This window comes from Opisthocomus hoazin, chromosome 25, assembly GCF_030867145.1.
Source record: "Opisthocomus hoazin isolate bOpiHoa1 chromosome 25, bOpiHoa1.hap1, whole genome shotgun sequence".
Taxonomy (NCBI): Eukaryota; Metazoa; Chordata; class Aves; order Opisthocomiformes; family Opisthocomidae; genus Opisthocomus; species Opisthocomus hoazin.
In genome coordinates, this window is record NC_134438.1 from 7,171,235 (window position 1) to 7,311,085 (window position 139,851).

The 139,851-nt window shown below is 58.5% G+C and overlaps 1 protein-coding gene across 4 annotated transcripts; it reads right to left on the bottom strand.

Moving 5' to 3' along the window:
* Nucleotides 1–5,077: 5,077 nt before the first annotated feature.
* Nucleotides 5,078–71,224, bottom strand: FOXP4 (forkhead box P4). 4 transcript variants are annotated; one of them, XM_075442972.1, is made up of 17 exons: nucleotides 71,171–71,224; nucleotides 49,381–49,597; nucleotides 40,142–40,231; nucleotides 30,795–30,917; nucleotides 28,728–28,814; nucleotides 22,263–22,410; nucleotides 21,574–21,778; nucleotides 21,206–21,310; nucleotides 18,668–18,755; nucleotides 15,886–15,969; nucleotides 15,002–15,203; nucleotides 14,823–14,899; nucleotides 14,504–14,605; nucleotides 10,110–10,231; nucleotides 9,916–9,982; nucleotides 9,622–9,788; nucleotides 5,078–9,386 (listed from the first exon to the last, which is right to left on the bottom strand). In XM_075442972.1, the coding sequence occupies exons 2-17, from the start codon at nucleotides 49,579–49,581 to the stop codon at nucleotides 9,242–9,244; spliced, it is 2,013 nt and encodes a 670-aa protein (XP_075299087.1). In that variant the 5' UTR covers nucleotides 49,582–49,597; nucleotides 71,171–71,224; the 3' UTR covers nucleotides 5,078–9,241. The 4 variants fall into 4 exon arrangements, with proteins under 4 accessions (XP_075299087.1, XP_075299086.1, XP_075299090.1 ...); XM_075442971.1 differs by having other exon boundaries at nucleotides 15,880–15,969; XM_075442975.1 differs by lacking the exon at nucleotides 40,142–40,231.
* Between the last annotated feature and the right edge of the window lie 68,627 nt (nucleotides 71,225–139,851).

The window sequence follows — 139,851 nt, forward strand, 5'->3', positions numbered from 1 at the left end:
AGATTTAAACCTCCCCGACCTTCCCGATCCCGGCGAGGATTTAGCGCTAAAGCCTCGGCTTCGCAGTTCAAAGAGGGTTTTGCAACATTCCCGGCATCAATCCCTCGGCGATCCCTTTGCAGTTTCGTAAGAAAAATAAATAAATAAGAGAAAATGCGTGCAATCTGAAAATAACAAAAAAAAAAAAACCCCAAACCCCCAAGCCCAAGCCGCAGCGTGCGGTTGAGCTGCCATGAATGGGACTGCAGACTGCGGCCGCGTCCCAGCACAGAGCCGGGCTGTGCAGCCTGCGCCGTGTTTGCTTGGGGTCCGCGCCATCACCCCCCGCTCTGTCTAGCAGCGTTACCGGTCGCTGGGCGCGCACGAAACCTCTAAACAAAACAACCTTCTGAAACCCTCCTGGGCGCAGCGGGCGGGGGGCAGGGGGGGAGAGGCGCTGGCTCGCTGGGTTCGCAGTGAATGACCCCACTGTTTCAGATTTTCTGCTGAAAGATTTTGATGAGTCACGAGCTATTTCTGTAAATAATAAAAAAAAAAAAAAGAAGGAAATGGATATTTAAAAAAAAAAGGGGGGGGGGCCCATGAACGTTCATCTTTTGAAGATGGAAAAATTAAAGACTTCCCCCCTCCCCTCCACGCCGCGCTGTGTCCCTGGGGGGGCTGTGTGCAAGCTCTGGTGTTGGGGGGGGCAGAGGCACACCAGCAGCCGGGGAGCATCGTGCCGTGCAGCCCCCCCAATGCCACCCACCGCGGCTGCTCCCGGGGGAGCACTGGGGACCATGGCTTTGGGGGGCTGGCTGGTCCCCCAGCGCTGAGGGTGAGGGGGCCACGTCCCAGCCGGGCAGAAGGCTGAGCATCACCGTGGCCTTCCGCAAGGAAGAAAACCGAGGCATGGAGAAGCCGGGGATGGGAGGTGATGCTCAGCAGCACCGTCCCTGCACGGGGACAGCATTTCTCCCTTTCTCAAGGCTTGGTACAAGCAGGGGTTCCCTGCCACCCTGGGGAACCAATCACAGGTGGCCGGATCGTGCCATGGGCAGCGACATGGCGCACTGATGCTCGAAAGCAAGGTCTCTTCGTCCTTCTTCCCGGCCCTGCGGCGGGGGGACCTGCAGGGCTGGGCCCCATGTCCCACGTTGCTGCTCAGATGGGTACGAGTGGCGGCTTTCGGAGAGGCTGGGGTGGAAGACGCGGGCGCTGACACCCAGCCGGTGCCTGCTCCCACCATTCCTGGTTTTTTCCTTCCCAGCTACTAAAGCCACAGTTCTTGTCCCCACTGCTGTTTGAGGTCCCTGGTGCAGGGGGCTCGCAGCCCCGGGCCGCAGCACGTCACAGCTTCTGCCCTGCTCCAGACGCGATGCGGTGCTGGCATTGAATCGGCCACGGTCGCTGTCTGAGTGGCAAAAGAAAAATAAATCAGCTGCACGCAGTTAATGTGTATTTGAGGGCTGTTCTTACAAGAACTCGTCTGTACGAGTCCAGCAGCCGCTGGGCAGAGGGTGGGCTGGGACCCCCGGGCGCTGCCCCTCCTGCCGCAGCCTCCAGCCCCGAGAACAAACCGGAGAAGCAAAACGGGTGCAGAAGGGAGACCAAAGCAGGGAGCAAACCCACTCGTGGCCCACATGTGGGTGGCCACAGCAGAGTGGAGGGCTCTGGGTGTGCCTTCTGCCCCCCACACACTGTTTTGGGACCCCTTCTCAGCCCTGGTCCCAGGGGGGTTCACGGCCACGTGGACCCGAGACCCCCCAGGACATCAGCAGCTCGGGGCAGGGAACAGATCTCAGAGCAAGAACACTTTGGCCACGTCCCTTCCTGGCCCTGGTTGCTGCAATTCCTTAATGCTCATTTAAAAAAACAAAACAAAACAAAACAACCAAAAGCAGTCTCTCCTTTCTTTTTTTTTTTTTTTTTCTTGTTTTTTTGCTCTTTTTAACTATCTGAAAGCCACGCCGGCTGTGTGCATCCAAGGCAGCGACTCGTCCGCGGCCGGCGGCTCCGCTCCCAGCAGCAAACCCCACTTTGGGCTTCAGGGGTGGGCGAAACTCCCGTGGACCCGGGGCAGAGCATCGCGAAGAGGAGGAGAAGGGTGGGTGCTTCCTGCCAACGTTTTCTGGGTGCGTGGAGTTGCTCAGAAGCTGAGGGAAGGGGGTGGCTGGTCCCAGTCTCTTCCCCCATCCACGTACTGGTTTAGCAATCAAACCAAGAAAGCTTTCATGTCCATAGCTGAAAAAAAAAAAAAAGGAAGAAAGTTTCTAGTTTAAAAGTTAAAAGCTCTTTCTCCAAGTGTTAAATCAATCAAAGCCACATGTTCCCCCGAGCGATCGACAGCCTGCGCCCAGCCACGAGCCCCCGCGCCCTCCCCGTGGGAGCCGGCGAGGACGGGGACACCGGCCCCTCGGCACGGCTCGTGCACCCATGGGTGCCGGCTCAGCCCCCCTGGGTGGGCAGCGAGGGGCTGGCGGAGGCACGTTCGGTGCACCCCGGGAAGCCGCCGGCGAGCTGGCCGCGGTTCAGAGAGCCCTGGAAAAGGGCCACTGGAAAAAAGATTAAGCAAGTTTGGCTGAGACGGAGCAGCGGAGGGAAAGGGGATCTAACGGCCGATTACTACTGGCAGGGTCCAGACGCAGATGGGAGCCGGCCATTTCGCCGGGCTGCGAAGCGCGGGGCTGCGAGGCGGCCGAAATCCGCTCTCTGCCCTGCCCCATCCTCATCCCCGTCCCCCGCGCTGCCGCAGCCCTGGCCGGGACCCGGAGGGAGGATGTTCAGGAAAAAAAGTAACGCAATGGCCCAAAGTTCCTGCTGGCGAAGCCCCGACGCCCCGGGAAGTCGATTCCCCGAGGGGAGTGCCAAAACCTTACTTTTTTATTTCTAAAGGGCAGATATCGAGGCTGCGAACCTGGCCCTGCTGTCGGAGCCTCGATGAGCACTGAGTGCTTCTGAACGCCCCTCTGCCCCTCCACGCCGAGCTGCTGGGACGCTGTCTCCTCGCTCGCCGGCGTCCCGGGGAGAGCCGCAGTGCTGCCGGGCTGAGCCACGGGCTTGACGGTGCCGGGTGCCGGGTGTCCGGGCCCCGTGGCACGAGGCACTGCGGGCGGCTGCATCCGGGCTGGTGGGTGCCGCTGTCGCTGCTGGATTAAGAGGCCTCTGAAGAACAAGGACACCAACATGTTAAACTTGGGTGGAGAGGCTTCGCTGCAGAGCTGGTCTTAAAAAATAGAGAGAAAGAAAAAGAGGTAGCAGAAAAATTCTGTAAGGGCAGTGGCAAAAGCTCTCTTACTTACTATTATCTTCTTAATTGTTTTTCTTTTGAGGAGGTAGATCTCCCACTGCAAGGTAACTCCAGTGAACATCCAGCAACCCGCCTTGGCCCCAGCCTTTGGGAAAACCCTTCCCATTCCAGCAGGCTGGAGCAGCGACTGTGCGGTGTGTGAGGTGAGGAAGAAGAGGGACGGTCCTGTCTGAGCTGCCATTGCGCTTTTCCAGGGGCCACAGCCATCCCATCCCATCCTATCCAGTCCCATCTGCAGGAGTCCACCAGCAGCTTATCCCAACTTACACCATCCCGTCCCATCTCAGCTGCAGGAGTCCACTGGCAGCCATCCCATCCCATCCCATCCCATCCCATCCCATCCCATCCCGTCCCGTCCCGTCCCGTCCCGTCCCGTCCCGTCCCATCCCATCCCGTCCCAGCAGCAGGAGTCCACCGGCACGAGCCGGGTGCTGTGGAGGGCTGGCAGGGCTCTGTCCTGCCATCAGCACATCCAGGGAAATTCCAACACTTCCCAGGTTTCCGGGACGCAGGGAGCAATGCGTCAGCACCCGAGGAAGCTGTGGGTGCTGAGCAGGTGCTGCTGGGTCCCCTCTCTGTGCCTCCACCCCCGGGGCTCAGCGGGGATTGAATTTGCAGAAAAACGCAGCGTATCTCCCGGCTCCCCACCAGCCAGCGCAGCTCTACGGCATCAGCTGACGCTGGCGACAGCCCCCCCTGCGCTCACAGCTCACGCCAGCTGCACCCCCCCCACCCCACGGCCACCAGTCCCCAGCACCGCGCACACGCGGGCTGCGATGCCAACAGCAGCGTCGGCAAACGCCGGCGGGCAGGCTGCGACCCGACGGCCGCCCAGCCCAGCAAACCCAGCCGCCGCGGGAATCCCAGCCGGCGCCCCGGGTCCACGCCGGGACGCTGCAAGGAGCTGGTGAGGGGCTGAAATAACGACCTCGGTTACTCCAGCTACCCCAGCCCCGACAGAGCAGAGCAAGTCACTTCTCTCCCCTCTGGTGCCCAGGCTGACCATCGCTCCTGAAGAGCTTTCAAGGATTAAAAATACAGATTTTTTTTTTTTTTGTTGCTGTTGTTGTTTTTAAATTAATAATCATAACAAAGCAGCCAGCACAGCAGCATGATAGGTAATTTATTTTATTGCATTTTATAATGCCATTGTCCATACAGATTACATGCAGCTAGATCTACTGTACAAGGGTTTACCGTCTGCCAAAGCAGACACACGGAAGTTCAGAGTACAAATACACAGCAACGCTATTTCCTTTACACAGCACGAGGGGCGCGGCGGCCAAGGCGGCGGTGGGAGAAAGGGTCACTTTCCACACATCCTCCCTCCCCTCCACCCTCCGGCCCCCTCGGACCTCCCCAGCATCACCTTCCCACCTTTCCAGGATGGAAAAACAAACCAAAAGGGGGGAAAAAAAAAAAGGAAAAGGTTGTGGCAAGGTTGGGGCGTCCCCGGAAGAGCCAGGCAGCACCCCCCCTCGCAGCCCCAGCACCCACCTGGGTCCCCCTGGGGCAGCTCCGGGGAGCAGAAGGTCCCCAAGCCCCCAGCTCTGGCCTGTCCCCCCCTTCCCCAACGCTTCCAGGACAAAAACCGAGCCCCAGGGTGATGCTCCCGGGCAGCGAGGCTGGCCAGGCGTGTAAACAAAGCAAAGAAACCCTTTGGTTTAGCGCAGGTTCAGCTGCTGCCCTCCCTTCGCCTCCGCTGGCCTCCCCAGCAGCCCCCCCAGTGCTACCAGCACCCCTGCTCTTCGAGCACTGGTTTCTGACCCCCAACCCCAACTCCCCAGCTCTACCCAATCTAGCTATTCAGGTGAAAAAAAAAAACCCTAACTTTGAAAAACAACAAAAAACCATGGAAAACTGACTAATTCCTTCAGTGGGAGATATCAGAAAAATGCCTTTGCTTAGAGGGAGGTGCCCACACCTCCCCCTTGCAGAACTGCCCCCGGGGGAGAAAGAAACAGGCAATGAAACAAAAAAAAAATCCAGGAAAAAACCCCAAAAGAACAATTCGTGTTGGTAGGTTTACACCCAGTATATATATATCTCCATATATACAGACATACAGTTCTGCCACACAGCGCGTTTGGTCCTTTGTCCTTCCTTCCCCCCCCTCCCCGCCTCCGGCGTGTGTTTGAGGTAAGACACGCAGAATTTTGTAAAATTCAAACCAGCAAAAAAAAAAAATCAACCAGAGGGGTGAGGGGGGGTGGGTGCGGGCGAGGCTGGGAGGGGACGCAGTACCTGGGTTCGGACGGGACCCTGCAGCGGCGGCCGGGCTGGGCGGGGGGTAAGAGCATGAATTAAATTTACCCCTGAGTATCAAACCGGGCACGTTTCCCGTGAAATCACCCACCGCGATTCCCGTTTCAGCAACGGCCAAGGAAGAGGCATCACCTGGAGCCACAGGGCTTTCCAAACCTGTGCACGTCTTCAAAGACAAAAAAAAACTCCTTTATATTTATATATTTGTTTTTATATATATAATATATATATATAGAGAGTGCTCTTCGGAGCCAGGATGGCGGCTAAAGACCTATAGGAATATACGGCGCGGAGGGGAAGGCGCCAGGCTGTCCTCGTGGGGGCTGGGAGTGACGGTGGATGGGGATTTTGGCTGGATCCGCGGGGATCCAGAGGCAGGCGGCTCGCCCCGGCTCTGGGAGGCACCTCGGGGATGTCTGTACCTCTAGAAAAGCTTTATAACAAAAAATAATAACTCACACCCCGAGCAGGAACCGCAGGCGGTGCTGGAGGGCTCGCCGACGCCGGGCGCGCTTCGTGCCTGGGATTTTGCTGAACCGTACGCAAAAACCAGGGGGTTGCAGAGCTGCTAAAAAATCAGATTTGAAGAGCGTGAGGAAGGCGAGGGGAAAGGACCCAGGAAGAGCAAACGAAGGGGAGCAGCTACTGAACCCCCCCCCCCCAAAACAGCGCGGGGGTCTGCAGGACCCGTCAGCAGAACCCCCCACGCACCAGGCAGAAAGGACAAACCGCACCAGTACAGCAGCTCATTCCCAGTAAGAGGCCAGGTTGTTCCCTCCCCAGGGACACTGGGGTGTCCCAGAGACGCCGGAGCAGCACGGGGGGGGTGACACCGGGTGCTGGCGCCGCCGCGAAGAGGCACAGTTGCCCCCTGCCTGGGAGATGGGAACCAAAAACCCCAAAGCCTGGATGGAGGCAGGCGATCCCCCGAACCGCGGCCGAGCAGCAGCGGGGGGGGCCGGGGGCTGCACCCCGACTCCCAGCCCATCCATCCCTCCCTGCTCCTTCGTACAGGCAAAGCAGCAACGCGCGACGCCGGCCTCCCTCCAGCAACACCCGCCCGCGGCGGCTGTAAACTTGTTGAAAACAATAATTTAAAAACAAAAAAACTGAGAAAAACAAACAAAAAACGAAGAAAACTGAAAAAAAACCAAACAAAAAATAAAAAAAACCCCAAAAACCCAAAAAAAGAAGAGAAAAGAAACCAAGCGGGGAAAATAAGCGGCACCTCCGGCCTCGCGTCTGCTTTGGAGGTCTGGGGGGGACGGGGCTCGCTTCGTGCCCCCCACCCGGGCAGGGTCTTCGGTGTCCGGCAGAGCCCGGCAGCAGCGGGGCCGAGCCGGGGAGGCCGGTGGGCGAGGGGAAGCGGGGTCCTGGCGATGCTCTCGCCCCGATATTTCAGCACGAGCGGCGAGCGAGGCCGCGGCGCGGGGAGAAACGCGCGTTGAGTGGAGACACCTAGCGAAGAGCCACCCGGCACGGCTTGGCGAGCACCCACGCAACCGCGGCCGCCCACGCCTGCGAGCCCGGGCTCTGCGGGATCCGCTGGGTTTTTAGGGAGGGGAAGGGGCCCCTCTGCAGCCCAGCTGGGGGGATGCTGGTGACCCCCCACCGGGCTGTGCCTCCCACCCCCAGGGCGGCTGCGGCTCCCCGAGGGTCTCGGCATCCCCCGGACGGTGCTGCTTTTTCGGGGGGGCTTTGCTCAGCCTTGCTGGTGGCTGCAGGGGGGAGCCAGGGACTCCCCCTCTCTGCAGGCACCTGGGTACCGAGGATGCAACGGGCAGTGAACAGGATGCGGAGGGGTGATCCGAGGTACGGGCTTGCCCCAGGGACACGTGCCACAGGGCCAAGAGCCCCTCAGGGACATCACAGACGTGACGCGTGGGGACAGACAACCATTCCCCCCCCACCTCCCCGTGACCCACAGCTGTGCGTTGCGTTTTCAACCCCAAACGCAGCTCCCAGCGTGCTGGCGCTCAGGACCGCAGCACGGGGCTGGGGACCACATGCTGGGGCAGCGACGCAGCCCCCACCACCAACATCTCGACCCGGGGGACCAGGGCCAGGGAGGAACAGAGCAGGGCTCCGGATCGCTTCGGGAGAGCTTCGAGCTGGGCTCCAAAACAAGAGCAGCTCCGTGTCCATCACAGCAAGTCCCCTGAGACCCCCGCTGCGTGCCAGGACAGCCAGTGCCAGCCCGGCTGTGCCGGGGAAGGTGCTGGTCCCCGGGGAAGGTGCTGGTCCCCGAGAGCGGCACAGGGCACCGGGGAGGCTGCGGCTGCCAGCCGTGAGGAGCCCAGCGCTGGGTGCCCACATCACCACCGCAGAAAGAAAGAGCAGGGAGAAGAGGGGTGTTTGGTTGCGTTGTTCTCGTTATTATTAATATTTCTTTTTTTTTTGGCATTAATACCATCTGTTCACCTGAACTACGGACCTTCTGTCTCTAGAAATCTTTTGGTATCTTCCCATCTGGACGCACACAAAAGGATAATGAAAAGATGAGAACGGGAGGCCCCGCGGCGGCAGGCTCGGCTCGCCGGCCACGGCCAGGTTCGGCTGCCACCGGCTTTCACCGGGCTTGGCTTTGCTACCAGCAGGACGGCCGGGCTCTGCGGGTGCCCCTGAGGAGGAGGAGGCGGCTCGGTGGTGGCGGGTGCTGCCTCCCCTCACCATTGCCCATCCTCGGAGACCCTGCCCTGGCTTCGGAGCAGGAACTGGGCATGTGGGGGACCAGGAACCTTGGTCTGAAGGTGAAGTCGGGCCACTGGCCACCCCTGCACGGGCTGGGAGAGGTGTCACCCGCTGCAGCCGACGTTGGGAAGGAGGCGGGGAGCCGTGTCCTCGCTGCCCAGCGCTGGCAGTCGGCTGGGGACGGTCAGCAATGCTGGGTGCCACCAGCCCCCCCACCAGCGGGGACCAGGGGCCTCGCGGAGGGCGGCCAACCCGGGGCGGGCTGCTCTGCTTTCTGGGCGGTTTAGCAACCTGACAGAGGTGACAAGGCAAAGGGGACACAGTCCCACCGACACGCCAGGCGTCCTTCCCCATCCGCAAGGCAACGGTGCAAGCCCAACGTCCAGACCACGGCAGAGGACTCACCCCCGTTTCTGCTGTTTCTTCCCCCAAAGTTGGGTGGAGGCAGCACGTGGGCAGGGTCCACGGTCCCTCCTAGTGCAAAACCCACCGGGGGACGGAGAGATGAGGGCGGGTTCCTGCTGTCGCCTTCCCTCCTCGGGGCGGTCGCTGGCGGAGGCTCGAGCATCACCGGGCGGCAGAGCACCACGGGGGACAAGGGGACAGAGGTGCCTTCCCTGCGCCCACCACGCACGGGGAAGGAAGGAGGGACCATTTCGGACAGAAACAACCTACCATCCTCGTTCACCAGTCACTAACCAAGGGAGGAGGGGAGAAAAAGTCCAGCTCTTGGATTTTTGCTTCTCGTGTCACGGGATGTTCCCCGCGGCAGGGGTTGGTCAGTCACCGGGGCCACGGCGCAGGGCGGTGGGGAGCGGGAGGGACACGCCGTCAGCAACAGGTTGTTGCACCAAGGAAACCCTTTTGCTTTGTGGAAGTGCCTTGAAGAAACAGCTTAACGCCGAAGGTCACCTTGGGGAAGTGGGAGCCGTCGCTTGGTCTCCGGCCGGGAGGGTGGGAAGGGTTTGCCCCTCGGTGGGGAGGAGGAAGGGGTCCTTAGGACAAGTCTTCCACCGGCAGCTCCTCCTCCAGGTCCCTGTCATCGGGAATCGTCACATTCTGGTTGGTGGCGGCCATCAGCGAGACGGGTCTGCTGTCGTCCTCTGCCTCGGCGGGTTCCTCCTTCACGTGCACTGGATGGCTGCGGGGAGGGAAGCCTTCAGCCTCGGGGAGCCGGTCCCACCGAACGCAACCCCACAGAACCCTTGGTCCGAAGCCCCTCCATCCCTGCGCTGCCCCTCGCCCGGGGGACGGGAGCCACGGGAGGCAACGAGCAGCTCCCGGTGCCCGACGTGCCACCGTCCCTTGGCTCCAAACCCTCCGGCAGCCCAGCAGCACCCGCCAGCCCTGTCCCTCGTCCCCTCGCCCAGGCTGACCTGTACTGCTGCGGGGACAGGCGCGGGCTGTTGCTGCCGTTGCTGTTGACCTGCTCCACGGTGCTGCTGACGTCGTCGTGGCCCACGTGCAGCATGCCGCTGGCGGAGCTGGTGTTGATCATGGTGGGGCTGTTCAGCAGCGGGAAGCTGCTCTCGGCCAGCGCGGCCTGCGACAGAAAGCGGCGGTGGTGGCTCGAGGCATGGAGGATGCGAGCCGCGCCGGCAAACAGGACTGCGGAGGGGCGAAGGTTGAGTGTCCCCACACCGCTACCAGGGATGGGACTGGGTCCTTACCTGGTAACTTGCATTAAGTGCTCCGTAACCGAGTCCTGAAATCATGTTTTTGACTAAAGTTGGACTCCTGCAGAAAGAGAGAAAGCAGAGCGATGCACGGCTGAGCGCTGCCGGCATGGGGACGCGGGGTTTGGCAACGGAGGTGGGCGCGAGCCCGGCTCCTGGGCTGTGTTCTGCGGGAAAGGAGGACCCACCCTGTCATCTTTGGTGGCCTTCGCTTTTGGTACTCGTGCTCGTCGACGGTCCAGACGGCTCCCTTGACGTTCTCCACGCGCACGAAGCACTTGTGCAGGCTCAGGTTGTGGCGGACGGCGTTCTGCGGGCAGAGCGGGCAGGAGAGCTCAGCGGCACAGCCCCCGCCCCGCCGCCCGGACCCCTTCCTCTTCCTCCCCATCCTCCTCCTCGCCCAGCCCCTGCGGGTCCCCACAGCTCCCGGCTGTCCTGGCCACCCTCAGCTTGTCTCCAGCCAAACGTTCTGCAGTGTCACCCCATCAGCGCCGCACGGGTTCAGGCGTTGAGTCCCAAGCTGCGCGTGGGACACGACCCCGTTTCGTGGACCCCGGGCAGGTGCCGAGGAAGATGGGGACAGCGTGGGACAAGGGACCAGTCACACCAGCAAGGAGCCGGGAGCACAGCCACCCTCTCCGCTGCAGCTCACCCAGCGACACTCAGCAAAGCCAGCTAATCTTTTCCTTTCTTTCTCTTCCCCCCCCACCTCCCTTTTTGGTCCTTTCCCTCCCTTTCTTCTTTACATCGACCATCTTTACATTTCTAAATGTAAAATAAAGAGACACACACGTAGGCAGACAGCGCAGCCCCGAGAGATACCAGCTCCCTTTTCCCCTTCCAACTCCCTGCCATTTGCTACTGCCCCTATTTCATTACCAATTTTAATTTGCCTCTAATTAAATCCTGTGTATTTTTCCGACTCACTTGCTAATCCATGAGGGAGGCAGGAGGCTGGAGTGGAATCTCTCCGAGCTATAATTACAAAGGGCCTAATCACGCCGGGGCTCTGCCTTTGAATAAATTTCCTTGCATTAAGGTTCTCAGATTCTCTGCCTTGCAAATGAGAATGACCCCAATTTCAGGAAGTTGGCCTCGGAGGGTTTTTTTTTTTTATATACTTTTTTTTTATTTCGAGTCCTGATTCGTGATGAGAGACTAATTCGTTACGCTAAAACATTAACAGCAATTTAAAAGGTCGAACGGGGGCTGTATAAACAAAGGAGCCGACCAACACAACAAGGCAAAAGGAGACACAAGGACTGAACCCCCCCGCGCCGGAAAGTGTTAAGAGTTCCCAGAAACTCATCAAATTGCACCATCGCCCCTTTTTCTTTTTTAATTTGAGGACAAAACCAAACAGAGCCGGGCTCCTTCCCTTGTCATCCATCCCTCCATCCATCCATCCCTCCATCCATCCATCCCTCCATCCACTTCTTTCTGCATCCTCCGGCCGCTGCCCTGTGCCCGCTGCCCGCCAGCCGCCCCAGCATCCCCGGCCGTGCCACTGTGCCCGGCGCTGCCGCGATGGCCGTGCTGAGAGCCGGGCTGCTCGGTGCAGGCAGCGGGGACGGGCAGGCTGCTGGTCCTCTCGCTGTCGGGCAGAGCCAGCCCAACGGGGAATCTCTGCAAGGGCTCCCTGGCTCCCAGGAGCCGGTTCCTGGGCAACGAGACTTGGGCACAGCCGGTGCTGTTTGAGGTGATTTTTTGGGGGGAACCAGGAACCCCTGAGTCACACCAGGAACCCGGCGGGCAGCAGCTGGCCCCGCTCCTGGGGTGACGCTTGGTGCGGTGCAGAGCCGGGTCCCTGGATCCCAGCCCGGTGCCATCGCTGCTTTCACCCAAAGGGACACGGCTCCATTTGGGACATGCCCTGCCCCAGGGGCCGAGGCATCCCTTGTCCTCACACCCCGTGCTGGCATCACCCACAGAGAAGGGTCCGGCCGCACTCGGCACCGCGCAGACAGACGTCCCAGGGAGCTGGAAATCCAAGGGGGACCCCAGACACCGCTGTGCTCCTGGGCCAGCAAGGGAGCAGGGTGAGCCCCCGGCCCCAGCTCTGTCCTTGCGCTGGCAAATACCCCGCTCCCTGCCCGCGCCCGGGGGTCTGAAGCCCGGCCACGGCTGGGTCCTGCCGCTGCCCTTGAACCTCTGTCCCTCGGTGAGCAAACACCGGACTTCCTCCCCTCGCCGGGGCCGGATCCTGCCCTGCGCTCCCCTTCCTCCTTCCTGCGCAGGCAGGGGACTCCTCGTCCAAACAAAGCCCTGATTAAAGGCGAGAAGCGTGGCAAAGCCGAAACCTTTCCTGCACGTGGAGACGCAGCCCCGGCCCAGCAGCGCCCACGTCCCCCCTCTCCCCCCAGTGACACCCCCTGCTTCCAGGCACCGGCGGGGACGTGCAAAGGCAAAAAAGTGGAGATAAAATCAATCCTGGCACAGGGCAGGATGCGACCGAGCATCACCGGAGCCCGGGATGCCCCGATCCCGGTGCTGGGTGTCGGGCAGGGTGCTGGCCCCAGGACACAGAGGAGGTGCCAGGCGAGACCCCCGACATGGGAATTCTCCCACCCGGTGCCGGGGTGGGGGTCCCTGCCTCGTCCTAACGTGGCTTTTGTATTTCGAGAGAGTATTTGCTCAGTGCCAGACTCGGCTGCTCTGTTTGCTTCTCATCTTTGTCTTTTCTAATGATGTTTGCTTTGCCCCCCCAGCCCTGCTCCCCGTGCCGGGGGTCTCCCTGTGGGCCCCCACTGCTGCTCTGCCCTGCCGTGGGGATGGGACACCCACCTCGGCCCCCAGCACCCCTGCCCCATCCCGGGGGGCAGCTACAAGCAGGAGACAAGGGAGAAGCTGCAGCAGGAACAGTGGATTTCTGAAGAGCGGAAATACGTTATTTTTTCCTGCGTATCCCCCTCCTTCAAAACAAGCCTGGCCTTGGATGCTGAAAGCTGGGAAGGGAATCACCCCCCGCGGGCTCTTTTTAATCCCCTGCCATCCCTTTTGGTGGTGGAACAGGAAAAATACAGAGCAGCGAAAAGGGAACCAGAAGGGCTGGGGGATGCCCCTTGGAGACATCAACTCCGCCGTGGGGTAACAGGGGGTGTGGGGGAGTCGTGAAGAAAAAAAACCCAAAACGTTTATTCCTTTCAGCTAGTAAAAGCGCAGGAAAAAGGCATTTTCACCTGCCACTATCTCATCCCACAGCTGGGAAAACCGAGGGACGGAGCAGGTAAAGGGCTGCCCGGGATGGCCCCCGCTCTGCCCCACAGCAAGATATCGACCTGGGAGCAGCGATGCCCGTGACACGATGATGATGCTCCCCGCACCGCCGGCTTGCAGTGCGGCACGCGTGCCGTGAGGGGGACTCCAGACCGACGCGGGGCCACGGCCGGCTCCAAAAACGGCCCAGGCACCTCTGCCCGCTCCTGCCCTGCTCCTTCCCACCGCCATCCTCCCGCTCGGCGTGCGGGGATGCTGGGGATGGGCCACGCCGGAGCCAGGGGCCACCCATAGCACTTTGGAGCCAAAACGCCCGTTATTCAGCCCAAGTTTGCTGCGGAGAAGCAAAGCGCTGCTGCGGTCAGCTCTCCTCGGCAGCAGCAACGCCCGGGGCCCCAGGCTCCCGAATAACCGATTCCTCCTTAACCCTTTCAAAACACACCATCTCGCCTGCACCTCGCTTCTTCTAATTATTTTTTTTTTGAAGAGTCTCCCTCTGCCACTTTTCTGCCTGCTACCCTGAGCAGGACGAAGCGGAGTGTTGGTAAACCCCTGCCAGCAGGACACAACACAAATGCTTCCCAGCTGGGGCAATAACTGCTCCTTCTCCCAACCACTCCTTTCCTCTGAGCTGTGTTTTCTTGCCTCTCTTAGATTTGGCTGATTTTTGCGGGAGCAGCCCCAGTGCCCGGGTGCTGCCCCAAGACACTGCCCCAGAACTCACCCGCATCAGCCCGGGCCAGCGACAAGCGGTTCCTCGGTGCCAGAAACTCCCCCCAGCACCCGCCCGTACAGCACCGTGCACCGGGTGGGGGGGACTGATGGGCACCCTCTCGGGGTCTCGCAGCGGAGCCATGGGTGCTCCCGCTTCCCGGTGGTCCGCCAGCCACCGCCAACCCCCTCCATCCCCACACAGCAGCACCCGCACCCCCAGCCACCACCGACACCCAGCCGCCGCGTATCGCAGCCCGGCTGCGGCATCTCCGCCCGCCCCCGGGTTATCATTAACCTTCTTTGCTATTTCGAGTGCCTCGCTCTGTTCCCTGCCCTTCTCCCGGCACGGGCGGGCGGCTCTGCTCCAGCCCCAGCCCCGCAGAAAGCCCCAGGGTCGCTACAGCGCAGCCCTTCGCCGTATCCCACCGCACGGACGACGCGGCCCCAGGGACCAGGGCTGCATTCTGCGGGGGAAAATGTGGGATCTACCCACCAAAGCACTTCCCGCACCATCTCGGAGCTGTGCAACGAACTGGTCCTTTAGCACAGGTGCCCACATAAGCTGGAGCATCTCCACTCAGCCTTGGGTGGGGTGGGGTGGCCCTGGGTGGGACGGGGCGAGCCCCCCGGCGCTGAGCAGGGCTGCTCTCACCTTCCAGGTGGCCGTGTTCCTCCGGAAGTAGGCAAACATCCGCGTGAACCAGTTATAGATCTCGTTCAACGTTAGCTGCCTGTCGGGGGTCTCCAGGATGGCCTGGGAAACCAGAGGGGACAAGAGCATCACTTGCAATGCCCCAGCAGGGCTCCGCCCACCCAGAGGTGAGGCACGAGGGGCAGAAATGGGGGTCCAGCAGGCACGGGGGCTCCTCCAGGACTGAGAAAGTGGGGGAGAGCGTGGCTTTGCCCGAGATGCCCCTGCGGGTGAGTCTTGGGGCGGCGAGCTGAACCCCGTGGCGCGGGGAGCCACTCACCTGCCGGATAAGCGAGGCGTACGTGAAGGGCGGCCGGACGTCTGCGTTTTTGTAAAACTCGTGATTCTGTGCAAGTTCTGGAGGGGGAACAAGAAATGGGGGGGTGTGGAATGAAGTGACCCACTTTGGGACCCGGGGACTGCATGACGGAGGGTGCTGAACCCCATCCCGGAGCTCACCTGAAGATATCGGGGTGCAGAACTTCTCCGAGTTTCTCCTGCGGATGGGTCCAACGTTGTGTAAAGTGGAAGAGCTGATGACGGAGGGGCCCTGTCGCAGGGGGGTGATGGGCGCCGTGGCGGAGGTGGGGGGATGAGGTAAGCCGTCGGGGAACGTGTCGGAAGTGCTCTTGGAGAGGGTGGCACTGGAGACCAGGTTCAGCTGCATGGACAGGTGGGAGGGAGGGCAGGCAGTTGGCCACCAGCATGGGGAGGGCAGGGGCTGGGAGAGCTCCCGGCACACCGGCAGCTCGGCGGGGCTGACTCCGCAAAGCAGGCAGCGAGGGGTTTGCCGTGGGGAGGCTTGGTGGGCTTGACAGGGATGGATTGCAACCAAGGGACAGGATGCAACCACAGGACGGGATGCAACCACAGGACGGGATGCAACCAACGGGACGGAATGCAACCATGGGACGGGACGCAACCACAGGACGGGATGCAACCATGGAAGAGGATGCAACCATGGGACAGCATGTAACCATGGGATGGGATGCACCCATGGGACGGGATGTAACCACGGGACGGGATGCAACCATGGAAGAGGATGCAACCATGGGACGGGATGTATCCAGTACATGGCCAGGCTGGTTAAGAGCAGCACAACATGGACACAGGCTGCGTTTCACTCCCACCTGATGCCTTGCACCAGCACAAGGGACCAAGCTACGCGCACCGGAGTGTGGTCAGGGTATGCCTGTCCTGGGGAGCCTGTCCATCCGGGCCATGCAGGGCCATGGTGACCATGCGCAGGGCAAGGAGGGGATGGCAGCCAGCGGTGAGGGGAAGGAGGAGGAGAGGTGGCGGCTGCAGGGACGGACAAGGGCAGGAGGGGGACGTACGCTTACAGGCTGGCTGAAAGGCTTTGGCTCTGAAGGTCTCATGTGAAGGTGGGCCATCATTGCTTGGAGACGCTCGCTCTCCTTTGCCAGCTGCGGGAGGCACGAAGCAGAAGGGAGATGGTCAGGCAGTGCTGGCAGTCACTATGGAGTGGCCCACGGCCCGGAGGAGCTGCCCGCCGAGCCCCCAGCCCTGCCTGCGGGCAGGCAGCACCCTCCGGCATCCCCACAGGAGCCAGCTCCTGCCTGGTGCTGAGCCCTCCCAGAGCCCCAGCGGGACCGTGGCAGCCACTGCAGCGGGCACGGGGGCTGCCACTGCTCCAGCTCCGCATGTGCAGCCGGACAAAAAAATCTATGATGAAACAGAGTAATTTCACGTGTCCCGGCCACCCACCGCAGCCCTCGCCTTCCCTCCTGGGTGCTCTGGTCCCCGCGCCCCAGTGCCAGCCACCCCCGTCTCCTTCGCCCTCCTCCAGCCTCCGCTGCCTCCCGCTCGCCAGCAGCTCCCTGTCCATCTACCCATCCCTCCGTCCGTCCGTCCGTCCGTCCATCCACCCAGACGCACAACATCGCTGTAATTGCACGCTCCTGCCTGTTTACTCCCCGGAGTGCGGAGAAGGGTGAAATATTCACTGTGGCACCAGGAGAGATTTTGAGCCCGGCGGAGGCGATGGGATCTGACACCCGCTCTCTTCCCGTCACCTTCCCTTTCCACCGCGACCCCTCAAGCTTGGGGCTCGGCCGTGTCCCCGCGCGCCGCCGGCTGCCCCCCCAGCCAAGCCCCCTCCCCGGGCAGGCGCCGGAGCTGGGAGTTGGGCGAGGAAGGAGTTAAAGGCAGGACTTTGCTGCAAGTTTGGAGCAGCTCGGATGCTTTCTCGCTGTCGTGGTGCTCATTAGAGCTGACAGGTCTCCCCTCGTGATGCAGACGCTCTCCGCCGGCACAGCGGGAGCTCCACGCTGAAAACTTTATAATTGGTAGCTCCGGTGGCAGGTTCTCCTCTCTGCACACACAGCTTTCAGCTTTTTTTTTTCCCCCCCTTTCCTTTCCCTCCCCTCTTTAAGCCCCAGTAATTGCTTTCAACCTCTCGCTTTAGCGAGGGCTGGGGAGCGGGATGCGATCGCCCAGGCGGCTTCGCAGCCTCCCCGCCCGGGAAGGTTTCGCTGCGTCCCCCCATCCCCGCAGCCCCCGCTATTGTAACTCTGGGCAGAGGCTGCCGAGGCTGCCGCGCACCGTGGCCCGCTGCCCCCAGGGCTGGCATCCCCCGCCATGATACCCAGCACCGCGCACTGTGATGGGCACAACCTGCTTCGAGCTCCTGCCAGCCCCGGGACGAACAGCCGGGCACCCAGGCACCGTAATGCCACGGAGGTCTTGGTGAGCCACCCTCTGACAGAGACCCCTGCCCCATCTCGCCTTCCCTCTCGATGGCTTTCAAGTCCCAAGCTGAAACCCCTCCGTTTCCTCCCACTTTCCCCGCTCCCTTCTCTATTAACCGAATTACGCACGGCACATCGGGGAGTCAGAGACGCTGGGAAAGGCGCTATTTAAAGAACCGGCTTTCCAAAAACAGCACCTCGAGGCTGGGCTTCAAAGACCACCCTCAGCCACCAAAATAAGTGGCCTGATTTCCAACGAGCCGAGCAGCCCCGAGGCTCTTGCCGTGGCGGCACGGCTGGGCATGAGGGCTGGGGCACAGCTCATGTCCCGCCCGTGGGCACGCACATCCCCAGGCACCAGTACAGGATGGGGCAGAGCTGCTGGAGAGCAGCTCTGTGGAGAGGGACTGGGAGTGCTGGGGACGACAGGTTGACCATGAGCCAGCAGTGTGCCCTGGCTGCCAAGAAAGCTCATGGGATCCTGGGGTGCATCAAGAGGAGTGTGGCCAGCAGGTCGAGGGAGGTTCTCCTCCCCCTCTACTCTGCCCCAGTGAGGCCCCATCTGCAGTGCTGTGTCCAGTGCTGGGCTCCCCAGTTCAAGAAAGATGAGGAGCTACTGGAGAGAGTCCAGAGGAGGGCTACGAGGATGAGGAGGGGACTGGAGCATCTCTGCTACAAGGAGAGGCTGAGGGAGCTGGGCTTGTTCAGCCTGGAGAAGAGAAGGCTGAGGGGGGACCTTAGAAATGCCTCTAAATATCTGCAGGGTGGGGGTCAGGAGGACGGGGCCAGACTCTTTCCAGTGGTGCCCAGAGACAGGACAAGGGGCAACGGGCACAAACTGAAGCAGAGGAAGCTCCAGCTGAAGATGAGGAAGAACTTCTTCCCTCTGAGGGTGACGGAGCCCTGGCCCAGGCTGCCCAGGGAGGCTGTGGAGTCTCCTTCTCTGGAGATATTCCAGCCCCGCCTGGACGCGGTGCTGTGCAGCCTGCTCTGGGTGACCCTGCTTGGGCAGGGGGTTGGGCTGGGTGACCCACAGAGGGCCCTGCCAACCCCGAACATTCTGTGATTCTGTGATTCCAGCTCTGGGGCATCTCCCTGTACCCACAGGGACACTCCGGGCGGGAGGGATGGCTTGTCCCTTCTCCAGCCCCACCACAGTCATGCAGGGATGCCGGTATTGGAGGGGGAACCAGTCTGAGGGTGCCCCAGGTCTTGAGCCCTGCCAGTGGCAGCACCCTTTTTGGGAAGGATGCTTAAAATGAGCCCCCGCAGCACCAGCTTGGCTAATTACCTTGCTAGTGATCCCCAGCCTTGCTACCCTGCTCCTGCAGAGAGCAGCCAAGACACAGCACGCGGAGTCGGAAAGGAGACCGCTTTTTAAACGCGCGTCCGTCGCGGCTGGGGCCGTACTCACCTGTATTTCCAGCTGCTGTACCACTTGCATCTGGACTCGACACTGGGCCGTGCTTCGGTCATCAAGTGCATGTTCGGTATTGAGGTGTCTGGGGAGGAGAAGACGGGGGTTTGCGCCTTGACATGCCCAAAATGCGGCCCCTGCACTGGGGCCACGCCTGGGATCAGCCCCGACCTGCAAACCACCTGCGCCGCAGCAACACCCGGCGATGCTCCGGCACTGCTGCCCGGAGCGTCATCAGCAGAAGGGAAACTGAGGCACGAAGGCAGCCAAATAAACTGGGCTGGGTCTCCTCCCCGAATCCCGGAGCGGGGCCATACAACCACCAGCCCTGCCTGGGGCTGCTCCGGGGCAGCTCGGCAGCGGCCGCTGGCTGATGGAAAGTCCTTGGGCAGGGCTGCTGGCAGGAGGTGCCCGGGAGGACCTGAGGAGCAGGTTTCCAGGACAAAGGCGGCATTATGGAGCTTTACTTACACCCTCTAAGGAAATCCCCCGAAGGCAGACGGTGACATTTCCAGGGTGCTCCTCGTCCCACTGCTTTCCTGGCTTATGTTTGTCAGGCACTTTATGTTTATAAAGCACAAGGACCTTTGGTCCTCGCCCTCTTTCTCAGGGAGGGCTCCCAGCAGAGTGAGCAGCTGGTGATGGGGGTGTCACCAGGACACCCTGGCATCACCTTGTGGGGGTCCTTGCCCACCACACTCAGCAAAGCGGCAGCCTGGGGATGCACCCAGCCCTGAAGACGTTGCATGGCCACGCCACGTCCTTGCTTGGGTGGGTGCAAACCCACTGGGGTCCTCACCAGAAGAGTGGGACAGGTCGGAGGGGGGATGCTGGGCAGCAGGGCAACCTGCACCAGGGCCACCCCGGGAACACCCTGAGAATTGGCATCCGATGCTGGATGTCCCAGGGCCATGGGCCAATGCCCTCCAGGACCAAGACTGAGCTACTTCTGCTGAGACATCCCAGGAGAAGGTGCCTCAGGAGTCTCTACCCTCGGTCCAGATGTGGAAGACAGCAGGAGTCTCACCCGGCTGTTTGTAAGAGCACTCCAGTCCCAACTTGCAAAAACAAGTTAGGTAACTGGGACCAGCTGCCAAGCCCAAACGTGAGCAAACCCCGCCGGTGTCTCACGGCTGGACCCTCCCCGCACAGCAGACCGAGGGCATGGCTGTTTCTCCAGGGAAAAAGCTATCGAGTCTGGGCTGTGCTGAATGGGAACGGAGACGTCTCCACCGACCCTCACAGGCTTTTCTAAACTACTGCTCAAAGGATGCGCTGCTCCTCTCCACCCCAACGCTGAGGCTTGCTGAGCTACTCCACGAAGGTGATGCTCTGAGGAGGCTCCAAGCCAGTGCCTGGACTCCAAGCAAGGTCCGTGCCGCAGCTGGGCTCAGCCTTCGGCAGCTGGAAGTTTGCCGTCTGTCTGCCCCACACCCTGACACGTGCTCACGTTGGCGGAGAGGGGACAGAAGCATCTCAGCAGTGCCGTCGGGGAGGCTGCCCCTTGGGAAGCTTGCTCCTGCAAGCACGAGGCGTGCCTGGGAGTCAGGCAGGTGGGATGCAGGGTGCAGGGACCCCACAGCCCTGGCTGGCACAGCAAGGGTCTCCTGGCACCGCGACCCAGCCCTGGCCATCCCCTGCCAACCCCAGCTCCAGCTTCCAAACCGAAGCTTGCTCATCTGCCCCGTGCCATGTAAACATGCCCGGAGAGGCGGGAGGAGATGCCTTATGGAGGTTCACCCCGTGAGTCAGAGGAAGGAGGAGGATGCAGGAGCCTGACTCATTCACTCACTCAGTCACCACCAGGCCACGCTCCCGCAGCCTCCCCAAGCCGCCTTCGCACCTCCTCATCCTCCTGCGTGAGGCCTGCCCAGCTCCTTCCCTGTGAAGGAGGCGGCCGCTGTGGTCCGAGGGATGCTCCCACCAGAGCCAGCCCCCAGCATACGGCAGCAGACGGGATTGGTTTGCAAAAACCCCAAATCTCGCCGATGGAGAGCGAAGCGCGCACCGCCGCGTCGGCCGCCGCACCAAGCAGACAGCCGGAGAGGCGGGGGGGAAAGAGCAAGCAAGCCCGTCAGTTCCTTCTGATGTCTTTGCTAAAAATCCCGGCTACAAAGAGATCTAATTGCAAATGAACTAATTAAGTAAACCTCTGACGAAGCGTGAAAACAATTTGTTTGACCCTGACGCTACCAGAGGGCTCTTCGACAGCGGAGTTAATCAGTCAGCGCCGGAGCCCACAAGCAGTGTCAGCAGGCTGCCGCGCCGCCATCTGCCTCCTCCCCTCCCCTCGCCCCCCCGGAGGGGACCTGCGGACTCCCCTCGCCCGCTGCCCGCTGCCTTGGGTCTCCTCTCCTCTAGCAGCAACCCCTGGTGTGTCTCTCCCTCTTGCACAGGGCCCCGGGCAGGCAGACTTTGGGGTGTCTGGGCTTACGTCCAGGGTCTCCCCCACCGCCAGCCCCATGCTGTCCTGGCCCGAGAGCGTGGGCGCTTCCCTCTTCCAGGAAAACCTCCCCAAAAAAGCGGAGCGCTTACTTGACAAACTGTCCCAAGTCCTCACAGAGGGTTTCGCAGCCGGGCCACTTGCACTCTCCGTGGCCGTAGAGCGGGTGGGAGCCGGGGGTCTCTTCGAGGGAAGAGCTGCAGAAGAGGGAGAGGCACCATCACACGGGGCAGCTGTGATGCTCCAGCCTTCCCGTGCATGGGGTCAGCCCTCGGGGACCCACAGTGATGGCTCCCAGTCCTCTGTGGGCACACGGGCGACGCAAACAGAGACAGGACTTGCTTATCGGGTGGGCAGAAACCCCCCAACCCCATTGCCATCCCCGCAGGTGATGGATCCTGGCCCCTGTCACCTCTCCAGGGGTAAAAACACCAAGTGCCAGGGCCTGACCCGGCTGTACCTGTCCCTTCTCGGCGTGTGCATGGTGCTCTGTCCATTGGGCAGAGGGTGATGGGAAATGGGAGGCGAGACCTTGGCGGCCGAAAACGAGGTAGAGTTGGAGGTGTTGGTGGTGAGGTCGAGACCTTCTTGCTTAATGCTGTCCTCGACGGGCTGGGCGGCCGTGACCTCCTTCCAGAGCTGCTGGAGGTCCGAGGGGCACACAGCTGCGGTGCAGGGAGAAAGCACCCGCTGTCAGCAGGGAGAAGGAGCAGCACCCACTGGCACCCATGCATATGGCCGGCTTGGGACCCCACGGGCTCCCTCCCTGCCCAGCCGGCACAGCTTGGCCCCCCAGTGTGGTCCACGCACTGGGAAATCCTTGCCTGAAGCCGGGCACAGCCCTCGGTGCTGGCATCCAGGGAGGAGCGGCTGCACGGTCCCATCGGGAACCCCAAAACACACTGCCTGCACCCCGCAGAGCTGCCCCCGGCAGGGAGGAGACCCCAGCTCCCTGCACCCTGGCACCTCATCGAAAGAAGCCATCGGAGGCCTAATCCTGCACACAACCCAGCTCAAACTCTCCCAAACTGCTCCGGCCGTGAATGCAATCAGACCCCAAACTTTAGACGGGCGCAGTAGGAACAGCAACGCCCCAGCCCCCTCCCCAGCCCCCCAAAGTGCCCCTCTCCCCCCCCTCAAGGCACTTACCTTGGGGCAGGGTCTGCAGGGGCACGGTGCCCTGTCCTGGCGGGAGGCTCACCAGCCCCTGGCGCTGCAGGTTTAAGAGGTGCTGCTGCTGGAGCTGCTGCATCTGCAGGAGCTGCTGCTGGAAGGCCAGCTGCTTGTTCCCTAACGGCTGCCGGCAGACAAAAGGGAGAAATCAAAGCGTTATTTCCAGCCTTGCGGCAGGAGCCTCGCAGGGGAGGCAGGAGCCCGGCAGCGGCAGCGAGGGATGCCCACCGCGGTGGGACCATGGCCGCGCGTGCCTCCGTCCTGCTGCCTGGCCGCTCTGCCCGCGTCGAGGCTTTGAGCTGTAGGAAGAGGAGGGGAAGAAAATGAAAGGGGAAGGGAAAAATAAAGCACTGAAAAGAGAGGGAGTGAGCAGAGCCAGGGGCTTGCTCTGAGCTCTGCTTGTGAGATGGGCGAACCCGCAAACCCGAGCCGTGGGGACCCAGGCAGGGACCAAACATCACCGAAGGAAAGGGGGCTCGCAGCACCCAGAAGGCGTCCTAAGGCTGCCCAGATGCACAACACCCTCCTTTCAGCAGCAAAACGGTCCCTATTGTCCAAAATTGACCATTATGAGCCCCTTCGTGGTGGGTGGCACAAAACAACCACCCGCAGGGGAGCAGGCGCCCAGCGCTCCCAGTCCCCAGCATTGGTGCCCCGACCCCCGCCACGAGCATCCCCCAGGTAGGCGACTCTCCCAGCCGGCCCCAGGAGCCAGCCACACTCTGACCGGCGTAGCCGGCCCTAAACTAGTTAGGCGGGACGAGTCCCTGGGGAGGCACCAAGAAATCCATGAGAATTAACTGAAGGGGAGAGAATTCAATTAGGGACGGGGACGGGCAGCTGCTAATCGGAGCTGGCCATGAGAGGGGAGCTGCCCCGGGCCTGCCCGGCCTCATTAGCGGGGCAGGCGTCCCCGTAACCCCTTGAACCCCTCTGTTTGCGCAGACGCTGCTTGCGGGTTGCGAGGAGCCGGGCTGGCAGGCAGTGCCGAGCAGCCCCGCCATGGCAGCTCTGCTGACCTGAGCAGGAGCAGTGCCGGGGCCCCTGCCGGCACAGCAAGCCCCCTCCTCGGCAAAACGCACCGGCAAAGCCCATCCTAAGGTGCTTCCCCCATCTCGCGGCGCTCGTGAGCGGGGGCACTTTGCAGCTCCATTGTTTGGCCCAAAAAGCAGTATTTTCACGTCCAGGTTCCTACTGCTGAGCACAGGAGCTTTGCCATAGGAAATGTCTAATTTTTTGTCTTCTGGCTGGGTCTGAGCATTGCAGGGATGCAGGACCCTGGCGCACTGGCGATCCCAGGGACCTGGCCCAGCCCCACCTCGCTCTCCTGATGATCCCCGGGGCTGCACCTCGCTCTCTGCTCAGCCGGGAACAGCAGACAGGCTCTCTCCACAGCAAACCCAGCTCCTGACTTCATTTGGAATCGCCACGTGCTGCTGTACCCGAAGCAGCACCCCGGGCCCCGTGGGACGCAGACGGTCCCCTGCAGACGCGGCTGATGCTCGGCCGTCACTTTGTGAAACAGAGGGTGAGGACAGGCTCCAGGCACTGCCCTGCAACCTGCCTGCGGTCTGCAGCGTCAGGCAGGGCTGCAAGCCCTGTCCAGGTCACAGAAAGAGTTTAAATCTGGTTCCTCAGCCTCAGAGGGACGTGCAGACTCCTCCTTGTCCTGTCCATCTCTTGGCCACAGCAGAATTGTCCCCTCAGAGTCAGGTCCAGATCCTCTCTGGCTTTACCTCGGTCCTGCACCTCTGACACTTGAAGATAAAGGCATAAATCAAAGCAATTTCTGCTCAGCACAGAGGAACCCCCGTGCTCACCCTCGCTCCCGAGCAAGGCGCTGAGCCAGGAGGGCTTCAGGTCATGGGATTGGAGCAGACAGACGGAGGGATAAGCGCAGGACCAGGCTGCGTGCTCGAGACCCATCACAGAGCCAGCGCTGTCTCCCATGGTGTCCCTGTCCCATGGAGGGGAAGCTCTGTCTTGGTTAGAAACTGGAACTGGGATGGGCTTCTCCTCCTCTTCCCGGCTCCGCCACCGCCCTCCCCGGGGCAAGCCCAGGCTCCACACCAGCACGGCCTCAATCACTGCACTTCCAGGCTGAGGAGCAGGAGGAAATTGGGAGTGGATGAAGTCGTGAGGATCCCCGGGACATGCAGCCTGTGCCTTGCACCCTGGCTGGGCTCTCCTGCCCCGGCCTCCCCGGAGCTGCAGCCAGCAGAGTCAGACCCCCCAAGCCCTGGGGAACCGGGTAGCCCTGACCCACGTGTGGTTCTGGCAGGGATGATGCTGTCCGCGTTGAACCTGCACCTTCCCATGCTTCAGATCCATGTGCGCATCCTCCCAGCTTCACCAGACCATGAATATGGGGACCAGCCCCAGAAACACAAGTCCTGGTTCCTAGTGGATGCACAAAGGCCTGGGCTCGGTCAAAGCAAGGACCATTTATCTCTGCAGAAGCCAATTTGCCAGTTCCTAGAGGGTCCTGGTGGACGACAGGTTGACCATGAGCCAGCAGTGTGCCCTGGCTGCCAAGAAAGCTCATGGGATCCTGGGGTGCATCAAGAGGAGTGTGGCCAGCAGGTCGAGGGAGGTTCTCCTCCCCCTCTACACTGCCCTAGTGAGGCCCCATCTGCAGTGCTGTGTCCAGTGCTGGGCTCCCCAGCTCGAGAAAGATGAGGAGCTACTGGAGAGAGTCCAGCGCAGGGCTACGAGGATGAGGAGGGGACTGGAGCATCTCTCCTATGAGGAGAGGCTGAGGGAGCTGGGCTTGTTCAGCCTGGAGAAGAGAGGCTGAGAGGGGACCTTCGAAATGCCGATAAATATCTGCAGGGTGGGTGTCAGGAGGACGGGGCCAGACTCTTTCCAGTGGTGCCCAGTGACAGGACAAGGGGCAATGGGCACAAACTGAAGCAGAGGAAGCTCCAGCTGAAGATGAGGAAGAACTTCTTCCCTCTGAGGGTGACGGAGCCCTGGCCCAGGCTGCCCAGGGAGGCTGTGGAGTCTCCTTCTCTGGAGATATTCCAGCCCCGCCTGGACGCGGTGCTGTGCAGCCTGCTCTGGGTGACCCTGCTTGGGCAGGGGGTTGGGCTGGGTGACCCACAGAGGTCCCTGCCAACCCCGAACATTCTGTGATTCTGTGATTCTGTAATGGCAAAGCCAACAAACTGCATGGGCTCAAAACCTCCGTGAGCGACGGGTGAAGAGGCGCACCCCACACAGACCTGCCCAACGGCACCCGCCAGCCCGAGGCTCCGAGTCACGAAGTTTGCTCTGGAGAAGGCAGAGTGGCGAGAGCCTGGATTTCAGCCCCAGCCTTATTTAAAACCTCTCTCCTAGGACAGGCACGGAGCCGCAGCCATCGCGCCACGAGCCTCGCTTGGCCCCTCTCCCCTTAGCAAGCCCCAGCCCAGCCAACGCCAGCCGCATCCCTCCTGGAGCAGAGCTCTAACCTCGCCGGCAATATGTCAGGGCCAGCTCCTGCATGTGGCCCCTGCGACCCCCCCAGCCCTGTCTCCCGCCCCAGTGCGGGGGCTCGGGGTCCGGAGCGTCGCCTGCGCTCGGTGCACATTAGACGCAGATGACTGGGTGCAGCTACCGGGGTAAGAGCCGCCGTCACTTTGATTTATGAGCACATCAGGAGGAGTTTCGGCGTGACACGCGGGACTGACAGGAGCAGTTCATTAAGCTGACACCGAGGTTAGGCAGCAGGCGGCCCCCCCCCCCCCCCCCGCCATGCCACCCCCCTCCCCTGCCCCACCAGACAGGGAGAGGGACAGACCCCTCCCCAGCAGCTTTGGGGGTACACAGAGACCTGCTGGCCTCACCCCCGGGGGACATTGGGGTCTCTGCTCGTAGCAGCTGGGCTTGGAGAGGGAAAGAGCGGGACGGCAGACACCGGCATCGCTGCTCCTCGCCTCGCCCCGAGCCACCCCAGCCCTGCACCGCAGCTCCTCGCTCCCCCCGTGCCCAGGATGCTGCTGGGGGTTCACCCTTACACCCTAATGCAGGGAAAAGCTCTGGGACAGGCTGGGATGTGCTGCAGCTCAGCCCCATCCCGGTGGGATGCACGGATGCATGGACCAGCCACCTCGCTCGGGCCCCTCCTCGTGCCCCCCCGCCACGGCACAGCTCCTCGCAGCCCACGGACGCAGAGTGGGGCAGGATGCTGCCAACGCGCTTCCATCCTCCGCTCTCCCTCCCTTTTCTCCTCTCCCCTTCCTCGCACCCACCAGGGGACCTCCAGCCTCTGCTCCTGGGGAGATCTGAGCCGCTCCTCCAGGCGCGGCTGTACCTGCTCCCGGCGCCTTCCCGGCACGGCACAAAGCCGTCCCCACCTGCTGATCCCCCCCCGCGCCCGCAGACCAGCCGCTGACTTACAATTACACCGAGGCGAGCCCTGGAAATCAAGCAGAGGGAAAGCAGCGAGCGCTCGGTTTACAAACCTTGCGGCGGGGCCGTAATTAAATACTGCCGTGGATTTCCATGAAGGAGCCGATGCCGGCCAAGAGCGGCTCTGCGGCGGCATCCCAGACACGCCAGCTGCTCCCCGCAACAACGGCATCGGCGTTCCTGGCAGGCACACGCCGCTGCCGAACGCAGGCTGTAGGAACAGCAGCTGCCCGCATTCGCGGGGCGAAGCTGACCCCACAAAGCCCAGCCAGGCGGTTTTGGGGAGGGGAAACACTGGGGTATCCATTCCTGGGGACCCCCTCGCTGTTTTTCGGGGCCACGGGGTGGTGATGGTGCCAGGAGCTGGACTTGCACCCCTCCAGCAGGACCTCATGCTCCTTCCACCTCGCTGGCCACTCAGACTTTCTTAGTGGATAAATTTCTCCTCTCCTCTGTACCATTTAGTTAAAAGTTAACATGCGCTTTTTAAACCAGGAGCCCGCTAAGCAAGTCCTTTGTTAGAGCTTAATTGTATCCCCGTCCGTTGCTGCAATATAACATCGCCACGGCCAAGAGGGAAGTCCTTGAGGAAGCTCAGATTTATGCCTCCCCCGTTCCCGGAGCACGAGCAGCTACTCCAGCTCCTGGAGATGGCTCTGATAAAGCCTGACCCTGCGCACGCTGCGTAAATACGCCAAGATCCCACAATGAAAGCCCGGGTCAAAGCCTACTGAAGGCTCGAGTGGGCTCCGGCCCGACCCCGAGCCGCTCGAGCCGCCCTATTCCCCCCGCACCGGCGTGTGCTTTGCCATCGACCCCCGCTGCAGCCACCCCAACATGCAGTCTGGGCTTAAACGCTTTCTTCCTCCAAAGAAAGCCGAATTTTTGTGCTGAGAATGGATTTTAGGAGCAGGGATTGCAATGAACAGCCCCAGCACCACCTTCCCCTGCCTGCTACTGATGCTCGGCCGGGGACGGGGACCGAGCAGCACAGCTCCACGTCCCTCTGCGCTGGGAGCCCAAGGAAGGATGCCCAACAGAGAGGGCAGCGATGCCAGAATGCAAAATACCCCCACGCAATACCGTGTGCTCCGATCTGGGCAGAGAGAGGGGCAAAAATACATCGGGACAAGGAAGGGAGCGGTGCTGCGTGCCCACTGCCAGTCAGGGTCGACCCCCAGCCTCCGTGCGACCAGCACATCCCCAAAACCGAGCATTGCTGGTACAGCCACGACGCCTCGGAGCGCCTAACTATGGGAAAGGAGAGCAAACTTGTGGTGGAAAGGGAGTTATGCGAGACTGATGCAATCAGAGCCACATAAACACTTCTCCACCAGGCAATCACCTCCCCAGCAAAGTGCCCACCGATGCTGACCCGGTCGTGGGGGGCTGACAGCAGCCCCTGCCTGAGCGTCTCCTGCAGGAAAAGCCCTTTGCTGGCATCGCTGCTGTTTCAAGCAGTGCTTGGGTTTTGCCAAACTGCCTTTCCCAGCAGGAAAAACCCTGGTTTGGGTTCCCACCTGACCAGCCCTGCCTGCCCCCTTGCCAGGGTGCTGCTGTGCCAGCTCAGTCAGGACCGGGCTGCCCGAGCCGAGCCGTGCCGAGAGCCTGGCAGGGCCAGGGTGTTAGGCAAGGGCTGAGCTGAGGGTCCTCTGCCCCCCAACGTGAGGAGGATTCGGGGAGCCCTCGCTCCGTCCCGGGGGCAGCGACCTGTCCCTCCTGCCGGGGAGGGTCCGGCGCCAACGCCGCAGCTTCCAGCCCCCACCCGCCTCATAGTTTCTAGATGCGCCAGCAAGGACACGGCACTGAGAACGACAGCTCAGCGCACGTGCCAGATCGCAGATAAGGAGGAGGAGGAGGAGGAACAACTCCCAGCACCCGGACCAGCCGCCCCAGCACCCCAGGAGCAGAATGCCCCCATGTCTCGTCCCCACTGCCTCCCAGCCAGCTCCCTTGGGTGCTGAGATTCACAAACACCTTGCTCTGTGCTGGTCCCTCTTATATTTGGAGCCAGATCCGATGGCCCAGAACCCATCTGTGTGAGCTCACCTCTTTGGGTTGCTGCTTTCCGGCTTGCTGCTGTGTCAATAGCTGCAGGTGAAGCTGCTCCTGCTGCTTCTTGTAGTATTCCTGCAACTGGGAGGGAGGGAAGGGAGCGAGTAGCCCGGATTAGCAGCAGAAACACCCTGCTCAGGTCTCCCTGCCCGGCACTTTCCCGTGCCCAGCACCGGGCTTTGCCGGGGCCATGCCAGCTCCTGGCACCATGCCGGCAGGGCAGGCTCTCGGCCGCTGGTTCAGAGGAAAAGCACCCACTGCAGGAGCCACGGCTGCGGACAAAACCTCGGGCACACGCTCCTGAGGGCTCTGATCCCCACTGCAAGTACAATCCCCGCACACCACCCACATTAAACCTGTCGGCCTTCGAATGCCAGCCGGTTGCCCTGGCTTTCCGCCGCCGGCCGGCCGGGAGCCTCCCAGGGCCCCAGGGAGCAGGGTCGCAACCCCCTGCTCGGTAATTCCTGTGCACCCCGGGGACTCTGCAGCTGTCCTGGGGCGGGGGGTTTGTTCGGTGGGGGGGATACAAAACACCAGGAGGTGGGTGACCCCCTTGAAAGAAGGGGGCCCAGGCGCTTTGGCACATAACCCAGTGTTTCAGCAGCGGAGCAGCCCCATTTTCGGCACGGTGGGACCCCAAAACACCCTTGGCAAGCGCTGGGGGAGCTGGGGGGCTCCTGGTTGGGACAGGGCTGGGAGCAGCCGCCGGCAGTCTGCCCGGTGCAGCCCCACGAGCCCCGGGGGCTCAGACCTGCATCCCCCTTCACAGGCACGATGGCAAAGCGCAGGCAACCCAGCCCCTTGCAGCACCCCGGTCGACACAGAGGGTTTCGCTGGGCCAGTAAAACAGCGCTGAGCCACTGGAGAGGGTCCCAGTCTGCAGCAGGCAGCGCCGGGACCTGCCGGCGTTGACGCCAGCTCTCGCCCCGGCCCCTAAATAAACTGTTGGTGATGGATTTGCTGCACGCAGGGGGGGCCCGAGCCACGGGGAGGTCAGCGAGACCCCGGCGGCCCCCTCCCAGCCAGCCGGTACCCCCGCGCAGGGGCGACGGCGGCGGCTCAGGAATGCCCCTTTGGATGCCGGGAAGGCTTTATCAGCTCCGGGCTGACAGCGCTGACAGCAGCAACTTTGCTTTTTCTGTCGGCGAACAGGTTTGGAAAGCCTGGGTGTTTACCCGAAAGCCAATCAAAGCCAGGTCTCTGCAACATGGTCGAGCGGGCGGCGGGAACATTGGGTCAGGGGTGAGAGGTGTGATGTTTGGTTTTCTTCTGGTGGAGAATGCAAGCTATTCCGGCCTGGGTTGTTTAATTTGCAGTCAAACGTGTTTCTTTATCCGGCTCCAAAGAGGCTCGGAGCAGGACCCACCCAGCGTAGTGTTTACCCTTTGTTCTTTCCCTGGGGCCAACCTTGAATCCTTATCAGCCTGTTTGGAGTAAACAGGTACTGGAGGCAGGAGGAAGGGTGTGGAGGATGCTTGTGGGATTTCTCCTTCTCTCCCTCCCGATGGCGGGAGGTGTTTACCCAAGCAGACCTGTTTTGTTTCAGAGTTGAGGTTTGTTTTTTTTCCTTCTCCTCCTTTTTCTTCCCTCCCCAGTTCATTTTACATTTGATGGAGCTCAGAAAAGCTGAGCAGGGCCGTGAGAAACAAACCCACGCGCTCGGGTCTGGAGCTGGACCCAGGCACCTGCCCCAAAGCCCAGGCAGTGGCCGCAGGGGCTCTGCTCGGGGTCCGCCGAGCCAAGAGCACCCACCCCAACCCCAGCTCTCCCCAGGAGCTGGGCAGCCCCAAACCAGCCCTGATGCAGAAGGCTTTCTGGGCTTTGAGCTCCTGACTCAGGGCAGGAGCATCCAGCTTTGCCAGCACTGTTAGCACCCACAGCTCTTTTCATCCCTTGGTGCTGGACACGCTGGGAATCCCCAAATATGGGGGGGAACACAATAGCCCAAGGAGGCCAGGACCCATCTGCCTGCCCCCAGCAAGCTCCAGCATTCATGGACCCCAGTGAGAAATCGCTCGGCCGGATCCGGGCGACGTGCAGCCAGCCCGGGAGCAGCGTTACCTGCTGCAGCATTATCGCCTGCTGCTGCTGCAGGAGGGCCTGCAGCTGGGGCGGCGAGAGGATCTGCTGCATCTGCTGCGGCGTGATCATCTGCGGGGACATCATGGCCACGGACACGGGGACCTGCCGAGAGGAAGGACACGTCACCACTCCCAAGTCCAACCCTAGAAAACCCCCTCCAAATGCCGACAGCCTCCAAGTGCCTCCCACCCCCCGGCTCTCCTGGGGATCCCTCCTTGCCCCCCAGCGTTGTGTCACCTTCGGGTGAAGCCCTTGGCCACCAGTCTGTCCTGGCATGCCGAAGCCACTACTGGGGACACGGTGATGGCACGGAGGTGCCCTGAGGTGCCGCTGGCACCCGGGTGAAGCTCTCTGCCCACAGCGTCTTCTTTAAACACGATTCAGCTGGAGGCAGCGGGCATCGAGAGGAGCCAGCGGCACACGGGCAGCCAGCTCCGAACCACGGGCTGCTCCCCTCCAGCGAGCACAGGAAAGGTGCCGGGCACCGCTCCTTCCCTCGGGGTCCCAGCGGATGCAGGGAGCAGGGAAACGCCAAGGGAAGTGGGGAAGATACCGATCACCCAAAACAGAGCACAGAGGAAGAGGTTACCGGGTTTTCCATCGACACATCAAAGCTTTACCTCCAGTTGACACCAGTAACTCACGTAATTACCATGCCAAGTGGAGTGAGGGCTACGAAACCCTGCCAACCCCTGCCGTTGGTTATCACAGCACGGGTCCAGACCCCTGCAGGAAAGCGCTGGAGAAGGTGTCGGTGACGGATCCCAGCCCTGCTGGTCCTGCCCAGGTGGAGCAACGCCGGCCTCCCAACCACGGCCATCAAGAGCTGCCTCAGCCCAGCCCTCCGCTGATCCCACCAGCCCAGAGCCCTTCCCAAGGCTCTGGGCAGGATTACGGCTCTGCTGTAATTTCATAACCCTTCCCGGATTCTCCTTTTTCCTACGAAAGCAGACGGCTGCTGTTGGCCGGGAGCTGGAGAGCTGGTGGGCAAGCAGCAGCCTCCTGCCTGCCCCTGCCCGGCAGCCTCGGGCTCTTCCAGGGGACCCCAGGAGGAGGCAACTCCTCGGCACGTGGGACACGGCAGAGCCCGAGCCAGGCTCCCCGGTGCAAGCCAAGGACCCAGTTTTGATCACACGTAGAAGATTTCTCATCCACTCACTCCAGGGTCTCAGAACCTCAGAGCACTGGGAAAGTCCAAATGAGAGCCTGGGACCTGCCAGCCCCTCCTGGCCAGGACCCCCAGCAACACCCGGGCTCCTGGTCCGGACCTGCCGCCCACCCTGGGGACTGCCTCCCCCCTCAGGCCACCCCAGTGGGACACAGCGCGGGGACCGGCGATGGCCCCGTGCAGCTGTGTGGCCGGGCTGGAGCACGCTGACCTTCAAGGGAGATTGCGCAGGCTGGGCTGTTTACTCAAGCGTTTTGCTGGAGGGAGGCGTCGCAAGCGGGCCGAGTTTCATCCGACGCCGGCAACCCCCCCCCTCCAGCTGCCTTCATGTCGGAGTTATTGATTTATCGCTGCGTGTTCACACCCAAGGGCTGCTGCCGGGGCACCTTCGACCGCACCGGCTCGGCTGGTGGCAGAGGGCTCCGGCGGATGCAGGAGCATCCCCAGCCAAGAGCCGCAAAGCCCCGCGAGGGCTCCGGCACCCGTCGACGCCCGACGGAGAGCCGGGAGAACCCCAAGCACCCCCGCGGCACCGGCGAAGAGCTGCCGCTTCGGCAGTCAGGTGCTCGCTGCCAGCTGTGCAAAGCCCTCGGCGAACATCTGGGAAGGAGGGAAGCTGGCGAGGACGGCAAGACGAGAGCGAGCTGGGAGCGCGCCCGCTCGCTGGGAGCTAAGCGTCCTGCTAATTTCCCTTTGCCAATTCATCAGCTGGCAACGTGCTCGGAATGAGAGCCCCTAATTAATTGCTCATCCGCATCCCCCATCCGGGCGGCCTCCCCGCCCCCATTGCCGCCGCGGCCTCTCGCACACGTTCGCTGGCATTTTCAAATCGGAGGCATCCTAATTACCGGAGAGTTATAACACCTTCCATTTCTCGCCCGGCGGACTGACACCCTGTCAAGAGCAAAGAGAATTGCCAGAGGTTTTGACAACACTAATTGCCCCTATAATCTAAAAACACAAAGGAGAGGCGATTAGTCGAGAGGGCCCCAGCTCTCGATCCGACACGAGGTTTTCACAACGTTACAAGAAAACAAAAGCGATGCTTTTTAGAGTTTGATGGCTGCTAACAAAAGCAGAATTATATTTTCATACAACCTTTGCCTGCATGAAATGGCTTTTTTTCTCCCGTGCTCGGATGCGGGGCTGACACGGGGAAATGGCGGGGGCTTCACGAGGGGGGTGAGGTGCGAACGGGGCGAACTGGTGCTGGCTCTTGTGAGGGGCCTTTGGGCTTCACCACCTCCCCGAGCCCCGACAGACGCCACAGCCGCACGAAGAATTTCCCCCCCCAGCGTGGAAAACATCCCACTCCCAGCTAAGGTCTCCAGGGAGAGCAGAAACTTTCTTTAGCAAAAGGGGAAATTCCCACTGACAAGAAGTTTTGCTCCCACCGCGACCGCTCACCACGCGTGCCGGGGGCTGCTGCCGGCGGCTGGCTCGACCCCGGCGCGGGGCTGCGGCTCTCCACCCCGGCACAGCGACAGCCCCGGCTGCCTCTGACAGGGACGGCAACCGCTGCCGCCCCGGCAAAACGAGATGGCAACAGAAACAGAACCACAGAATCCCAGCATGGCTGGGGCTGGCAGGGACCTCTGTGGGTCACCCAGCCCAACCCCCTGCCCAAGCAGGGTCACCCAGAGCAGGCTGCACAGCACCGCGGCCAGGCGGGGCTGGAATATCTTCAGAGAAGGAGACTCCACAGCCTCCCTGGGCAGCCTGGGCCAGGGCTCCGTCACCCTCAGAGGGAAGAAGTTCTTCCTCTGCTTCAGCTGGAGCTTCCTGTGCCTCAGTTTCTGCCCGTTGCCCCTTGTCCTGTCACTGGGCACCACTGGAAAGAGTCTGGCCCCATCCTCCTGACACCCACCCTGCAGATATTCAGAGGCATTTCTAAGGTCCCCTCTCAGCCTTCTCTTCTCCAGGCTGAACAAGCCCAGCTCCCTCAGCCTCTCCTCCTAGGAGAGATGCTCCAGTCCCCTCCTCATCCTTGTAGCCCTCCGCTGGACTCTCTCCAGTAGCTCCTCATCTTTCTTGAACTGGGGAGCCCAGCACTGGACACAGCACTGCAGATGGGGCCTCACCAGGGCAGAGTAAAGGGGGAGGAGAACCTCCCTCGACCTGCTGGCCCCGAGCCCGGCCGAGAGCACCCGCCGGCCGCTCATCTGCTAACGGGGAGGAGGACGGCACGGCACAGCCCCCCGCCACGCTGACCGGCGCGGTTCAGCCCCACAACCTTCAGCCACGGCACCAGGTGGCCATCGGTGCCCCAGCGTCCCCACGGCAGGGGATGGGGCCAGCCGGGCACCCCTGGATATAACAGGGGGGGCTTTGGGCAATGGTCACCTCGAAAACTTGCCGGATGTGCTGGTCGACAACCCAAGCGAGAGCCAAAGGGCACCGAGCGGAGCGGCACAGGGGGAACGAGGGGTTAGCAGCACCCCGCTGCCTCCCTCCATCCCGCAGCGAAGTCCCTCCCCAGGCACCAGGGGACTGTCTGGTGGCACGGCACCCCGCAGATCCCGGGGGGAGCAGGTCCCAGCAGCCAGCCCCGCAGCAGCGGCTGGTCCCCGGCCGGCGCGTCACGAGCTGGCATCTGCCAGACACCGACTCAGGCAGGGTTTGACTCAGGCCTTGGCCGGCTGCCACGCCGCAAAACTGCTTACTAACAGCTCCGGCTGCCTCCCAGCCAGCCCCGGCGCTGCGGCTCCCAGCGGCGAGCGGGATCTCGAGGGGGTGGTTTTCCAGGCGGTCCCGGTTGTAATCCCTCCGTGCCAGAGGACGGGGCAGACGCGGATCATCAGGCGGCGGGTGGAAAACGAGACGGGTGTTACAGGGGAAACTCGGTGCTCAGCGTAAGCGCAGAGCAACTCTGCCAAAGCCGGCTGAGCGAAACAGGATTTGGCCGGGCGTAACGCAGCAGGATAGGGGAGAGATGCTTTTATTTAAATTTTTCTTAGATGTTTTTTCTTTTTTTACGGGAAGCAGATTGCAACTCCCAGCCACGAGGCCAAGCAGGGAAAGCCACGGCCCGACGGCCAGCCTTGGCTCCCAGCGCCGCGGGGCTCTCGGCCCTCCTGACCCCCGGGACAGCCGGCTTGGCACAGCGCGGGAGCCGGGACATCCCCTGTCAGCCCCGGGCGCGTGAGCAAGCCTGCGGTCTGCTCAGCCTCAAACCATCCCTGCACTGACCTTCACCTCCCAGCCGCGCCGTCGCCCATGCCGGGAGCTTGCCGCAGCAGCCGCCGCGTCCCCGGGGAGCTGGGGGGAGCCCATTGCCACTGTTACGGGAAGGTCCACACCTAAATCCACGTGTCCAGGCTCCCGTGGCAGGGCAGGCGTAGCCCAGACCTCGTCCCCCCGGTCCCCACTGACCCGGGTGGGCTCCGGAGCTGCAGGGATGAGCAAACCTCTCCCCGCGGCGGGTGCGCGCCAGCTACCCGGGGTGTTCGACGCTTCCCGCAGAGCCCAGGGTGCTGCACGCCCTTGTCTCCGATCTAATCTCGGGTTTTAACTCCCAGTTAGAAACAACAGCAAACATGTTTGTGCTGTTTTCTTTTTTTTTTTTAAAACATCTTTTCAATTCCAAAACCAACAGAAACAAACCGAGGAGGTTGGCGAGCGAGGCCGGGAGCTGGGAACAGCAGGGGAAAACCAATCATCACCAAGTGGAGCTTTAGGTCTGCTGTTTCCAGGGGCAGGGGATGAGCAAATCCCCCCACAGAGCACCCACTTCTCGCCGCTGCAGCTAGAGGAGAGCAAACCTTTCACTTCGAATCCAGCCAAAGTGCACAGGCACATCCACACATCCCCTCCCGCACTCAGCATCCCCGGGCGAGCTCTGAGATTCAGCTGGCTCAGACCATCTGCAAGAGCTTCAAATGCCCGGGGCCAGGCAGGGACACCGCTCACACCAGCGTAACCCCAGCCATGGTTCTACACCCCGATGGGTGGCACAGGGCCACCCAAACAGTGCTCTGCCCTGCCTCTGCTCGCACCGCGCTGCGCCCGGACCTTACCGAGATGGGACAGAGACAGAATCCCACCATGGTCGGGGTTGGCAGGGCCCTCTGTGGGTCACCCAGCTCAACCCCCTGCCCAAGCAGGGTCACCCAGAGCAGCTGCACAGCACCGCGGCCAGGCGGGGCTGGAATATCTCCAGAGAAGGAGACTCCACAGCCTCCCTGGGCAGCCTGGGCCAGGGCTCCGTCACCCTCAGAGGGAAGAAGTTCTTCCTCATCTTCAGCTGGAGCTTCCTCTGCTTCAGTTTGTGCCCATTGCCCCTTGTCCTGTCGCTGGGCACCACTGGAAAGAGTCTGGCCCCATCCTCCTGACACCCACCCTGCAGATATTTAGAGGCATTTCTAAGGACCCTCTCAGCCTTCTCTTCTTCAGGCTGAACAAGCCCAGCTCCCTCAGCCACTCCTTGTAGCAGAGATGCTCCAGTGCCCTCCTCATCCTCGTAGCCCTCCGCTGGACTCTCTCCAGTAGCTCCTCATCTTTCTTGAACTGGGGAGCCCAGCACTGGACACAGCACTGCAGATGGGGCCTCACCAGGGCAGAGAAGAGGGGAAGGAGAACCTCCCTCACCCTGCTGGCCACACCGACCAAAACCTACCCAGGGTCAGAGGTAGATCTAAACCAGATCTGCAAGGGAGCTGCAGCTCGAAGGGTTTTGAGGCTGTTGGGTTATTTTATGAATGCTTTGAACAGCCTTAGCACCAAAGGAGTAACTGCTCTGGGTGGGGGTGGCAGAAGGGCAGCAGCACGGGGCGAGCAGGCGAGTGGGTGCCAGCGTATCGGCGCGGAGAACAACCAGCCTCTGCTGTTCAGCTGCACGCCAAGAAAAGCAGGCACCAACCCCCTGCCTGTTCAGCCCAACGTGCATCTTCGTTAGCGCAGCACGCCCCGCCGGGGAGCACTAATTGCACATAATTGGGCTGCGAGTCGCTAAAAGTTGAAAGGGAGCTGGCTGGGGGATGCTCGCGGCAGAGGGGACGGCGTGCCGGAGCGCTCGCTGCCCGGCAGCCCCTTCCTCGGCACGGCCCTGCCGGGCTGGGGCTGAGCCCCTGTCCCCAGCATCGCCCGGGCAGGATCCCGGGGGCCACGTCTCCTCGGCGGGCACGGGGTGCTGGCACGGCTCGTCACGCCGAGGAAATCTGCGGGGGTGGAGGAGACTCCTTTGCTCCCCCCGTTAACCCCAAAATCCGTTGCTGCCGTTGCGGTGGTGGCAGGGGCTGCGGGAAGGAGGACGGGAGCGGTGGGGGGAGTGGGGACGGACAGCGGTGCCGCGAGTTCAAATGGAAAAATCTAGTGCGGCGCGAGCCAAGACGGACGGGCTGCTGTATTTTTTCCTGGAGAGGGAACGCAGAAGGGCTGGTATTGATCTGTCTTCATTACCCATTTCACTCAAGTTTCAAATCAACAAAATACACTTTTCCGCTCCGCTGCCCTCCCCGCCACAGCAGACAAAAGAAAAGCAATTTCCCGCAGTTTGCTCCAAACTCCTCTCCCCTTCCCTCGGCGCCCTCCAGCCCCTCTCCCATTCCAGAGGCTCTGTAACCGCCGCCATCGCTCCCGCCAGAGGCTGGGAGACCCCCGGCTCCAGGGGCTGAGCTGGGAAGGGACCCCACAGAGGGCTCCCCGTGATTCAGCGGGGTCTCCAAGCCAGAAACGGCCCGGCACCGACAATCCGGGGCACGGGCAGACTCCCCGCTGCCTTCCCAAGCACCTCGGGCTTTACCGGACACCGGCAGCGTCCCGGGGGGATCCGCAGCTCCCGAGCCCCGCGCAGGAGGGGAGCACCCCGCACACCCTCTGCAGCAAACGTCCTCAAACACAACACTTCCTCGGCATCCACCAAGTTTCTAATACTTTCGAAGTTGCAAAGAAATAAAAGCATTTGAAAATGTTTCGGGGTCAGGATTTTTCCCGGCATTTTGTTTTTCCGATGCAGCTGTAATTGGAGTGGCAGTGGCGAGGCTCTCCCCGCACACCTCCGGGCAGCTGGGGGAGAGAGGGTTCAGACTCCAGAAAAATAAAAACCGACAAACCCCGAGATCCCTATCGAGCCCAGAAGCTCCTTGTTTGTTTTTAAGAACATGCCGTCGCCGGCTGCCGTTACTGTTCCCGCTGGCTTGGTGCCCGTCACCGTCCCGTCCCTGTCAGCACGGTGGCAGGGAGCCGCTCGCTGCGCAGGCGAGCGCCCGGGGAACCCGCAGCGCTGCGGGGTGCTGGGTGCAGGCGCTGCTGCCCTCCCTGCCGACGCTGGGACCCTCCGCTCGCTTCACCCGGGGCTGGGGGCCGGCAGCCGGAGAGCCGCAGGGAGCCCACTGCAACAGCTTCTCCCCCAGACACCCCAGCGATGGGGTAACCCAGCCCCCAGTCCGGGGGGCTGTGGGGCAGCCACGTCCCTGCAGGCAAAGCCCGGGGGGGTCCGGGTTGGTGCACGGAGGGCACCCCAGCTCCCAAACACCGTGATGAGCCCCCCCGGTCCTGCTGCGCGCCCCGCTCCCCCCCCAGATAGGGGCTGCTGCACCAGGACCCAGCCTTCCTCCTCCTCCTCCTCCTCCTCCTCCTCCAGCCGTCCTGGCCAGTCTCATCCACACCACTCCGCGGTTAGATAAACTTCCTTTCAAAGGAGTCTGCTTAATCCTCTATCTCCCCTCGGTCAGATCCTGCTCCAGCTGCCGGCAGGGCCGGGGGGGAGGAAGAGGCCGGTCGCTGCTGAGTTATGAGCTATTTCTGACTCACGTCTACAACTTTCACAAGTCCTTTTGCAACACAGAGAAGGGAGGAGGGGAGAGGAAGGCAGCTCCAGCTCCCACCAGCAAAGCCAGATGGGCAGGGAGGCGAGGCGAGCGAAAGCAGCCGAGAAGGGGGGAACAGGGACGCCGAGCGCGCGCGTGTCGCGGCGCGGGGAGCAGCAAGGCACGGGCAGGGGATGAAGCATGGGCAGGGACGCCCACCCACGGACGGGAGCAAGGCGCCGGTTACCGGAATCTGACTTCACCCTCGCTGCCTTTGTCCTTCGCAGACATTTTCCACGCAGTGACTGCATTTCCTTCCTGCGAGCACCGCTGGAAAAAGCCGCCCGTTGGTGCCGCAGAAGCCCTGACTAATTCCCCCTGCTCGTACCCAGCTGCAGCTCCTCATGCTGGTGGGGTAACCGGGGGGCTCCGGGCTCCCCCTGTGAGCCCACCCCGGTACCGGCAGCACCGCGACGGCACTTGCCGAGGTTCAGCCCTGCCCCGGGCTCGCCAAGCTGGGAGAGGAGCCGGCGATCGCCAGTCCCAGCCCCGGCCCGCGTCGCCCACCCGCTGCCGCGCTGGCTCAGCCTGGCACAGGCAGGACCTCCAGCTCTGAGAGCGCTTGTGCTAATTACTTTCCTTTGTTAATTAAACCCACGTGGCTCTAATAAGGTAACCTGCTGTTCTCTGATAAATTTAATTAGCCTGAAGGGAGAGCCCCTCCGCACAGCTATTTAAATTGTCACTCTCCATCGCTTGGGCTTTGCTTCTTTCTGCCTCCCCCTCTCTGTGGGCTCCCAGCCCTCTCCTGCCCCTTCGCTTCCCATTTTCTGCCCCTTTCCTTCAGCAGAGGGGGGCACCAAGGGGAGGTCCCCCCTCCCCTACAGCAGCAGGATGCCACCCAAGGGTGCTGCGCCCACCCAAAGCCCCGTTTTCCTGCCAGTGCCACATACCCCCCACCCCAGACGGACCCTCGCCCCGTCCCAGCGGCGGTCCCACGCTGGAGGACCTGCCCTGGCTCCAGCCCCAAAGGACTGTCCCTTCTCCAGCCCCTGTGCCCTGCTCACAGCACCCGGCGTCACTCCTGGGGTGCCACTTCCCCATCCCAAACGCTGCCCCAAGGCACGGGGGCACACAGTGACCTTCTCTCCCCGGTCCTTACCCCGTCCGGAGCCAGCCATTCCCACCAGGTCACTGGGACTGCAACACCCCCCCCCCAAAAAGCCCCCCAAGAAACTTCTTCAGGTTTAGAGGGGATTTAACCCTTTGTGGGGTCCTGGCGTGCTCTGGCCATCCCGAAGACGGACGCAACGTGTGTTTGCCCGTGCACCTTCCCACAGCACCCGTTTGCAGCCGAGCCCTTCCCGAAAAGGGGGTGATGGGGGACACACACGCACGTCCTCGGGTCTCACCTGCACCGCCGGCTGCTTGCTCTCATTGCTGCTGGGGGAGCTCAGCCCCGTGGCCTGCTGCAGCAGGAACTGGCGTGCCACCTGGAGAGCCTGCAAAAGAGACACAGCGAGGTGGGCAGGAGGAAGGCCACCCTCCTCCTCCTCCTCCTCCAGGCACGCTCCCCCTCCAGCTCCCCGGAGCAGCACCCAGCCTTGGGGCCAGCCCGACCGGTTCTCCACGGCTTTGATTCACGGGGTGCGAGAGGTGCACGAGGAGGGCAGCGCTCCCCGAAGCTCCCTCCTGCCACACCAGTATGACCAGTACGACCCATCACACACCACCGTTCTCCCCAGAGGGCCACAGGGACCCAGGGCCAATCCCATCCTCTTCCAAAACACCCTGCTCCATCTTCAGCAAGTCACCAGGTCCAGCATCTCCGTGCCCCTGGCAGGTTTTCACACGGGTCATCCTCCGCCTCCCCACGCCCCAGCCCCAGCTCAGCCGTCCCCTGGCACAACCAGCACCCAACCCACGGTCCGGCGGAGCGGTCGGCTCCCGGCTGGTTTATTCCACCCTTGCACAGAGCCACCGCCACCCTTCTGCTGCAGCCGACATCCCTTCTGGCTAACGCTCCCACGTATATTTAAATTTTACATCTGCTTGTCACGCTGGAGCACCCAACAGTCGTGGCCACCGCCCCGATTCGGGTCAGGCCAAGGGCAGGATGACACCCTGAATTAATAAGGTGTCCGCACAGAGCTGACAGTGATGCGGGAGGAGTTCAGCAGCTGACACCAGTGATCGAGATGAAACCCGCTTATTTTTCTGGGTGTTGCCTAGAAAGAGTTTGGAGTTTCCCTAACTCGTTCGCAGGGATGAAGGCGTCTCGCTGGAAAGCTGCACAACGGGCAAAGGAGGAAGTAACCAACACAAAAGCCATAAAAAAGACTCGTGGAAACACACGCGGGCACGAGCAGCCGTGGGCGAGCCACGCACAGCAGCGTCGGCAGCCAAAGAAAGTCAGTGAAATTAAGGAAAATTAATTAAGGAGAATTAAGGCAAAGAGACCGGGAGGAGAGAGGAGCGCGTGCGAGCGGGCAGCAGAGCCGGCCGGTCCCAGGCGACCAAGAAGAGGAGCTTCATTCAGGAGCCGGGAGCGGGAATCAAGCCCTAAGGAAAACCACCCCGCGGTACCCGGCTGCTGCTCCCAGCCCCGCTTCCTTGTCCGCTCTTTCGCTTGGCTTTTAAAGAATTTCTTTTTTTTTTTAATTTCTTCTTTTCGGGTACATTTCTGAACAACCAAGCCTTTGTAGCCCTGCCTGCAGGACGGGTGTGCAGCAGGGCCCGGCCGGGGTCAGAGCCCGGCTCGGCGCGGCACGTGGTTCCCCGGCTGTCATCACCCCGGCCGTAAATCACCGGCCCGGCTCGCAGGAGGCGGCCGCGCGCCCCGAGAAAGGGCCGCTTGTTAATTCTCCGCATTTCCAGCTCTAAAGAAGAAAGCCTCCAGTCCGCACGCCGCCTCTCCGTCCCTCGCTGCCGAATTCGCCGGCAAACCCGCGGCGTGGACGCCCCGCGACGCGACGCCCCGCTCCCCTGTTTTATTTAACCTCTGCGAACCAGGCAGCACCCGCAGCACCCCCAAACAGCAGCTCAACGGAGCACACATGAAGACTCGTTCGCTGCTTTTTAACTGAGAGGTCCCACTTCATGCTCCTCTCTGGACAGGTTGCTCGGGAAGAGCGTCCGGGACAGATTTCGAGCGAAGGATGTCCGCGCTGTGCCACCATGGTTTTTTCCGTGAATAAACACCTTCCGACCCGCTCCTTGTGCGTGCACGGGCACTAGAAGTGCATTTTCAAAATGAGAAGTAATTTTAAAGTTGCTGCTGAAGCTGGAGGCCGTGTGGGGAGAGTTTAGCAGACACAGCCGTGCCTGTTTTATTTAGGAACAAGCTCATTTCCCCGCAAGCGACCCGAGCCCAGCAGCCGTGCCCCACGCGCAGCCCAGGCACCCTCTGCCCTGCTCGGCTGCGCTTCTCACCACGCACGCGAACCAAGGAGCCCCGAGAACATTGAAAGCCCGGAAGTTTCCGCAGCAGATGGGACCCTAACGTGACAAATCGCCGGGGCTGCACCCGGGGATGGACAGAGCCCGGCGCGGGTGCACCCAGAGCTGCCCCGTGCCCACCGCCTCTCCCCAAGCACCCCTGGCCGGCTGCTGGGGATGCTCAAAAACTGCACCATCACTGACTCACAAATCTGCTTTCTCCAAACGACTGAAAAATAAAATCCCTGAGGACAAATGTGGCAATTTGCTGCTGGGTATCACTGGTGGTGTGAACCCACGGTCCAAGGCCCGGAGCCGACGCAGCCTCAGCGCCAGGCGCGTTTCTCCCCGGGCATGTTATTTCCCTGTTATTAACAGTAATAGATGTGCATCGGTAATGCGAACACAAAAACCATGTGACAGTTATGACAGCTCGTGGTCTGATATTTTAATTACTTTTTGCGATGAAAACAGTAATTCCACTTAAAAGCCAAGGGTGGAGGAATTCAACCGACGGCTGCTCAGCACCAGCGTGCAGCAGAGCCGGCAGGCCCAAGGCACCCACCCGAGGATGGGTGCCGGACCGCTGGCTGCGTCCCACGTGCGCACACCGCCTGCCCGAGCTTTACCTCTGTTTCCAACAGGTTTGCACGGAGTTGGTTTCTCCACCTGCACCACGTGAAATTCCTCCGCTGTTTGCAAGGAGCATCTCACCGCGGCGACCCGGTGAGGCGGGTCCCTGCCCCAGCCCAAGAAAAATCAGTGCAGCAGCTACGGAAAACACAGCAAAGAGGGGAAAACCAGAAAAGACGGAACACCAGCACCCAGGCAAAGCGCTAGGCAGGACTTCCCCCAGAATCTCTCTTTCTAAGGCCAAATACTGGCTGGCCGGTGGGTGCCCCGCGTCCCCAGCACCCAGCTGGCTCAGCCCCACCGCCGGCACCCACCCCACGCCGCCTTCTCAGGGGGGAATTTAATTCACTCCCCCGCTGGCTCTCTCACTTTGTTGTGCTCTGAAGCACGAAATTACAAGATTTACAGGAAAAAAAATTACATGGCCTCACGATTGCACACAGGGGCCTCCCCGCCAGCGCCCCGGAGCTGCCCCCTCCTCCCCATCACCCGGCAGCCATTTCCAGTTAAGCCCAAGCTCAGCCCAGCCCGCAGTCGAAGGATGCTCTGCAGACCTGTTGCACAAGGCAGGTGGAGCCCCGAGAATTGTATTTTGGGGCGCAGAGCCCCACGCTATCCTCGTTACCCTCAGCCTATGGGTGCTGGGGGGGGTGAAGCCTTTCCGTAGGGATGCACAAGGAAGGATTTCGCCCACGACCTCTCCTTAGGGCTGAGAGGTGGAAGCAGAAGGAAGCAAGTCTCCCCAGAGGAGTGGGTGGGCTTTCACCTCCCGGCTCTGCGAACCGGAGAAAAAAAATGATTCTTTTTAAAAATTGTATCCTGCCGCACGGTGTTATTCAAGAGTCATTAGCACGTTACCCGTAATTAGGAATGAATGGGTTGTGTCAAATTCATCATGCTCCTGGATGGCTCCCTTTGATCAGCAAATTATCCCCCCAAAAAAAAAGAAGTTTGTAACGTCTCAGACACTTCTGTCGGGAGCTGACGCCGGTGGGCTCTGCCCTCCCCAAGGGCAGCGATGTGCTTCAGGGCTGAGGAAGAGGACGGCGACCCGGACTTTGCCGGGGGTGGCCCACAACTACCCCAGGCTACGTGGGGCCACCTAAACCACCCATTCAGTGCAACGCCCAAAGCCCCCAACGCTGCCAGAGCCGCCTCCGGGGTAGGAAAGCGCTTAACCGGGTGGGATTTTGCTCATTTTCATATTTTTTCAAGCGCCAGAACTAAACTGGAGAATCTTGGCCAAGGATTCAGCGGCTTCTTGCTGCACCTTGTGCTCTTTCTCCACCCAGGCAGCACCGCAGCCCAGCACAGGGTCCGCGGCAGAAATAAAACGCAGTCTGCAGCCATCCCGCTCTCTAAACCAGCGTTTTTAAAGGCAATCCAAGAACTGAAAGGTGCTTGGACAAGTTCCTGGGGCCTGGGAGGAAAAGCCTCCCCGCGGCTCAGCACCTCTGGGTGCTCCACGCCGGGCTGGCGCAAGGGCTTTTGGGGCGATGCTGCAGAAGGTCAAGCACTGAGCGATGCTGGCAGGCATTGGCCGGGACGGGGAGGGGGTCAATAATTAAACCTCGCCTGGGATTAACCCCGGGCGCAGCGGAGGCTCTGTCCAGACGGCACACGCCCTGCCAGGCGCGGCTCCGAGCTGCTCCCGCGGCAGCAGAGGTTTCCCCGCTGCGGGAGGGGGTGTCCCGGGGTACCCAGCCTGCCGGGATGCTCGCCTCTCCCCGGAGACATCGAATCCTTCCACAGCTCACCGGATAAACTGCGGCCGGTCCCTCCCCGTGACTTCAGGCGGAAGCATCTCACCCTCCGGCCGGGAAGCAGCCCGTTATCCTGGCTTCCACCCAACGTAGCTGGGGATTATCACTAATTATCCCCCCAAAGGCTCGCACTCCAGCCGGGGGGACTCCACACCTCCACCCTGTACGTGACGGAGGCTCCCCGCGACGGCAGGAGGGACAGATTTTGGCTCCTTCCCCACGGCAACCACCATAAAACTCCGTTTCTCCCACGGGGAACACCAGGTCCCATCCGGCCCCAGGGATGGAGGAGCCTGGGGAGAGGAGACGGCAGCTACTGCCCCGTTTAGCACGGCCGACTCCCACTCCAGCCCCTACATTAATCCCTCATCCCTACCCGGTCGCCTTTTTCCCCACGAAACGTGCGCAAGCCAAGCCTCCGCGAGACCCAATTCCCTGGGCAAAACGGGAAGAAACAGGTCAAGAGGTTCAAAAAAGTCTGGCGAGGATGGAGACATCCGCGGGTCCTTCTAAAAGCACAAGCCCCAGCCTCCCAGAAAATCAAACAGCGCAACAGAAAATCCTGCCTCGGGTATTTTTAAACTGCCTTATTCTAGCAGGTATTTTGTTTTACGAGGGTGTACTTTTTAATTACGCCCAGCGGTGCCCGGACGCTCCAGCCGCCGGAGCCAAAAGCAGCGTGCCGGCTGCCTGCCGCGTCGGGGGGAGCGGGTGCACCCGGCTCGGGATGGGAACCGCTGCCCAAAAATAGCCGAGGGATTTTCCACCTGCATGGGATCAAAGCTTTGCATGGGGTTTTAACCTCCAGTAAGTGAAAAGCCACCCTAAAAATGACATTAAACCAAGAATTTTGCAAGGGAGAGGGCAGAAAGAAGATCTATGAAGAGAGTCTGTATCTTCCCTTTTCCCTCTGTTCCTTTTGGACAGAAAGAGGTTGGGAAGGGATGAAAAAATGTTTTAAAAAAAAAAAAAGATTTTTTACACTAACCTCATAAAAATGACATCGTCGCATTCCAGAATCGGAGCTATTAAAACAACACACACACGGATATTTTTAGATGGATATTACCGGTAAATGATGCCATATTGAGCAGCACTTCCACCCAGCCCAGCCCTGGTCTTGCTTAACCAGAACCAAATGGCTCAGAGAGATCAAAATTAACCAAAATGACACAATTCTTCACCGGGGAATTAAAAAAAAAGGTCCCTTTTAGAAGGGGCTCTGCTCCTCCCTCAGCCCCAGCTGCTCTCCCCTTCGCTGCACACGCCAGCGCTTCTGGACTTTATTCCTCGCCTCTTGACTCCTCAATCCTCGCAGGCGAGGGGTTAAACCCATTTCCACTAACGAAGAACACACGGAACAAGCTCCCCAGGACAACCCTACCCCGTGGAAAATAAAATAAAAAGAAAAAAAAAAAGGAAAAAAACCCAAACCCTCCTGCATTTGTACTCTGTAAAATATGAAATATAAATCAAGGAACCTAATAGAGAGACGAGTTTCACTTAAGTGCTCTGGTCTCATTTTTATTTTAAATACCCTAATAATAGCGGATTACACAATATATTTGAGATGTGATCACATGCTTTATGGAACGGTATCTTTCCTACAGCGGCGAAGTGCCCCTCCTCCCCCCCTCCACACCCTTCGTGAACTACCAAAAAAAGTCCAAATTGCTTCTTTTTTTTAAAATAAAGTCTTCTTTTTGTTTAATAACTTAACATTTCTTCGACATGTGTCTGCAATAAACTGCAGGGGTTGGTTTTTTTTTTTTTTGCATAATAAAAAAATGCCGAACACCACTACCACGGCTGGATTTTCCAGATGGCTCTTTTTCCATGGAATGGCAAGTTGGAAAGAGCTACCGTGCGGCTGCCGGGCTCAGGGACCTTCCGCAGGCTTCCCCAGGACGTCCCTGCTCCCAGCACCTCCACCCCCTGCACCCCGAAGCTCCCCGAGACCCAGCCCCTCTGCACCCCGCGTCTTTAAACCCCGGCTCTGGGGGGAGACTTGGAATTCAGGGAAACCCCGGAGAGACCCAAATCGTCGGGGATCAGCCCCAGTTTGGCATGGATGTGATGTCCATCCGTGGGGCTCCCTGACCCCCCCCAGCCCTGCACCCCGCTCCTCGAGCCAGAGCATCCCTCCTCGTCCTCCCGTCGCGGGGATGCGACCCCCTCGCCCCACTGCCCCCGTTTCCTGGCCAGCCTTCCTCCGCCGAGGATTACCGGGGAGCCGGCGTGGCGGGGGGGCCAGGGGCCAGCCCCCATCTTAAAAACTCATTAATGCGCAGCGGCGGCGGGGGCCTTTGGAGCCCGGTCGGAGGATGGCAGCGCGCTGGAGGTCTCGCCACGTTCCCACAGCAACGGCGGTGGGAGACCCCGGCCGGCGGGCAGCCCTCCCATGCCCCCGGCCGACCTCTCCCCTCCGCCAACCCCGGCACAATGCGGGCGCGCGCTATTCAAGCTTTTCAGCCGAATCTTGCCATTGAAATCCAAGGATTTAACCCGAACGCCGTCCCCTGGGCTGCGGGGAGAGGGAGGGAGGGAAGGGGGATGCCCTTTCCCCATCCCACCGGGCTCCCACTCTCCCTCCAGGCTCTCCGGACCGCGGGATGCTCCGCAGTCGTACGGATCAGGGCGGACAGACGGACCAGGCTCAGCCACGGACGGCGGCAGAAAGCTGCGCTCCGCGGCGGAGCGGAGCTGGTACCGCGGCTGGCAGCCCCTGTGCTGGCAAAGCTGGGCTGGTGCAGCCAGACACCCTCGACCTCCTGCTCCAGGGACTCCCCAGAAGGCCAAGAATCGGCCTCGGGGGGTCCCCGAGCACCCTACGATACAGCCCCCTCCCCAAGCTCCCACCGGGGGCACTCGCCGCCGGGCAGCACCCTCAGAGAATTTTACCCAGAGAAGTCCCCGCAGCCCAAACCAGCCCCAGGGCTGTCTGGGTTCACCCTTCCCAAAGGATGCGGGCACCAAAGAAGGTCAAAACCAGCTCGTTTCGCCAAAAGGTCCCAAGCCAGCCGAAACCGAGGGCAGAGCAGGACGCGGGAGCCGCATCGCCCACGCACACCCTTCCGGACGGGGAGCTCTGAGGTGGCCCTTCAAGCCTGGGTGGGGTGGTGGAGCGGTGGGTTCCCACCCTTCCAGGCTTCCTAACGTTTCTTGGGGATTTCAGACACTTAAATGAGGATTGAGCGTCGATGCTTCGGGAGCTGCAGAGGAGCTGGGACGGAGGAGCCGCCAGACGGGAGCAGCCCAGCAGTCCAGGAGCCCGCCCGCGACACGGGGCGAAGGCTGGATGCTCCCGAGGATGGTGTAAAGCCTTCATAAAGCACCTAATTGTGCAAAACTCTATATATGGGGACATTTATTCCTGACCCCAGCTGGTGCTCAGCCTGTGCCCTGAAGCATGAAGATTGATGGTCCTCGGGATGTTTCTTCCCCCCCCGCCCCAAGGTGCTGTCACCGCAGATGTCATTTGTTTTTGGAAGTTTACCAAACCCTCTGCCTTCATAACTCCACGTGCCAGCGGGTTTCCCAGGGTAATTATACTGGGAATCCGAAAGAAGAAAGGCAAAAGGGTGAAATTAAGCATCGGCCGTGCCTCGGGCAGAGCAGGATTTACCGGGCGAGCTCAGGGAGCAGCACCCACGGCGCTGAGCCAACCGCAGCAGCGCTCCGCATCGCAAAACCTCCTTTTTTTCCTGATTTTCCAGAGGAGACAACCCCATCGCACGACCACGCTGCCCACCCTCCCCTCCGCACCGCTTCGGCCGCACGGGAACACGCGTCTCCCGTTCAGCCCCGGCTGCGGGTGCCGCTCGGCGCGGTGCGGGGCGGGGAGCGAGCGGCGGCGGCTGCGGCAGGGGTGACTCGAAGCGGCATTACACGCATGATTACCCTCCAGATCAGGGGAACAGGGGCTTAACTGCGTGAGAAACGGCTGTTATTCAGGTAATGGATTTACAGCACTCACTACTAAAGTATCAGACACAGCAATTTTTTACAGCTTTCACGCTGGAATTTATGGCTCAGGGAGGCGATCTCCATCCGAGGCAGGGATCATTGCCTTATTTAGTAGCCAAGGAAGAAAATTTATGTTTTCTCCAAAGTTTGTTTTGAAAGGTAACCTGCAGGCACGCACGCGCGTTCCCCCTCCTCCCCGCACCTCCCGCACACGGGGAGACGTGTGCCACGCAGCTCCCGGGCACCGGCTCCCCGAGGTGCACACGCGTGTGCTCAAGGATGGAGCTGTTGCACGCACACGTCACAGTCACGCGTGTTTGTGGCCACGCATGTGAGGTTCATTCTTCAGTTTAACGCACCAGGAGCCCCGGAGAATGGGAGACCACCTCCAGTCACCCACCGGGGTGATCAAATATGGCTTCGGAGAAAACCTGCTCCTTATTTCACAGCCAACAGGTCTTTGCTTGTGAGAGCAAGCTCTCCTCCTCCTCCTGCACGGATGGGGACAGAGCAGCCAGACCCCACCAGCGCAGGCAGGACGTCCCCCCCAACGCAGCCGTCTGGGGCAGCGGGCACCAGCCCATGAGCTGCACGGACGGATGGGCTCCGTCTCCCGAGGGATGCGCACCCCGAAGGACAGGCACCTGTTTTTTGGGGCAGCACCCGCTTTTTGGGGCACCACCTACACCCCAGCTTCAACGGGGATGACCGTGGCTGATGCAACCCATCTCCCAGGCCAGCCCCGGGGACGAGGGGAGGGTAAAATGGGGTGTTGCCCCCCAGTCAAACCCTGGAAGGACCCAGTTTCACGTTGCCTTGCGTGAGAGAAGGAAGCGGGGCATCCCTCCTACCTGCTGCTGCTGGAAGTGTAGGAGCTCCACGGGGCCCATCTCGCCGTTGGTCTCCCCGCTGGCGGCTCCTTCGCGCCCGCCGCCCCCGCTGCCGCCGCCCGCGCCGCCCCCGCCGCCATCGGGCTGGTTGCTGAGGCTGCTGACCCCGTTTTGGCCGGAGGGAGTGGACCGTATCGTCTCCGAGGCGGATTCAACCATCATGACTTGCTAGCAGGACCTGAGGAGGAGGAGAGAGCAGAGCCTGAAACCCCCGGCCGGCATCCCCACCTCCGATCCCCACCAGGTCCAGCGCAGAGACGCAGGGATGGGATGTCAAACCCCGGCCAGTTTTTAGCTGCTTTCAATTTACTCCAAAAAATAAAGGTGGAGCGGCGTGAGCTGCCACGAACCCGCAGCCAGCCCTGTGCAGCGCCGGAGCCAAGCAAGCACGACGCGTCACTCCGGAAAACACCATGTTTTCAGCCTTCTCCCAGCCTGCTGCAAGACACCAAACCCCACAAACCCGGGCATGGTTCACAGCATCCCAAAATATTTCACTTTGCGACGCTGGAGGCAGCCAAGCTGTTGTTTCGGCGAGGCTGCACACCAAGCACGCGGAGCCTGCACCGCGTATTTCACCGGGAAAATCTCGGCAAAGCTGCCGTGTTTCCCCACAGCCCTGCGGCTCCCAGCAAACCAGCGCTTCCCAGCGGGAAAAACCGCCCGGCAGAAAGTTTGCCGCCAGGTCGAGGAAGCCCAAAGGCACCGCGGAGTTGGGCAGGTGGCGAAACGAGAGGGTGGCGGCGCTCCAGAAAACACCAGGCGGAAAATCCTCCCTTTCTCCCCGACACCTCCACGCACCCCCCTCCCCTCCCGCTGTCCCCCTCGGATGCCCTCGAAGGGCCAAGCCGGGTGCTTCGCCCTCCGCTGCCGGGGCTACAACACCCACCGCATCGCCATCCCCCAGCAGCCACGTTCTGCAGCTCTCACGCTTCATTTTGTGCAATTACAGGCGTCCCTCTCGCCAGGCTACGGCCTTCGGGATGGGTTTTACCCCTGTAAGCTCGCCCTGCCCATCGCCCCATTACGCCCAGGGACGAGGGCAGAACCGGTCGCGGCTCGGTCCCGGGTCCCGGCTGCAGGACTCACGTCAGCAATGGCACCCGCAGGCGCTGCAGTGATCCCGGGAGCGGAGCCATGGGATGCCGGCAGCCTCGGCACAGCCGTCCGGAGCTTCCTTCGGCCAACGCAAGCTCCCGAGCCGCTGCACCAAGCCTGGGGAAGCCCCCGGGCAGCAGAGAGCCGGCAGCTGGGAAAGCTGCTCGCACCCCAAGCAGGGCCGGCTGCAGCAGAGCTGGGTGCTCAGCGCACCCCGTCCCCCCCGGACTCCAACGCTATTTAAATGAACGCAGGCGGGCGAGGGGAGCGACTCCTGAGGAGCTGCAGGGCTTGGGGAGGGATGGGATGAGGAGCCGTTGCTCGGTTGGGTTCTGTCAGTGGGCAGGTGGGTGGCTGCGAGGCCAAGGGTCCCCTTTTCTGGGGGAGAATCCTGGATGGGGGCTGGCACCAGAGCAGCCCACCCCCCAGCACCAAACCCTGCCGCTCCAGCCAGCGAGCGCTGAGCCCGCCGGGGCCACATCCAGCCCTGAGCCGTGCATGGAGCAATCCCCAGGGGAAGCCCCGCCGGAGCTGGGGGTCTCTGCCTCGCCCCCAGCACACACTTTGCTCTTGGAGATGCAGAGGACACGCTTCCATCTCCTGCCATCTGGCTCCTTCCCCACCGGCGGGTGCCGGAGCGGGATCGGCACTCACCCACCGCTGCTCGCAGCTGACCAGCGAGTTTCAAACAGCAGAGGAATAAAGAAAGAGGGACGGGGAGAAGAAATACTGCTTCTCCCTTTTTTCTTCTCTTTTTTCCCCCCCGTCTTCCCCCTCCGCCCCAAAAGACAGAAAGACAAACCGCGAACAACATAATTGCTGAAATGTGGCGTGTAATAATAGCTATTCAGAAGCTGATCATTCATATTAAACAGGGTGAAGCAAGCTTCTCATTTGCATGTTTGAGATTATATGCATTTCAAAAGTCATTTCCGCAGGGTATCTGACTGACATTAATTCCCATGTGGAGCTGCCGGCTCCCTCCCGCCGTCCCGGCGCTACCAAACCCGCGCGGGGTGACACACCGGTGGCTGCGGGAGAGTTCAAGGTTAACGGGATTATTGGGCTTTGGTTTGGTTTGAAGCGCAGGAGCCGGGACGCCGGGGCGAGGGCGCGGTGTGGTCGGAGCAGCTTCCCGAGGAGGGATCCGGGAAGGACGGGACGCTTCCCTACGGATGCTGTGTTAGGAGCAAAAAAGCTGGAAGAAAGAAAACACCTTTTCGCCCTCAAAAATGACATTTGCTCCTTCCCCCCTGCCCAACGTCAAACAAGAGCCTGCAGAAATGTTAACTTCTTGCTGCTCCTTTCCTCATTTTCCTCCTGAAATCCGCCGCCTGCTCCGCGTTTCAACCAGGCGAGCGGCCCCGCGGGGAAAGCCGGGCTCTGCCCGTGTCCGGCAGTCACAAGGCATCGCCACGGCCAGAAACTCAGCAGGATTCAAACAGGGATTTGACTTTTATATGGAGAACAAGAATATCCAGAGTTACAACAGGAAGTATTAAAAAAGGAAAAAAAAAAAGAAGGAAAAAAAAAAGGAAAGTTTTTGGAAAGGATATAAAACTTTCCTGGCTTCGGGGCGTAAATTGAAGCTGAACTATTGGGAATTCGGAGGAAATCTCTTCTGGTGGAGGAGCCGTAACCCTGGGCTCGCCCTGCCGGCCCCGGCCCTGCCAGCGGCAGGATGCTGGAGCCGCCGGCCCGGCGCTGGGGTCCAGCCGGGCGATTCCCGCGGCCTGGGACACCAGGCCAGTTGGGTTCCCTCTCCAAGGCTAGTAAAACCCGGCTTCCCGTTCGCAAACCCTACTGGGATGCTGGTGCGCCTGGGTTCCCAACACTGCGAGGGAAGTCATAAAAGAAAGTAATAATAATAATGAAAATATTTCCATTCATATAAAAGTTTCACAAAACCTTACAGAAAAAAAAAAAACCAACCCCGAAGCCAGTGTCTGTAATCTTATAAAGTCGATTTAAACGTGGAACGAGCGCCTTCCCAGCCGGGGCTGATCCCGGACGGCTGCAGCCGCGCTGGGAAAAGCGAAACCCGGCCGCACGACCGGCTGCGAGCACGCAGCACACGTGCATCGCCGCGCGCGGACGGGAGGGCTCCGCAGCAGCCCAGCGCCGGCTTTTCATCTACTCCAGTTCAAACACATCCCCTCTTTTCAGGATTCTCCACACCCTGGTATCTGGAGGGTCCAATCAGGATCAGACCTTCCCCCAGGCAGGAAGACAGGGACCCTGTCAAGACCGTCACCGCGGAAGACACACCGCCCAGGCGAGGCAGAAAAGGATGGTGCTAGTTAAAAGGGGAGGGGAGGAGACCCCTCTAATGGCGATGAGCAACAGAAGCTGCACAAATGGATTGCTAATTACCATTTCAGACTCAAAAATCACTTCACTGAATAAGCACTCTGCCTTTCCCCCCCCCCTTTTTCTTCCATGCGCACCTTTCGCAGGACAAAGAAAAAGAAACAGAGAATTACAAATGGAGTAAAGAATCCCCCTGCCTTTAGCGGTACCATATGGCAATGAGAGTATATTAATTACCGTTGCTTTTTAATTAACAATTGCTTCATCTGAGCAGTAACATTGCATTGACATCCCCCGGCTCGCTGCTAACCTGTACGGTGCACGCGCCATGCCAAGTCATCAATTCATTTTTATTGACACTCCCCCCCCAAACAGGCACGATACCAGGGTTTTCCAATTAACACCTCCACACTCTCTAATTAGCACAATTAACAGACTGATGGATGCCCAGAGCTTCCCTGCCAGGGAGGGTGCGGATCAGCTGTCGGACAGGGCTCCCGCCGCGAGCACGTGTGCCCGACACACGCGTGTGCCGCGCTGCCCGGGGTCCCACGGGAGCAGCACGTGTGTGCCGTGCCACGCAGCTGGCATCGCCACGCACCCCGGCATCGCCACGCGCCCCGGCATCGCCACGCAGCCCCGGCATCGCCACGCAGCCGGCATCGCCACGCACCCCGGCATCGCCACGCACCCCGGCATCGCCACGCAGCTGACATCGCTACGCAGCTGGCATCGCCACGCTCCCCGGCATCGCCACGCAGCCTTTCCGAGCCCCGGCAAAGAGGGGAGGACGAACGCAGAGGCGAGAGAGCCAGCGGACTCCAAGCAAAGCTTTGCACCAAAGGACGCGGGGTCGTCAGGAGCAGGAGACGAAGCATTTACAGAGCGATTTCTCCCCAAAAGATTTCTCCCGACGAATTTTGGGCGGTCCAGACCCACCCGAAGCGACGCTGCTTCTCCACCCAATTCAGCTCCACGGATGCGAAAATCAATTCTCAGCCCCCGGGACCCGCAGGACCAGGTAGAGCAGAGCCCACGAGCTCCTGTGGAGGATTGCCCGCACGCCTGTCTCAGCCGCCTCTCCTATTTTCAGACATCCTCACTCCCGCGGTCCTCGGGGGCTCGGTAACTTTGGGCTGCCCTTCGCGGGCTGCTGGCCGGACCGGGGCTGCGCAGGGACCCAGCATCACGGGTGCCTCCTCCCCGCTGCCAGCAGCTCCCTGCCCCAAGCCCCCGTCCCCAAGCCGACGGCAGCGGGTGCCCCTTGGCCTCCGTTTTCCCAGACGCAAACCCAAAGAGCATCCCCAGCTCAAAGCCACCACCTGGGAGGGATGAGGATGAACAGCGGGAAACACCAGCGGGGAAAAAACTCCCCTGACACCTCCGTGAGCCGAGCGAGTCCCCGGCCCCAAACCGTGTTTTGCGAGGACGGTGCAAAAGAGGCGGGTGACACCACACGCTTACGCTCTGGGGGCTTTTTCCACCCTTCCCACCACATCCCAGCCCCAACAGTGGTTTTCCGGACCCTTCCTCCCAGCTCCAGCCTTGCCAGGAGCTGGAGGGGAGCAGGGGTCCCTCCGGCAACCTCTTCTGCGGGTACCAGATGCTGGAGGAGCACGGACCAAGCAAATCCCACCAAAGCCACCAGCAGTCCCGCGGGATGCTCCTTGGCACGGCTGGGAGGGGATGAGGACTCGGAGGCTCGATCCCAGGCGCCGGATCTGCTCCGAGCTATGGAAAGCCGAGCAACCTGCCCGTCCAGATCCGGCGCTGCCGAGGCTTTCGGAAGCGGCTCGGTAATCTTAAAAGGCTTTGGCTTGCAGGGAAGCAGCAGCCAGGATTGCTCGGAGAGTGGCTTTTTACCCTTTAATTAACACATAAACACATGGAAATGTGGAAAGGGGATTAAAATAAAAGTCTGGGGGAGCTGAAACGAATCTAGAGCATTACTGTAAATTAGAAGAGATTTAAGGAACCAAGGGCTGGCTAAGCCTGGGCACCGCTTTAATGGGATCTCACCTCTGGGCACTTTCATCTCCCACTTTCATCTCGCTCCCAGCAACTTCTTTGGGAAGAAGCAAGCTCCGGGCTGCCCTCGCCAGCAGCAGACCTCTACCTCCTGCGGCATCTCGGCACCCACCCGGCTCCGCGCCTGCCGCGAAGCCTCCAGCACCCCGGCACGGCGACCGTCGGGCAGCGGCGAGCGTTCCCCGCCAGGCAGAAATCAAGCGACAGCAACCGCGGCGAGGTTTTTCTCCCCGAAAAGGCGGGTCACCCCATTCGAAATGCCGGGAGATCACCTGGCAGCGTGAGCATCAACCCACGGGCGAAGCCGCCGGGACCGTGCTGTGCCGGCAGGACATGGCACTACTCCCGCTTGGGTCCCGACGAGCCCACCCGCCTCTCCGAAACACAGAGCATCCCTCGCTCGCCGGAGCCTGCACCCACCCATGGCCAAGCCCATGGGAGATCCGTCACCCGGTGCCCGCCCCAGTGAAGCATCCTGCACGGGGACACCGGGCATCCCCGGAGACGCCGATGGCTGGCTGGTTGGCACGTCGCCCATTGCCTGCCAAGCTCCAAGGAAAACCCAGTCCCTTCCGGCGCGGACGCAGCGCTGGCCGGACGTGGGCTGGGCCGGTGTCGGGCACGTGCCGGGTGCCGGGGCTGCTGCTCCGTCCCGCGCTTCCCTCGCTGCGCTCTTGAAAAGATTAAAAAAAAAAAAGCCCACTCCATCTCATTAAGAAAGTAAACACAAGAGCCGTCTAAGTGTCTAATTAAGCTTCTAATTAGTCCCTGCTTGTTACTAATGCAAATTAGATTACGCTGCTTAACTACAGCATGTCCACAACACCCTTGTTAATTGCGGCCTTTTGAAATTAAATTACTCCCTAATTAGCATATCAAAGCCATTGATTCGGAGCCAGGAAAGATGAGGGCAGGAGGAAGCCGAACGCCAAGTTTTGTTAATCAGGGACGTCTAATTAAATAGTGACGTGGTGCACGGGGGCTCCTGCCTCGCTGCTCCGGAGCCCACGTGTGGGCCCGGGGGACCCCCAGCAGGGCAGGACCCTCGGTGGGTGCCGGCTGGGTGGGTGCCGGTGGCCTGCACCCGGCGTGGTCCACAGCCACCGTGTCGGAGCATCCCGGCGGGTCGGGGTGCAGGTCCGGCATCGGCGCTCCGGCGGACGCGCGCGAGGCGGGGGGCAAAGCCGCGGTGCCCGGGTCCGGCGCTGGCAGCAGGGAGGGAGGTTAAAGCAGACCCCGGCTGCTCATCCCACCAAGAACTTTCCATCTGCCCAATGTATCCCAAAGGGGAACTCAAAGGAAAAACATCCCGAAACGCAGACACGGCCCTGCAGCCCCCCATGCCCACAGCGGCAGGGTCTCCCCGGTCCCCAGCCCCCCCAGAGCCCCCCCAAAATCCCTGGTGACTGCCCCAGGACCATCAGAGGCACCCGAGTGAGGACAGGCAGGGCACAGGCAACGGCATCTCTCACCTGCGGGACCCCAAATCCAGCTCGGCACATGGGATGGGGCGGATGGGACAGCGCGCAGCACGGGGTGGGGGGACACATCTGCGCCGGTGGCCCTGGGACCAAATCCCCCCTTGCCCAGGGCACTGGACCCGGGGATGCGTCCCCCACCAGCCGTGGGGAGCCCACAGAGAAAGCACCCCCACCTACACCCCCCGTCCCAGCACCCCGCGGGCATCGACCAGCATCCGGCACGGATCCGTTCGTGGGCGAACACAAACCCCTCGGCCCCACTGGAGTTATCGCCAGACTCCCCCAAAGCCCCCAGCCCCCAATTCACAGAGGGACACCAGTAACAGAGGCACCAGGGAGGAGTCTGGCCCTAAAAGTAACCAGGTAGATCCACTCCCAGGGCAGCAAAATGAAGAGAAAACCTAATTTTTAAGTTATTGAAATAACTTCCCGACTGACCCAGTTCTTTAGATTTTATAACTTTTCCTCTATTTTTTTTTTTTTTTTGTTTAAAGAGGTGGGAAGGAAAAAAAAATAAAGGGAGGAAGATTGGAAAAGTTTAATAGAGGGAGAAAAAGTCTATTAAAAAAAACCACGCAGGCAGCCCGTCTCGGGGGAAGAGTCGAAATATTAAAGAAAGGAAAATCGCTTCTCCGGCTGCCGAGACAGAGGAGGAGAACAGAGCGGCTTTAAGAGCAGGAGCTGCGCGCTTTTAATTGAAAAGAGGGAGATTCAAATGAAATATCCAATATCCCCCATTACAGAAAGGAAGAAAGACGGACTCTGGCCGCTTTGCTACGCCGAGAAATTGCTAAAGCCCCAACTTTCTTTCTCTCCCCCTGCCTCGGAAGTTATAGGAAAGGGGGATGAGAGAAAGGAAGAAAAAAACCCCGGGTCTTTCATACAAGAGGAACTCAAGGGAACTGGGGAGGAGGGTGGGAAGAGAGACCAAGTTTTATTCATTTATTTTATTTTATGAGATGAGTAAAAATAATATATGAAAAAAAAAAGGCAGAGTTTTATAATGTCACAGTGTTTGGAAGCAGCAGCAGGAGAAGAGCGGGGGGAAAGGAACCAAGAACAGAAGGGCCAGCTCCAACCACCCGCCGTACAAGCCTCTCTCCCAACGAGATTCAATTAATTGATAACAAGAGGCATCAAATTAATTTTTCAAGGATGTTAGATTTTGATGAAGGAAAAAATCTCTCTGATTTTAATCGGGGCGGCGTTTAAAAGGCATAAATGAATATCCCTTTCTAATCATCTGAGGCGCCGAGGAAGCACCAAGCGGTTAACGTGAAAATTCAAATCGTTTAATTAGGGGGGGCTGAGGGGAGGTGGCCGTGGTGGGGGAAGGGGATCCGGGTTTTTCTTTTTTAAAGAGGTTTATGAAGAAATTATTTTTAAAATGATTTCTTTCAAGCATCTTTAGTCTCCCCCCCCCCCTCCCCGCCCCGCAACGCACACGCACTTGTAAAAACACATCTCAGAGGTTCTTCTTTTGAATAGAGACCATTCCCCATCACAATCTAATTAACAAAAATGACAATGAGTAGGGTAGGGAACAAAATTCACAGGGAACAAAAAAATACTCCAAACTTCCAGGAAAAAAAAACCCACCAGGAGGAAGCAGGGCTGATTTCCCAACACGCACAACTCGCTGTCGAGAGCCGCTCTGCGCTTCCACATGGGACGAGGTTGGGGAGGCACGGGGGGGGGGGGGTCAGCACAAGCACCTCCCGGCCTCAACATCCCATTAAAATAATTAAAAGCACCTCCCATCGCTGGTGTGGCACGGGACGCGCTGGCAGCCGAAGCGGAGCCCGAGCCCCAAGGCAGCGGTTGCAGGGACCAGCACGGACTGTGGTGCACACGCATGCACAGACGCATGTGCACGCTCACACGCTGGTGCCCAGCCTGCGGCCGTCGCAGCCCTGGCATCGCTCCGCAGCCCGGTGCCAGCAGCCGGGTCCGTCCCCGCCAGCGGCCGGGACGCGGCCGGCATCGGCTCCTCCGGCATCTCCCATAAATCCCAACCCGGGTTTCACTCTCTGCCCACGGGCTCGGCTCACGCAATTATTTTTCACCCCACGCAGCGGGGATGAGTGCCCGCAGTGCCCGTCTCGCCCAGCCTTTCCGCAGCAGCACCCCGCCAGCAGCAGAGCCCCGCGCACGCAACACGCCCCGCACACGCCAAAACCCACCTCCACCCCTCTCACACGCAGCCAGCCTGAGCGTGGTCCCGTGCTCATGGGTGTCCCCACGGAGGCACGCGCCTACCAGAGCCTCGGGCACCTGAGGAAGAGGAGTGCTCTTCCTCTCGGACGGAGCCATGCCAGGCATAGACCCACGTGAGCAGAGGAAGAGGAGAGCTGCGAGGAAGTGTCCGGACTCGCCCGGGAGAAAGGTGCCTGCTGCCCTGTGGCACCGGCACCCGGCAGCGGTGAAGGCAGCACCGGGGTGGATGAAGGCTCCCAGCGAGCGTGTGCTTACGGGGGAAGCTCTTAAACACAAATAAAACCAAGCTGCAGGAGCTCCCCCCACCCTGTCCCTTCAGGGGAGGCTGCAGAGGGCGAGGGCAGAGCTGGGGAGGAGGAAAAGGACCTGGAGCAGGCAAGGGACAAACAGGACCAGGACAGGGAGCGCTGGCAGGGCCATCGGCGCGAGCGATGCCCCCGGCCCCGAGGGATGCAGCGCTGGGACACGAGCCCCTGTGCGCCCGCTCCGGGCCGGTCCCCGAGCGAAATTTTCCATCTGAGTGTGCACAAAGTTAGACTGGAGATGGCTAAAAGTCTCTTCTGGCCTTTAAATAATCCAGAGGGGAGGAAAACAAAAGTCCCGGTGCCTATGGAACAGGCGGGAGGAACGCGGATGCTGCGAGCTTTCCCAGACTCCGTCTCGGCTGTGCAAAAACTCCTCCAGAAAACGCTCTGCTTCACGCGCTCCCCGCTGCACATCGATGCTTTCCGCTGCAAACCCCATTGCTATGCAGGGAGACGCCAGGTTTCCATCCAGAAATTATGCCGCTCACGAGGAGGGAGAAGAAAAGAGCCGGTGGGGGGGAGAACTGTCCTTGGGCATCTTCAAACTCCCGGTCTGAAGTCCATTTTTTCTGCATCCAAATCAGAGGCGAGCGTGACCCCAGGCCGGCTCCATCTCGCAGCCACCGCCGGGCTCAGCACTTTCAAACAACCTTCCCGAGTTTGATTTCTGCACAGCTCGGCTCCATCTCGCACGGATTCAACGTCTCCCGGTCGGCCTGGGCACCCAGCACCCCGACGGCAGCCTCAGCACCCCCGCGGAGCAAGCACCGGCCCCCGACAGCCCCGACACCTCCGCTTCGAGCAGCGACCGAACAGCACGGGCAGCTTCTCCAGCGCTTTCCTGAGTGCTGGGAAGCAGCGATGGGCGCCCGTGGAGGAGATGGGGAAGGTGCTTTTAACATTTTGGGTGCTCGGGAAGAGCGCAAGGCTTGGCGGAGAGGCACGGAGCATCCCTCCGGCTCGGGGAAGCGTTTCCCTGCACAGACCCCGTGCCGAAGCCAAGAGACCGCCGGGGTCCCCCGCGCTCCTTCTCCAGGCAACCCGGACGAGCCCCGCGCAGCCATCGCGTCCTCTTCCAGGGAGAGCATCCCGCTCCAGCACCCTTCACCGGGGAGTCCAGGAGGGCGACCCTTCGCCCGAAGCACCGGATGCAGCCAGAGCTTCTTCCCTCCGTTTTCCCGGCGGGACGGCAGCACAGCCCCGCGGTCCCAGCATCCCCCCAGACCGCTGCCAGGCCAGCGGCACACGAAGGTGATCTGGTCCCGCAGCATCACTTGGGTGTCACCCACGGCATTCCCAGGTCACGCTGATCCATCCAGGCTCCCGAGGCCTCTGCATCCCCAGAGCTCAGCCCTTCCCAGCGCGCACGTCGGGACTCAGCATCCTCCCGAACCCGCGCAGCGCATCCCTCCTCTGTGGACTGGGACGGAGCCACGGAAGGAGGAAGCGACTCCAGAGACGTCGCGCAGCAAACCTGTGGCAGAGGTGATCTGAACCTCCCGAATCGCTGCTCAGCCCCGTCAGCGGGCGACGCTTCCTCCCGAGAACGGCGAGACCCCTAAACGAGCCCAGCTTCGGGGCGCACAGGCACCCACAACCCGCCCGTGGGCGGCTGCTGATGATCCAGGCCCGGAGCAGCCATGCTGCGGGGAGCGGGGAAGCCACCAGCGCCTTCCCGCTGGTGTGGGACAGACGGCACCGTGCAAACCCGGGGATCACTCCCATGAACGCGGTGTCGGAGACGTCCTCATCGCAAAGCACAATCCAAAAATCGTGTTTGTTTCCCCCCTCCATCCCTCTTAAAAATCATCCTCGTTCTTTACAATCTCGGTTTATGATTTATCGACTGCGAGGTGTAACACCCCGCAGCTCTCAGCCGCCAAGCCCCAGCAGCCCTGTGAGCACCCACGGGTGCTGGGGCAGAAAGGGGCTCAAGGCACCCAGTGCCCGGTGGGCTCCCGACGTGCCCCCTTGCCCAGGGAGCACCCACCGCCGGCTGACGGGAGCCACAGCAAGGCACCCCAGCACAGCTCGGGCACCCCAAGCTGCTGCCCTTGGTGGGGAACCCAGGAACCCCCAGCCCAGGTGGTCGCAGGCGACAGTGCCCACCTTCGGCGCCAGCCCCACCGCAGCCGCACCGGGGCCGCGGGCTCCCCGCCGGCACGGCTCCTCCGCAGTCAGGTCACATCATCTTCCCACGTCTCCCGCTGGGACAGGGTCACAGCCAACCCTCTGCCCCCGTCCCCGACGCGCAGCCGGGGAGCGAGCGCTCCATCACCGCCGGCTGTAGGACGTGGTGCCACGGGGTCCATCACCACCAGGGCACCGACCCCGGGGATGTCCCCCTTCCTCCCCGGACCAAAAACCATCGCATCACGGCGAGGGAAGGCAACGACACCAGGATACAGCGCCAGGCAAGACACGAAGCAGACATGGCCGGGTCACCGGGTCACCGGCTCCCCCAGGGACACGTCCCACCTCCCCACCCACCCAACAAGCCCCCGGTACCTGCCCGCGCCAGCAGCCCTGCTCCGTGCTCCCAGCCAGCCCCAATGCAGGCGACAGCTCCTGCCCGCCGCCAACAATTTTAAACCACTGATTTTTGAACCTCCGGCTAAAACCAGCGACTCCCGGCGCGTTCCCAGCCCCAGGGCAATTCCCGGAGCGTTCGTATCTGCAACAGCGAGGAGCAGAGGAGATCCCTGCTGTGGCTGGAAGGGACCGACCCTGCAACGAACAGAGACGTGCGTCCCCTCCGAGGGCAGGGGTCCGTCCCTCCGTCCCTCTCCCAGACGGACGGGCACGGCCACCATCTGCTCCCACAGCCGCCCAAATCCACGGCTGGAAATTCAGCGGCACCGACGCTCCCCACGGCAGCACCCACGGCTCCGGTACGGCAGGGACACCAACGACCAGACGGCACCAACCGTCCCCAAAGCCAGCACCAACCCCCAAACGAGCCCCCTCGCCCGTCAAACCCCATCTCACGGCACTTCTGAGCGCACCGGCCTTTTCACCCCAGAGTATTTCAAAGCCACCAGCTCCCCGACCCGGGGCAAACCGCTCCGGCGCTGCGATCGCCCACCCGCGCGGCCGGTGTCGGCACCGGGGCGATACCTGCGCGGTGCGGGACCGCGGCGGTGCCCGACGCACGGACGGGGCTGCTCCGGCAGTCCTGGGGCTTGGCCCAGATTCGGAGCCGCGGCTCCGCTTCCCAGGGAAAAGGACATTTGCTCGGGGCTCGAGCCCGCCAGCATCACGGGAAAGACTTCCAGGGATTCTGAAACAGGCCCGAAAAGCAGACTTGGCCACGTTAAGTATAAATAAAAACCTGGAAGCATGAATAATCTGAACAGAGCCGAGCCAAGCGGGGATGGACCCCGACCCGCCCGCTGCGCCCAGAGCCCCGAGCAGCCTTCGGGGCAGGCAGAGGAGCCGCGCCAGTCCCCGCAGCACCGAGCCCCCGGCCAGGGTGAGCAGAGGTGCCAGGGAAACTCAACCCCAAATATCAGCACAAACCTTCTGCCTGTCGCTACGGCAAAAGAGGGATGAAACGAACCTCGTGTCGTGCCACAGGAGTGGAGCTTGGCCAGAAATCGCTCACCGGGGGGGGTTTCTCCAGGAGGGATTTTAGGACATTTTCCTTTACTTGGTCCTCTCGGGACACACTGGCTGGGCGTCTCCCCTCCTCAGCACGCACAGCACACCCCAAATTTGGGGAAGGATTTTCCCCGAGACTGCACAGAGGCTGGACAAGCCCCCGAGGGGCACCCGAGGGTTGGCACTCGCTCGCCCACCCTGTTCGCAGCAGCCTGCCCCATGCTCCGCAGCCCCCCCTTCCCTGCCCCAGCACACGTCAGGGACCTTCCCTCTCCCCCTCCCCCCCAGCACAGCGAGTGCTTTTGGTGGTTTTATCCCCATCCGTGGGGTCTTCTGCGCACACCAGGGCAGCTCTGACGGGTGCTGGACCTGGCCCCATGCACCCTAGCCTGCCCACTCCTCCGTCACCCACTTCTGCCTCGTACCTGCACGGGGGAGCAATGTCCCCGCCGTCAAACACAGACCCCACCCCCTGCAAGCAGCACCCTACAAACCCACCACCCCCACGCTGGGGGGTTGGAGGGATGGGAACAGGACCCACCGGGGTGACAAGACCAAGGTACAAGTGCCCCGGGATCACGGGTGCTGAGAGGCTGACACAAATCGGGAGCGATGGGACGCACAGCAGCACCCTCCTCCTCCTCCACCAGCCCCAGATTTACCCACACGGCAGGGGGACAAATGCCCCTTTTGTTTCCCAGATGAGAAATCACGTCAATTTGGAGGTTTTAATTTATTAATGACGAACATCTGTGCCAAGCGGAGCGCTCGCAGCCCAGCTCCCCAAACCCTGCTCCCGGCGCAGGGCATGGCGATGCGGGCAGGAGATGGGGAGGGGGAGACCCTCCCCTGCCCAGAAACCAAACCACATCCCTGCTGCAGAAATCCACAGTAAAAGGGGCACCGCTCCGGTCGGGAAGCGGCTTCGCTGCGGGGAAAGCAGGATGGGGAGCAAGAGGGGAAAGCAGGAATCCTTTGGAAACAGCCCCGGAGCAGGGCAGAGCTGGAGACAGCACTTTCTGAAAGCCACAGCTTAGTCCCCACCCGAATCCACCTCAGCAAAATAAGGGTGTTTTTTTTTTTGCAGCTACACCTGGCACAGCACATTTTCAAAATCCACATTTCCTGCCACAGAAGTTATGGGCCGCTTTCCCCCAAACCCCGCCTTTATTTTCTCTCCTTCTTCCGTTTTTCAACAGGCCCGGTGACGCCGTGTTTGTGTTCCAGATCCAACTTACCCCACGCTCCGGGGAATTTCCCTCCCACCCTCAGGTCTGGCCGCCTCCAGGAGGGATCGGCCGGGGGACTTTGGACTTTTGACACCCTCTCGGTGGCACAAAGCATCTCCTGGCCTCCTCCTGCCCCTCCCCGCAGGGAGCCGGGATGGGGACGGATGCTCCTTGCTGGCTGCGCAGAGCTCCCTCCGGAGAAGGAGGGAGATGGCCACGAAAAAAACCCAAACAAACCCAAAAACCCCAATCCCAGGTTGTTAAAGGGTGGTCTGGTTTCATCCAAGGCACCGGGGTTCCGTGCTGAAGAGCGGCGAGTTTCGGGGTGCGCTCCTCCAGCCGGAGCAGCCCAGAAGCCCGCGCAGCCCTGGCAAAGGGGGTCCCGGTGCCCCCCAGCTCTGTGGAGGGGGTGGCTGCCAGGACACAGCTCCGCAAGCGGCACCCGGAGGGGACACGGCACCGTACGTGAGCCCCAGGACATGGGAGAGGGCTTCCCCCCCCCCTCCAATCCAAAGTCTCTGCCCAGCTCCCCTGCCCAAATCCTGTTCCGGCAGAGCCAAAACCTCCCAACGCTCAACAAGAAACTTCTCCGTCTCCAGCGTGTATAAATAAACGGAATAAATCCTGCCCCGGAGCCGGGGGTGGCTCCTCCAACACCCTCGTGACCACCCCGAGCCCCACACAGCCCCAGGGCCTTTCGCCAGTGCTGCAGTGGGGTGGGCACCTTCCCCCCACCCACAGCCACCCCGGCCAGGCGTTTCCACCCCCCGGGAGCTGGGGGTGAAGCCATCGAGCCGGGAGCCGAGTTACCCCCCAAAGCCCCATGTCCCAGCAGGGCTTGGGGACAGTCCTGCATCCAGCAGCATCTATCTCACAGCAGCCAGGACCTCGTGGCCAAAACGGGGTCGTCCGCGCCGGAACCCCCACCCCGGGGTGGCCAACCCAGCCGACACCATCCCAGCGCGGGGTGCACGGCACCGGAGCGAGCCGCCAGCCCAGCGCAGGCTCCAGCACGCGAGCGAGCAGCCCCGGCCAAGCAGCGCCGGCAGAAAGGCACCGGGCAAACACGCTCCCACCATCTCGCAGGCAGGAACCCAGAGCCGAAGGAGGGCCACCAGAAGGAGGAGACGCTCCTGGGTAGATCCCAGCGCATCCTTCACTCACGAGCGCAAGTCCTAGCCTTCTATTTTGCATTAAGCAACCTACCTCGAGCCTTCCTCAGCTGCCCCTCTTTCCTAAGGTTGAAGGCACCTTTCATCAAGCCCATGACAGCTTCTCCTAGGTGGTCCCCATCCGGATCTTGCTACAGGCGAACAAATAAAGGACAGCCCCCAGCTCGCAGAATCACAATAAGCAGGCAAAAAGAAAACTCCTCACCGAAAAAAAAATAAATCTATGCTTCGTGGAATAAACCGTGGCTCGGAGGAAGCAAGCGAACAGCGGGAGGGTTCGAGGTCAGGACTTCGACGGCTCCCGGCCGCGGCGTGGCTCTGCAGCGCGGTGCTCGGCAGGGGAAGCGCTCGCGGCCCCGACGGCACCGCTGCCGTTCGATGCCTTGATTAGCCTCGGAGCAGCTAAATCCCACCGGATCCGCCAGCGACCTGGCCAAGGTGCACTGAAACACGTTGTTTCAACGCCGCCCGCTCCGGGCGAGCTGCTCATCCCAGCCGATCCCCGCCGCAGCCCCGTGCTGGTTTAACTGGGAGCACTGGTGCCCAAGCGACAAAAAAATACTCTCCAGGGACGGCATCTCCCCAAGCCTCGGGAGCTGCCCAACATCCCGCACAACACGCACGGAGCACGTACCCATGGCTCAGGGGTCCTCCTCCTCCTCCCCGGGGGGCCGGGGCTCCCCTGCTCCCCGCCATCCCCACCGCGCTTCCCCGTCGGCCGGTGCCAGCTCCCCGCCGACGCCGGTCACGTGGAGCAGGCTGAGGCAGCGCAAACGGCTTCCAAATCGCCGCCAAACTGGGGCCCCCACGGGATTTTTTTTTCCCCTTCTCCAGTACCTCAAAGCAAATTTTTTTTTTTGTTGTTCCATCTTTCTATGGTTTTGAAAGTAATCTTCCAAAAAAAGTTTTATTACGGCACCGTTCGCTTCCGATGAACACACCCTGGAGCCCCCGGCAGCACCGAGCCCTCAGGACCAGGAGAAATTCCCCCCCCTGCTTCGCAGCCACCCTCCCCTCCCTATTTCGCTAAAAAACAAACGTGGTTTTGCTGCCGATACCGACCCGGTGACGGCGGCAGCAGGAGGGTTCCCACCAGAACACGCCGCAAGAGACTTTCTGCCAACTCGCCAGGGCACCAGAGCCGGGCGCAGGCATCGCCCGGGGCCGGTGAACACCGACACCGGCTTCTTCACCGCGCTAACCGCTCGGCAGGGCGGACTGCGAGCGGGCTGCTTTTTTTCCCCCCACCCTTAAAAAGAAAAAAAGCAGAGTGGATCCCGAGTGCCCGTGCCAAGCGCTTTGCACACGCAGGGCTCGTCCGCCCGGGTATCCCGGTACCGTGACAGCCGGCCCCGTGCCCACGCCTGCGCCGCATCGCCATGCCTGAACGCCTTCCCTCCGGCTCCGTCCCCGGATCGGATCTCTGCTCCGGCGGCATCTTTATCGAGTCAAACGTGCGTTCTCCTCCGCGGCATCGCGCTGCCGAGCGCCGAAGGCAGCAGCTCCGCTCCCGCCTCTCCGCGCTTCCCCTTCCCCGCTGCACACGCGGGTTCGTCATGGGCAGTCTCATCACCAGCAACGCGTCTCAGCACAGAGACTCGGCCCAGACGGCTGCCAAGAGGGGTTTAAATTAGGAAAAGTTTAAGAAAAGCCTCAAGCAGCGTCTTCGCTGGGTTTTATACTACAAACACTTGCAGTGGGGGGGGGAAGAAGAAATTAGGAAGTTTTTCAAGCTGTGCCCAGCCCCGTCCTGATCTGCAAGTTGTATTTCACTTTGCTGCCTGCGCTGCACCTTTCAGGGGGAGGGGGAAGGTTTTGCGAGATCATAAAATGGGCACAAGTCCTTCCCCGTGTGGGTCCCCCCCCATCCGCGGGCAGAGGAGCAAGGCCAAAGCCCCCGCGGCTGCCCGGACAGCTCGCGAGCCGGCCGGCAACGCGCTGCAAAACCGGTGTCGCGGCCCCTGGTTTTATTTCCAGGCGAGCAGCCTGCCCCCGCGCTGCTCCCGGCCGCGGCGGGGTCTCCAGCAGCGGCACGCAGAGGGGTTTTACCTCCTCCAAGCGCACTTGCAGTTTTCTTTCCCCCCCCTTTTCCCTTCCCTCTCCCGGTAACGCGGAGCTCACCCCTCCAAGGGGACGATGCCCACGGCATGTCCCCCCTCCGGGACAGGGGGCAGGACCGAGCCCCCCCGGTGGGTTTGCCAGGGGCCCCCCTGCCCCACGTCACCCCCGCGGCCGCGCCGGAGGAGCTGGAAATCAAAGCGGCCGGGACAGGAAATTTCCCGCTTCCACTTCCAGCGGCGGCAGGTGACGGCGAGGCGGCCGCGGGGTCGTTTCGGGAGTCCTGGTGCAGAGTGGGGGGGACAAACCCACGACAGGCCCCCAGGAGGAGGTGGGACCCCCCCCCCCCATGCACCTAGGGAGATGCTGGGGTGCGAGCAGTGGGGAGCAGCCCCCCCGAGACCTCCCGAAACCACCTGCCAGCCACAACTCGGGGGCTCTCCCCACTTCCAACCCAGCGTGGGGAAAGGGGACGGAGGGGAAAAATCACCCCGACGGAGGGGAAAACCCACCCCAGCGCTCCCCGCCATAAATAAGCGAATTTCCCTCCATATTTCGGGCTGCCAAACCCCACTCCGCAGTGGGAGACGCGACGCAGAGAGCCAGAACCGTGCGGCACTTTGAAAGCAGCCAAAGCAACGCCGGGGACGCGCGGGCTCTCCCGCCTTTCTCCGGCTGGAAGAGCGAGCCCCGGTCCCGGCCGGGGGCACGGCTCTCGCCCCCCACTTCGCTGCTACAAAGGCAAACCCAGCACCGCACCTCCCCTTCCACCCCCCCCGCCAGAGCAACAAGAAAAGAGGAAGGGGAAGGGGGGGGGATAAAATAAAAGGAGCGCAGAAGCTGAAAGCCAGCGCCTCGCCGCCCCCCTCTCCCCCAGCCCCACCGCGGCGGACCCCAAGCATCCCCCTCTCCAGCGGCAGAAAAGAAAAGCTGCCGGGCTCTCCGGGCAGCAACTTCACAACTGAGTGCACTCGCATTCCTGCCGGCTTCTGGGGGGAGAAAGGGCGAGGGCCCGGAGCAGATATTTTAGTGTCACTTGGTTTTATACATTGCACAGATTTATTTTTTTTAAACACGCCCTGCTCTTCCCTTCCCACCGAGAAGGTAAAACCCACGGTCGCCCGTCTTCCCCGGAGGGCAGGGAGGTGACCGGGGCTGTATCTGCGTACAGATATTTTTTTATATATTTTTTTTTATTCGGGTCTGAGCATCGCCCCCTCCCCGCCTCCCCCTAGCAGCAACTTTAATCCGTTTTCTTTCGTTTCCCTCCGTTTGCTCAGCCTTCCGCCCGCCCCAGCGTTCTCCATCGCATCCCCCGTCCCCAAACCGGCAAGCGGGGGGGCACCGGCCACTCCCCCCCACCCCTCGCTGGGCTCTGGGACCCCACCGGGCAACGCAGCCCGGGGGGCTCAGGGTAAATGGGTGGGGGGGGGGGGGCGATTTTCCACACCGATCCCGTTCTCCCGCACTTTTCCCCGCCACCGAGACCAACTTCGCGCCGGGGCCGGTTTCTAGGAGTGGATTTGGGTTTCACCATGGGAGCGATGCTCGACGCGGGCTCCCCGCACCAAACACCCCAGCTACAGGAGCCTGGGATGGGGGGGGGAAGGCCACAAAACCCCAGAAGAGCCAATAAATTCAAAATAATTAAGAAAACACCCCAAGCAGGGAGCATCTCAAAGCAGCAGCTCGTTCCGCAGACTCTCCCCCCCCCGGCCCCCAGCCCCGGCCCCACAAAGGGCAGAAGCAAGGCAGGAGCCACCCGGGGCTCAAAAGCCCCCCCCGGCTCGGCACGGGAGGTTTTGCCCCTTCTCCCCACCCCGCATCTCCCTTCCCAGTCTGATTTAAGTGACTTGGAAGGGGGGGGAAAGGATGGGGCAAATTCTTTAAATCTGATTATTTTTTCCATCCACCCACCCCTGGGGGCTTGTTGGATTTTTCGATGGACTTTAAGGTGGGGTAGGCATTTAAAAAATAAAAATAAAGAACATTGAGAGTTGGATTTCACGAGAGCCCGAGACGTGGCCGTGTTTCGTTGCGGAGTCGGGCAGGGAACGCGGCCGCGCGGAGACGCGGGGAGCGGGGTCACCCCGCCCGCGCAAGGCGCACGTTGGGCTGCCCCGCCGCCCGCTCTCCCGCCCAACGCGGCGCTCGCCGAAATTGGTAACGCACGAGAAGAAATTTGTAAAAGTAAATCCTGCTTCTGGTTCGGGTTAGAAACAACCCGAGCTTTTAATGCAGAAACTAATAACGTTTTTATGGCGTGCCCCCACAGCTTTACAGCGCTGGTGGAAAAACGAGGTCTTAATCTGACGCTGAGCTGGTGCCGAGCGGGGTAAAAGGCAAATCTCCGGGTACCGGTGGGGACGGGAGAGCTGCCCCAAGCCGACAAGCGATCCCGGGCAGGAATTCGGCCGCAAATTCCTCCAGGACTATATTAACAATAGCAAAACAAAACAAAAAAATAATAATAATCCCAGCGCAAGTTTTCAAAGCGGGCACTTCCCGACCACTTCTCCACGCAAAGGGGAGTTTGCAGACGCCTGTGAATAATTCCTGCTTTCCCTACGCGTTTTTATTCATATTAAGAAGCGCGCAGGAGGGGAGAGAGGCAGCCCTCGGCTTGTTTAGTTTTTTTTTTTTTAAAGGGGAAAGAAAAAAATAAAAAGAATCACTCCCAAATGGAAAAAGAAAAAGCAATTCCACTCCACTTGTTCTCGCCTATACGCACCTCCGAAACGCGCCCGCCAACTCGAAACAGATTTCCTACCCCCGAAAGGAACACTCCCAGCAACGCGCCGGTAACGCCGCGCCGGCCGAAGCCCCTTCTCGCCGAGCGGGGAGCGGGGACAGAGCCGCGTTCGTTGGTCGCGCAGCCGGCGGAGAACAGAAATCTCAGGACTTTGCCGGGGCCGGGAGAGCATCTCGCAGCGCGGGCGGCACCGGGGTGGGATCGCGATGGAGGAAGCTGATCCGGGGCTCCACGATGTTTGCCCGGGAATTTCTCAACTCCCAGAAGACGACAGCTCCGCAGTAAAAACTCCTTCCCAACACGTTCTTCGTGTCGATAGCAGCAGCCGCCGCCGGCAGGGTCCCCACCAGCCCGCCGAGCCCTCCCGCGGGCAGCGAGGTTACAAAGACCCCCCCAAAACCCTCGGAAATCAAACCCCAAACCCCGACACCGCTCCCCTTTCGAACAAAGCCACACCGCAGCCTCTCCAACTTCGCGACCGGGCGAGAACGCAGGCACGGGGCGAAACGCAGGGCAGGGCTTCGCCGTGACCCCCCCAAAACACATTTCGGCATCCAAACCTGGGGGGGTTTCTGGGGAAGCTCCTCCAGCTCCATCCGCCGCCGCGCGTCTGTCCTCCTCTCGCCTCACCTTCCCGTCGGGGCTCCGGTTTTAGGCACGGCGCAGAATTTCCCAGGAGCGGCGGCAGGTTGACGGGGACGGCGGCGGCGGCTTCTCCCAGAAATCCCCAAACTTGGGGCTGGCAGACTTTCTTTAGCCCCAAAAAGTGGGAATTGCGCCCGTCAGGCACAGGGCAGCAGCCGAGTTATAACGCACTGGGGGGGGGGGGAAATGGGGGGCAAAATCCCACCCGAGCCCCCCGAGCAGCCGGAATTAAAACCAAACTGGCCGGGGAGAACAGAGAAATGATGGGATGGGGGGGGGGGGGGAATGGGAAGGAGCAACAAAGGGAGCCCAGGGATGGGGGGGGGGGGCAGGGGCCGCCGCACTCCCCCCGCCGCGAAGCCCCTCGCTGCGGGACCCCCGGGCAGAGGCAGCCCCGGCCCCGCAAGCTTCCCGGTGCCCGACCCCCCCCCGAACACCGGGGAAACGCCTCGGGGGGGGGGGAGCGGCGGAGACCCCCCCCACGCCCCGCCGGCGGGGCTGCCCCGGGCGTAGCGAGCCGGGGGGCAGCGTGGACCCCCCCCCCGCGGGGTGCGCACCGAACCCCGGTGTGTCCCCCCCTCCCCCCCCGCCTCACCAAGCCCCCCGCCCCGCTCCCTTTGTCCGGGCGCCGCAACAAACTTCCGAGCGCAGGGACGGGAGGCGAAGGGGGGGGGGGGGGGCACACACTGCCGGCGCCCCCCGCCCGCCCCACACCTGCCAGGGGGGATCAAGGGGGGGGGAGTTCGGGACCACCCCACCCCCCCCCCCCACCGCCGGCGGCAGCAGCAGCAGGGGCTGCGCGCTCCCCCGTGGGACCCCCGCCGCCCGCCCCCCGCTCCGCTCCGCTCTCACCCACCTGGTCGCGGCGAGCTCCGGGGTCCCGCGGCGGGCATGCGGCCTCCCCCCCCCCGCCGCTCCCTCCCGCCACCCCCCCCCCCCCTTCTCCCCAAACTTCGACGGGGCGGCCGCGGCGGGGCTGCGCGCTCAGCGGCGGAGCGGCATGGCGGGCGGGGGGGGGGTCCGGGCCGCCGCCGCCCCTGGGGCCCCGCTGCGGCTGCTGGGCGGGCCGGGGCCGGGCGGAGCGGGCCGGGGGCCGGGGCCGGGCCGGGGCCGCGCTCAGGTCCGGCGCGGAGCGGCGGCGGCGGCAGCAGCGCGGGCGCGGCGGCGCGGGGCGGGCGCCGGCCGCCCTACCATAGTTCCTCTAAAGCAGGTGCAGCCGCTTTCCCCGCCCGGCCGCCCCCTTCCTCCTCCCCCGGCCGGAGGGGGGGGGGCACACGCACCCCCCACCCTTTTGTGTTGTGGTTTTTTTTTTTTGGGGGGTGGGGGACGAGGCATCCCCACCCCCTCTCACCCCAGTGCGACGTGCCCCAGCCTCTTCCCGCTCTCCCCCCTCCGCTTTTTGCTCGTTAACGCCTGCGCTAATTGGTTTCTGCTGCCTTTGGTCCCCCGGGGGTGAAGCGGTGGGTGCGGGTTCGCGGGAGGGAAACTGAGGCACGGGGCAGCCGGATGGCTGTGGAGTGCTTGGGGGGGACTCCCAGAGCCACGACAGAGCCCCTGACCCCATTTTACAGCTGGGAACGGCAAGGCCCCGAGCTGGCGATGCCAGCAGCCCCCAGACCGGCCCTGGTACACCCCAACACCCCGTCCCGCGGAGGGAGAGGGTCCCCAGCATCCCCGGGGGAGCACAGCCCGCATCAGGGTGCTGGGCCCGAAGCAGAACCCAGATGCTGGACCCAAACATCTGGACGGAGCCCCAAAATCTCCCTGCAGATGCTGGACCCAAAGCAGCACCCAGATGTTGGACCCAAACATCTGGACAGAGCCCCAAAACCTCCCTGCAGATGCCAGACCCAAAGCAGCACCCAGATGCTGGACCCAAACATCTGGATGGAGCCCCAAAACCTCCCTGCAGATGCCAGACCCAAAGCAGCACCCAGATGCTGGACCCAAACATCTGGATGGAGGCCCAAAACCTCCCCGTGGGCGCCGGACCCAAGGCGTCGCCCAGGCGCTGGGGCCCGCTCGGAGCCGGCCGGGGGCCGCGGACGAGGGCTGGCAGCGGCGGTTCGGGCGGCGACGCTCCCACCTGCGCGGGCGGGGGACGGCTGGTCCGAACCTCGGTGGAAGGAGCGGAATCGAGCTCCGTGCCTGAGCCGGGGGGTTTCAATGGCTCCACGGTGCGACCACTCTTCAGTGTTCAATTCAAAAGGCGCTTTTTTGAAATTTCCACTTTACGGACAGATAAAATCATTTTAAAAGGTGAAATTGGAGTGAAAAGTGTTTCAGCCCGCTTGGATTATTTTTCCCCTATAGTTTATTTTTTTACAGGAAAATCGTTTTTTGAAAAAACAAGCTATTCCTGAATGAAAAGTCTGGATCTGGGAATTTTTGTGCGACGGAAAAGCTGGTTCCCCTCCAGCTGCAAGCTCTGGTGGCCCCAGCAAAGACCCCAGCAAAACCATCTGTTTTGCCCCCCCAAAAAACTTCCCTCGAGGGTACAAACGGGGCGAGGGCAGGGCCGGCGGTGACTGCGCCTGGCCCTGAACCCGGGTCTGCACCCAACGCTTTGGGAGCCCTGGGCTTTCCCGGGGGGCTCGGCTTGGCTTCGGGCAGCTCTGGGGCTCCCACCCGGCAAGCGTCTGCTGCACGCCCGCTTCTGCAGAATCAGGTCCTGGTGGCAGGAGCCCGAATTTCTTGGAAGAGGCCCCCCCCAGGGACCTGGTTCTCGGAAGCGGGGTGCTCCAGCGCTGCGGGCAGGGGAGGGCCCCGCTTCCTGCCGGCACGCTTTCCCTCGGGGAGGGACAGCCTTCCCCTCTCCCTCGCAACGAAAAACCGGATGAAAAAACCCTCTAGCCGGCCCTTCCCGTGCTCCCTGCCTTCGGCGGGGTTTTCTCCATCGCGGGCAGGGGTTTTCCTGCCAGGGTCGGACGGGTGCAGGCAGCCCCCGGCCTGGGCAGGAGCCCGCTGCGAGGCGGGAAGCACGACGCCCCGCAGCACGACGCCCCGCAGCACGACGCTCCGCGCCCCGCAAACGCCAGCCTGGCGCAATCCCTTCCCTCCCGTCCTCCTCCGGGAAGGCGGCCGGGCAAGCCCTCGGGTGCAGGGCTGGGGTGGGCGAGCGGGGCTGGACCTGCCTCCCGCAGCATCGCCCACGGGAGACTGGCCAAGCTGGCAGCCCCTGCCGCCTCCCGGGACCCCACAGCTGCCATCATGAAGGCATTTTTTCCTTTATTTCGCTATTTATTTGCTCAAAATGGAAATTCTAAAGGCGTTCTGAAGGGGATAAGGGTTGAGAGCCCTGTCTGTGCTCAGGATTCGGAGATACTGGGCACCCCAACCCGCTTCAGGGCTGGGTACCACCTGGGAAGTGGAGCAGCTTTGGTTCCCCCCGGCTCAGACCTGATCCCTCCCGGCACGCTGCGAACGCTGGAAGACTTCGTGGCTCTGAGACCGGTGCGATGCGTTTGCTCCCCACACGCAGAGGGGCAGCCCCACAGAGACTCGCTGCCCTCCCCTGCCCCGCCGACGTTCCCGGAGGACGCCTTGACCCGCAGCAGCCCATCGCAGCCCATCGGGAGCTGCGCAAGGACGGTTCTCTTCAGGCATTTTTGTGGGTTCAAGGAGTTTCATTTCCCTCCCAGATACCTAAAAGCTGTTTTCCCATTCGCCTCCCCAAATTTACACCCTAACACTCCATGTTCTGACTTTATGAGTTATCCACAAAAATATCAGCCTGTGAAAAACAGAATATATATATTTTTTTATTCCCAAACTGGAACTTTTCTGAGTGAACAATAGCTTGGAGTGACGAGGCTCGTCAGACCTGCGCTTGCCCTCTTTTCTCAGCATAAGAATAGCCCCTTTGAAGACATCAGGTAGCATCCGAGCGGGGAGGATTTGCACAAAAAGATGAGGGCAGCCTTCTGCCAAGGGGACTTTGTGAACTGAGCGTGGCCCGAAGAACCCTCTGTGTTCATCTTTGCCAGCCAGGAAAAAAAAAAATAGGAATGAGCTGGAATCTGGGTGAGGAGAGATGGCTTGACCAGGCTTTGGTCGGGGTTTCGTTCGGCACCTTGCTCGGTGGGGTTTGGTCTCCGAGGGACCCCCTCCCTCCTCCCACGGCTGGAAAGCCGATGGCCGCGGGGCCGTCAGCGATGCCGCAGGGGCAGCCGGGAGACTCCCAGGAGAGCGACAGCAAGAGAGACCACGGATGCTCATGCTACGGCGCTGAACGCCCAAAAGAGAGAGAGAGAGGAGAAAAAGGAGGAGAAAACTCCCTTTATTCCGCGACAGGCAAAGCTTCGGGCGTGCATCATCTCCAGAAGGGTACAACCAAGGCAGCAGGGTTGGTGGCTCCTGGATTAAATGTCCCACGTAACATCCCGTTATCCAGCACTGAGACACGTGGCCGGAGCAGCAGGAGCCAGCGTGGGGTAAGTGACGGGTCCCAAACGCGGTGTCCGTCGTCTCTTCTTGGCAAATGACACCTTCCAGCTCTTCCGAGCTCATCCACGCTCTTCTGCCTCTGCGATCGATCCCCAAACTCTTATTTGTCGGAAGCTGGTTTTCCTGGCGAAGTTGGGTTTCTTCTCCTCCAGAAAGCGTCTGCCCTTCTAACCAGGATAATGAAAACCTTTAAAAAGTGACAATTTTCAAGCAAAGGTTTTTGATCCTGCGGTTACCTGGAATGGAAAATTCTCAGCTTGCTGTAGGGTTGACAGAAATCCGAAATCTTTCATGGAAAAGGTCAGTTTGGGTTTGTCCTAAATCCCACTCACGGCAAAGCGGCTCCGAACAGGGCAGCATCCTCATCCTTCCGGGAAAGTCCTCTCCAAGCCGGATCCAAAGTCCATCTGCCACAGGGTGTGGATTGGCCATTTCTGGCAGACAGGTGGTGGAGAACACAAAAGCTGACGCCCCTTTGGTTGATGTTTTTTCTCCGATGGGATGAGTAACTTCAGGAGCAAAACCTGACTCTGCTAAAGATGCTGGTTTGAAAAAGCTGTGTTTGAGGCTGTGAACAAGTCCCCTGAACTCCTCTGCTTCCTGCCCGGTCTCGGATTCTCTCCCTCCTGCTTTCAAGGCAAAATAAAGAAAAAAATAGATGGAGAGAAGCGAAAGAAGAAAACTGGGAATGGGAAAATAAAATTTGGAACAGGAAAATAGGGCGAACAAGGGAAGAAAGCTATGTTTTCCCTTCCGAAGTAGTGTTTTAGGGAGGGACCTGCGCATTGACGCAGCTAAAGCCTCAAACTCCCATCGCTTCCAAGATGTAAATCTCAACAGATGAGCAGAAAAGCTGGTTTTCCACCCAAATTACGCCAGCCATTTTCACGCAGCCCTCGCAGCACCCTATGAAGCTGCAGTGAGCGGCAGCGCCCGGAGCCCGGCCCTCCACCCCGCTCCCTCGGGGTCCGGGGCTGAAGCACCCCGGGGTTCGTCTGCGCCCCGCTGCGCCCCGGGGATGCACCCACCGACGGGAGAGCAGAGAGGGTGCCGGCCCCGTCCTCCCCAGGGCAAGCCCGCAGCTCTGGGCGCTGCACCCGCAGCCAGCACAGGGCTGGCGAAGCCGGGGGTCCCGAGGAGACCCCCGGAGCCCCCGGGGGAGGACAGCGGCGTGGCCGTGCACCCTGCTCAGCCCACGCTCGCAGGCCGCCCAGCGCCCGGAGGAATCCGGCTTTGCCCGGACGTGCTGGCGGGGCCGCGGCCGACGCCGAGCTCTTGGACCCCGCTCGCCTCTTGCGTAAGGCGAAGAAATGATGCACCGAGTTACTGTAAGTGATGAGAGGCTCCTGGCTCCCTTTTAAAGCGACAGGCTGCTGTCTGCCTGGGGTCCGGCATCGCTCCCCCTGCCCCGGCCGGCGTGACCCCGCGCCCCACGGCGTCCCCGAGGCGAGCAGGCCCCCGGGGAGGGGGGACCACGACACCAATCCGCTTTGGAGCTGCGCGTGGGGGGAGATGTTGCAGGGGGTGCAGCATCCCAGGCACAGCCTCGGAGCCCAGGAAGGGGGTCTGCAGCCCCTCTGGCTCGCAGCTGTGCCTCAGTTTCCCCTGGTCGCACAGAGAGAGGAGGGTCAGGCAGAGTGGGCTCAGCTGGGTTGCAGTGAGCTGAAGCTAACGGTTAAAGCAGAGACAGAGGAGAGGCGAAAACACCGGCGTCTGGGTGCGCTGCTCCCACACACGGAGAAAACGATGTGGTGTGGGGGGTCTCCAGACAGTGACCAATTTTCCTCCGTGCCTGCACAGCCTCAGCGCGGGAGAGGAAGGAGCCTGCGAGCGGAGGGGCTGTGGATCGCGCTGCTGCCGTCCCCCACGGAGCCGTACCCCCCGCTCGGAAGCCCACATGCCGCGCCGCACCGCGCCGTGCCACCAGCACATGGAGACCCAGGGCACCTGGCTTCTCTCTCCGCGCTGGGATGTGCCGTGGTTTGGGTGGTTTGGGGTTTTTTTTTTTCCCCTTTCCCCTCTTCTCCTTTTTTTTTCATTTATCTGCTTTTCACATAATGTTACTCATCCAGAGCAGGACGTCTGCCCTCACCACTCACCGTGTTTGTCTGCATTGTTTCCTTCGGGGAGATGCTTACCCGCACACGGTGACTACTTGTCTGAGTCGTCACGGTGCCGAGCGGCGGGGATTACTCATGGTGTAAGGTTTGAGAAAGGAAGGGGGAGGCCAGATTTGCCGCTTTGTCTGCAGTTGTTCATTTCTCACTCTTTGATATATTTTTTTCTTCCCCTCCTCTCTTTCTTCTTCTGCCAATGTTCTCCAGCCTGGCTCCCTGAGCTCCCTGCTCCTTGCTCTCACACACCGAGGCCAGAGCATCTGGCCAGATCCCTGCGGGATGTGAAACGGCCTTTGCTGCGCTGCTCCACGGGTGCAAAGGGGTCCCCTGTCCCCTCGCACCCGGCTGGGAGAGCCAGCCCCTCCCTCTGGGACCCCCCCATCCCGCTCTGACCACCGCCGCCAGCTCTGCCCGCCCCGCCTTTACCCGTTTCCACTCACTCTTGGCCCAACGTCCCCCCCCCCATCTCTGCCACGACGTCCCCACGTGGCACCCGGCCACCGCGGCACGAAACGCTCGGCCCAAGCTGGACCAGACCCGACCCCGACATCCCCCCATTTGCTGCCTCCAAAGAAGACCCAAACCCAGTGTACAAACCCCCAGCGATTGTTAGGCATAAGAATGTGATAAAGGAGGGGGGAAAATCGCACCCAGAACGCCCTGGCTGGGGTTCCAGCGGCTGCCGAGGGTGCTGTGGGGATTGCTGTGTTTGCGACGCCGGGGCACAACCCTCTGTTTCAGGCGCGTGCTTGGGAAGACTCAACAGAAAAGCATCTGGGACACGGTCCTTCCCTTTCTCCGCGGCAGATCAATGAATATTTTAACAAAGAAATATTTCATTAAAAGAGTTGATTGCTTAATGAACTGTCCCTGTGAGCCATCAAAATGCAATGTTGTGTTTTTTTTTTTTTTTTTCTCCCTCTAACGAAGGCGAAGATTCATATCACGAAGAACTGGCTTATCAAATTACCGTAATAGCCTGTGTAGACCAAGCCCGTGGAGCGGCGCGGGGAGACCGGGGTCTGCCTCGTGCCAGGGATGCAGCTCCACGCGCTCCCCGGGTGGGTTTGGACGACACCGAACAAGACGGGACCAGCCCAGGGTCCCTGGGCACCACTGCATCGTGATCCGTAAATAGCAGTGGGTGGGATAGCGTGGGGCAGGCCTGTCTTCCTTTGGGCTACCAATATTTGAAGGGAAAGGAAATTATCCATCTTTGTTTCCCCATCCCGAGCACTTCATGATAAAACGACAGCGTTTGGTTCATTAAAAGCCAGCTCTGATGTCCGAGTCCGTGAATCCAGCAAAGCTCTGCTGGATTGGCACCAGGGCTCCAGCCTTGTTTACCTGGCTCTCATCTTGGGTGATTAAAACAGAAAGGCATCCAAATCCAAAAATTTAAATCCTATTGATGCTGTTTGCTTGCTTGTGTGCCCTGATAGAACGAGCCGAGTGCTGCCCATCGCTCCTGCTGCTTCCCCCGGGGCCGCCGGGCAGGACATCGGCTCCTCTTCCTCTCTCCTTTTTAAAGTTTCCATTGCATTGCCTTTTGAAAGTTTATTAATGAAAATATTCCTCTTCATCTCAGGTTCTGTCACGGCCCCGCTCGGCAGGGCGGCCGTGATGCTCGCCGGGCTCCGGGGCCGGGCACGGCTGGCGGGAGCGGAGTCATTAGCGGGTGGGAAATGAACAATAACCTGACAAGAAATGACCAATTTTCCATCAATTAGAGCGAAGCCTCTTTTTGTCTTTTTGTAAAATTAAGTTTTGCTCACTGGTGATTACTTTGGTCTGATGACAATTCATTAAAACCTACACGGGGAGGACGCTGATGGCGTGGCCGGGAGGAGGAGGAGGAGGAGGAGGAGGAGGAGGAGGAGAGGGAAAGGTGGCGAAGCAGCCAGTGCTGGGGTTGGGACACGCTCGGGTGGAAGCGCGGGGCTGGAGGCGGGCGCTGGAGGTCAGGACCTGGCCTGGTCAATGATCCAGCAGCGGGACAGGACCCGGAGGAAGAGGGAAGCAGCCCCAAAAGCGGGGCGGCAGGAAGCCATCCCCGCTCCCTCTCCGGCGGGAGCACAAAAGCGCTTTGTTTAGGGCCGGACTTCGGCTTCTGGTGCTGCTTCCCCCACCGAGGGCTCCTCCACCGCCTCGCTCTGGTTTAACGACGCTGCAGCATCCCTGGGTCTGATGCCAGCCCAGCATCCCGGCCGGGGTCACAGAGCAGCTGCCGTGAGCTTGGGGACAGCGGGGACCCTGCAGCAGGGACACCGCAGCCCGAGCCTGTGCTCGCTGCACCCCCGGGCCGGCTCCCCAGCCCCTGCAGAGCTGCCGTGGGTGGGGACGGGGTGGCAGCAGGGCACGGAGGTCGGCAGGCGAGGGACCGGGGTGGGCAGCGGCAGGGGCGAGCCGGCCCTGCAAGACCAGGCAGGGAAGTTGCCACCAGCACCTCGAGCAACCGCCCAAGCCAGACGCAGTCGAGACCAAATTTCTGTTAAAGAGGGGAAAACAGGCACTGAGTTTTGCATTTGCAGTCATGTATAACTGTGTGTGTATGCACACAGGCACAGGAGCCTTCAAAAATCAAGTCAAACCACGTATCGGAGCTGCCTCTGCCGCAGGATCCGGCCCCCTCGCTCCCCGGCTCACTCCCCAAACCAAAGGCAGAAGTTTCTCAGGCTGCTGCTCCATTGGCACACACCCTGTCTGTGCTTGAGCCGTCATCGGGGGGCCCTAATTCTACAGGAGCCCCCCTCAACCATCCTCTGCACTTCACAGAATCACAGAATCCCAGCACGGCAGGGGTTGGCAGGGCCCTCTGTGGGTCACCCAGCCCAACCCCCTGCCCAAGCAGGGTCACCCGGAGCAGGGGGCACAGCACCGCGTCCAGGCGGGGCTCGAATATCTCCAGAGAAGAAAACTTCCCTGGGCAAACCTAACCCCAAACTTTCACTTTTATTTACTTCCTTGCAAATGTTTCCCGGTGACTCCCAGCCTGGTGCTCACCCGCACTGGTTTTCTGCAGAAAGGAGCAGCCTCTGCAATCCCTTCCCGGGGGAACGGGCAGGGATGAGATCGTCGGATGGCGATTGTGAAAGCCAAGAATTTACCCTACGAGGGCTTCGCTTCGGCGAGGCGGGTGTTAAGTGTGAAGTCCACGGGACGGGAGCGCGGCCCCTGCGCGGGGCTGAAGCAGAGGCGCAGCCAAGCCCTCCCTGCCTGCGCCCCCGAGCTCCGGGGTCTCTCGGGACGTGCACCCAAACCCCCACCCCACCAGGACAGCTGCAATGGCCAGGTTTGAAGGACGCAAAGATGTAGCAAGGAAAAAAGTCAGGTTCTCACCAGGTTCTTTTCTTTTTCTTCCCAGAACTCACTGCAAGTTCAGAAGGGGTGAAATCTGCAGTCGGCTCAAGCTGGATTTTTTAACAGCACCCAGCTGGGCATAAGGGGTAAACACAGGGGTGATTTGCTCCCTGCACTTTTTTGTCACTCTATTTATAACTTTACTTACGAGGGGATTTCCACAAAAAGCCATAAAAACTGGGGTTTCCCATTGAAAAGCTTTTCATGTTCTTTCATGACCTTTCTTCAGCAATGACCTAATTTCGCTCAAACTCTGGCACAGACTATTCCTGAGGTGGGAGGAGAAGTGGCATTCAAAATTGGGTCAGTTTTCATTAAAAACGCTTCCATTTACTAATAGTTTTTCATTTGTTGGAAGGACTCGGCTCCGCTCAAGACACCGCTCGTCACAGAGGGGACGGCTGCCGTTCTTGACTTGAGAAATGGGTTAATCTGCATGGGAAATCGCTCGTCACCGCTGCTGATGCCCAAGGACTTTCTGGCTCTTAGCTCCGACCTTTCTCCCCCAAAAGGCTCAGATGGACGCAGTACCTCGGCGCTGCACCGTGCCCACGACAGCTGCACCTTCCTGAGGGTCCTGCGCTGGGTGCTGGGTGCTGGGTGCAAGGAACCAGGAGGGACAGGGGCTGCTCGAAGCCGGGCCGTGGCGGTTGTGCCCGTGTCGCGTGTGCAGCTGGCCCGTTGGTTCAAGCTCACGAGCAGCGCGTTGGCCGGGGAAGCTCAAGTTCAGCCGTGCCCCAGGAAAGATGCAGGAGGGAAAGACGAAAGCAAGCGGGAGGCCGAAGCATCCCATACCCTGACCTAATTCAAAGCCTAATCCCAAGCCTGCCCTAATCAGGGGGATCTGAATCTTAAAGGCTGATCCCCCTCCAGTAAAGCAAATGGGAAAAGGCAGTGGGATTCGGGAGATGGGGGCCAGCTGCCGCGCGTCCGCAGAGGCTCCTCGCTGGGGCTCTGGGGCTGGGAGGGGACCGTGGCCTCGAGTCTGGTCCCCAGAGAGGCGAGAGCTGCAAAACTTCGCTTTCTGGAGCCGTTTGAGACAGGACGGGAGGGAAGATGTGTTCAGAGAGCGGCAGAGCCCACGGGCCTTGCGATTAAACCCTGTGAGAGCTGCAGGGTGGGCGAAAGCTGGCAATAAAACCAGCTACAAACCGAGTCAGGTGGAGAAGAAAGCAAAGCGAAGCACCCGGCTCTCAGACGCGTTCCCGCCGCCGCTTCTCAAATGTGCAAATTATGCAGCCATTTCACGGGACACTTAGGAGTCAATTTGCAACACGGCTCAGCAGGGAAATTGGGCAAATAATTCCCCCGAACAATAACCGGGAGCAGCCCGCTTAATTTAACTCGGAGCCTGCACCTAGTTAGCGCTCGCCGAGGGGAGGATGCTGCGGGTGCCGGGGCCACGTGCCCGCATCCCGCCGGAGCGCCGGCGCGGGCGACGAGGCCGCGAGGACCGGGGGGCGAGCCGGGGGCTTCGCTCCCGGGCCAGGCAGCGGCCGGTGTGTCCCACGGCGGCTCGCACGGCGGCTCGCACGCGTGCCGCACGCCATCGGGCTCCGGCAGCCCGGAGCACAGTGGCAGCAGGCTGTTCTCATTACAGCCCAATGAGGCTGTTTACTCACCCAGCTGGAGACAGTTAGAGAGTGATAAATAATGAAAGAGAAAACATGATTTTCCCCTCTGTGGTTTCTATTTGTGTAACCATATGTCACAGCTCAATACGGCAGCATTTTTTTCTGCTTTATTCAGGAAAGAGTTGATTTTTTCCATAGAGCGGCTATTTTTTTCCCAACTTTTCCTTTTTTTTTTTTTTTTTCCCTTGTGCAGCGACAAAAGTATTTCTGTTTGTTTTCCTGTGAAACTCGCTCTTATTCGGTCTCCTTCACGTCTGACTTGTCCCAGTAACTGCGCAGGTTTGATGGGACTGTTCTCAGCTTCTGCTCCAATACCTGTCACGGGGCTGCGGGGAGAAGAAAGGGCTGAGAACAGCCTGGTGACGGGACACCCCCCTCGGTGAGGGCTGCCAGAAGAGCTGAGCCCGCGTCTCTCTCGGGCTGCAGCGGCTTTAAACCGGAGGATAAAACATATCGGAGCGTCCCCTGGCAAGGGAAGGGAGGGTTGGATGAGCGATAACTGGGGTGCTTTTGCAGGGAAGGTGCTGGAGAGCTGTGCGAGGGTAACAGAGCATCGCTCCTGCTGTTTTGCAGGTGGGGAAACTGAGGCACGGCGCTGCAGAGGTTCCATCCAGTGGCAGAGCCGAGCCCCCTGCGCACCCCCAGGCATCCGCACGGATCTGTCCCGGAGCTTTAACTGGGGGAGAGGAGCTGCTGGGGGGAAGCCGGCAGCCCGGCAGGCGAAGGAGAAGATCTCAGCCCAGCATAGCTCCTTCCTCAAGGAAAAGCGCTTGCAGGGCACCGCGCAGCCCGGACGTGTCGGTGAGAGCTCGGCGTGCGTACCCAGCCCTGCCCGCCCGCCGCGCGTGCCCTGGGGAGGGCAGGTCCCTGCAAGGCCCCTCTCCCTCCCCGCCAGGCACCCCACGTCTTCCTCCTGCAATCATCCCCCCGGCTTCCCCCAGCGCCGCATCTCGGCTGCCGGCGTCTCTTCTCCTGCCATGCCCCTGGAGCCGGCAGTCTGTCGTTCGGAGGTCTTGGCACGCTCTGCCCGTGAGTTTCCCCTCGGAGCGCTCTCAGCCAGGGGCGGGCAATGTATTTTTTTGCCCTAGCAAGTTCTCCGGCTTCATAACATCCTCTTCCCGCAAGATACATCGTTTTGGGAGAGCAATTATCCGAGTGACCTCATCCATGTCTGCGGCATGAGGTCACCAACGTTCGGGGAGGTGCGCGCCTAGCCCGGTCCAAACGGGGTGTGTCGGGGAGCTCGGCGCATCCCGAGCCGGCATTTGGGCTCGCTCCAGAGCCCCATCCCGTCGCTGAGGAAACAGGCAATTAATTGTGGCATAATTCCCAAAGGCCAAATCAGGTACCTGAGCGTAGACGCGGCAGTGGTTGGATGGGTGTAAGAGCCTGAGTGGCACCGATTATAGAGTCGTGGAATGGTTTGGGTTGGAAGGGACCTTAAAGCTCATCTGGTTCCAACCCCCCTGCCATGAGCAGGGACATCTTCCACCAGCCCAGGGTGCTCAGAGCTCCATCCAACCTGGCCTTGAACCCTGCCAGGGAGTGGGCAGCCACAGCTTCTCTGGGCAACCTGGGCCAGTGCCTCACCACCCTCATGGTGAAGGATTTCTTCCTAATATCTCATCTCAATACGCCCTCTGTTAGTTTAGAGCCGTTCCCTCTTGTCCTGTCACTGCACTCCCTTGTGAAAAGCCCCTCTCCATCCTTCCTGTAGCCCCTCCAGGTACTGGCAGCTGCTCTAAGGTCACCCCGGTGCCTTCTCTTCTCCAGGCTGAACAGCCCCAGCTCCCTCAGCCTGTCCTCGGAGGAGAGGTGCTCCGGCCCTCTGCTCATCTTCATGGCCTCCTCTGGACCCGCTCCAACACATCCATGTCCTTCCTATGTTGGGGGCTCCAGAGCTGGACGCAGGACTCCAGGTGGGGTCTCATGAGAGCAGAGTAAAGGGGCAGAATCCCCTCCCTCGACTTGCTGGCCACATGTATTAGCAACATCCCTGCCTGATGCTCCATCGCGGGCTTCAGGAGAGCTGCTCTGGGGCTGAATGTGCCTCTTTGCCCTAGAACAGCACCGAATATCGCATCTCCCTCGCAGAGAGCTCCTGAAACGAGACCCACTGCCCCACTGCTCCGCCTGCCGTCGATGGGGTCCAGGTCCTGTTACTCGGTGTGTGATCGTGGTGTGTACATGATGTTCGCTACCATACCTAAGCTCCACAACCGGAATCCCAAAGCCTTCGCCGTGTTCGAATTACCTCAGTTAAATTTAGCAAGCACACCTCCTCATATGGCCGATCATTCTTTAAAACGTATGAAAACCATTTCTCCGGAGGTTTTGCGTGTAATAATCCCAGCGTGCCTGAGAGGGAGAAGATCATCCTCGGCTTCCCGGCCCTGCGCACACACACACGCACGTGTGCTCGTGCATTACGAAGGCATCCTCCAGTTCTCAGGGGTGAGGTCCCACCACGGACACCGTTCTCCACAATGTGCTCAAATTCACCCAAAAGGCTGCAAAGCCAGCTGTTCCCCAGACTGGAGCAAAACCACCCAGCTCCAAGCCTGAACCATACCCTGAGCATCTGAACAGTTTTCGTGTTGGTGGAGTTGTCCTTTTAAAAAACAATTTACTGGAATAAAATCATTATCTTCTTGCTTCGGGTCACGGCGAGCTCTCATTGTAGGGCTTGAGCTGGAGACCAGGGGAAGACGGACCCCGCTGGTTCCCCGGACCCCCTCTGGCCCCAGCAGTTTTTAGAGCCTTCCACGAAGAGCCCAAACCCTCTCCTCAGGTCTCCAGGTCCTGCTCCTCTCCCCCCAAGCATCAAAAAAGAAGGGCTGGGAATTCAGTGCAGGTTAATTGGGGTTGTTTCATATGAGAGCCCCTTTGCCTCTGTAAACCGAACCTCGGCTGCACAGCACCGTGGTTGCGAAGCGCCTTGTTACACCTCTCTCGGTGCAGGGGGGGTTTGTGCTCCGCAAAGGAACTGGGGATGCTTCCCCCGCCAGCTTCTGTGGTCCCGGGTGGCTGTCCTGGCCAACATGGGACATGCCACCTCCTTCCCCGTATCACCTCCTGCTGAGGACCCCATCAGCTGGGAGGTGACAAAGCCCAAGTCCTCTTGCCCCTGTGTTGAACACGGGTGCAGACGCCATCCTGGAGACCACCTCGATGGCATCAGGAGGGAGCTCGCAGCCTCTGCAGAAGACGCCCATCAGCTGGGAGCCGTCTCAAACGCAATCACATGGGAACACCCAACCAGCTCCCTCCGGGTAACGCTTCCACCCGCAGATCTCGCAGCTCCGGGCTTCCAGTCCCCTGCTCTGCAGCCACACCAGACGGCAGCCGGGCCAGGAACCATAACGGCTCTCCATGGCTTTTTCCACTCCTGGCTGAGCAAACACCCGGCCCCTGCTCCTGCCGCTGCGTTCGCCTCCGCACCGCCCGAGCTCCCGCCACCCGTCCCAGCACCACCGGGGTTAACGGGAGGCGGTTGGGTGGAAAGGCCCTTTTTTATTGTAACAGCAGATACGGAGAAGAAAAAGCGCTAGAATCATTTATCTGGCTCACAGTTTCGCTAATGCCCTCGGCTTTAGGCCAACGTGAGATATTATGAGGTAAATCGGCCAAGTCATGCTGTACAAACATTTCAAAAAAGAAAGATATTTTCAGGCTCTTGCAGGAATCCAGCTCTCCCCCCCTCCCCGCATCGGGTTACTGCAGGATTCGGCTGGGTTTGTGGCCCGCTTTACGTTCGTCCGCGGGTGTTGAAAAAACAGGAGAACTAAAGCCAAAAGACAGTGCTCAGATCTGGCACGGGGCTCGCTCGGCGATGCAACTGCCTTGGCAGCGGGCAGGCACCTCACCGAGCATCCCCGCGGCACGGCGGTGGCCCGGGTGCCCGAGCCGGCCGGGATCACAGAATCACAGAATGGTAGGAGTTGGAAGGGACCTCTGTGGGTCACCTAGTCCAACCCTCTTGCCGAAGCAGGGTCACCTACAGCAGGCTGTAGAGGACCTTGTCCAGGCGGGTCTTGAATATCTCCAGAGAAGGAGACTCCACAACCTCCCTGGGCAGCCTGGGCCAGGGCTCCGTCACCCTCAGAGGGAAGAAGTCCTTCCTCATCTTCAGCTGGAGCTTCCTCTGCTTCAGTAAAGGATGCTCTGCCCTCGCCCACCGCCCTGCCTGCGGGCAGAGCTGGGCAGCAAGGGGAATTTCCCAGGGGAGAAAATGCCTTTGCGGTCCCGGATAGGCAGGTCTTTCCTCTCAGCACCCTGGGACCTGGCATCCGGCGCAGCAGTGCTCAGGGATGGACCTCTCCAGGCACACCGGGCTGCTCCAAAGGGCCTGGGGGGCAAAGGCAGCCCCTCCAACACCTCCGACCCTGACACTGACCTGGCCTGCCCCAGGTGTGCAGAAGACTTCAGAGCATCGTCAAGCCCGAAAGCAAAAATATTCTTGCCTGTGTAGTGGGCACAGTTAGCTTTTTCAGCTAATAATGTGTTTTAACTTCACAGGAACTATATATGTTCAACAATATATACATATTTTTTATTGCTTACAACATTTACATGGATGGGCTCTTTGTTATTTATTAAAGGGCCATTGGAAATGTCTTTCCAGTCTTGTTCCTGTTCTGGAGCAGTTCATTAAAATGCCCACCTTTCCTGTCATAAAACCCACGTACGCAGGCTAATAAAATCCAAACACGTACTATTAAAGTCCGCACATACAGAATTAAAAATACCCACCCGTGGCCCGTGTTCCAAGTGCTCACATAAAACACGGTAAAAGCTTTATGTCACCGTGCTGGCACCCGCTCAGACGCGTGCAGCACCAGTGATCAAAGCATGGAGAGAGGGTGCCAGCACCTGGGGGTGTCCCAGCCGCCCCGGGTGGGTCTAGCAGAGGGACAGACCCTCTCCGTCGGTGTCAGCAGTGGAGCAGACCCCACCCATGACCCTGTAGCCGAGCTCTGTCTGTCTGCCAGCTTGAAGGTCCTAAAGACACCGCTCCTTTCCCTACCGCAATGCACAACAGGTTTATGTTTGGGGTATTCTGGAGGGGCTTATGGCATCTGGGGTCCCAGGGGCTGCCAGTCTTGGTCCTACTCCACCACTTCCCTGTGGTGAGCTGATGGGTACTGGGGAAGGGGCCACAGAGCCCAAGGGTGGGTGTGAGAAATGGTCCCCCCTGCCCTAGGCGAGGGGAATGCCTGCTGGGGAGTCTGCAGCTCGGCTTGGCTGGTTTGGATTGAGGAAACCTGCCGGAACCTGTGACTCGTGGTCGTGGAACAATCTTGGTTTTCCACCCACCCAGAGGCGTTTGGATGCAGGATTCAGTGCCGAGGTCCATAGGTGCAGAAACAGAAACCCCCAAACCCTGCAACACTCCGGGTCCTGGGCCATTGCTGTAGCTGGACGAAGCCAAACAAGAAGATCTCAGCCCACAGACTCTTTCCCTTTCCTTCCCCCATCTCAGAGGGTCAAAGCGAGATGGGCTTAGCCCAGGTCTCCACACCACTGCCAGGAGCAGATGCTCCCAGCCTCACACAACTCAGGGTGAGGGCTGGTGACACCTGTCCCTCTGGACACAGCGCTGGAGTTCCCCACCCTGGAGAAACCCCTTTGCTCCTCCATAGTCCATCCCCACCCCAGCCAGGCCGTGGGCTCGCTCACGCCGAGGCCGCCTGCATGGGTGGGAGAGGCGGGCAGCCCCTGGCCCAGTGACGTGTCTATCACCAAGCATCTGCAGCCTCCAACTGATGGCCGGTTGGGCAAAATGCTCCAGCACATCATTATTATAATGACCTGACAGCAAAATCGGTACACGCTGCCCCGGGGTGACGGGTTCATCTCCACCACCGGGTACCGGTGCCAGCAGCAGCACAAGGCAGCAGCACCCTGTCCCTGCCCACCCTTTGCTCCTGCTTTTGGCTGACCCTCGTGAGAGCCAGCGCCTGCAGCCACCGCACACCGGCCCCGAGCACCGGAGCATCCACCAGCGCGGCATCGCAGACCCCCGTTCCCCCTCCGCCTGCGTGCTCCCCCAGGGAACCTCGGCGCTTTGCTGGAGGGCACGGACTGAATCAGCCGGTAACACAGAAATCTCGGAGTCCTCTTTAGAGGTCCCAGGAGGAGGCAGATCTGAGGGAAGGCAGCGGAGAAGATGCCTGCAGCAATGTCAGTGCTAGAACAGCCAGGCTGACAGGATTCTGAGCGGGGATTAAGGTTGGGATCAGGGACGCGGGGAAAATGAAAAAAGACTCTGGCTTTCAGGCGCGGCTCCGCTGTGTTTGTCTGCTTGTTTGCTCGCGAGGAGGACGGGCTCCCGGCTTGAAGAGGCCCCCGATCACCTTCCTGAAGAGGCCAGGGTTCACCTCGGTGCCGCATCCGGAGGCGTTTGCGAGGGGAGCGAGGATGCAGTGGGCAGGTTCTGCTGTCCCCGGTGCAGCTGGACCGGTGGCAGCACGGAGAGCCGGGCAGACCGAACGCTGTCCCACGGGAGGATGCATTAAGCAGCACCGAGCAGCCGTGGGTGCCTGAGGAATATCTGCCTTTTCACAGGGGTTTCTGAAATTTCGCTGTTTCACTTCCTGGCCAAACTATTCCCACTTCTATTCTTAGCGGTCCCTCTCGACTGGGACATCTCTGCCGTCCTCCCAGGCAGGGGCAGGCGGCACACCGGGGTGGTGACAACTTCCTTACCAGCTGCAAATCCCTTTGCTCTAAGGTGGCATTTTATTGTGCATGGGAAAGCAGAGCAGCTGCCTCTCCCCATGCTCCAGCCCCTGCTAAAAGCAGGACCACGGGTCATGGGAACCTCAAGGAGAGCAAGAAAGGAGGAGGAAAAGCCAGGCCAATTATGCAGCTCGTTTAGGTGCAAGAAACTGGGACCCGCTGTTGGCAGGGAGCATCCCGCTTCCCATGGCTGCTGCCTGTGCCCTGCTCGCTTCCCACCACGTCGCTGGGACCCAGCTGCTTCTCACCCAGTATCGCAGCTTCGCCCTGCTTCCCCCATCACTTCCCCAGGGAAAGGGTCTGCTGTGCCTTTGCACCCTGGCAAGCCGAGTTGGAGGTCCACCTTTCCAGAGGCTGCTCTGGGGTCCTCGCCCCCAGCTTCAGCCCTGCCAAGGGGCACAGAGCAGCCCCTGCTGCATTTCCCCCCAGGCAAGCTGAGGAAGATTGGAGATGGCAAAAGTTTGGCACTAGGGAAAGCAAAACCTACCTAAAATTGCATTTCCAAGAAGAAAACATCCTACCTGCTACCGACCCAGACAGAGGGGCCCCAGCCAGGCTCCGAGCTGGGCTCAGCCCTCCCCATTGCTGAGCCATCCCCGGCACCAGAGCAGTGTCCGCCCGCATGCCACCAACCTGCCCTTATCTCTGCTGGGAGAAAAAGGGGCTGCACGTCCCCCCGTGCCACACAGCCGGGGCGGCAGCAGGCCCCAAACACCCTCCAGAGCACCGGCGGGGATGCTTTAATCCACAGGCTCCGTGACCATCCAGCATCCAGGCAATATTTCCAGCCAAAGCAAATCTGGAGTCTCTTCCCTTCAGCCTATTCCTCTCCCTCTTTCTTGCCTTTTGTTTCCCCTCTCATCGCCACAGGGACCATTAACTTTCTCCCCGGTGCTGCCCACCCTCCTCTCAGCCGTTGCTCGCGCGGTGACTCAAGGACGCAGAACCCCACGCAGCCCTGGAGCCGCTCAGAGACACCCGTATGGTTCACAGACTCAGACACCCTCCTCCGCTTTGCCACGCAGACTCTCTTTTCGAAGCTCCCTCTTTTTCGCCGTCAAGATACAAAAGGCTCCAAGTTTTTCCTTCACACCCCTCTTTCCCCTTCTCCCCTCCCCTCAATGCGCAGCATCCAGCCCTCTGTTTTCAAGGGGGTTTTTTCCCTTCTTTCCTACCCCATCCCCTTTTTTTTTTTTTTTTTTTTTTTTTAAGTTTTTCTTTTAACTTTCAAGGTCAACACGGACAGACAATGCCACCAGTGCCTGTTTGATATGTGAGCGCTATTGGCGTCCATTGCCACGGTTTCCGTGGTAACACAGTAACCATTAATTTTCAATTAAAGTAGACAAAAAGCCCGATGACAGCTCCAGGTCTGCTGAAGATGTCAAGAATCCGTATTAATATACAGCAAGAGAGCATAATTGTGTGTCCATCTTCCCGAGCAACGAAAATGGAGGGATAATTACCAGCTAGAAAGCCACTCTGTAATTTTGTTCTTACTGTCACCACAACCCTACATATTAGCATAAATTAAAAGCAGGGTTTATTGTTACCAAAGTGCATTGATATTTCCAGCCTATTTTCTTCCTTTTAACTGTTTGTTGTTGATGAGTGACTCCTGGACACATGGTGGGTGAGCCCACAAGAACAATCGAGATGCCAGAAAGTAATGGATGAAGCCTTGCGATGCCACCCAGGTGGAAGGAAGGGAAGAGCAGCAAGACGAGGCACGGAGGTGGGCAGAGAAATCCCAGATCGGTTTGCAGCCCTCTCCCACCCTCTGGATCCACAATGAACTCCCGTCCCCAGCATCGTCCATCCTGGCTCAACTCCTCGGCAGGCGATGCGGTAGGGGCTCTGCCACGTGTCCCCATTGCCATCTCCTCAGGCTTTCCCTCAGAGCTGGAAGGGGTGCAAGTCCCTGGCTGCTGCACACTTGGTGACAGCCGCTGAATTCATGAATTTAAGTGAATGGAAAAAAGCGGGTTCCTTGTATCATATCCAGAGAAAGCTGTCCTTCAAAAGGAAATTTAGTGTAATTACCCTTAAGGGAGCGATCCTCACTCAGTCAGTCACAACACTGACCTGCTGCTAGGATCTGACAGGGAAATTACAGGCTGTGTACTCAACAAAAGGAGCTTCCTTCCTTCTTAGAGGAAAGATGAAATGCTGAGGTTTGAAAAGAAAAGTATTGGCTTCTGGGTTTTAAATCAGTATCCCACACAGGGCTTTCCTGTGCACAGAAATTAGCAGGGGGTGGAGGAGAACCAAGCCAGGGAGGGGAATGGGCGTTTTACGGGCTGGAAAAAGAACCAAGAAGCTCCAAATTCCCAATGAGTGAAGAAAGTGGTTTCTCGGTATTTGCTTTCATGATACGCAGCGAGGCGATAGGCACGGCGAAGAGCAGAAGCGAGCCGGCCTCGCGCAGAGGTCTGCTGCACGCGAGGGGGACACGTCTCCATCCTTCTGCAGGAGCAGGGCCAGTGCACCGAAGGCAGCCCCATGCCCCCCCAGCTCCCCCTGCCCCGATACCTAACCCCGTGGCTCCTCACACAGAGCCCCAAGACTGGGGGGGTCACAAACTCCCCCTCAGATGCTGTCACCTCTCCAGGTGTGGACAGGCTTGGAGAAACCTCTGTGGTTCCCTCTTATACATAAGGAGGGACTAAAGCGCTCTCCGATCCGTTGGTTCGCATCTGCAGGAACTCAGATGGTGAATTCCCGGAGGACTGGAAAAGACAATCATAACATCTATGATTAAGGGGGGGGGGGGATTAGTGAGAGTAAATTGATATTCAGAAAAATACACAAATAGATTATTAAGCAATCAATTTGTAAGGAAGTAAAAAATAATGGCAAGGAGATGGGTTTCTCTAGAACGCTGCGTCAAGGCAATTTCTTTCCGCGCCGAGGCGGCTGGCCCGGCAGAGGCGGCACAGACTGACTCCAGGCAGGCTTTGATGCAGCCTCCCCAATATTCTCATCAGCAAATCAAGGTAACACGGTCTCAAGATGAAATCATCATCCTACAGAGGCACAGCTGGGTGGGAAACCACAGCAGGAATTGTCAGCACCTTGCTGCCCAACAGAAAGGACTTCTTCAGGGCTGGGGCAGGAGGGACTGACCCCAGCCCAAGCCTGGTTAGTGTTTCTGGTGGTAAGTCAGGCTGCACACGGAGAGGACACGTGCAACGTCTGCGAGAGCGCCCTGGAGAGGGGCTGCCACATGGGGGGGACCAGGCTGGCATTCAAACCCATCTTGGTAAAGGAATGAATGACCAAAGGAGCTGCGGTCAGGCCAAATGGACAGGGAAGGAGAAGCAAAAAGCTGAACTGTAACTTTTTTTGCAAAAGACTGGTGAGCCAGTGGTGCAACACAGAGCGAGATTTAAATTCGACTGCAAGCTCGGTACGAACCACCCCGTTGCCCGGGGCAGACAGGGCGAGAGGGGCTGCAGGGGGATGCTCGGGGCTTTGCTCCGCATCGGGCTCGGCCGGGTATCCAGCCCGCGCTGCCGGCCGCCCGTCGGGAGGGAGATCGGCCAGCCAGGGGCAGTGCAAAGGCGAGCAGAGAAGCAATGATAAGAGGTCGGGAAAACATGGCCCATGAGGAGAGACTGCAGGAGCTGTGTCTGTTTAGTCTAGCCCAGAGAAGGCCAAGGAGGGCAGATGATAACGGGCTTGCAGTATAAAAGGTTGCCGTGATGAGGATGGGGATCAACAGCCCTCCGTATTCCCAGCACGGCAGCGGCAGGAAGGGGCTTCCCTTGCAGTTTTAGGATAGAAAAAACTTTGTACGAAGGTTCTGCAATAGGTGACCAAGGGAGGTCATAATCTTTTTCATAAAATGACTTAAAAGAAGAGGTTAGAGGGAGGTGTCGATGCCACCAGCGAGAGGCCTGTCCCCCTGAGCCGCCTGTCCCAGGCAGCACCACGTTGGGTGCTTACCCCCAACTTGTCTTCAACCTTAAATGCTTGTGGTAGGGCTAAAATGAGGATTTCCATAACAACCTTCGAGGTGATTTGATAGCCAGGTGATCGGACCAGCAGTTCAGTGAGTAGTGAGGGTAAATGCATTCACAATTGCTGGTGTTGGCAAATGGAAACATTTCAAACGCAGGTCAGCTTCAGTGATCCTTCAGAGGAGAGAGAAGGAGCAGGCTGAGAGCATCTTGTTTGTGCAGCTCAGAAATGGGGGGGGCCAGCTTTGAACAGATTTGTTTGGAGAACATTTAGTGCCTCTGACACTTAAAAATATGACAACAGTTTTCAAAGCTCAAAACAGGATCATCTGATTTTCTGTAAACAAAACCCTCAGTCAGTCGAAGTTTTGGGGTTTTTTTTTCTTCTGAACTCTAGTTCATGCTACTTAAAAAAAGTTTCTATTCTACTCATGTATAGATTTTTTTTTTTTTAAATCATGGGATTTACACTTCTTATGAATCTATATGATGCCTGCGAGAACTGGGGGCCACAACAGCATGAATACTCCAAACACAGCAGGTTGGGGCAGGAAACTGTATAATTCTCTGGCTATAAAACCATCAGGTACAACAGCCACACAGATTTTCAGTCTTATCTACAGCTTTGGGGAATTGTTACCCAAGTCAAGGCTCACCTTCCAGATCGAATGGATCCTTCCAGCTCCTGGGATCATGTTGTGATGCACACATGAACCTCCTCCATCATCCAAGGAGTTACAAATCACAGTGCTGAGCCAGCCCCGGAGGGTGCAAATACCACAGCAGGGAAAGAGACTCCACCTTCCTGCAGAAACACAGCCTGGAGACCGAGCCCCTTTTATCCAGGTGCCCCTGGGCTGCCCGTGGTGGAAGCTGCAAGCATTGGCTGGATTGCAGAACACTCTGGGCCAAATCAGCCAGCGTAAATTAGTGCCACCCCACCGGCACCAGTGTTAAGATGCTGATTTAAACCAGTTGAGGGCTTAGCTCTCAGCGTTTAATTGCCACCTGCCAGTCAGCTGTTTGCAGCATTTTCCCTTCGCTTCCCATGTCCAGCAGACCTGTAGGACGCTGATCCCGACCCCAGGATCTGCCCTAGAAGTGGCAGCAGGAGCACTGAGTGCACCTGGACGGTTTGTACGTGCTGTTGGGATCCCTCAGGACGAGGGAAGATGCTATAAGCACTGTTCCCGTGCCCAGCTCAGCTGACGGGTGTTGCATACCCTCCCACTCCAGGAACCAGGCCAAATTCTGCTTCTTGTTACACAAGGGTAAATCTAGAGCAAGTCCCTTCTGACTGCACCTCCTTCCAGAGGAAGGCTGCTCAGCGTCCACGTTTTGTTTAGTTTAGGGGGGAAAAAAACCATTCAGAGGATTTACAGGGCAGGTCTGAAAGGGAAGGTGACAGAACCGGCTCGTGGCCAGGAAAGGCTCCGCTCCCCTCTTTGCAGGAGGGCTCTCCCGGCCAGGCAGGCGAGGGCAGGTTGACCCCCCCAAACCCTCCCGTGCAGGAGGGGCCCCGGTGTGGGACCCCGTGGGTGCTGAGCTGCGGTGCTTGGGTGCGTGGGTGGCTTGGTCGGACTGCAGGCAAAGCTGGCCCTTGGACCTAAACGGGGCAAGCAACGACTGAAAGCAAGGAGGGAGGAGGGCACCTCCCCAGCCTGGCACTGCTGCTCTCCAGGGCGGCGTGAGAGCCCTCTGTCCCCTCGCTTCTCCCAGGACCATCCTATCTCTGGGATCACCATGGTGGGAACGCGAGAGCCCTCTGTCCCCTCGCTTCTCCCAGGACTGTTCCATCTCTGGGATCACCGCGGCGGGGACGCGAGAGCTTTCTGTCCCCTAGCTTCAACCAGGACCATCCCGTCTCTGGGATCATCATGGCAGGGACATGAGAGCCCTCTGTCCCCTCACTTCTCACAGGACCATCCTATCTTTGGGATCACCATGGCGGGGACACGAGAGCCGTCTGTCCGCTAGCTTCTCACAGGACCATCCTGTCTTTGGGATCACCGTGGCGGGGACACGAGAGCCCTCTGTCCCCTTGCTTCTCCCAGGACCGTCCCGTCTCTGAGATCACCACGGCGGGGACGTGCTGGCACGCTGCTAACCACCTCTAGCTCTCTTGCCCTCCAGCCAATGTCACTTGAAATACAACACACCTTTATTCAACTCGCCTTTCGCTAAGCTGCCGAAAGGCCGTTTCCAGCTGCGGCTGAAGGCACTGCGTGCAGCTCAGGCGATGACTGAGTTCCTGTGTCAGCCCCAGGCTGTCGCATGGCCGAGGGCAATGTGGGCTGAGCTTTGCCCGTCTGCTTCCCGGGGTTGTGCATCCTTCCTTCCTCCCCTTCCCTCCGTGGGGCTTATTCAACTTGCAGGCTGTCCAAGGCGGGGAATCCCTCACCAGACATTTATCTACCCCGTGCCTGGCACAGCGATCTCGGCCAGGACCTCTGCACGGCAAACAAAATGCTGATGCTCGCCCAAGCCCTCGCACACCCTCGCCCGCCCGCCTGGCTTTGTCCCCAACTGCAGCCCAGGCTCCTGCATGACACCCAGCCCGGACCCAGCCCAGACCCTCCAGCTCTCAAAGCACCCCAGTTTGTGCAGCCATAGCCAGCAAAGGGTCAAAACGCTCCCAGCCCTCCTTTCCCCGCCTTGATATAAATACCATCCTACCAGTCGACACAGAGTACATACATCTTAAACAAACACTTGGCCGGGCTGTTTATCTCCACAGCCTTTAAACAAACTCTTTCAAAGGTTTCTGCTGATATGAGAGATTTACTGAAAACCATTCGCCCTTCTTAAAAGCCTCTCAGTTTATGCTGCTCTGGGTGAAGCGAATAGTGTTTTAGCCTGGAGTTTTCTGTCTTCTGACCGCATGTTTATCCTAGGGGCCATGGCTGGCTTTGATACGAGAGCAGCACGGACACAAATCTTTACGAGGGAAAATGTAAAATAAACGTAGAAACTCCGTGTGTGCGTGCGTGTGCGTGCGTGTGTGTGGCACGGGTGGGGAGGAGTGGATGAAAAGTTTTGTCCTTGTTAGTGTCACGCTCGGCATCTCTGGCCTGTGGCTCCAGCATCCCGCGCTGCTATCCCGCGGCATACGTTATTCCCACAAAATTTTTCATTCCTGCAATCAGCGCAGGGCTCCCTGAGATTCTATATTTATAGCAGCTCTCAGCATCACCCCTGACAGACAGCTCAGCACCTCCACGGGGCACGCCGCCGTCACGCCGATTGGTTCGCAGAGCAGGATTCATTCAACTGCTGGCAAAAACCGAGAGACATCAGAGCTACTGCCGGCACAGCGAGGATGTCTGTACGGCCTGAGGCACTTGGTGTTGTCTTGGTGTGTTTTCAGCCCCATTTCACAGGTGGGGAACCTGAGGCAGAGGGAAATGATGTGCTCGAGTACACTTGGGAAGTAAATGGGAGGAACTGGACCTGAGTTTAAATATGAGATAGTCCTGCTTCGAGTAAGGCTGATCTGCTACTTTTGACTCCAATATGAGGAGAAGAAATGGGAGAAGACAGATTAAAAGTGCTTTTGGAGGAGCTGAACCGTTTAACTGGAAGAGCATTTGCCCACAGTGCTTAGAAATCACACCTTGATTTCAACTGGGGCCTTTTGCATCTTGCCCGTGGCTTTGCAGTGACTGCTCCAGGTTTCACCCAGACCCAGAGGTCCTCACATGAGCTGGGAGGGTTTGTCAAGCTGGTCTGCAATGGGCAGAGCTGGGGCCTCCTGAGAGCTGGCAGCATCAACCAGGGATCACCCCAGGGACAGTTTCATGCCCGGGAGTCCCTGGTCCTCCTGCCCCCTCCGCAAGCAGCAGAACAGCCCAGCAGCATCTGGGGGCTCAGGGCTGTCCCCAGGGTCCTGCCAGCGGGAAGGGCAGCGGGCGCTGGAGCAGGAAGGCTGGATGCAGAGGGATGTGCTCAGAGATGCTCGGGGAAGGGGGAAGCAGACCTGGCAGCCAGCGTGCGGGCTCCCAGCGTCACGGCTGGGGCAGCCGGCAGGAGAAGAGGCATTTTCTGTCCTCGCTTGTACCCCTGTATATCCAGGGTAGCTGCTTCAGTGAGGCTTTTTTAATACAGAATTTGCTGGGCTTTCTGGTGAAACCCTGGCTGATTTCACCAAAGCCGTGCGTTTGCCTGGCACCCACAGCAGTGTAACTAGGTGATTCTGGTACAGCTGTAATTACCACTTCTTGGATAAAATGTAGGAGAGGATGCAGTGAGGCACGAATCAGGCTCCTGCCACGGCCCCAGGCATAGGGAGGACCTTGGCCAGCCAGCTTGGGGGTCCTGGATCCCTGTTCACGTGCCAGCAGCTACAGCACGGGGTCCACTCCAAGTGGGGTTTGCACAAGGTTTTCCGTCTGAACACGAGGAAGAACTTCTTCCCTCCGAGGATGATGGACCCCTGGCCCAGGCTGCCCAGGGAGGCTGTGGAGTCTCCTTCTCTGGAGATATTCCAGCCCCGCCTGGACGCGGTGCTGTGCAGCCTGCTCTGGGTGACCCTGCTTGGGCAGCGGGTTGGACTGGGTGACCCACAGAGGGCCCTGCCAGCCCCGAACATTCTGTGATTCTGTGAAGGTGCCTCTGCCCCAGGGCAGTGCCATCCGGCCGGTGCTTGGTGCCCACTCAGAGCTGCCTCAGCAGCCCTGCCACAAAACCCCCCGTGTGCTGGGCAAACTCTGAATAAAGGTGGTCCCCGCCCCAAAGACTCTGCAATCTAGCAATGGGGTAACACATTCTTTCTCCTTTTCTTCGAGTAGTTTGCGTCATTTTCTCCAGTGTTTTCCAAGGAGACGACCAAGCCTTCGATTTGCTGCTGCTGCAACGTGCCGTGCAGAGGAGGAAGCTGTTCCCTTGTTTCCAGCAGCGCAGGGCTTTGCAGCATTACGCGTCACTTCTTGTTTACCGTCCTCGCTCGCTTATGACACACTCAGGTAGAGACCGGTTTGTTGTCAGTATGACACCCACATTGGTAAACAAGGCGAGTTTACCCAGCCATCAGTCAGGGAGTTATCGACAGCAGGCACTGCTTTCCAACGACAAGAGCAACCTCGGGGCGGGGGAGAGCTCGGAGCCAGCACGGGCGATGCGCTGTTGTCCAGTACCCTTGGGGTCTCTGCCGCGCAGCCAGAGGACGAGGGTCTGCACTTGCACCGCCAAAAATCAGCAACCCACCATGCGGGCCCTGCAGGGAGCAGGTTACAACCAGGCCTAGGCTCCTAAAGGTTTTATTTTCTTTTACTGCAGTATGATTTCTTTTTTCTCCCCTGTGACTCTCCAGCTCCCTGGATCTCCCAAGGTTTCAGCAAGCCGAGAGAACAAAGCCACACGACAGGTTTCAGAGTAAACACTGGCTACCACGAGACTCCTGATAAAACTGCAAAAGCTCTGGCCACCCAGCCATACTTGGAGATACAACCTCACTACCCTGACAGGCCTGGAAAGCAGAAGGCAAATAAAGAAAACTCAAACAAATTTATCGGGGACAGCCATTACAGCATCGTAGCACGGGTTTTCAGCCCGTCTCAGAATAAGCCGGAGGCCTCACGTGGGATTTGTGAATGCTGGCATTGATGGTACTGCTTTTCCATCCCTCCTCTGGCCTCTCAGCTCAAGGCAGGAGAAACCCAGATGCTTCTGGGTCTCCCATGAGCCCCAGGTCCGAGGCTGCTGGGAGGGAGGAGGATGAAGACAACAGTTCCCAGATGTCCCTCTGCACCAGAGACGTGGAGATAGGGTGATTCGGGCTGCTCCAGGGATAAAAGGCGGTTTCGTATGCTCTGCATTTAGAAGAAACCCGGCAAAAGAGCAAAGGTCAGGAGAGAAATGCTGGTATTTATTTATACAGGAGAGCTTTGCGAACAACATGTATTTGGGAGCCTTTCGAAACAACCTAACTCGCCCCACCGAGCTGCTAAACCAGTTTGGTAGCGAGGTTCCTGCGCAGACGCGGCACCGGAGGGACGCTGCCGGCAGAGCGGGCGGAAGGGCGGCTGGAAAAGCAGCCGTGCCGGGGTACAGCAACCCACCCCAAAGCCCGGGGGGCTCAGGGCAGCCGGCCGCTCCTGCCATCCCCCCAGTCTTGTTTCTAGCGCAGGGGGGAGCCCCGTTTCTGGGTGCTGGTTAACCTGGCCCGAGCCAAGGCCAAGCAATGTGGCCTGACACTGGGGTGAGGGGCAGGATGAGCTTAACAACCACCTCCCTCCAAAGTAACAGCCACCTCCCTCCAGACAAAAGCTTTCCCGTATTTTATCGCCGGTTTGCCGCTTGGACGCAGCGTGCGGACGAATGCCGCAAAGCACAGCCGGGCAAAGCGGGGACAGAGCGGGAGCCAGGCAAGGTGCTGCCAGCTCGGTTGTGCTGATGCTTTTGCTCGCTTGGAGGGAAGCCGTTCGTTACAAAAAGGGCTTTCTCCAAAGCCTCTCGCTGCTGTATTGGTCCTGCAGAAGGATGGGACATGGATGCGTGTGGACGGGTTCGCCCGGCAGTGCTCTGGTGAGCAGGGCTGACCGTGGTGGGTGCCTTGGTGCTGCCCAGGCATCGGCTCCTGGGCCACCCCGCTCGGCTTGCTGCTTGTCCTGGCTCTGGGAAGGCAAAACCACACCGGTGGGGGCTCGGGGTGCTGCTGGGCGCTGTGTGAACAGACACAGGCTGGCAACGGCAGCGTGGCCACTGGCCTTGTCTGAGCTGTGCCCGCACAACTTCAAATTTGCCCTCCCCATCCCGTTTTTTGGGGATCCGGCCTGCTGTATGAATGACCAACCCCCCGACATCTCAGCCACAGCCAGGGCTTCGGAGGAAAAACCCAAACGCAGGCAGAAGCTTTGGCCAAAACATGGCGAGGCTGCCTTGGAAGCTCTCCCGCGCTGCCGCTTGGGATCGGTAGCTCGTTTTTTCGCACGCCCCTGCCCTCCCCGTCGGGCTGCACGCCCCGATGGGCAGCTCAGCCCCCAACCCATCCCAGCCCCTCTCACATCACGGTCAGCGGCTCTCGGCTGGCCACGAGCACAGCCCCACGGGCAGCCTGTCCCCCGCGGGCAGTGGCGAGGTGACCGCGCCGGTCCCTGCGCCGGGCAGCTGTGGCACGAGCACGACGGAGCCCCGCTGCCGGCGAAAGGTGGGTAGCACAGACGGGCCCTTGAGCATAAACCGAAGAGAAGACTTTTTGTTCACATGTGTTGGCTCAGCTCAAATAACTCCTCGGGGACCTGAGCTGCAGGCTGGAAAGGGAAGAAACTCTCTCCAGATGAAAGGATGTCAGAAAATTGTATTTAGTCAACTGCGTGTGTGTGTTAGAAAGGGGCGGAGGGAGGAAGGGGCCGTGGAGGCTGTTACTGTGACTGACTTTCTGACTTCTTAACTTGTCAGCATATCCTAAAGTTAAAAATGCACATGCACACAGGACTGCAGCCAAAGAGGCTGTCTAGCCGCAAATCCAGATGTGGGGGCCACTGCGCAGCCAGCCAGCCCCGCTCTCCCTGAAACGACTTTCAGACTAAACAATTGTGACTTGGCTGTGAGAGGCAGCGCAATTCCAGATGCTGCTTTCCTTTCACGTTGTTTTAATTGGGCTGGCAGGCGCAAGGGCTCTTTCAGTGAGAGGAAAGCTTCCCCACGGGACCGCAGTGTTTTGGCAAAGCTCCCACGCTGCTACCTTAAGAGAGAGAGAGAGAGGGAAGGAGAGGGAGAGGAGGGGAGGCAGGGAGGTGGTGGTGGGGAGAAAAATTGAGAGCGACTTTCCAAGGTGTTTACTGCTGCGAACGGCTGCCGCTTCGCGTTTTTATCTGCTGAAATTCTCACCTTTGGTTTTTTTAATGTCACTCTGGAAAAAACAAAACACACAGGACACGGGGCAATGCTGGGAAATGGTGACTTGTCCCGTTGTGGCCCTGAGTGCACCTGGTGGCACGGCCAGCCAGCGCTGGCAGCAGTGCCGGGACAGCCCGGCTCTGTTGGGAAGGGGGTACCCGGGCTCTGTGCCTCGACCGGGGCAGCATCCCAGAGCCATGGCAGGTTTCTGTGCTGGTCATCCTCACGGCACTGCCCTGGGGATGCCTCCCCATCCCCTCCCAGCTGTTTACAGTCACAACAGCCCTGGCACCGGGCTGGACGGAGCCGGCAGCTTTGCCCTTCACCTTGCACTGGCAGAGTGGGACGCGATAAGGGCTGTGAAAGTCACTGCAGATCTACTCCCAAGTCACGTAGGTGCTGACACCCAGACCCTGCTCTGAGGGAAAAACCTACATTTGGGTGGTGAATACCCTCGTTTAGTCCTGCCCTAACTCCCCCAGCAGCAAACTCACGCTGGCCGGTATAAATGGGTTAAACCAACCCGTTTTGGTGCCCCTCATTACCACCCATGCTGCTCCCCTATTCATCCCCCTTCACCCACAGCACACCCAAGGGAGAGGGCTTCACCCCCAGGGCAGCAGGGCTCTGCCCTCGCAGGGTTAAACCAGCGTGGCCCTTCCTCCGTGGGGTGAGACCCCAAATGCTCTTTTAACTGCCTTCAAGTGGTGCACCCGCCGCCCAGCCCGCTGCCTGCCAGCCGGTGAGTCAAGAGCACAATTTTAGCCTGGGCCGGGCTCCTCTCCCAAAGCCAGGCTGAGCCAAGGGAGGCACAGCCGCCACCCAGATGGGATTTTAAGGTGGACTTTGGAAAAAAAAACTGGGAGCCCTACGGGGAGCACTCGAGGCGAGAAGGGAGCGGGGAGCCGGAGTGCCGTCCCCGCGGGAGAAGCCGCAGTGGTGGGGTAAAGCGGCTCCCGCAGCACCCGGCCACTTGCAAACCACGCAGCACGGCGGAGAGGCAAAAATACGGCTTTGCTCGTTTTTGGGGGCGATGCTAAAATCCCGGGGAACGGTGCCCGGCCTTGGGGAAGGGGTCGGCAACCTCGTCCCCTGCGTTGGTACCACCAGGACGGTTGCCCCGCAGCTCTGCGGGCGCTGCCCTCGCCGCCTGCCTCCGGCTTGCTTTGTGTAAAACCGGGAGCTCTGAATTCCTGCTGGATGCGGCCGCTGGAGGTTCAGGAAAGGCCGGTCATCGGCCTCCCCGTCCAGCGCTTCCAGCAGCGACAGGTACTTCCGATCCCTGATCTGCAAGGCACTCTGGGGTCGGGGGGCTCTGACAACGCAAACAGAGCGAGGAACTGACGTTGCTGTCCCAAACGCAGCCTGGCTTCTGGGCCAAGCGCGCTGGGAATGCTAAAAAATAATCAGGAAGGTTTTCTAGACAAGAAAAAAAAAAAAGTCCCCAACACATCCTTAGCTGGTGCCCTTACAAGTCCCTTAACTCTTTTTTCCCCCCACTAAACGAGGAGGGAAATAGTGTGTTTTTTCGCTTTGGTTTGTTTGGGGGGGTTGTTTGTTTTGTTTGTTTTAAAACTTTGGCCTCATTAATTTCCAAAAAAAATTTCCCCCCAATAAAAGGAAAACATGGAAAGAAAAACAAACTATTAGAAAAGAGAGGAGGGAGGAAATGTTATTTAAAAGGTTACCAGACCACATCATTTTCCAATGATATTATATACTCCCTGCAGTATCCAAAATATATATGGGCCTTAGGCCAAGAATGTAAAAAAAAAAAGAAGAAGAAGAAAAAAAAGTAAAAAAAAACACCCAGCGTAGACACAACATCTGGACAGAGGCTGAACAAAACCTCCATTTATCACACTTAATCCTGCAATGAAGCAGTCAACAGTTTACTTCTGTTTTGCTAATTTAGCTGCTTTCATGCTTCCGAGGTGGAAAAGCCAAAGTAAAAGCTTTGCATTAAGTGTCACTTTGTGAAGCTGCTTCTCCCTTTTCTCTTCTTTTTTTCATAAAACTTTCTTCTCTGTTCTTTTTTTAATCCCGTTCTTTTATTAAGTCTACCTTCCCTGCCCCCTCCTGGGTTTTTTTCCTGTTTTTTTTTTTCTTTATTCTTTGCTTTTTTATTTTTTTTGCTAGGATCAGCTAGAAAATCTGGTGGCACAGCCCGTATGGCCAAACCCACTGACTCCTGCTCCCGTTTCCCCCCTGCCGCACTCCAACCCCACAAGGGTCCGTGCCAGCCTGCCTGGACGGGTCCAGCACCAGTGGGATTCGCGGCTCTCCAGTTCCTCCCAGAGCCAGGGTACTGGTTTGGCTGCCCAGACCCAGATGGGTGTGCCCAGAGCCAGGCCCCCAGGCTGGAAAAGTCTGAGCCCTGCGGTTCATATGACCCGAGAGGTGTGGGCGCATAAACCTGCTCTCAGCTAGAAACTGCCTCGGAGGAGGTTTTCAATGGAAAATTGGTTTTCTCTCACACCAGTCTGGGTGGCGAGGGCTTCTGTGTGTGAAGTGTGCCTTTTTCCCTAGGAATTTTTCAACTTTTCCTTGAAAATCAGACCACACCGGGGCCATGGCTCCCCCTTCCCTTCTGAAAAGTCAGTGGCCAGCCTGGGAAATTCAGAGACTGGGGTCCGGCTGCATCTCCCCGCTCCCCTCCCGCTGCCACGCTTCAGGGTAGCTCTGAGACTGATCCGTCTTCTCCCCTGAAAAAAAGCTCACATTTTCAGTAGTGAAAATCCCCATTTCCTGACCTACTGCGGTGCAAATATGAGCACGTACATATGGCCGCCTGCTATCTTCCACACCCGCAGCTCCTACAATTAATTACAGAGGCGGATTCCGCTGTCCTTGCAGAAGAGACTCTTCCTTCCAACTAGCTATAAAGTCCCCAACAACCTGTTTGGGGATGGGCGATGACAACGACCACCACAGCACTAACCACAGCACATCTCCATCCCCCCAGGAGTTACGGACTCCAGAGGATCCTCGCTCAGCTACTTGAATACGGCTTTGTGAGCCCAAACTCAGGCTCTCGAGTTGGAACAATTTTGGCTGCTGAAGCTGCGTTGCCCGAAGGATGAGTGGTTGGGGGCTCCCAGCAAGGAGGTTGGTTTGTCTCATCCCAATGTTTAGTTAAGTTAAGGAGCAAAACCCAGTTTCTGTTGGAAATTCGGCCGTTTCCATCGCCAGGACAGCGTTACGTGGGCTGCAGCCGAGCCAGCGCTGGGCACAGCCTTTGCAGGAGAGGAGGGCGAAACATCGCTGTATGTCCAGCTGGGCCAGGGTATTTGCACATATTTAGTAAACACAGTTATTTGTCTGCTCCTGTAGCTTCTTCAGATTGTTATTGTTTTGCCAAGAGCGAAAGATACAACAAATACTTATCCTCAGAGGCTTAATTAATATTTGTTAAGACCAAAATAGCCTACATCACAGGAACTGCAGAGTGTCCTGCCTGTTTCGAGCTTAACAGTATCAGGCAACGCTTAATACAGCGTGGGGAATTAGGTTTATTTTTGGGGCTGTCTGGTTCTCTGCTATTGTTGTATGTATGGTATTGCCGTCGTTTCCCTTGACTTGATGTGGTTTCATGTGTGTGTCAAAGGCTGGCTTGTCTCTATAGACACTACTTATTACTGTTTTATAAACGGAAAGAATAATGAACTAACTAACTGAGTGGTTGAAGATCTGCAGAGAAAAAGCCTTGCACGGTGCAAAATGCAAAAATATTAATACCTTCTCCCGAGCAGCTTGCTGGTCCTGAATGCCGGTATTCAGAAGTGACACATGCTGCATACCTTGTCTAACAGACACATCAATATGAGATTAGATAAGGAACAGCACATTCAGGCTGTCTAGAGAGAAAAAAAATGTACCTAGCTTTGAAAAACAGGAGTGGAAAATTGCTGGCATGCATGATATTGTTATGGCCTCCATCCCTGCTTCAGTGGACTAATTTTATGAAAACATGCATCAGTCAGAAACTAAGCAAGAATTCACCCTTCCACGTCTGGCTCGATAAGAGCCACGGGATCTCCCATGCCCTTTTGGGGCAGGTATGCCGTATGCAGCGTCCACAGGTATTTAGTACTTAATACCTAATAGCCTGGGGGCCATAATATTAATGTAATGAAATTTTTCTGTGGGAGGGCAAAGTCACCTAACCGAGTTAAGCTGTTTGAAACGGGAGTTACAAGTGATAACGGCCAGGCCTTTGCTTCTTGGAGGTGTCAACCTGCGTTCACAGGGTGGCAAGCTGTGGGCTCCCTCCCACGCGTGGGCCTTATTCCTCACGCCTTGTTCTGGACCCAGCCGGGAGGTAAATCAGCCCGTGGCGGTCGGCGTGCCTTGGCTTCCCCTGGCGCACGGTGCCAGCAACACCTCACCCCCTGCATGCAACCCCCCGGGCTCCGGCCTCCTTCAGAGCACCGCTACGTCCATCGGCTTTGGGCAAAGGGTAAAAAAACTGCTCAGAGCCCTTTGGGCTCCTGGAACAGCCCTCTTAGAAACCTGCAAAACAATATTAAAGTGTAACAGAACAAGCCCTGATTTGTTGCTTTCCGGACCTGCCCATTAGCTCAAAGAACAGGCGTTTCCCATTTTGTTCCATCCTAGCAAACTTTTGCAAGGCTTTGAGCTATTTCCCCGCGGAGATTTTTCCCATTTCTTTCCAGAAGCCTGTCTTAGATGGAAACAAGAAAGCCATGCTGCCATGCAAGAGTTGTTCCCTTCTGTATCCTGCCCGATTCTGCCAGCTGTAGACATTGAGGGATGAGTTATATTTTGATAAGACTTAGCTAACGCATCTTAGCATCCTGCTGCAAGCATAGCAATTGTCAATTCAATGCATCCTAGCCAGCTGATGATAATAAATAATCACATTATCTTTTCCCCCTTGCAAAGATAAGGTCTGGTGGCTTGCACGCGTTTGCCGCCCTGGGTATGGCTGGACCAGAGACCCCCCAGCCCCAGCTTGCAGAGGCCACGGCTGCGCCCGTGGTCCCCGAAGCCGCGTCGTCTCCCTGGCGTGATGTAACCGCCGCCGCATTCCCACGGCTCTCCAGTGCACAGACAGACTATTTCAACCCTAGCATGTCGCTCTGGGGTCATCCGTTCATGTTTACTGTAGGGGAAGGAGGCCGCTGCAAACATTCCTCCTCGGTGCCTCACCCGGGCGGGAGCTCTCCCACCACGTCGGGCAGCCCCGGCGCCCTGGGAAAGGCTGCGGGACACGGCACCCGGCTCTGCCCGCCTCATGCAGGTGCTGCCCGGGGGGGGAAAGGGCCCCGGAGGGCCTTTCAGAGGCCCTTCTGTTGCAAAGAGGTTGGTGGGGTTCAGGATCAGACCTGGGAGCCTTTGGATAACGGGCCTGCCCACACTGGCCCCTTCCTACAATGGCGTGGGCTGCATTTCCCCAGAGGCACGGCCATGCTAGGAGCTCGGCCCTGAGTCTCCTCCATCCTCACACCCAGGGTCCCAGGGAGGGGGTTACGGCCCCCAGCTCCCTCCCCGAATCAGTGGGTGAATCCCCTCCTGGGGGCTTTCTCCCTCCTCGGCTCCTCCTGCCCTAGCGTGGTCAATGAATGATGATCCAGCAAGCACTGTGAGCTGCGGCTCTGCTGCCCAGCCATCGGCATCCCTTCCCTGGGGTGGCAAAGGACCCCTGGAGCTTTCCGGCAGGGAAACCCCCCACATCTGGCAGGAGCCACCATCCAGCCCTGCTGCCTGCAGCGAGCTGCCAGAGGGAGGGCAGGAGGTGGACTGGAGAGGTCAGCGAGGAGAGCAAACATCCCGCCTGCACCGGCGAAGCCCCCTGCTTGTGCTCTGGCTGCCGCACAAAGAGCCCGCTTGGCCCCACCTTTGCTGGTCCCCGGCGCAGCAGGTTTCCATGTCAGGGTTTTAGCGGGAGGGGCTGTGCTCGCTGGGAGCTTTGAGGAGTGAATTTGGCCCTTTTTGGGAGGGGATCTCAGTCCCTCAGCCAGGCCGGGAGCTGGGCTTCTTGGGTTGGTGCAAAAGGGATGCTCAGCTGACATTTGCTATCCCCCGTCATGGGGAATAAAGAGCCCAGCTCCCAAATCCACCCCTTCCCCTCCACGCACAAAAAGCATCAGCACCTCAGAGAGAGGGCTGTCAAATTATAGAACAAATGAGCCCTCTGCTAGGCTGGGGAGCTCGTCTCTCCCATGCTGGGAGGGGAATGGCTTCCCCTCCGGCTCAGCCAGGGCTCCTGGTGGGAGAGGGACCTCCGGAGCCACCCGGCTGCTGCCTGCGCTGCTCGGCTGGTATTTACCGAGGCAGCGCGGGGCTGCTGGGGCGAACGCTGTGCAAACAGGCTCCGGGAGGATCCCCCGCCCTGGAGAGCCTACGGACTAATTGGAACAAAGGAAACCTTCGCAGAGGGGGAAAGGGGACAAAGAGCTGGCAAGAGCTTTTCCCAAGGCCACCTGTGGCAGGGACGGAGCTTGGGGGACGCTCGGAGACTGAGGCGCAGGCACCCTCAGTGGGCTCGGGGCCGCCTTCGCCCAGGCAGCCCAGTGACACTTGGCTGAGTGAGGTCTGGAGAGATGCTCGGTGAGCAGAAGGCAGTGTCGGGGGGGAAACAGGGAGCAAGTTTCTCCACGTGCCGGGTTTGGCCTGGACCCCCCTTCCCTGCATCGTGCCGTGCCGTGCCAGGCTGTGCACGCACGCCGCTGCCTCCATTCTGGCCTCCCTTGTAAAACCTCCCAGGTGGGGGAGAGGCTGCTAAGCCCAGCCGCCAGCCCACCCAGCAAAGCCCCCCCGAAGAGTCCGAGCAGCGCAGACCCCAGCTCCTGCTCCTCTGCTGCCTTGCACCCCCCGTGTATGCCAAGAAACCTCCGTTTGCTGCTTTCTGCTAAGAAAAGAGAGTCTCTGGGCCAGAGTTTTGTTGCACCGAACGCTTTGGCCCAAAGGGACAACTTGCAGCCAGACCAACTCCTCCACCGGCAAACGCCGGCTGAGCACCCCCGGAGAAAGATCTCCTCTACCCCGGCTGCGAAGCTGGCCCAAGCCACCGGCGCTACCTCCGCGTCTGCTGAAGCTTTAAAGCAGCCTCTTTAAGGTTGTTGTCTCCTGCAGTTTTCTTTTTTTGTATTTAATATTAATAGTAATGACTGTGGCAGTAAGATAATGAGCTTCAGTCAGATTAGAAGGGGGTCGGCTCTTATCTGTGGCTGCTGAAGACGCATGTCTTTCACCTGCTCCTTTAATATCCCCCATCTTTCACTCCGACCGCCGAGCCCCCTCCCACTGTCCTAGAACAAAAGCGGTATTATTGTCCGGGGTCTTTTCAGGCTGGAGCCAGGAAGACCTCCTCCTCCCCCAGCCGCTCCCCGAATGTGCAGCAGTTTGAAATGAGCCTTTTTCCTTCCCCGGCAGGAGATTAGCTCGGTTTGACAAGGCGGTGAACTTTAGGCAGGGTGAAATAGGGTCTCCTTGGGGAGTGGAGGCAGTTCAGCCCTGACTAATTCTGACAAAGAGAGGCACCAAAAAAAAAAAACCAACCCTGAAAAAAAAAATTAAAATAAGAAAAACAACCGAGCTGGAGAGGAGGCAGGGAGGGGGAGGCTCTGGGGGAAGGAGGGAGTGCGGAGGCCGCGGGGAGGAAGGAGGGATGGGAGGCCAGAGGCCACGTTCCCGAGCCGGGCAGGGCTGGAGCTCTGGGGTTTGCTTCCTCAGGTCTGGCCTCGGAGCAGGGAATTGCTTCCCCGTGACTCCCCGGCCAGCCCCGACACGGCACGGTGCGAATGGCCACTACGGGGAACCCACTGCTCGGGGTTGGCTTGCTCCTGAAATCCCCTTGCTTTATATTCTGAGAAGTTCTTTGGAAACCCTTTCAAATTAACGCTGTGGAAGCGGTACCCAAGACTTGCAGCTTCCTTTTGAAGCACCAAACGAAGTGTCAAGCTGCTGGTAGCTGCCAAGGTAGATCGTTCAAACAAAAGAAACCCCAAGCCCCCAGAAATGAAAATCATCATTTAGATGGAAAGAAACCAAACTGATTTCATTTCAAAATGCTGTTTGTGCGTCAGAGGCCTGAGTTTGTGCAGAGGCTTGTGGTCGTGACGTGTCCAGGGTGGAGAGGGTGTGGATGGAGCCGGGGAGTGACGTAGGTACGGGATTAACGGCGAGAGATTGGCAGAGCGAAAAGCAAACGGTTTCATACTGCAGTATCTAGTCCAGGGGTGTCTTCCATCACGAAAAGGCTTTAAAGTGATGCAGTCACGATAACTGAAAGAAGGGAAGGTAACATGCAGGATTTGGAAGGCAGTGGGGGCTGGCAGAGGACTGAGGCACTGTGTGTCTCAGGTGCTCAGGGCAGAGAAAAGGGAAGATTTTTCTGTGGCCTTGCACTAGCCCGGCAACGGTGCCTTGTGAGGGTGGTGCCTCACCTCGTGGTTCACGTACTAGGGATGGAGAATCCAGCTGGAAATATCCTGGAGTGATTTCCTGGGTCGGGGGGGCGTGGGGACTGCACCATGTTCCTCCGCCGCTGAGAAACTTTTCTGTTTCATCAGGCTTTGAATTTGCAGATGTTTGCGGATGAAAAGTTCTATGTCAGTCCTCGCCACTCTGCAGACACTTGCACACAAATATTGCTTTTATATATATATATCTATATATATATATGTACCCTCCTGCGCACATGTGCATGTGTATCTACTCTAACTAGGAAAAGCAGGCATACGCCATGAGGTCTTGGCAGCCCGAAGTCCCCCATCGAAGGGGAAAAGAGGAGGAAGAGGCTGCGCAGACAAGCAGAGGAGAGGTCTGACCCAGCAGCAGAGCCCAGGACAAGGCTGAGCCCAGACCTTACGTTCTGGGTTAATTCATCTCTCCCACTGCCTTCTGAGCCCCGTGGAAGAGGGACTCTCACAGCAGCCTGTCCCCGAACACACCAGTGAACTGTCACTCGAGTTGTTCCTGAGCTCTGAGTTTGGATTCAGGACCCAGACAGCCAACCAAGGCTGCTGGCATCAGTTCTTGTCGATGTCCTTAGACAGCACCAGCCCTTCTCCCAGCCCGCTGCTGGCTCCCTTCGCTAGCACCCACCTCAGGACTCGCAGCACCCATGTCCCGCTGCTGCAGGCTGCAGAGCAAGGTAACTGCCTCCAGCAACGCACCCCTGCAGACATCACCCCTCCGCGCTTCCCTTTGCTCCCGACATCCCAGCCCTGTGGTGCAGGACATGCCGCGTCGTGCAGGACATTTCCTGCCAGTGGCTCGGCAAACCCCTGAAATCTCCCCGTCCTGCCAGGAGATTCCTCCCTAATGCTCATTAAGCCGCTTGCAAATCCCCGGCTGAACATGGCTGCACAAGTTTAATAAAGCAAAAGACAGATGCCATCAATCACGCGGGCCCGCCACACATCTGGGGGAAATCCAGGGCCATTACTCTCCTTTCTTCTCCCCACCTTCATGTCCCAGCAGTCAATATTCCAGGAGTTACGCAGGACAGGTCTGCTCCACTCCCGGGCTTACTGCACCCTCCACTCCTCCACCCGCCCGGTCCCCTCCCGGCCCCTGCTCCCCATCACCCCAGGCCCAAACCTCCGCAAGTGCTAAAGGGGCTTTACACATTGCAGAAGATGCTTTACTCTGGGCAGTGGGATTTCCATCTTGCAGTCACATTTTTTGCTCTTTGAAATGACCAGGGAGGTCCCCAGAAAGGGCCAAGCGCAGATGAAGGGTCTCACCACCCCGCTTTGGTCATGCAAAGCAAGATGGGGGCCAGAGGGAGAAGGAGAGCAGGGAAAAGGCACAGGAGGCAGGGGAGCAGAGCAGACCCTGGCAGTTTATCCTTGCACCTTCACACCACGCCTCTCTCTCTCATTTTCAGCCGGCATTGCCTCCTGCTTGGAAGCGGCGGGAGCGGGGAGGAAGACGATCCCTTCAGCAGGGCTCAACACGTAGATTTTTGGTTTGAATTCAGACGATGGCACCTACGCTCCCCATCTGGAACAAATCCACACCTTTACTCAACTGCTTCCATCAGGTGGGAGACAACTTTTATGGAGCAGATGTTCCCTTTGGAGGAGTCAGGACCTCGCTGGTGTGTCTGAGCAATGCACGCCTGCGTATGTGCTTCTTTTAGGAAACGCGGCTTTCTCTTAGCACAGCGATCCTCTGCTCTGCCTCGGACACAGATTCGCTAAGAAGAGCTTCTATTTGTTTGTTTTACAAGTCCCTGCCTTTTAAAAATCTTTATTTAAAAATACACGTTGCAGCTAACGAGCTCATCACAGTGCAATGGAGCTCACCCGCACATCAGTCCTCCAGCAGACTCGGGCTCATTTTGCATTTGCAGCCGTGAGAGTACAGTGAGAGGCAGGGGAGAAAAGCGTGGTTGATGGGTGGATGGACTGATTGATTGATTGACGGATGGATCTGCCCCACTTTCTTTTGGGCAATCAGAGCTAACTTGTCAGCTGAGGGTGGCAAGGCTGCGGATGCTGCAGCGCTGGTGTGTGCACGGCCGTGGATGTGGAGGGGCGGAAGGTTAGAGAAGAGCCCGTTGTCTCTTGAGTTTGGGTAGGTACTCTCAGCTGTGCTCATTTCTCCAGATCTCCAGGTTGAGCTGGTGTCACCAGGAGGACATGGCATCCCCAAGGTCCTCCCTATCTCTGAGGTGGGAGCACAGCCTGCGCAAGGAAAAGTTGCTTGGGACAGAGAATAGTGGGCGAAGGCACATGTAAAGATCCTCCTTAGCCTAAACTCATGCCAAGCCTTATGGTCAGACAGACACAACTTCCAGAGCACCTCGAGGCTACATCGAGGATGGCCATAAGCACCACAGGACAACGGGCATGTCCCACTTCTGCCTCAAACCTGCTTCAAAGCGAGGATTACACCTCTCCTGTGGCCGCACCCCTGGGCTACGACGGGAAATTCCTGTCTCTTTGCTTGGTGTTGAGACCACAGGGAAGCCAGGAAAATAGCCCAGGAGGAACCACTGCTTAACTAAAGCTAGCTGTTAAATAAAGTGGTCTTTAAGGGTTTAGCGAGGCTCTTCCACCACCAAGTCCCAGGGCTCGGCTGTCAGCCGTCCCCTGGGTGCCGGCGGCGTTGCCTTGACTGGCAGCTCTGAGTGACAGCCAAAGAGATCTGGCAGGCAGGACAGCGCCTTGGCTCCCGCACAAAGTTCTGCCAACTGCCAAATACGCTTCCCATTCCTGTTTTGCAAAAGCCTCAATATGTATTTATTACAAAAAGCCACCCAACACAACAGAGAGATGGAAGGATTTGACGATCTGATCTTTTTATGCATGCCCGTGCTTACGATCAAGGATGTGTTATTGACTAACACCGCGTCGTGGGACTGGAATAATGCGCAGGGTTTACTTCGTTTTTGTCTCCATCAGCCTCAGAGGAATCTAAACACGTTAGAGCTGAACAGTTTAGTGCATCCAGCTGCAATGGCAGGGCTCCCGGGTCCCTTTCTCAGCTCGTGGAAGGGGAATTCGTGTGTGCTTACAGAGCAGGCAAAAGCCAAACTCTTCCCTCAGCCCTGCGAAGGGCTCAGGGTGGGTCTGAGACAAGTCACCCCAACTCATGGTTTCTGTGACTCTTTCCCAGCAGTCATCCTTCCCAAAAAGGGTGCTGCCACTGGCAGGGCTCAAGACCTGGGGCACCCTCAGACTGGTTCCCCCTCCAATACCGGCATCCCTGCATGATTGTGGTGGGGCTGGAGAAGGGACAAGCCATCCCTCCCGCCCGGAGTGTCCCTGTGGGTACAGGGAGATGCCCCAGAGCTGGAATCACAGAATCACAGAATGTTCGGGGTTGGCAGGGCCCTCTGTGGGTCACCCAGCCCAACCCCCTGCCCAAGCAGGGTCACCCAGAGCAGGCTGCACAGCACCGCGGCCAGGCGGGGCTGGAATATCTCCAGAGAAGGAGACTCCACAGCCTCCCTGGGCAGCCTGGGCCAGGGCTCCGTCACCCTCAGAGGGAAGAAGTTCTTCCTCATCTTCAGCTGGAGCTTCCTCCGCTTCAGTTTGTGCCCGTTGCCCCTTGTCTTGTCACTGGGCACCCCTGGAAAGAGTCTGGCCCCGTCCTCCTGACCCCCACCCTGCAGATATTTAGAGGCATTTCTAAGGTTCCCTCGCAGCCTTCTCTTCTCCAGGCTGAACAAGCCCAGCTCCCTCAGCCTCTCCTCGTAGGAGAGATGCTCCAGTCCCCTCCTCATCCTCGTAGCCCTCCGCTGGACTCTCACGGAGCACAGGAGGATGCATAAAAGATCCCACCAGCCCATTTCACACCCAGTGCCGCTCTCCGCTGGCGCAGGGAGGGAAGCGTCTGGGCCGGAGCCCATGAAGGGCCTGGCCGGTTTCAGCAGGAGCCGCACGGTCCGGCCGGGCTGCGGCCGGGACGCCCGCCAAGGCGCACATGTGGGATAGATTAGGCACAGTGGCTTAGAGGGGCTTCGCTCGCTGCCACTCACCTATCCGCCCGTGTGGCAGAGGGGATGGCAGAAAGGTTTTCACAGCTGGAATAAATTGCAGGGAGGAGGAGGAGGAGGGCTTTGGGAGAGACAAAAAACAACATTGAACTCAAGATGGAAGAAAGACAGTATTAGCGGAGGTAATGGAGAAAATATGTGTGTGTGTGAGAGAGAAGGTATTTTATTTACAGTCTGTTTGTTTGGTGTTGCCCACACACGGTGAAAGCTGGGCAGTGGCTGGACTCCAAAATCCCAGCAGGCGCTTTGGCTTGGAGAGGTAAGGAGAAGTAGAAAGAGGGAAAAAGAAGCGAAGATACAGAAAGAAGGAGAAAGAGATGGGATTAGAAAAGCAAACAATCAAGTGGCACTTGTTTGGACAGTGAAGGCATTTAGTGGATGGGGTGATGGAAGACCACTGGGACTGCCTTTGCCTCTGCTCGTGGTGGAGATGGCTGCACGGGGAGATCTCTGGATGTTTGCTCACACCCTCCAGCAAACCTTTGCAGTTGGTGAAGCCTTCCTCAAGGAATTTCGGTACAAAAAAGCACTCTCCGTCCTTCCAGAGCTGAGCCAGCCATGGTTCCTGGGCACAGGGTGCCTCACCCACATCTCCACCTGGCCTGTGAGCAGAGGTCTGGGGAGCCCTACCCTGCGTCCAACACCATGCTTCACCCCAGGGTGTCCTGCAGCACCACGAGCACAGCCACGGTCATGCAGAGCCAATACCCCAGCTCTCAGAAGGTGGTTTAGGGGCAGCCAGAACTGACTACCGACCAGAAAACCAGGTGCAAGCTTTGCCCTCCCCAAGACATCCCTGGATCCAGCCATGGCTCCTCCCAGCACAGCGAAAGTCACTCCTTCCCAAGTCCTCTCCGTCTGCTCCCCATCGATGGCAGCACAAGCTTTCAGTAGCTGGTCAGCTGTACCCAGCCATGCTCTCTGAACCCATCGCACTTCAGAGCGAAGAGCTGCCCCGGGACTGCACCTCCAGCAGGACCCTTGACATCTGCCTTGGGACAAGGGGCAGAGTGGGAGGGGAAGGCACATTTGGTGACAGTGGCATTGCCACCCCAGGAGCCCCGGCAGCCATCACTGACCCCTCTGTGCAGCCCTGGGGAGGGATAAGATAACCCAGAACTCCCCAGCGAAAGGTTTTATTCTTCATCCTGTCCCCCCCGCCCCATCTCATGAAATATTGGAATTAATATAATAACACATCTTAATAATATTATCCCTTGTCGAGTCCATAAAAGTCCCCTCTTGCATTACGGCATTTGAGAGGCTATTAAGTTTTAAGGCCACGAGACCTCCGTGAAGGAGAGAAGTCGTTTCCATTTTTTTCTCTCTTTCGAGGGTGCTGGGGTTTATGGGGCAGTCAGCACCCGGGGTTGACAAGGCTCCTGCACGGTGGCACGTGGGCCACCACGCTCACTGGGGAGGGCAGGGCCCAGGGCAGCGGTGACGGGGGGCCCGGCGTGTCCCCAGGGGCGGGGCTTGCTATCATGAGGGCTTGGAATGACTCATGCTTTTTGATTTTTTGCACTTGGTTCTTCCCAAATCCCAGGCTTTCTTGTGGAAATGGGTGTTGAGGAGAAGATTAGGCAATTGCTTTGACATACAACGGTGTGAGGACATGGGATGAAACAGGCAACGGGCTTGAGGTCCTCCTGGGCATTTCTATCCCTCTACACATCTGAGCATGCAAATATCCCAGCTGAGCACAGGGTAGCCAGAGAAATGAAGCACACTTTGCTCCGGAGCAGACCTGTTTGTTATTTATGCTGTATCTCTCTAGCAGTACGGGGACAGAAATGGTAAATATTTTCATTTCTGTCCCGTAGGAAAATAGCCCACCTGCCCTGTGGGCATGTGCTGGTTCTCACGCTGCATGAGACCAGGAGTAACGCCCTGATCACCTGAGCAGTCCCCACGGGCTGGGCAAAGTGACCTTGTCCTCAGAAAGGCTTGATGCACACGTAAAGATTGCAGAGGCAGGCAGAGCTGGAGACTGCTTGTTTTTTCCAGAACTCAGTCCAGAAATGAGCACAACTCAGTCCAGAAGTGATCTGAGCGTTCATTCCCCAAAATCCAAAGCTCCAAAGATTTTGGGTATGGTCGGGTCACTGCTGCTGGCCAGGATTTGGGGGCTCTTGGGCTCTAATCACTTACTGCTCAGCAATGAGGCGCAGACCAAAGCAGGACAGAGGCCTGGTGCGTTTGGCCGTCCGCAAGCAGGTCCCCTGGCACGTGCACAGCCTTGCTGACAAGTGGACACCTCTGTTTATGCAGCCCAGAATTGCGTTTGGCTTAGATTTAGCCAAGCGCTTTGTCTCAAGTGCTTCCCCAAGCAGGGGTGGTCTTCACCCTGCTCTCTGAGTTAAGCGGGTGCTTATGCACTCTGGAGGCACAGAAACCGCCGTGGCTGCGGAGCAAAGGCAGCCACCCGCTGCGGAGTTTTGCGGGAGGCAGGATGGGGTCCTCCGGCCAGCCCCAGGACACGAGCTGCCGACTCCTGGCGCGGGCAGCTGGAGCGTGGCTGGGCTCGCTGTGATGTGCGACTGCAGTTGAGGGGAATGAAATGCAGCTCTGCAGCATGATGGAAGTGAGCAAAAATGCGGAGAGGGTGGGAAATTCAGCATTTTGCATCGAAATGGGGGCAGTGACTGCACCCAGCGCAGCCCGGGGTCCGATTTCTGAGAGCAAGTGGGCAAAATACAGGGCAGTGTTGTGCACTGTCCTTCCACTTTCATTTCTGCTCACCCTCATTTGAGAGTAAAACACCACCAGGACACAAATGCAAAGACCTGCTCCTGCAGAGAGCTGTGCAGAAGCCGTGGGTGACACTGGCAGTGACACAAAGCTGGCTTCTGTTAGCTGGAGTAGCACCGGTTCAGTAAGAGGCACTCAGGCCATGTCTGCCAGGAGAGAAAGGGTTTTGCAGAGCTTACGGTTAATAACGTGCTAACGTTTGGGGGTTTCCTTCGCAATTTTTATGTGCTGTAAGAATTTCAGGGATTCTCCCCAAAGAGAAGTCAGGATTCGCAGCCCAAACCTGATGGCGCAGTGGGAAGACAGGAGGACCTTCACTGAAAGGCGAAGCAGATGAGAAGCAGAGTGAAAGGCACACATCAGCCATAACGGTCCCTCAGTGAGCTAAAGCGAGAGGAAAACCAAAGCGAATGATGAAAGGAAAGGAGAATGTAAAAATTTCTTCCCTTTTAGCAGGAGCATCATACCGATTTTAAGCAGTTGGTTAGATTCAGGGAACTATTTACTCCAGATCTCTGCCTCTGCTGAAGGCGGCAGAGTTGTTTGTGATTTATCCCCAAGCTGAGGAGCTCCGGTTCACCGTATTTAACCTGCCGTTTCCTGGCTTGCTCCCCCAGCCCGGGCCGTGCGGGGAGTTCAGCATCGGCTCCGGCATCTCAGAGTTTCACTTTCCTCGCTTCTCTTTGCTGTGTTGCCAAAGGGTCTCATGAGAAATGTCAGGCTTTTTATCCTAAAGCATACTATCACAAAGATACGACGTTACATAAAAACCTCCACCTTCACTAAAAAACAAATAAAACATCCTTCTGATTGCCAAGAAGAGTTTGAAAATGTGGCCACTGCAGGCTCAAAAAAACAGAAGGCCAATTAAAAAAAAACCCTTTCACATTTATTATTATGTAAAATCTTATGCTCTTTAGGGCAATCTCATGATTATGAAGGGGTCAGGGGAACTGATTTATGATTAGAGAGCTCTTGGCATCGGCAATATTGTATATGTTTTAATTTTGAACCTTAATAATCCATCCAATATGCAGCACTTGATCATGACACTCATTTCTCACATATAATTTTCCAAGACTCTACGCATCCACCTTCACCTCTGCTCTAACATACGCACCTGCCTGCGCCGCACCGAGGAGCTGCTCAGCCTGTTCCCTGTGCCAAAGTCAAACGCAATCCAACTTTTTCCTTTCAAATCAACCCTCCCTGAAAAGGCCCAGCAGGACGCGGTGCCGACGCCATGCCGTGCAGCCCCGGCGTGGCTGCGAGCACTGCTGCATTACCCTTCCACGGACCGAAGAGACCGGCTTCCTGCAGCAGCCCTAAAGCAGCCGGGGCTTTTGCCGAGTGAACATTTCTACATAGATGAAGTGAAAAACAGGCATTTCTCTGGATTTTTTGTGAATTCTTTTCCTGAAAAGGAAAAAGAAATCCTCATTTTTTTTCTAAAATCTGTTTGCAAAGATACATTGCTTTTGCTCACTGGCTTTGGTCGCAAGGTGCCTTCTGCTTTGCGCAGAAGCATCAGACACCAGGTACTGCCGAGACAGCACCTTGGGCCACAGTGCCCCAAAATGAATCAAATGACAACCTGTGTCCTTTGGGGTGAAAGCAGGGGAAATCAGGGCTGGTGGATTGATACCGGGCTGAGGAAGAGACCCCACTGCCCTGGACGCCTTGGTCGGTGAGAACGCGTGAGGCTGATGGCGTGGAGCTGGACGGAGGTGGCTGGAGGTCTGTCCTGCTCTGATTTAACAGGGCTCCCTTTCGCACAAACCCAGGCTGCGACTTCCCTGCCCAGGATGCCCTCCTCGCCTCCGCGGCCGTCTCCCCTCTCCTTCTCCCGTTTGAGGTGTTTATTTAATTGTTTTCCCTACTCCTCGGTGGCAGCGCTTCCCTGCCATTAAACCCTGCCATCCACGTTCTGACTGTGTAATTTAAAGCTATAGTTAAATTATGACTTCTCTGAACCTGTTGTGGCACTGACGCATAACCCTAATTAAATGATCACATCCATTCTAAAGCCAGTCTTTTCTCCCCTCAAACGTTAATTACAACATAAGAGGCTTTAATGGCTCGCCTCACCTCCAGCTCCTCGAAAGAAAGGTCATGCGATTAATTTTCGTCATTAATCTTTTCCCAATGTGGACATTGTGCTGTCACTGGAGCCTATTAAACCCCCTTTGTCCCCCTCCCCTTCTTCTCCCTTCTCCCCCCTCCATTCCTCCCCCCAACCCTAAGTGAACGAGAGAACAAAAATATTTAAGCTCCACTTTGGCTCTGGTGCTTTCTCGAGGTGAGCGGGGCTTGGGACGGCAGCGGTGGAAGAGGTGCTGGGAGAGGTCCCACGTCCCACCATCGACCTGAGAGCAGCCTGAGGGTGGGGACGCTGCTCCACCACACAGGGGACAGTTTGGGGGTGATGGGGACCCCCTCGGGAGCTGCACAGAGCCCCAGGGTGGCAACACGAGGGCACAGCCACCTCCTTGGTGGAGGCTGCGGAGGCTTCGGTGGGGCAGCTGCCGGACAGACCTCCGGCTGGCAAACCGCGGAGGGCTGGAGGCAAGGGGGCACGGGGCAGCCGGAGGGATGCCCACCGGGGTGGGCACGGTGCCGGGAGCAGAGCCCAGCGCCGCAGCAGGGTCTCCCCGGGGCACGGCAGCTGCTGCAGCCGCTGCTGGCGGTGGGGCCTGTTTCAAGGCTCTTTTTTTTTTTTTCCAAAGGAAACGGGCATTTTTCTAAACTCCACAAAATCAGCCTCAGTGACTTAATCCCCCGAACCTCGGAGCAGGTCTTATTTCAACCTGCACCAGGCAGGCCTTGTTCCCTGGAAGATGGGCGGGAGGGGAGCCGTTGGGGAGCGGAGCACACGTTTAGCTAATTTGCAGTATTGTTTCAGCTGAAACGAAGGTCTGAATAATTCCCCTTTATGCGGGGTGACGTAATCGGGGAACAAGTTGCTGCACGGTGGGGGCCGGCAGCGCACACGGCACTGTTTGAAATGGCTGCTTTAGGCAAAAAAATGCCCCGGGATCAGTCGCGCAGCCGAGTCCAAACGGCACCGTGTCCCCGGACTCGTGGCGTGCCCCAGTTTGGAGGGGCCGAGAGCGCTCCTGAAGGGTATGACCCACTTCCCAGTCCTCCCTCCAGCTTGCTGACATCCTTTCTTCCCATTCCCAAGGACGACGACTCATGGGGGAAAATCCTGGAGTATTTTAATAAAGAGGAGACAGATGGTAGTCACCTCGCTGGGTAAATATGTTAGTGGGAAGCGGTCCAACTCTGCGGTGATGAAAATAGAATAGAAGAGCGACGAGATGATCCTATTTTGTCCAGAATCCTCCCTTCAACGCACCGCTAACGATCTCCTTCGCACCCTCAAGGGTCTCTCTGGATTTAGACGTCCACCGGCGCACGTGCTGGGTTCGAATCCCTCTCCCCGCAGCGGGCAGGGCGCTCGCAGCCCAGCCGGCTCGCTGCGCCTCTCTGGCAGGTTTTGAGCTCTGTCTGCACTCTGGGTTTGCTTGTGGGTAATCCCTGTCTCTGGAATTAGCCCTGAGTGGGCTGAGCAAGGCAAGGAAACACAGATGTGCTTTTGCCAGAGGATTTGTTGGTAGCAAGGGCAGGGCAAACAGCTCAGGGTGGGGCTGAATGCACAAATCCATTCGAATTTGGGAATTTGACCATGGTCTCCTTGTCAGCGCAGAGGCTGGGTGCTGAGCCCGTCTCGGGTATCTGCAGATTTCAGCCACAAAACCAGAAATCTCTAGAAAGCTCTTCCTGAGCTCTTTGGGCTCCTTCCCATGGCCATCAGGGATGGTGACATTCCCAGAAATGGGCGGTGAATTGTTAGGGAAGGAGCAGACCCAGCAATCCTCCTCCCTGGCTCGGGAGCCCTGTCCTGTGGCAGCCCTCTGTGAGGTGGGGCGAGCCGAGCAAGGGGACCTCGATGCCTCCCACGTGGTGAATTCACCTGGTAAATACCCGCTGCTGCGGGAGGGACTTTAGTGTGTGGCTCAGGCGCTAAAATCAGCTTCCTGAACTGCCAGAGGATCCTCTCCACTGACACAAGCCTGGAAAGAGCCTATGTGCAAATGTGGAGAAATTAGGAAAGCGCCTGGATGCTGGGCCTGGGGCTTTGCCGACGTCTCTGCACAGCCTGGGATGGACGACGGAGTTATGGGGAAAAGAGAGGATGGCAGGCGTGAAAACTGCATCCCAAGCCAGGCTAAATGACTCCAGTTCTGCTGAGATCAGTAGACCTGGGCTGATTTTCACTCACTGGGCCCTCCTCGTCTTGCATGGTGCTAAATTGCTTGATAAGAGAATGGCAGCCAAAATATGATCTCTGCGCAAGCCTCAGACACTCCAATAATAATTAATACATTTCTGACTACCACTTTATTGTTAGATAATAAACAGCCGATGGATAAAAGCCTTCCCATAGACTCCTGTGCACCAGAGCACAGGAACATTGCAGCGTGTGTCCACGCACCGGTGTTAAATTTCAGACCAACTCCAGAATATAACTGTGGTCTCCATACAAAGACGTGAAAAAAGGGATTTTTACCCCAGGGCTAATTTTTGGTTGCAGATTCTCTCTATGCATTTCTCTCACGTGAGCGAGATGGGGAGGGAAAGGGCAGCTGGAGATGTGTCAGCAAGCACAAGCCGTCTCTCCAGACGTGCCGCAGTTGTGGACGTGGCCTGTTGGGTGGTGGGCTGTGGACTGGTGCTGGTCCCAGGCTGGACCTGAACTGGGTGACGTGGCCGTGATTTAGCTTGGCGAGCGCTTGCTCCGTAAATACAGGTGGAGGCAGCTCCAGGCTCGGGAAACTCTGGGTGATTTCTGGTTTGTTCCAGGGAAGTGTTTTGGTCTCTGACGCTGGTGCGCTTGTTTTCCCCCTTAACCAGGCAGCAAGGGGAAAAGCAAAATCCCTCAAAAGAGATTTGAGCTTGCAGATTTTTTTCAGGAAATTAACAACTGACTCGCTCGTCAAGAGTCGGGAGAAATTTCTCCATGGCTGGGCAGAACCATGCAGCCGAGCCAAAGGGAGCTGTAACGGCAACAGGGTCCTATTCACGTTAATGCCAGCAGTGTCCACAGCGCCGAGGTGCTACACCGGCCTGGGGGCTCCCCGTGCCAGCAACAGAGGCAGAAATCACTGCTCCCCCCAATCTTTTTGTTGCAAAACGACAGCCTGGAGGCTCGTGCCCCTCTTTTTCTGCGGAGATAGGTTTGCCACTATAAAATCCGCATCAGGATTTCTGACACCCCAGGTGCTGAGGCTGTCTGGTACTTGCAGCTCAGATGATCATAATGGTTCTTCCTGGCTTTAAAAGCCAGCGACTAGGAAAATGCGGCTCCGAAGTCGGGTCTGGTCTGCAGCCCCTTGGAGGCAGCGGTGCCGAACCCGACCCGGCTCCGCTGGGAGCGCTGGGACCTGTGTGCAGGTCTGAGTCTCTCTGGACATCGAGGAACAGTGACAGGTTTGGGCTCATCTCTAAACATTAACCAAAGTTTGGCAATAAAAGCAGGCAGCAGGGCGACCCGGTTTTTATTTTGTGTTTTCTACCCAAATATCCCCTTGACCCGAAACGTGGGGAGCAGCCGGCAGCGGGGCAGCACGCGTCAAGGCACACCAGAACAGAAGCAAGCTGCTGAGGCGGAGGCCCCGGCTGGCAGCGGACGCCTGCCACAGCTCCTGCCAAAACCCTGTCGCACCGGAGACGGTGGCAAAACCCCTCTCGCTTCGCACCCCCGGCTGCCAGGAGCCCGCCCCGGCTCGGACACCCTGCTCTTTCTTTTTTTTCTCTTTGTCCCAAGGACATTGGGGACATCACGTCCGCAGTGCTCTGTGTAGCAGGATAATAATAATTAATAACCATTAGCAACAATAAGGATAATACCAGCGCCAGGCCGGACTGACTGTGCAGAAGAGACACTTTTTTTTTTTCCACTTTAATGAAAACAATGATTTGACTTTGAAGAAAGTGACTTTTTTTTTAAGTGAAAGCTGAATCCGCTCCCCTGCCCCCCCGCACACTCCTTCTTCGCCCCCTCCCTCCTTTTTTTTTTTAACTCTCCTTTTTTCTTTTTCTTTTAATACTCTGCGTTCTATCATGCAAATCCCCTTTCAAATTATGAGAGTATTAGAGCCATCAGCGGTAATGTCACCGCCACAAAATGAGAGCAGGGACTTAAGCACCTAACGAACAATGAAATGTGCGAGCCCTGGGACAGGACAATTAAGAACTGGGCTTAGCCAGCCAGGGAAATTTATTGCTATCAAATCCATATTTCTATTTTCCCCCTGAACAGTAACCTATTTGAATATGATTAAAGGGTTTCATTAGAGCCGAGAGAAAGGCCCGTGTCCCACCGTTCCCTGTGAGCTCACAAACACGCGCTCTGCAGACCGCGCTTTGGGGAGGAGGAGGACGGGGAAGGAGGGGAGGAAGGAGGGGACACACGTCTGGGACGGATGTCCGGGGTCACCGGCTCCGGAGAGGGACAAGGGTGCTCGCCGGCAGCTGGACCCTGGCAGGGGCCTTTGCAAGAGCCGCAGTGCCCAGAGGTTGCTCCTGCTGTGCCGCTGGCATCCCCAGCCGAGAGCTCGCAAGAGGCCGCGGTGCCGGGGAAAGAGGGAGGCGAGAAAGGAGCCGTGGGGCGGGCGGGGGCCAGCACCCACTGCCCACAGGAGGGGCCCGGCAGCACGGGTGCTGATGGATAACGGATAAATTAGGGGGTTTGGCGGGAGCTGGCAGGGTGACCCTGCATCCCCCCCAGTACCCACACGGTACAGCCTTGGTCATATGCACTGAGCTGTGACCGTTCTCGTGGGCACTGTCACCTGGGTGGCTCGGGGACCAGGCGCAGTGCAGACAGGAGGACAGGGTGTGCAGACAGACATCCCCTCCCTCCTCCCTTACCCACACACAGGGTCTGTCTGAACAGTCGGGAGGTGAAGCAGCAGAGTTTGGTCAGATGCAAACGAGCCTTGAGGAATACCTGAAGCCCCAAATTGTTTCAGTGGTTTCCCTGTCCCTCACAGGAGGTGTTTGTGTCCGGGACAAACCCATGTCACCGTGCAAAACCCTAAATGCACAATCACAAGAGCTCTGCAGTCTAAATAACCTGTCCTGCTTAGCAGCTGGAGCCCACCATTATCAGCACTGGAGTTCTTCCATCACTTCAGAGCTTAAACACCCCTATGTTCATTATTTTTTGCCATGAGAGAAGTCTAATCCCCTGCTATACTATTTATTTACTCACTATTCCCACACTACAGTGTATTTGTCACAAGAGCCAAGTCCCAGTTCAGTAGATCTTTTTTCAACTGAACTATATTTTCCAGCATTTGCAAGCTCGATGGAGCCGTTCTTTTTTTGCAGCTTTGGGTCTTGCTGCAGAGACCACATCACCGGAGCGAACACAGGAGCTGGGAGGGACAGAAGTGAAGACAGAGAGAGCAAAGGGGAAGGTGTGATGATTTCTTCAGCTTAGCAAATGTGGGAAAATCAAGTACAAAACTTTTGGAGATAAAGAAAGAAAGAGAATAGGTCTGTCCCCTCACGTACCAGCTCGAATCATTCGATTCCTGTGCCCTTTGCCATTGATATTCTGCTAGTAATTACTCCAGAAAGCAACAACAATGCCAGGTTTGCGATACTATTTTGCTGTTGTTATTTCTGGAAGAGTCTGGCCCGTAGGAGTGCATTTGCCACCTTTGCAAGGCCGTTTATCCCCAGGTCGCTGTTCTGCCAAGGCGCCCTGAAATCCCCGACCGCCTCCTTCCCCTGTGCCCGGAGAGCTGTCAGTTCAACACTTCGGTATTTAATTCCAGACTGTTGAGTGATCTGAATTGCCAGCATCACTTTCCATCTGTTTATATCATGTGCTTTTAAAAGAACAGAGAGGATCTGAACTCAGATTTTAATTTCTCTCTCTCTGTCTCTTTTCTGAGCAAATATGGATTAATTTCTCCTTGGTATTCCTCACTGAATTCCCCCTTGTATGAGCAAATCCCGGCAGGTGTTGGAGCCAGGGCTGGCACAGAGCGGATGACCCCCCCTCCCTTGCTTTGGATGTCCCAGGGGAGCCCCGATGGCGGCACGGGGCTGAGGATGACGAGCAGGGACACTTTCCGCCGTGCCTTCAGCCCGCCCAGCCTCCGCGAGGACAATCCTGCCCCGAGAAGGTGCAGATGTGCTGCTGTCACAGGGTCCCTCCCCGCTGCCCCGGGCGTGGAAACGGCAGGGAGACGCTGCTGATCCCTCCAACACGAGGCGCTGAGTGTCACGCTGGGTCACCGCGGGGGACCATGGCAGACACCGGGACAGATCTGGGCTGCACGGCTTCTGGGGGGCTCTGGCGTTTGCTGTGGGATTGCTGTGAATAATCACTGATTTGGGAAAACATCAATATTCAGGGTGGAGTTTAAGCACGTAGTGAAGTCCCATTAGAGTCAAAGGGACTTACGGACATGCTTAAGTTCAGCATGCATTTAAACACTTTGCTGAATGGATGCCAATAATAATAATAATAATAATAATAATAATTAGTCTATCTCCTGGCAATTACAAAACCATAGGTTTAAGGCCACAAAAGCCTCTCTGGTGTGACCTCCTGCCTTGCACAGCCCAGAGATGCAGCACAGGATCTCCAACACGGGGCCCAACGTGACACACGCCGAGGGTCCATGGCAGCACATGGGTCCCTCCCCCCACGTCCGCGCCGGCTGGTCCCGGCACCTCGCCTCCCCTTGCGAGAGAAGCACGCTCCACTTTAATTATAGCTCCATAACGAGCTCGCCCGGTGCCGTGCCGGCCCGACTGGCTCTCCCCGACGGGCGCAGGGCAGCGGGGAGGGCTGGCAGAGCCCGGCAGCCCCCGGGACCCGCTGTCGATGGAGCCGGCGTGCGAGCGAGCTTTGTTCCTTCACAGGTCGCCCCGCGCCGGGGCCCTCCTACGGCTGCCTCCCCTCCCACCCCCACCCCGGCGAGGCATCACAGCTCCTAACGAAACGGAACTGCTGCCAGATGAAATATATTACTATTAAATACTTAATTCTTCTAGTGAGCGGAGAGCAGCCAGTATGAATACGATTATTAAAGAAAATTACTTTGGCTGATCAGATATTTCTGCATACTAATTTCTGACCCTTCTTTCCTCTCTGCTTGCTTCTCATCCCTTAGAGACCAGGACAGATAAAATTCCATCACAAATAGCTGATTACTGGGGCTTGCATTAAAATCAAATTTTTTTTCCTCTCGGCGCTAATGTCCTTGCCTAAAGTAGAGGCAGCAGCTGTCAAAAAAAAAAAAAAAAAAAAGCCTAGAGATTGGTCTAGATCTGAATATCCCTGAACTTCCAGGCTGCGGGTGTTATCAGCCAGATCCAAACGCTGAAGCTGTCTCTCTCGCCCGCCGGGCCGGCGGGCTGCGGGCGGCAGGGCCAGCCGGAGCGATGCCCGCAGCTGCCGGCGCGGCGGGAGGCCCCGTCCCTGCGGCCAGCCCCCCGCTGCCCTTCCCCTGCCCCGCGCCTGCTCCAGCCCGGCTCCTGGGGCTGCCTCCCAGCCTGCTCCAGTTATCCGGTTGCCAGTGAAGAAGGCAGAAGCGAGACTGCGCTGACGGGAGCAGGTGGATTGCACGGGGCAGGCAATGGGCTGAGCACAGCCGTGATGCTCAATGGGGGGTTCCGACCCAGGCGGCTTCACCCCCTTCCCCTGCTCCCCCAAACAGCCATCTCGACAGACAGATAGGCGTAGGACCTATACAGATACTCTCTCCAACCAACTTCCTTCAAGTTTCTGCCTCTCCCATCCATCACCCAGGCCACGGTCAACCTGTCACAGTAGACGGATGCCACTAAAAATAATTCACTCCTGTCTCAACCCTTCCCCACCATCATCACCACCACCTCCCCCCCGCTCACGTACCCAACCTGGAAGCCTCCAATTTACCTGCTTTTAAATAAAGACACTTGTAAAGGTGTCACAGTGCTGAAGCCCTAATTACAGCCTGAGCATGTTAATTCCTGGCTCCGGTTCTGCAAGCACTTGTCACAATGGGGGATCCTGTCTGCCCTCGTCCTCTCCCCCTGCCTCGGGGAAGTGCATGTGGGAGCGGGAAGGGATCGGGCGCCTGCGCGAGCGAGGGTGACAGGGGGATTCAAAGCTCAACTTTGGAACCTCCAGAGCTGGCTGGAAAGAGGTACTTTTGGGACGTGAAGCCCACGAGGTTTGAGTTTCATGTCTGACCCTGCTGGACGTTCTACCAGGGATGCGCCCCCGCCCTGGGGAAGGGAAAAAGGAAAATCCCTTTGCAAAGGCTGTGTGTTCTGCTTTGCTTCCCAGCTGCCCTAAAGCAAGGCTCGGGGCCGTGCCTGGTGGCCCTGGCTTCGGGCACCATCTGGGAGCCCCGGTCTGCCACGCACAGCAGGCCAGCGCTGCGGCGGCCCAGGGATGTGTGTGCACAAGGACGAGGAATGTTTGTTTTTCCTTATTGACTTTCTGCGAATAAACGCAGGGCAGGCAGAAAGGGGCTCCGGCGGCAGCTGTTTACCAAGTGTTTGTGATAAAAACCCTGCTCCATAGGAACAGGTGGCAACGGGACTGTCCCCAGGAAGCGCCGAGAGGGGCCTCCATGCCTGCCGCAGCTAGCTATTTAATGTAAAGGAGAAATATCTGCTACACAGGGCTCTCGGTGCAGCCAGGCGTGGGGTTAAAGCTCAGGGGGTGCAGCTGAGCCAGGTACACGGGCGGAATATTGCCAGGGACGAACGATGGCTCAGAGGAGCTGTGCCCAGGACGAGGGAGCCCTGCTCCGACACAGCCTTGTGCATCGCTAGGTTGGGAGACGTCTCCCCTTCTGCATGTTCTCCCCCTCTAATCTCACACGAGTGCGATGAGCTCTGCTCCAAGGGGCTTCTGCTGGGGGAAGGGATTGGTCCCAAAGCACAAATTCTTATCTACTCGGGTCTGAAGGAACAGGAAAGCAGCGGCCTTGGGTCTACTGCTGCGGTTTTGTGCGATATCACAGCGGCAGAGTTTGCTCCTCGTCCCAGAGGAGACACGCTCCAAGCTGGGACTCTGCACATGTGGGAAGCGCTGGCCCTTGCTCTGTTCCCAAAGAGGTCCCAGCCGCACCCTGCCCTGGAAAACGGGGACGGGCAGCTGGCAAAGGCCGCTGTCCTTTCACACCGCGCCTCGGCCCGGCTGCGGTGCGTGCCGGCTCCCCTCGGCCTCGGCAGGGCACCCGGCGCCTGACCTGGCTCTCGGGGATTTGTGCAGTCCCGTGAGCAGGAACGCTGGGTGAGGGAGTTCAGCGGCGGGTGCTTTCACGTCGCGTTAGCGTGGCCGGTTTTGCGAGGCAGGGTCTGGACTTTGGTGGGGCAGGCAGAGGGCTCAGCGTTGCTGCTGACTGCAGGCTGGTTTTACAGGGAGCAAGGTACTGCGATGAGGCACCAGCCCACGAATCCCAACAGCTCAGCTGGCTGGCGCTGGGGAGAGCTGATGCGGACGGTGCTGTTGCAAAACGAGCCCTGCTGCTAACGGCCCAGCAGGACTGCTTTTCCTTCTTGGATGCAGGCACATCCATCCTCCTCCAAGGATCCTGCCCAGCACAGGTGAGCAGAGGCTGGCAGGAGCATCACATCACATCGGCAAGCTCCAAGCCCCAGCTCAGCACTGGGCAGACCTGAAAATGGCTTGGTAGCAACATGCTGGCTAATCTTCTCATCACAGAAGCTTCATCTTCATCTACAATAATTACAGGTGTTTCCTAAACCCCAACAGATGAGATTTAGGATGCCTGATGTTGTTGCCATTATCCACAGAGGCCGGCAGGTTTGGGTATCTGTGTGTTGGTTCAGTTTCTTTTTCCATCTTACTGAATGCTGATCCTCAAACACTCCTGAGCATGCACCCGTGTAAAAAAGTACTGCCTTTTATTGCTGTTGTGATAAGAGATACAGAGCGCTGAGTTTCCACACCTTCTGTCTCTAAATCAGTCAATATTTTATCTATTATTTCGTCTATTATCTACTACACATAGGAATGACATTGTAACATCAGCCTTACACTAGTTTTGGTGAGTTAGCAGCAAAGAGGGATGGTGGAAGAATCACAAAGGGATGGGCAGGAGACTGGGAAAAGGAACAGAGATAGGAGGAAAAAAAGCAGATATCGGAGGAGAAGAAAATCAAGGAAAGTCTGGCGCTCTGAGGCAGCCCTGGTGTCTCTTTGTCCTGCCTGGGCTGGGTCCTGCTGTAAAGGTAGAAAGAAGCAAGGGGAACGAGTACTTAAATGAGCAGGGCGAAGAGAGATGAAGACAGGAGATGACAGATGGAAGGTCTTGACATCACTCAGGAAAAGATGATAAACTTTGGCAGCCAATGGACAGGGCATTTGGATGATGAGGAGAAGCCTCAGGGGCAAATAATCCTGTCCCAGGGTATCAGTTCCAGTCCCTGGAGCTCTTTGCCACAACATCTCAAGAGCCTGGCAGGACTAAAACACAGTTTGGACATTTATGTGGATAACAAGAATGTCCAATGTGGTGGAAATCTAATCAAGAGGCTGGAAAGATGCTCATCCCCCCTCGTTCAAGACATTTGAACTCTCAGGCCTCTCTGCCTCAATCCTTCCCCCCCAGCTGTGGGTGCTGGGGACACCCGTGGTACCCAGCACCCTGTCCTCCTGGGGTGAAGGGGACGCAGCGCCCGCTTTGTCCACCCCCGGAAGCCCATTTCACCCGAGGCCTGGAACACTAACTTCAGCACTCAAAAGGGAATGTTTTATTATCCAGGAACACTTCTGCATCTCTTCAACATCTTCCCCCTCACGCACGCCCTTCCCTACCCCTGCGATAATTAACGGCATTTATGCCATGAACTCTTTGCAGCGTGCCTGGCTGCAGCCAGAGGGACGGTGCTTCTCCCGCCTGGCACCATCTCTCGACATTTAATTATCCTCCTTCCCGTCACACCACTCCTCTGCCAGTTGCATTTCACCGGCTGCAGCGGCAGAGTCGCCCGAACCCGGGAACGTGGTTACGTGTTCGACGCACTTCAGTCACTCCCGACACCGCGGGCTCCCGTCTGAACTTGGATTTGTCTGCCCTGAGCCCTTTTCACCGACTGTCTCCCTGTCTGCGCTGCGAGATGAGGGTCTAACCTGGGGAAAAGGTTTCCAGAGGATGCAGGGCTTTTCTTCCTTTGTGCTGTGAGGGGAAAGGTTGAATCCCCAAAATCCTCTCTTCAGCAGCTAAATCTAGTTGGGAAATGCTACATTTTTGTGCTTGGAGGAGAAAAAGAAGTCTAAAATAATAATTAAAAAATTGCTCTCATTTTCCTGTGTTTTTGAGTGCACAAACATGAGAAAAAGTCCTTGCAGAAAAAGATATTTTGTCATTTAGGAAAGAAGACAGGGTTTATGTGTATTTTTTGACAAACTGCTGAAAACCTGGAGATTATACTTTTTGTTCTGACAGAAACTCCCGCTAAACCTAAAAGTCACTTCCCACCCAGGGTGGAAGAGAGAAGAAGAACAGAACTGCATCACCAGGAAGCGCAGAGCTGGATGCCCGGCGTGCAGTCTAGGTGAGCCCCGTGGCCGCGGCTGCCATGGGGCCGTGAGCCCGTGCGTGATGTGACTGTGGCGGAGACGTTTCCCAGGGCCCCTTCGCCGAGCTGCCGCGCTGACGGGGGTTTCAGCCTGTCACCTGCTGCCCTGCCAGGGAGCGGGACTGTTAACTGCCGCTGACACGGGCACCCAGCAGCCCCTCCCCGTCCTTGATAACTCATGGCAGCAACACTTGCACAAATCTTTAATTGTTTAGTTTAAAGAATTGTGTTTTGACCGCAAGGGGATTTTGGCTGGAGCTCAAGAACTGATAATGATATTTTGCTGCCAAGACGTCTTCTTGGCTCTGCCTGTGTTAATGTTCACTTACAAGAAGCTCCAATTAACTGCATCGGCTCTCAGAGAGTGAGAGCAAGCGAGAGTGGGAGAGAGAGATGATGTCTTTTTGTGAAAGAACGAAAGAGAAAAAAAAGCGAGAAAGAAAGAAAAGCAAACCAAAGCAATCAACATGAACAGCCTCTATGCAGCCCATGGCAGGAGATGACTTCCAAGACATTGGTCCATGAAGTCCCAGCTCTGCTCCAGCCACCAGCTTCGTCTCCCTTTGCAAGGCCATTGCAATGCACGGGGCAATGCAAAGAGCAGCCGTCAGCAAACTGGTCCCAGTGACCACAGGGGCAGTGGGGGCTGCGCCGTGCTGCCCCGGGGGGGTCTGACCAGGTGGTGCCTTTTGTCCCCTTCCCATCCCCACTTTTTGTGGGTGACAAAACAAGGAGGTAGAACTGAGGTGTGCTGGGACTGCTCCTCACCGCTCCCTCCGGCCTTGGACCGGGCCGATCCACGGGGCACCGCAGAGCCACGATTTACCCCCGGGTGCAGAGACGCAGGTTCGGCTTTGCTCACTTCTTTCTCCAGCCTGAGGTGGGGAGACAAAGGGCTGGGGAGACACACGCTTTCGGGCTGCCACGTCTGAGCAGAGATCAACTAAACACGGTGCAGCGGAGCTGAATGGCGGGGAGGTTCACAGAGCATCTTTCGCAGGGAGACGGGTGGGCTCGGTCCCCAGCCCCGGTGCGACGCGGGGCAGCTTTCCCCTGCGCCGCTGCCGCTGTGCCAGCATCGCCCTTCACCTTGCAGGTGCTGGGAGCTGCTTGCGAGGTTTGAACCCCAAGACCCGAGGGTCAGTGGCTGCAGCGGTGCTTTGGGCCAGCTGCCTCTCCCCGGAGGACACGCTTTGGCTTGTTCGGGAGCTTTGGGAGATTCAACCTGGGGATTTCTCGCCAGAGCCGAGGCTGTGCCCCGGACGGCTCGGTGAGAGGGTCAGATCCTGCGCTGCTGGCTCACGTTACACGAACCTGAAGACAGGAAGATTTAAGAGTGGAGATGCCACACAGTACAGTGTGTTGTTTGTCTGCCTTTGAAATCGGAGTTAGTGAGAGCGGGAGGGAGGGAGGGGGGCACCAGCCCGTTCCCCTGACTTACAGTTCCTTTCTGGCGTTGAGGGGAATTGCATTGACTCTCTTTGCCTCTGTTGCTTCAGGTGCAGCTATGTTTTCTTACATGTTAATTTTTTCCTGTTTTATTATCCTGTCCCTCAGCCACTACCAGAAACCCTCCACCGGCGCAGGGAACGTGGCCTTCAGCCAGCAGCTGGGATGCATTTGGCCAGGGAGAGCCCTGCCATGGCTGTCGGGGGGCGGGTGCTCTTCAGGGTGCAGGGACGGGTGGCTCCTGCTGCCACCAGCCCTGAGACAGACCTAGGCAAAGGAGATCCCTTCCCAGAGGCGCCCAGGGTTTGCTCTGACCCCAGGAGCACCAGTGTGAACAGGGATTTCCCCTGAAGCCTGGGCATCTGCCTGAGATGAGAGCGTCTCCTGGAGTGATGCCCTACGCCCTGGGGACCTGCGCTGGCCACCACAAACCCCAGGCAGGATGGTGCCACCTTGAGAGGCCCTCACACCCCCAGGTATTTGTCCTGTCAGCTACTCTGCACTGTCAAAACAGGCTGGAGAAGGAGCCATGCTCAGTGGCAGAGTTGGGAAGAATGAGTCTGGAGCGGGTTCGCTTGGGTTGTCCCCACATCCACAACCAGGATGTCACCACCCCCCAGAGCCGCCACGTCAACCCTCTCCCAGTCCCTTGGGTGCCCTGCATTGCCTTGGGAAAAACCCTCCCTGCTCATTGCCTACACGAGGAGAGTAAGCAGATTAAATTTGAGTGCTACGAATATCCCCCAGCGGGAAACTCCGAGCAATTTCTTCCTTCCCTGCATGGCTCAGCTCCCCGGGAAGCGGGACCCCCTTCCCTCTCCTCACCCTCTCCTGGCACAGGTCACGAATTCTCCGGGGCAGAACCTCTCCCCTCCTACACAGCCAGGCAGCACCCGGCTCCGCAGTGGGCTGGGACCAGCTGGGTCGGTGCAGGAACGTGCTTGCAACGTGCAGTGGAAAAAGAGGCCGATTCGGTGCGATTCCCAGCCCCGGGTCTGGAGCCCGTCGAGGCGCGGACGGAGCTGGGATTTCTACCTGCTGCCAGACACGGATCCAGCTGGGGCAGGGACGGGGTGTGAGACAAATCTTCCATTTACATTTTAATTTCAATAAAATTGTTTTATTTTGTGTTCTATTACAGTGCTGGTGCAATAAAAGCATCCATTAGCCCCAGGGAGCCTCTCTTTGCATTAGAAGGTTTCTCAATCAAGAGTTTGGGCAGGACAGCCATGTGGCCTCCTGGTTTATCACCAAACCTGCTCAGCCCTCCACAAAAGAGAGGTCTCCTTGATGTAAACCCTGTGCGTAAGGGCAACTACAAGCCTTGAAATGCAACTTGGGCTCCTTTATTTCAATAAACCACAAGGCTAAACCTCCTGCAGGTAAGCACTGGGTGTTCCCTACTTATTACAGCTCCGTACCCTCCCTTCAGCGTTTAAAACCATGAGTCAGATCTAGCCCAAACCCAGAGACTGACTTGAAAAATCATGAGGTTTTTTAAAGTATAAGGTGTTTATTCCGTGGGGTTTTGCTTTTTTTATTTTCTCCCTTCTAAAATGGAAAACTTCCGGGTGCACTTTTGCAAGCTTTCCTCTTTATTTTAATGGAGGACGCTCTCCTTCCAAGTCAATAAAGACACCCAGGACACAGATTACCATTTGGCCCTCTGCTTGTCTGCTGGATTAATTTCATCTAAATTACAGGTAAAGAATGATTGATTATTGTGATGATTAAGAATTTATCCTCATATAATACCTTTCATCTGCAGAGGCGCACAAGATATTACAGCAATAGGTACAGGAAAAATTCCTGCGTTGATTCGAATCGCAGGCCGTTGGGCAGGAGAACGGATATCCTGATCCTGCTGCAGCGAGGGCAAAGCCAGGGGCAGAGGGCAAAGTGGTGGAGGGAGCGAGGTTTTACGAGGAGGCGGTATCAAGGCAGCAATGAGGCAGGTACCACAGTCCCAACCAAGCCTTTGAATCGGTTTTTGATGACTTGAAGGTGTAGGAAACCTCAGCTTGATCGTGCTCCGAGCTAAACCCAGCGATTCCTCCACACTGCCCTTGCACACTCATCTCTACCCGGCTGGACCACACACCCACACACGCCTGGTCCACCCTTGCAACCCTCACAACCACAAACACGCCAGTCAACCCAGCAATGAATCATGGTGTTTTTTTCTCCAGGCTTGGAAGTACAGGAGAAATTACTGTTGTTTTGGGTCCGAAATGCTTGGGAGGTGCTGAGTGCCACGGCGCAGCCTTAGATGGACGGGTCCGTTCTTATTCAAACCTCCCGAACATGTCCATCCAGGCTGAGAAGTCCACATGGACATCTCCCTCTTCATCATTCTTATTTTGTGTTTCCAGCAGGCCTACTTGTGGATGCCAGCTCAGTCACACGTACAACTGCAGGGTGTGAAGGCTCAGCCCAGTGCAGTGAAAAGAGGGTTTTGCTGGGGAGTTCAACAGAGCCAAGGCTCCACTTGGGAACCCACCAGCCAGCACCAGCTGGTCTCATGGTCCTCTCTGGAGTGAGCTCGCTGGTGGTCCCTGTCGTGGAAGGAGCCCACGTGTGGACAGCCCTGATGGGTCTTGGCCATGCTCACAACATTTCAGTTCCTCCCCGGCATCTCTGCTGCCCACCTGGGGTCTGGCCGGGTTTGGAGTGTTGCAGCCAGGTTTTGGGGGGATATCCCACCTTCCCCCCATTCCCGTTCCCTGCCTCCCCACTGGTGATGGATTTATTTCTTTAGCGGAAAAGACAGCCAGTTTACAGTTGGGCTTTCACAAATGCATCCGATAGCAGCACAGTAGGACAGGAAGATCCCACCCGCGGGGCCACGGGGCTCCCCGCAGCCCCCCGAGCCACCCCCCTCTCCATCCCCGGCCCACGCCTCCCCTTCCCCGGCCTCAGACAGTCCTCAAACAACAACTGTCTGCCTGCCCGGCTAATCCCTCACAGGTGACCTCAAGACAGCCGACGCCTCTCGCTAAACTCTCACATTCCTCTGCGCCGCGTTAACCCCTCCGGCACCGCGTCCCGGCCCCCACGGCAGCAGCTGTGCTGGGGTCCCAACTGGGGGGACCCTTCCCCACCCGCTCCCCTTCCCCGCAGGGCTGGGAGCTGCCTGATGCTGCCTGGATCATCCCCTTCCCAGAGCTCCCGGTCAGAGGTTAAAAGCCTAATGTATTATTATAAAGCCAAAAAGAAAAAGCCTTGCATTCTGCCCTATAAATCTTCCTAACAACCTCAGCACATGTGGGAGCCAGACGATGCCCCAGCCTCTCCCCCCAGCTTCGCTCCTGTACCCACTGCGCTTCATTTCATCGCCGCAGCAAGGGGCAGCCCTGGGACGGTGCCCGTGGCCGGGAGCAAGGGATGCTCCCACGGGCACAGTGGGCAGGAGCAGCAGGCAGGGCTCTGCCCTGTGCCATCCCGGTCCTTCTCCTGCTGTCCCCGGCTCTCCCCACATCTGCTCCTTGCCCATCCGCCTGGAGAAGGGAAGGATGCTTCCACCTCTTTGGCCAGCAGTGGGTCTGCCTCTGTGTCCTCAGCGGGATGTCCCAGGCCAAGCACGTCCCTTGGCACAGCCTCCTGATGTCCCAGGCTCAGGGCAATGGGACCGTGGGAGCTGCAAGGCTGGGGATGACAGGGAAGCTCAGAGGACTGAATGTTTTCGGAGTACCCATGGGGAGGAAGCAGGGCAGCCACATCCCAGGGCTTTGTGGCATTGCACGGTGCCACACAGGCCTGCTCACGGCCTTGTGCCTGCCTGGACGGAGCTGCTGTCCTGGCCTGCAGCATCCCCAAAGCGTCTGGCTCATGTCCCTCCGTGCTATCGGAGCGGACGGCCGCTCTGCCATCTCTCCTCCCTGCTGCTCTGTGCTTTTATTTTTTTTCTCTTTAACTCAAGCAAGACCTCAGGAACCAAATTATTTCTAGTGTAAATAACCCGGCTTCAGCAGGTCCGTGCCGGTAACGCGGGACCACCGGCTGTTTGATCAATGGTAAGCATTTAATACCTGTGTGGAGATTTGCTACAGCATGACAACAGCTGTGGGGAACAAAGGCTCGGCTTTTCTCTTCTCCTTTTTTTTTCCCTAATATATACATATATTTTTTAGGAGTGATGCCAAAGTTTCCGGAGATCAAAGTGAAACCAGCATCCAGAGATGATCGAGACAATAAAATGGAAGAAAGCAGGAGAACAGGGGGCAAAGGAGCGGGCTGAGCAGGGCTGCACTGTGCCCTCTGCCGGCTGCGCCCCCAGGGACCCCGCACCAGGAGTCTGGGACCCCCGGACCCCAGGGCCGAGCCCTCGGCACCCCCCAGCCCATCCCCTTGCTCTGCTCCCGCGGTCAGTGGCAGCTTGCCATGGGGTACCCTGCCCGCGGGGAGACCGCCCAATTTACGGGGGCTCATCCTGCCCTGTCCTGCACCTCCCCGGGCGGCTGCGAGGGGCCGGGGCTCTGGCTTGTGCCTCCTGGTACAACGGGTGCACAGCTGTGCCCGGGGGTAAAGGAGCAGAAACAGAGAGGGGACCCTGAGACTGCAGCTCCAGCCTGCCGCCAGCCCGGGGTCCTGCCCGCGCACAGCGCGGAGATGTGCCAGGGCAGCAGCCGCAGTGGGAACGGGGCGAGGGGAGGCATCTGAAGCCCAGCAAGGTGACTTCACGGGCAGGATGGGTGAGGAGCCTGGGAAGGTTTACCTTGCAGCTGGGGACAGCTGCTGCTTTACATGCTGCTGCCACATCTGTACCCAAAACCCAATGAAGATTCCAAGGTGGCTTCCTGGGGAGCAAAGCAGAGTGATGCTCTTTCCCCCTTCAGGGACATCTTTCTAGGGTGGGGAGCAAAACTGCCCCAAAAGCCAGCCCCAATGCCTGGGGATGCCAGGAAGGATCCACAAATGGAGCACGTGGCCCACGCCTGAGGAACATCTCCATTGGTTTCAATTAGCTGGGGTTTGGTTTTTTCCTTCCTTCGTTGCATCCTCCACATTTTCCCCCAGAACTTCAAGCAAGCCTGAAACTTCAACCAGAGGCCTATAAATCACAGCCATTTCCCAAGCTTTTGCATCCGAGCCAAGAGAAGCCATTGATTTATTCTTATTTTTGAAGTAAACCAGTCCATGGGCCAACATTTGCTGGAAAGCCAGCATAGACCCAGACCAGAGCAAACTGCCCTCACACTCTTCAACACCCAAACTCCAGATGCAAGAGCCTGGCCCCTTATCCAACCCAGGTCATGGTTTTGGGTCTCTAAGGAAGCCGTCAGAGCTGGTGAAGACCTGGGGAACAGATGGGTCTTTTACTGAACTCTTCCACCTCACTGCAGCTTGGGTTGGACTCTCCCACCACTGCACCAAGGAGCGATTTACAGCCCTTGTCTTTGCCTCTGCAAGCCCTATGGAAACAGCCTCTCCTGAGCTGAACGGAGAGGAGAGGAGCAGTTGCTGTGCAGCTCAGCTCTCCCCTCCACCAGATCTGCCTTTAACTCCGCTGCTTTAAATACCCAGAGCGGCGTGGAAGCGGCTTTCTCACCTGGACGTGCTGAGCAGGCTCTTTCGGAGAAGAAAGGCCCGCAAACAACCAAAACAGCAGGATTTGTCTGTGAACAAACTGTGAACTGCGACGGAGTGTCTTTCAACCTCCAAATCCACCTAAGCACCGAGCGCCAGCCGCAGATCGATTGTGCTGATCAAAAAAATGAATATTTGTTTCAAGGGCTTACCAGATATCCCCAAGACACTGGTTATTTGGTAACTTATTCTGTAAACATCCAGGGGTGGCTCACTCAACTTTCACAAGGTATTTGCTCTCGGCTCTCGGCTTTCCTTTTGTAAGGCTGTTTTTGAGCTTTGCCATCCAGCTCTTCCCTCCCTGCCTTTGGCTCAGCCGAGCTCAGCAGCTGCAGCGGAGCAGATATTTGGGTTGGGACAGAGGCTGGGTCCTGACTGCTTGATCTGGGCAGAAGCAGGGCTTTAATCCTGACCGTTAGGAAATCACGGCTCATGTCTCCCCCACCTGAGGTAGCAAGCTTAAAAATCATCCAGAAAAAACAGTGTTTACTTTCTGGGTTTCACATTGCTCCAGTTCGTATTTCTGAGCTTTATCTCAGCCATAAGGACAAGCAAATATTTTTTTTTATAAAAAAGGAAAGAGACGAGATTTTCACACAACCGCATGATTCCTGAGGCTTTTAAAATCTCCAGATTTTGGGAGACTCACAATAAAAATCCTAACGACTGCTGAAATGTTGGGCTGCTTAGTTTGGCTGGTCAGCGTGGCCCAGAGCTGTGCAGAGCCCACACGGAAAGGTCTGAGTCCAGGTTTTAGCCAAGGCACAGGACGTGTTTGCAGCTGGAGCTTTAGTGTTGGCTTGTTTCTTGGAAGAGCCAAAAAAACCCCTATTGCAGCAGCTTCTGTGAACACCAGCGAGCTCCAGCTTCGAGAAAAGCAGTCCACCACGGTTGAGGTAAATTGTCTCAGTCCCTGTGAGCTTTTCCCGCCCAGCTCCCTGGTGTTGCACCGAGCAGCCGTGCAGCACCCAGCACACTGGGTCCCCGGAAAACAGGTCCCTGGCAGGTCAGGGCAGCCTTGCCCAGGCGATCAGGCTCCGTGTACCTGAGTTGGCCCTGGACTGCTCAGGGGTCCAGTGTAAGTGGGATCTTCGCCTCCACAGACTCATGCTCAGGCACATCTCTTTGCTTTCCCCAGCCCGAGACACCGACCCTGACTTGCTGCTGCGAGCGAGAGGTGATGGAGGGAAGCGATGCTGATGGTCACCGTCTACTGCCAGCTGCCAGGTCCCCGTCTGGTGCCATCTTTAAGGGTCTGTGTATGACTCCTGTCCTATCCCCATATCCACAGTGCCCAAGGGAGGGCTGAAACCAAGGGCAAAAGACTTATTGCCCTCCGAGCCTGGCGCTAGATCCATCGATATCATGTCTTGCCTTAGCCGATCTTGAGAGATAAGTGAATCCCCCGCGCCGTCTGACAGGCGGGTAGACATTAATAATTATGTACTATTTAAGGCTGATTGAAAATGAAGAGGTGGAGGTGTTGGGACAGATGTGGCAGTGCCAGATGGATTGTGATTAGATTAGCACCGTTCCATTTGACGGGATCTGAACCATGCTTTAATCATTTATTGTGAAAGCTCAGCTCCGCGCCGGCACATGGGCACGCGTCACCCTCCCTGTTGCTCCGCTCTTGCAACATTTGTTAGCTTGGATCACCCTGCTACAAGTTGTCTTTACTTGAAACGTGTTGTGTTTACAGCTGGTATTTCAAACCCCAATCCCTCCCCTCTGCCTCTCATCTCCTTGTTTGTACAAAGCCTCCTGCAATTGCCGAGCTGAGCCTGTTAGTCACTGCCCTCGTATAAACAACGCAGGCGAGCAGTCATCTCCTCTGCCACGAAACGAGCCACGTAAGTGACGAGTGGGACCCTGACCAAAGAAGGGCCCAGCGGGCAAAGCTCAAAGCAGAGCTGGATGCTCCTGGAGCAGCGGCTTCGCCCCCTCTGCTGCCTCTGCTCCCAGACACATTCAGAACGCACGCACGCCGTGCCATCCCGACAGCGCCTTTGGTGGGGATCCTGCTCCTCCATGACTGGCCTTTTTGCACCAAATACATCAAAAAGGGCTTCGCCAGAGCGTGCTGCGGGATAGCAGCCGTCGGTGGTGTTACAGAACAATGCGGCAGTCCAGGAGGACAAGGGGAAAATAAAATAAAACGCCAGTATCCACTTGAGATCCCTGGAGCAATAAAGGGAGGCAGAACAGGATTACCTGGGTAACTGGAAACTAGCTCAAGACCCTCACTGGCAGTGTCATGCAATTTTAATTATCATAAGTGGTCTGGATCTCAATGGATGGAAAAACTTATTATTGTTATTATTCCCTTCAAACGTGATAGGTTTTAGTTAAACACACATCCATATCTATTAATCATGCAACATTTAAGATGGAGCCAAAGTAATTAGCCAAGATTTAGACTGCAGGGATCACCTTAAAATAAAACATAATGCAGTTGCCTCCCTGTAGTCCTTATTCAGTCATTTGTTTTTAGATTTTACTGTTCCCTGGATGTTAAACTCAGGGCGTGCAGGGAATAGGAACCTTTCAGATCCCGAAGTCCAGCTTCCCTGCATCCTGACAAGGATTTCTGGGTGGATGGCTGTCTGACGCTGCTGTGCTGATCCAAAGTTACAGAGATGCAACAGAGGTGGTTGCATCTCAGTGGCAGTGAGAGAGGCTTCTGCATCTATGTCACGTTTGTGAAGCACGTCCAGATGAAAGGCAGACTAACTGTAAGCTATTATTATACTGTCTAATATAGTTTAATATGTGTGCACTACTTTCTATAGAGTGCAATACAATCAAAACCACATTACTTCTCCATGTGGGTAGTTTTCCTGCATTGACTTGTTTCCAAAACAGATGCGAATTCTTAGCGAGGTCTTCCGCCCCTCTCCTTAAAAAGGATAAAAAGTCCTTTTTGCTTGTGTGCAAAACCAAAAGGCCCATAGGAACACAAACCCACCATTGCCAAGGAGGTCAGGGGCTTGTGTGGCCCCATGTCCCACCCCGAACCTCAGCTATTCCCACATGTTTCCAAAATGGGTACAAAGAGGTCTCATAATGAGCGAGAACGGGATAATTCATCTGGCTGATCACCCTAACCTCAGCCCATCCGTGCTGGTGCGTGCCCCAAGGCACAGAGTTAGAGCTCTTTATTCTCTCTAAGGCAACTTCAGAAGTTTGGGGTTTTTTTTGGTAATGCTTCCTATTGCTTTTGAGACTGCTTCCTAGACCTGGCCTCAAAACCTCAAAGCCTGCTCAGCTCTAGAAACTGCAAATAACTGGGATCCCCTGCAGGCCTACCCCTCATTTTCCAGAGTTTGGAGAGCACCATTCGGCCATTCCTGCCCTGAAACACTCAGGTTAGGCTGAAGAGGCTTCCCCTGAGGGTTTAGGGCTTGTGTCCTGGTTTGGGACGTCTCTCATTACACCGTGGTTCTTGCAGTGTCCACGGATGGCTGCAAACCATCAACAAAGCATCCCCAGCGCCTCCTGCCACCGGGGTCTGTGCCAGCCTGATGGGTCTCCTCGGGTTTCTGTGC

Excerpts from the sequence above, each read along its gene's own strand:
- FOXP4 (XM_075442971.1), bottom strand. The coding sequence starts at position 49,581 with ATGATGGTTGAATCCGCCTCGGAGACGATACGGTCCACTCCCTCCGGC. Across the intron at positions 15,970-18,667 it reads TACAGCAGCTGGAAATACAG|CTGGCAAAGGAGAGCGAGCG; the intron begins GTGAGTACGGCC and ends TGCCTCCCGCAG. Across the intron at positions 9,789-9,915 it reads CACTTAATGCAAGTTACCAG|GCCGCGCTGGCCGAGAGCAG; the intron begins GTAAGGACCCAG and ends TTTCTGTCGCAG.